General features: G+C 48.5%; 4 protein-coding genes across 7 annotated transcripts; 2 read left to right on the forward strand and 2 right to left on the reverse strand.

Annotated features, from left to right (window-relative positions):
- Nucleotides 1-20,821: 20,821 nt before the first annotated feature.
- On the forward strand, nt 20,822-78,979 carry LOC149366229 (very low-density lipoprotein receptor-like). 2 transcript variants are annotated; one of them, XM_089549613.1, is made up of 16 exons: nt 20,822-21,234; nt 37,605-37,718; nt 54,587-54,709; nt 61,431-61,556; nt 63,268-63,384; nt 64,421-65,167; nt 66,176-66,347; nt 67,090-67,308; nt 67,940-68,058; nt 68,917-69,056; nt 69,672-69,813; nt 70,816-70,962; nt 71,951-72,157; nt 72,841-73,046; nt 74,043-74,183; nt 75,163-78,979. In XM_089549613.1, exons 1-16 carry the CDS (start codon nt 21,078-21,080, stop codon nt 75,205-75,207), a joined length of 2,922 nt encoding a protein of 973 aa, XP_089405739.1. In that variant the 5' UTR covers nt 20,822-21,077; the 3' UTR covers nt 75,208-78,979. The 2 variants fall into 2 exon arrangements, with proteins under 2 accessions (XP_089405739.1, XP_089405748.1); XM_089549622.1 differs by lacking the exon at nt 71,951-72,157 and having other exon boundaries at nt 20,824-21,234.
- A 4,108-nt stretch (nt 78,980-83,087) lies between these two features.
- LOC149366230 (uncharacterized) lies at nt 83,088-87,033 on the reverse strand. The gene has a single exon (XM_089549680.1). The coding sequence runs from the start codon at nt 85,029-85,031 to the stop codon at nt 84,006-84,008; it is 1,026 nt and encodes a 341-aa protein (XP_089405806.1). The 5' UTR covers nt 85,032-87,033; the 3' UTR covers nt 83,088-84,005.
- A 410-nt stretch (nt 87,034-87,443) lies between these two features.
- Nucleotides 87,444-89,998, reverse strand: LOC149366231 (RNA-binding region-containing protein 3-like). The gene has a single exon (XM_089549667.1). It carries the CDS (start codon nt 89,423-89,425, stop codon nt 87,998-88,000), a length of 1,428 nt encoding a protein of 475 aa, XP_089405793.1. The 5' UTR covers nt 89,426-89,998; the 3' UTR covers nt 87,444-87,997.
- Nucleotides 88,988-102,330, forward strand: LOC149366232 (E3 ubiquitin-protein ligase Topors-like). 3 transcript variants are annotated; one of them, XM_089549656.1, is made up of 4 exons: nt 88,988-89,502; nt 93,086-93,375; nt 96,284-96,576; nt 97,803-102,330. In XM_089549656.1, the coding sequence occupies exons 2-4, from the start codon at nt 93,097-93,099 to the stop codon at nt 98,950-98,952; spliced, it is 1,722 nt and encodes a 573-aa protein (XP_089405782.1). In that variant the 5' UTR covers nt 88,988-89,502; nt 93,086-93,096; the 3' UTR covers nt 98,953-102,330. The 3 variants fall into 3 exon arrangements, with proteins under 3 accessions (XP_089405782.1, XP_089405773.1, XP_089405763.1); XM_089549647.1 differs by lacking the exon at nt 88,988-89,502 and adding an exon at nt 90,708-90,996; XM_089549637.1 differs by lacking the exon at nt 88,988-89,502 and adding an exon at nt 91,316-91,851.
- Nucleotides 102,331-107,083: the final 4,753 nt, after the last annotated feature.

A 107,083-nucleotide genomic window follows, 5' to 3' on the forward strand; every position in this document is an offset into this window, starting at 1 on the left:
CGCCGTTGCAATGGAGTTATTAGGAGAACTAAAATCGCAAATAAAAAGTGTCATATAAAGCAAGAATACAAGCTTCCAAATGCCCCTAATTGTTCAGTCTCACGCGCTTTGCTAACACTGGTAATTTTCTACGGCGGCGACGAGTCTAGGAAGGCGGTCCCAGTCTCGTGATATCTGTGCAACAAAGCGCGGTATTAAGCATCTTATACGGCCTTGGCCACACGCGTCAGCAGGCTCGCGCAGCTACGACGGGTGCGTTTCACAACTCTACACTACTATCTCTCGTAGGTAAGAAAAACATTGCGAGCGCTTTGCCCGACCTTGTCCGAGGCACGTGAGGCGCAATTAACCACACCTGACCGTACGAAACAGGCTTTCCCGCTCACGAGCGCATTGCTGGCGACGGGGCTGGGCGTCTACGACCCTGCAGGCATGGGCGCCGTCTACTCACATGACACGCCTGCTGGACGCCCTAGGAGTGGACGCCGATAGGAAAGCCTCAATTAAGGTGCCTCCGTGCCAACGCCTTCGGCTGTAGGGTGACGACAGCCATTGTTTGAATGAAAGACACCATTTTGTTCCACAAGGATTGCGGAGACGCCTGGTATGCACAGGGAGCAGCTAAGTCTCTATTTGAAACAATGATTCTATGCCTGAAATTTGTATTCCATGACGTCGTGACCCAGAGGGTCAAAGATGCGACCTTTTGGAGGAATGTTGCGGCGCCGTTAAATTGAGTCCATGGCACAAAATGGTGAAGTTGTCGTCACCCTGAGCCGTGAAGCTGAACACTGAAGCACCTAACCGCAGTCGGCCAGCGGCGCCGCCCAACGAAAGGGCTATGCCGTCGACGGGAGAGGACGCAGCGTGGTTTGCTTGCTACGACGCTAGTTGTAGACACTAGGTAAGAAAGAACTCTCTACTGCGGTTAGTACTTTGGGGACTAACTACTTTACTGAGACCATTAGTCCCTCAAATAGTAACCAGCACACCCCTGAAGACTAACCGGAAAGGAACATCAGCCACTGTTGATCTCACCGCGGACTAACCCTTCATCGCGAGGGCTAAGTGCGAGGTAGTCCTGGTCAGGACGGTCGCAGAGGCCTTTGTAGTCCAGCCCTTACCACTATCCCCTCTGGGGCAACATGCCGTCACACCTATTTCCAATAAAGTTTATCCCCCCCCCCCCCCCCCCCCTCTAAATCTGCAGGTCTTCGAGTGCATCGCTAAGTGCAATCTCTCCGAGGGTCTTATCCGCGTTACTGTGAGTGAAGCGTGAGAGTTATGTTTCAGTAGAAGGACTGTACTCTCGGTCTCAGGATAAGCTCTCCATCATCTGAACCGTCTACAGTTACAAGAGCACTCTATATGTAAGCTTCCGCGCAGCGCGGTCCTGGATGGCACCGCTGCCTGGCTAACACGTGATGTGTGGCGCAGGCGCATTTCATGGTCAGCATTTTCTGCGGACTGCAGGTGAAAGCGAGAGTTCTCGGTTGCGAGACGTTACGGCGGAGAAAGTTCTGGGCTACCCCGGAATTATGGGTAAACCCTCATGAAAAAGTTGCTAATATAGTTGTCGATATACGGCTGTTTATTTTTATGGGGTTTTAACGTCCCAAAGCGACTCCGGCTATGAGGCACCCCGTAGTGAAGGGCTCCGGAAATTTCGACCACCTGGGGTTCTTTAAGGTGCACTGACATCGCACAGTACACGGGCCTCTAGAATTTCGCCTCTATCGAAATGCGACCGCCGTGGCCGGGATCGAACCCACGTCTTCCAGGTCAGCGGCCGAATGTCATAACCACTGAGCCACCGCGGCGGCTTGGTTGTCGATATAAAAGAAGATGATTAGGAGGACCGTTTACTCCACTAGCGTCCACTGATGATCTGCCGAGTCTAAACGAAACCGATCTTTATAGGAGGAACGAGGATTGTGTAGGAAATCAGGTAATACCAGCGGCACATATATAAACAGAACGTTTTGATTTACTGCGCTGACCTACGGGGAGTTCGAACTGCGAGCAGTTTCATGCAATCCGATGCGTCAAAACATTTGTGGGATGAACAACGTTAGTGGACTTAATTCGCAAAGGGCGTGCGCTGGTTCCTTGTTAAGGGACAAGAGCGGTTGAGGGATGGCGGTGCGTTGTTTCTTCAATGGTCTTGTTTTGTCCAGCTATCTTCTGCTTACATGTTACGGCTTCTTCCACTAACGCTGAATTTGTGATGATGCTGATGATATGATTTATTGGCACAGGGTTGCTTGCCCAAAGTTGGCCAGGACTAATATGCTTTGTCTTCACGAGTTGGGGTCAAAACCCCCTTTTCCCAAGGATTCGCCCCAAAGAAAGCCCAGCACCAGGCCAGGCAGGGGAAAACTGGTACCCATTGAAACTTTGCATGGCAAATCAACCAACTAGCCCAACTTTCCTCGCGCCCATTGGAAAATCGGTCGGTACTCGACGGCACTGAGGATCGAAACCGGCACCTCCTGCATACGAGGCCGATATTTGGCGACTGCTGTGGCAGTTTGCACGTGTGTGTGCGTGTATATGTATGTATATATATGCACACCATTTGTTGCAGAACTATAGTAGGATACAACTTAAAAAAAAAATACCGACGATTACGTTACTTCCTAATGCGAAATTTGAGCGCAGCAAATAAGCTGTTTCACCTTTTCGATAGACTGAGGCAAAGAAATCGAGCAACACATGTATGCGCTATCACAGAATTTTTTTTTTAGCAGACGGAGGACTTCCATCGGTCGTCTCGCTCATGGCTCAGAAAGAACTGGCAGATAATTTCGCAGTGGCGAACGGCAGCGGAAATTTCGGCTCGGGCGGTGCACATATACAGATCCGCCGCCACCGATCTGGCTCTCTGATTGCCACCGCACAGGGCGAACGGCAGCGGCAATTTCGGCTCGGGCGGTGCACATATACAGATCCGCCACCACCGATCTGGCTCTCTGATTGCCACCGCACAGGGGTTGCATTGGAGGAGGAGCGAAGAAAGGAATTAAGTTCGAGCCGGCGCTTTGACAACCGGAGACTCGCAGGAAGAGGGGGGAGGGGGGCGGCGTGTACACCCAGCGGCAAACGATGGGGGCAGAAGCGCGCGCAGCAAGCGGACAACACGATAAAGGGAGGAGGGAAGAGATAGCAGCGACTGACATGCCGCTGACGCCGATAGTGAGTCAACCCCAGCTGCGGATGAAAGGGGGGCGGAGCTGGTTACGAGGCCGACGCCGACGACAACGCCGACGACGACGCGAAACCCAGGAACGGACGCCAAAGAGCTGCGCTCTAAAACAGCAGTTAATAATACTGGGCCGCAGTCCGCGGCGTCTTGTATTACTCCGCTGGCCCACCGCAACAGTAAACAGAAATCAGCTTTTTAATGTTTGACTATATGAAACAATCCACGTATCAAAATTCTGAAGCTCATAATTTTTTTCAGTGTGATAAGCTTCTTGTTCAGGCAACAAGAAGCGTTTAAGCAGCGGACTACTTTTTCGTCGCGGAGGATTTCTGTGCACGGAGGCTGAATGTGGCCGGAGCTTCACTGCAGGCTTAAGTTGTATAAACCGGTGCTCGACGGAGTAGCGCCGCTCCAGAGAGAGCACCCGCATTGAGGTCCCCGGCGGCCTTGCGGGGAATACCTTGGAGCCGAGCGATCCGCTGTCGCGTTCTAATAAGCAGACGCCAGTGCTGGAAGGGGAAAAAGACGCCTGTCAGCGAAGAGAGCTATCCGACGGCGCCACTGCCGCCGCGGAGTCGGCATTTCGTGCGAGCACGTGCGAGCCAAGGATGTCGCCCGGCCATTATTATGGGGCGCCATTAGGGTCGAAGACGGGGCAACGCCGGCGGCTGCATGTATGCTTGCGTCTCTGCGTGCGTGCAAGGAGGAAGCAAGACGGCCCCGGAAGGCCGCAGCAGGGAGAGTTGTTGTTGGAAGCCTGTTTCCAAAATGTCGGTCAGGTTGCATCACCCGAAGCGTTCCCCGCTCTCGCGGTGCAGTGCAGTGCAGGCCTTTCCCTTCCGGCTTGAAGGGCGGGACATCGCAGAGACAGCGAGGGGAGGTGGGAAGGGATGTATAATTAGGGTCCTTCGTGTTCGCTTCCTTTTTTTTTTTCTGGAACGGGTTGAGCGTGAAATTCGCTGAACGAATGGAGGTCGCAACTATAATGTCCTTCAGACTGTTGTTTATGATGTTTGGACAGATATCTATGACGCGATTAGAAAACGGAGAGGTACGGCGAAAATTATGCCTTAAACAGGACGCCGCGGTGGCTCATGGTTGTGGCGCTCGGCTGCTGACCCGAAAGACGCGGGCTCGATCCCGGCCGCGGCGGTTGAATTTCGTTGGAGGAGAAATTCTAGAGTCCCGTGTACTGTGCGATGTCAGTGCACGTTAAAGAACCCCAGGTGGTCGAAATTTCCGGAGCCCTCCACTACGGCGTCTCTCATAGCCTTAGTCGTTTTGGGACGTTAAACCCCATAAACCATAAACCAAACCATCGGATGTTGAGCAGACAACCACTGACCTAAAGCGGTGAGAGAGTGTAGTAACTAGTACGACAGAGAGCAAGAGAAGGTAACCAACTAGTAAACTGAGAAGAACTACCAGCGACAAAAGACCAGGCTGACGTGACAAAATTAGGAAATCCTTCGTCCTGCCCCGAACATGACCCTACTGCCGGTGGCGCGTATTGAAGTTTGCTTTACCAAACGCAATAGCATAAGCTTTCCGTTCCCTTTTAAGTGTTCATGGACGTGGATACGTCCCGCGTTCGTAGTTCTTATTCAGTGAGAGCCAGCAACGGCAGTTTTCTTCACGGAGCTTCCTGGTGCAATACGGCGCTGTCATCGACGCCTATCGAAAACGCCTGTGTTCACCTTCTCACCTTTTGGACGTAAGCTTATATGTACAGGTTTGCACAGAGACCTGGACCAAGACATGCGTAGATCTCCTCTCCGTGGGAGCTACGGGTGTCCAGTACATGGACGGATGAAGTGAAGATTTTCAGAGGGCAGCTCTACGTAGTAGTAGTAGTAGTAGTAGTAGTAGTAGTGAAAACATTTATTTTTTTTTCAGAAGGAAGAGTTAGGGAGTAGGGGGATGAGGATAGATAGACTGTTTGTTTCGAGCATAGAGTTGCCGTTTAAGGAGGGAAACAAAAGTGCTGGTGATGGTGGTACACAACGCACCGGGAATATTAGACTGCAACTGTGGCACCATACAAGAGGACAGGGGTTCTAAACCTCACGGTTTGGCCTTCCGATATATATCTTCCGGGAAGCGAAACCGAAAAAAATAACACTTGGAAGAAATAAGCGCCGCTGCCCATGTATAGGGTAGGAGACCACTTACACGAAAGATGTTTTCACACGCAGGTAATGAGGCCAAGTGGGTGCACAGACAGCTGTGAGAGCTCCACTTTGAAGATCCGCTCTTACGGTAGGGTTTGTCGCACATTCTAGGATAGGTTGCCTCTCCGTCCTGTTTGAACGTGTATGTTTGCGGTTCTGGCCAGTAATAAAGGCCTTGTTGACTTCGTGAGCACTCTCAGCTCTGTGGTCCTGTATGTTCTAACCACATCCGCGTGGTGATCTATGGTGGATTTGGGTGGAGGGAATTGAAGTTGTTCCGGTGCTGCTATTAACGGTACTTCCTCACTACAGAAAGGGACAGTGGGAAACTTGCGAGTTTATTTTTCTTCTACTTTCCCCTGAGCCATATTGTGGTATGCTCTGTAGGCGCTGAGACGCCCGAGCCAACCCCGTATAGCACGTAAGCAGACCGATCGATGAATCGAATGAATGGGCGGCCAGTGGGCGAATGTTTGGGAGAAACCCTCCCGGAGCGATACTGCAGCAGCGGGGTTTCCCCTCATCAAGCTCCGCGGTGGTGAGGAGCGCACGGAAAGACGCTGCGGGTCTATAGGCGTGCTGCCCCGTTGGCTGACCGCGATGACGTCACTCTCAGAGATGACGTTGCCGACGATACTTCGTTCGTGAAAAACAGTTACTGACACAGGGAGAACCCCAGTGCTCCAGAACTTGCGCTCATCTCAGGTGAAGATGTGACAGCAATTTTAGGGGCGGATTTATGGGTCCCGCTTGTAGAGAGTGTTTAATGAAGGGGGAAGTTGCTCTCATTTTTGCCATGTACTTATCATAATAATAATAACTTGTTTGTTTTCATCAGTGATGGGGGAGACTGCGGATAAAAGCCGCTTGACTACAAGTGAGTTGACTGAAGCCCGCAGCCTCCCTACAATGCAGGCAGCGATAGAACAACAACAAAAAAAAAACTCCCAGAAAGCACAATATTCAAAATTAATGCACGCACACTTGATAGTCACAAGAGGTAAACAACAAAAGGCAAGATAACACTTTTAGTTGTTATTGTAAGCAAGGATTGTTAATGAAATGTTGGCGTAGGGTTCGTACTTTTCACCTTTTTCGACGAAAATAAATATAGGGTTCAACATGGTTTTCCCATGTAAAATTTCTCGATATGGGCGGGTTCATCTGTAGGATAGGATAACTTTATTTGGCTCTAGCACAAGTGTTTTTTATGCGGTCAGATGAGTCCATCCGCAACGGTCGGTTGCCCCTATTCCAGGGCTCCGCTGGATGCTGCCGTCAGCTGAGCTCGCCGTATCAAACCGATCTGGTCATCGCGGCAGTCGCTGGAGAGCAGACGCTCCCATTGCTTCACACTTGGGTTTTGTATAACTGGGACGACGTCGACTTTTTGACATGGCCATGTTATGTGATACAGTGTAGGTTTTTCATGGCACTACGGACAATTTTGCGCGTAAAGTGTGGGGTGAATTTTACATAGTGTGTTTAGATTTGGATATGACCCGGTTTGAAGTTGTCTCCATGAGACAGCCTCTTCTTTGTTTAAAGATTTGGGCGGTGGTGGGTACCGCATCCTGCTGCCTTTGTAGTTGTTGAGTATGGCCGAGTATTCCTGATGTACTGGCAGGGATTCATCAAGGTCGTTGATGTTGGATGCTCGGTAGTTAGTATATCCTCGAGCTATCCTGTCCGCCTTTTGGTTTCCTGCCACCCCCGTGTGCCCCGGTACCCAGATGATCTTATGTTTGATCGGCTTGTGTGGTTTTTCATGTGTTTGTTGCGTCTTGCAGTCTACAGAGCGGAGTATGCAGAGCGCTCGGTGACCAACTCTCCCGCAAGGATAGTTGCGGCAGGCTGCTTGTGAGTCAGTAAGAATTGTCAGTGACCGCCCAGTCCTATAGCCCTCCGCTGCCGCTAGAGCGACGGCCGCTTCTTCAGCCTCAGCTATCGTGCAGTCTTGCAGTGAGGCGCTGGTAATCTCGTGTAATGCCGAGTTGACTACAGTTGCCACTGCGTTGTTGGTGCCTTGTCCCCTTGTCATGGCGTATGTGGCAGCGTCGACATACACTGTTGTATCCTGGGATGCGTGTGTTTTCTGTAAGCGGTCGGCCCTTGCCTCTCTTCGGTCTTTGTGGAGGTTAGGGTCCATGTTTCTTGGTATTGGTGTCACCCTGAGCGTGCTGCGGTACTCATCGGGGATCGTTTCAGTTCTCAATATTTCTCGAATTTGCTCGGTGTAGCCCAGTTCCTTTAAAAGAACTCTGCCTGTGGGGGTCTGCTGTAGTCTGCACATTTGGGCAACATGCTGCGCTTCCCATAATTCCTCGAACGTGTTGTGCAGTCCCAAGGCTAAGAGCTTTTCAGTTGAGGTATCATGGGGTAGTCGAAGCGCGGTTTTATACGTACGCTTTGCGTAAAATCGCGTCCGCCTGTTGTATTTAACTCTTGATATGATTGTGACTGTATGGTTCATCGAACATACCCAGCATTTCTGGACAAAAGCATTTCCGAGCGGGAAGCCGTTTATGACCGCAATTTTTTCATACAATGTAAGATTTCACTATAAGAATCAGTATATTCACAGATAACCCGACGGCAGTCTTGAATTTTTTTTCTATTCGCGTTTTTGCTATCGCCGAAAGCGTTCCGCATTGGCTTTCTATGGCAGTGTTAACTGTTGATGCGATCGATGGAAACACTTCAAAAGAAATATTTTGCTATATATTAGAATAATTGACCATTACCTTCAAGATTTCCATAACAGTGTCTTACAATTTTCCAATTTTCAAAATTTTTGCCCGAGAAAGCTGGACATGAATAAAAATAGGGTTCAGCATGGTTTTCATACGTAAAATTTCCTTATTGCAGGCGTTCTTCGTCGGAAAGAAGAATTGGATTCAGCATGGTTTACCTATGCAAAATTTCTCGGTTGTAAAGTGTGACCGACCCCTCCCATCCCCTTTATATCCGGCCCTGAGCAATTGCTGACGCCTGGGAAAGAGCAGAACTTGAGAAATCTTCCATCCGCGCGCAACATGCGGATGTTGCCTTTCCTTCTACTTTCTGCAGAATTGCCTCCTATATAAAATTATTGCTCAATCAATTTTCTTCTCTAACGATTGCAACTCTAAAAAAAAGTTGAGGTAACATTTCCCAACACTCTTGGTTTCAAAGGCTGCTGGCTTCTTTCCCACTTTAATGAAAAGCGGCACGGGCCGATTGCAAAACTCGTTTTGTTACAAAAAGAGGTGAAGAAGTCGAAGGCAACAGACTCCATTACACTTTCAGCATCTATTCGAGTTGCAAGACGAGCAATCTCAATTCTTGCCTTTCCTAATGAATGCGGTGTCACTTACAGCCGCCGCGGGGGCTCAGCGGTTATTATGGCACTCGGCTGCTGACCCGAAAGACGCGGGTTCGATCCCAGCCGCGGCGGTCGAATTTCGATGGGGACGAAATACTGGAGGCCCGTGTACTGTGCCATGTCAGTGCACGTTAAAGAAACCCCAGGTGGTCGAAGATATCCGGAGCCCTTCACTACGGCGCCCCTCATAGCCTGAGTTGCTTTGGGACGTTAAACCCCCGTAAACAAAACCAAACTTGCAGTCCGTGGCCAGTCGGCAACATTGCATACAATGTTTCCGTTTATGCTCCTACTACATGGGGTTCGCAAACGCCTTGTAAGCCTTGTTTCAGAAAACCGGCCCGCGTTGATTAATACCTTTGCTAGGCGGTGATGATGATCGATGAATTTGAACCGCGCCTCATCCGTATTAACATTGAGCTAGCTCCCCATGGCGCAGTCCACAGCTCCATGCCAGCCTGTTTATGTGGACGCCATGCTCCTATCGAAAAGCCAAAAAGTAATTGGCCCCACCGGATGAATGACCCTACTCTGCGCGGCCGGAGAGGTACGGTCGCCTTACCCGTCGAGGCGCACCCATGGAGGGTCGCCTATCTTAAATCCAAGCCCTGCGATGCACTCAGTAGCTGTGGTGTTCTGTGGTCACGGTTCCCGTAGGTACACTCTAAACAAAAATATACCTATTGTACTATATAAACACACCTATTATACTATATAGTTTATTATATAGTTTATTACCTATTACCTATATAGCCTATACCTACCTATATAGTTTATTACCTATTATAGTTTATTATACTATATAAACTAGAATACACCTATTGATCATGTGTTATATCGGTTTCCACTGTGTTGTGTACATTGATTTTATGTTATTTACGCTTTGTGAATGTTGTTTGTTTTATTCTGGAGAAAACTTATTTTGTACTACCTGTTTTCACCGTATTATATTCATTGCTCTTCATCCTCATTAACCCACTCCCCTCTGTAGTGCCTTTGGCCCTGAGGGTACAATAAATAAATAAATAAATAAATATATGGGAGTAAAAATGGATCCAGTTGTTTTGTAGAGCACTCCCTTTCATAAAAGGGATTTAGGGGACAGCTGACTTCCTTTTTACTCCTTTCCATACAAAGTTGAGCGCACTGTAGTTTAGCAATTCTGCGTTAAAAGGTTGTCTTTTGGTTTTCCGATAGGTATTATCGTTTTTCAGCGTGGTGTTTTATAAAATGTGGTTATCTAAGGGTTTTTCGAGTAACTATTTCTTCTTTCATTTATCTATAGGGAACATATAGACCCAGGTAGCAGCGAAACATTGCGATAATGTTACATTTTTGTTACGCTCAAATGTTTTTTCAATGTCCTTAATGTCTTTTTTTCCTAATGTTTTTGTAATGTTACATATAAATGTTCGAATAACCCTCCCCAAACATTCATGAAACATGTAAACAACATAAATGGAACTTTCTCCAAAATGGTGAAGCAGCCCCGCACAAGCATGCAGGCCTGCCAGTGGTGACGGCACTCAACTTACACCACTTTGAAAGAACCAACAAGAGCGACACCTTCTCCACTACACTACAGCACAGCAACTCGTATTCACTCACCTCCAAACGGATATCATACCGCCGAGCTTATATATTCGCTACTGCGGGATGTCCCATGAGTGACAGTGGGGAATGGGTAATAACTAGAGTTTTGTGACAAAATAATGGGGCTCTTCATGTAATCTATGGCGAGTGCTATCTAAGAGATATGGTTACTGTTGTGTCCCCTTGTGTCCCCTTATTGCTTTTGTGTGTGTGCGCCCCCTCCTAACGACCACTCGCATTCCCCTCCTAACGACAGTTCGCATCCTCCTCCTAACGACCACTCAATCCTCCTCCTAACGACCACTCAATCCTCCTCCTAACGACACTTGCCCCTCGTCGCACGCTGTCGCCGGATGCCCCCCCACGGTGCGCCCCCGCACCCTCCTCCTGTTCTGGGAAGCCACTCCCTGCCGTGGACGCTTCTCCACTCCCTCCTTTCTTCGGGCGGCCAGTTCGGCTCCTGCCTCGGTCGACGCTGGTCGCACCCTCATCGGCTTTAAATAAACGAAGTCTTAAAGTACCGTGTGCGTCTTTCGCTGCATTCAACACAGCGACCGGACACGACAGTGGCGACGAGAAAGTGGATTCGACCCGCGCTACGCAACGCTATTGACAAGCCATGGCTACGCGAGGGTTTCCCAATCAGATACCAGAATTCAACGGCTCATCGTGGTCATCGTGGGTTGGACGCCTTCAGTTCTACTTTGAAGCTAACAACATCACAGACCCAGCCTTGAAGAGGGCCAACCTGCTGACGCTGTGCGGGGAGCAGACCTACGATACTGTCTGCGCCCTTATTCAGCCAAGCACACCAGCGGCAGTGTCTTACGACGACATCGTAAAAGCGCTGCAAAAGCACTACGACCCAAGGCCATCCGAGGTCTACAGCCGGGCTCGCTTCCAACGACGAGATCAACTGGGAGGAGAAACTGTGAGCGCCTACGTAGCCGCGCTCAAGAAGCTCGCTGCCGACTGCAATTTTGGAACGCTGTCGACAACAGCTACCGGGCAGGAGGGAGACGCAGCTTCTTCTGCTAACACCACCATGCTTCCCTTGGACGTGATGTTACGCGACAGATTTGTGTGCGGACTGAGTGACGAGTCACTGCAGCAGCGCCTGTTCGCTGAGAAGGACCTCACATTCAGCAAAGCTTACGACATCGCCGTTCGAGCGGAGAGCGCCGGTCACCAGCAGAGAGGGATTCGCCGGAACACCGAGCCGGTACACCAGACAAGCAACCAGGTGCGCAAGCCTTCTGTTGTTGTAAAATCGGTCAAAAAGGCACAACGCTGCTGGCGGTGTGACGACCAACACAACCCCCAGGGATGTCGATTCCAGTCAGCCACGTGTAATTTTTGCCACAAGCGAGGGCATATCGAAAGAGCATGCATTACGAAACGGAGACTTGCCAAGATAAAGTCACCTTCCCAGCCTAATCACAGCGTCAACGCCTCAGAGAATACGCCGCTATCTGATCTCCATGGAACAACATCAGCAACACCATCTGTGTTGTACGACCTGAACACCATGAATCTCGGCACGCGACCGAAGATTTTTACAGAAGTAAGCGTACATCACCAGCTGATTAAGTTCGAGGTGGACTCCGGCGCAGCCTGTACTCTGATCAGTGAGGACACGTTCCGAACTTCATGGCCATCTGACGCACCCGCCCTGCAACAAGACGACACGCACCTGCGAACGTGGTCAGGACAGAATCTGCCACTATTGGGCTCTGCCAACGTGCAGGTTAACTACAACGGCCAGACCCATACGCTACCTCTGCTTGTTGTGAAGGGCACAGGATCAAGCCTTCTAGGGAGAAACTGGTTTTCTCCACTAGGCGTGATGATATGCGGCATACACCAGACGCCGAGCCAGAACATGGTTGAGCAACTGCAAGAGAAATACGAAAGAGTATTCTCGGAAGAGATTCCAGGAAACGAAGGGCCCCCGGTCACACTGGAGTTGTTGGACAACGCGCAACCCAAATTTCTGAAGGCCAGGCCGGTGCCGTTTGCTCTCCGAGATTCAGTTGAAAAAGAGTTGGACAAACTGGAGCAGCAAGGTGTCATCGAGCCGACGCAGCATTCAGAATGGGCCACACCACTTGTCGTAGTTCGCAAGAAGAACGGAACCATACGCCTCTGCGGAGACTACCGGAGCACCGTCAATCTTGCGACTAAAGCGTCCTCTTACCCGCTACCGACACCTGAAGAAGTATGCAGTGTACTGCGTGGCGCAAGAGTCTTCAGCACATTGGACCTCACCCAGGCGTATCAGCAGCTGAAGGTGAGCGAGTCAACTGCTGAATTATTGGCAATTAACACACTGAAAGGCTTGTACAAAGTCAAGCGACTGCCTTTTGGCGTAGCTGCAGCCCCGGCCATATTTCAAAAATTCATGGAGACAGTGCTTCAGGGCATCCCAGGAGTTTGTGTCTACCTTGACGATGTCATCATCAGTGGCACTTCCACTGAAGAGCATGCAGTGCGCCTAGAGCTCGTTCTCGAAAGGCTAGCAAACGCTAATTCGTGCATAAGCAAATCGAAGTGCTGTTTTGCGGTGCCAGAGGTGCAATTTCTGGGACACCGAATTGATGCGGAAGGCATTCACCCTACCGAGGACAAAGTGCGAGCGATCACAGAAGCACGAGCTCCAACAAACAAGCAGGAGCTACAGGCTTTTCTCGGACTCTTGACGTTCTACGACCGGTTCTTGGAACAAAGAGCTACCGTGGCCAACGACTTATACCAACTCCTTCGGAAAGATGTGACATGGACATGGTCGCCACGCCATCAGCAGTCATTCGATGCCCTGAAAGACCTGATTCGAAGAGGTACAGTCCTCCGCCACTACGACGAAAGGAAGCCTCTGCTTTTGGCTTGCGACGCATCACCGTACGGAGTCGGCGCGGTTCTATCGCAAACTGACGAGCAAGGAAGGGAAGCTCCCATCGCCTTCGCCTCACGTACGTTGTCGCAAGCAGAACGCAACTACGCGCAACTTGACAAAGAAGGGCTAGCCATCGTCTACGCGGCGACACATTTTCACCAGTACATTGCCGGCCGGAAGGTGACCTTTATAACCGATCACCGACCGCTATTGGGCATTCTGGGACCACAAAGGCCTATGCCACCAACTTTGTCTCCGCGAATGACACGTTGGTGCATCAAACTCTCAGCGTACGACTACGCTCTGGTCTACCGCAATGGGAGTAAACATCAAAACGCCGATGCGCTAAGCCGTCTGCCACTAGACGCAACTGTTGACGAACCATTTCCACCAGGAGACGTTCTGATGTTCGAAGCACTGCCAGAACCTCCGCTTACAGCAGGCACAGTTGCAGCATCTACGCAGAAGTGCGCAGCTCTCCGGCTAGTTTACACAGCTGTTCAACAAGGCAACGTGCATAAACTCAAAGGGGACAACTTCGACGCTTACCGCAGGCGAGCTACAGAGTTGAGCACCCATCGCGGCTGCATCATATTTGGGTCCCGAGTTGTGATGCCGAGAGAACTACGCGCACAAGCTATGTCTCTCATCCACGCCGGACATCGGGGCATCGTTGCAATGAAAAAGTGTGCCAGAAGCTACATGTGGTGGCCTGGCATTGACAACGACATCGAAACAGTGGTGCGAGAATGCAAGCCTTGCCAGAGCAGCCGGAGCGCCCCGCCGAAAGCTCCTGTCCCAGAATGGGAAAAGCCAGACACACCATGGCACACACTGCACATTGATTTTGCAGGACCAATTGAGGGCTGCACTTTCCTTGTGGTCGTAGATGCCTACACAAAGTGGCTTGAGATAAGGCAAATGGGACAGACGACTTCGGCAGCAGTCATTGACAACCTCCGATCACTATTTGCAACGTTCGGCCTGCCGCGCAAGGTAGTGTCGGACAACGGAACACCGTTTGTGTCTGCGGAGATCCTCAAGTTTTATCGCGACAACGGGATCTCATCAGTTACATCGGCCCCCTACCACCCAGCGACAAACGGACAAGCCGAGCGCTACGTAGCCGAGCTAAAACGCGCCCTTGAAAGAGATCAGACAGGCTCGCTGCAGCGCCGCCTTGCGCGCTTTCTCTTCAAGCAGCACACGACGGTTCAGAGCACAACAGGCGAGACCCCCTCGAAAATGATGTTCGAGCGTGAAATGCGAACCCAGCTCACAGCCATCCTCCCCGAGCCAAAGGCAGAGACGTTCCGGGAAGAAAAAGCAATTCCGCGCTGCGGCACGCTTAATGAGGGGCAGCGCGTCCTCGCCCGACAGTTTCTGAAAAAACCACGCTGGGAGGAGGCTACAATTGTCAGACGCATAGGCCTGCGCTCTTGGCTCGTCAACATACATGGCACAGTAGCACGCCGACATCTCAACCAGCTGCGTAGATTTACGACGCCGTCTGAGAGCTGTCCGCCAGCGGAGAGAACACGTGCACCATCTTCCCACATAGCCTGGCACCTCTTCCAGGAAGAAGAGACTTCGCCCAGGACAGACCTAGGAGACACAGCGAACAACAGCCAGCCTACAAGTGTTTCTCCCCCGAGCGCACAAAGCCAGCGCGCCTCCACGCGTGAGCGCCGACCCCCTGCACGATACCAGGCAACTTTCTAAGGGGGAAGGAAGTGTTGTGTCCCCTTGTGTCCCCTTATTGCTTTTGTGTGTGTGCGCCCCCTCCTAACGACCACTCGCATTCCCCTCCTAACGACAGTTCGCATCCTCCTCCTAACGACCACTCAATCCTCCTCCTAACGACCACTCAATCCTCCTCCTAACGACACTTGCCCCTCGTCGCACGCTGTCGCCGGATGCCCCCCCACGGTGCGCCCCCGCACCCTCCTCCTGTTCTGGGAAGCCACTCCCTGCCGTGGACGCTTCTCCACTCCCTCCTTTCTTCGGGCGGCCAGTTCGGCTCCTGCCTCGGTCGACGCTGGTCGCACCCTCATCGGCTTTAAATAAACGAAGTCTTAAAGTACCGTGTGCGTCTTTCGCTGCATTCAACACAGCGACCGGACACGACAGTTACAAAGTACCGTTAGTTGAAAAACATCTTTACTCTAAGAACAGTGAGAAAATGTCTAGAAATCCGTGCTAGAAATATATTTGCAATGTTGTTTTCTAGTTGCGACTCTAACATTATAATAACGCTTGTTTAGAATGTGAAAATAACGTTTCCTATGTAACTTATAACGTTATATGCTAATTTTTAATGTTAATGTAAAGTTACTATGCAACATGTAACATACTCCAACTTACATAACATTTTTATAACACTATTCTAATGTTCGGTGCTACCTGGGGAGATGGCAGATGAAAATATCGCGTGGAAACACTGCGCATCACCTAAAGGTGTTACTGCTGGCCAATCTGTATTGGTGGTAAGCTCCTTGAATTTCATTCCGTCGAAGAAGGATTTGGAGAAGAGCGAATACTGGGAGGATCTTTATGACAACAAAAGCGAAGGGGGACTGGAAAGTGATCAGCGATAAATGTGCGATTAACAATTGCATCGGATGGAGACAAGGACTCGGATGGAAACATGACCAATGAGTATGTCATTGTTGTCACTGACACATTTGGTTAGCTTAGTTAGGGATTCATACCCACAAGGCAGACCTCTCGTCTGAACGGTCGTCTAAACTGTTATTATTAATATCCCCGATGTCCATTTCTTCTTTCTGATTTCATGCAAAATAGCATTGACTCGTGAGAAGGTTAGAAGCAAATGTGAACTTTGGAAGTGTAGAAATTTCGGCTACCATCACGTATGCAGAACGGGCATTGCGTGTTGTCCAGATAGTCCCATTTTGTGTACTCATATTGGCATTGAAAAGAGGTTCTCTTGGGTGTTGTGCGTTATCAATTTTTCTTTCAATTTTTTCTCTTCGGGAAAGGCAATAGCTCTGGGAGCTTTTCGCCTCCGTCGAGATCCCTGCCGGGACAGCCGCATCTCGATGGAAGCTAAACTCAAAAGATGTCCTTGTGCTTTGCGATACCAGTACACAGCAAAAAAAAAAAAAAAAAAATCAAACAAAAATCGGGGGTGGAATTGTTGTCGGCCTCATAAGATGGCCTGTACCCACAATTGGGGATTGACCACAACCAGACGGTGAATTTAATTCTGAACCCTCCACTACGGCGCCTCTTTCTGTCTTTATTCTTTCACTCGAGCCTTCTTAATCCCTTCCCTCAAGGCGCGGTTGACGTGTCCACCAAGATGTGAGACAGTTACTACCCCTTTCTTTCGCCGTAATTTTGTTTTCCATGGGCTCAGTTCGACTTTCGCGCCCCAATGCGAGACAAGCAGGTGAGCGTCATTCTGAGACGCTATACTTCTCACGACTTCGTAAGGGAGCAGCGTGCCGTGCACTCATCGCAAACAAAGTTGTTATAGGTAATTAACTCGCCGGAGCCTTGTGTTCCCAGGCGAAACAAATAAACCAGAAATGAAAAAAACCTCCGCGACTACGCCAGCAATGGCACTTCGCCAATTTGTCGCCGCACATTCTCCAGCGCAATACCTCCGCAATACCCGCCTGGCCCTACCGTCTGCTGCTTTATCCCAGTTCCAGCTACATCCTCTCTTTTAACACCCTCATTATGTGAAGAACAGGGGGAGAGAGTTGTGTTTCCCCAGTTCACCGCGTCGGCGTTGCGTACCGGTCGGCCAACGTACTAGACGGCGGCGCCGAGAGCATGACGCAATGTTTACGTCAGAAAGGAGTCGCTCGCTTGCTCGCTTCGGGCCAGTCCGATGAGGGGGCAGGGCTGGGAGCGTTTCGGGCCTCGCTTGCGTGCTCGTGGGAGCTTGATTCGTGGGTACTTTGCTCTCCTGTCTTTGCTAGTTTATTTTACCTTTTTTATTTTCCCCCCGATTTGCGTCCGCTGCCGAGCGTGAAGCGTAGAAGACAACAGTAATCACATGGGCTGGGGTTTGGCTTTCGGAAAAAGGGTTCCTCCGGCTTTGGGAAGGTGAGAAGTGTGGACACTGTGGTGCTAGTTTTTTTTCCCCCCTTTATTGTCTCCTGTACGTCGGGCCGTTTGCTTTCTTTTTTATTTCGTTCATTCCTTCCTTTAACTTTCTTTTTTCTTCTTTCCTCCGTTCTTTGCTTCCGTTCTTTAACTTCTCATCCGTTCTTTCTTTTTCTAATTTTCCTTCCTTGCCAGGAATTTTCTATGGCCACGAATTTTTAGTAAAAACAGATTTTTTTTTTGTATTGTTGTGCTGTCTCCTGTCATAGCGAGAGAACTACAGAAAAATACTGCAATGTCACAGAAAACTACTGCAGTACTGCACAAAAATCTGTCGTAATGACAAAATGACGAAATGTTCTGTTATATTTTGACCAAGATTCTGTTTTTTTTTTTCAAGTGGGCCTTTCGTTGTGTTTTTTCCTTGGCTCTTATTTTCTTGCAGTGTCTTTTTAGTATTTGTTTTAAAAACCATCAAGCTGTCCAGATTTTCATTCAATCTTCGTCATACCCAACAATTCTGGACAAAAGCATTTTGAACAGGAAAAGTTTATGACCGACATTTTTTTTTCATGTACTGTAAGATTTCATTTAACAGTCAATATATCCGCAGGTCTTCCGTCGACAGGCTGGCATTTTGTTGCTATTAACATTTTTGCGATCCTCACAAGCGATCTCTGTTGGTTTTCCATGGCAGTCTTAAAACTGCTCCATGCGAGTGATGGAAATACTCTAAAACAAAGATTTTATTACACACGGCAAGAATGGACCATTACCTTCGATACTTCCATAACAGCACGTTACAATTTTCCAATATTCGAAATTTTTGTCCTGGAATGTTAAACACGTGTGTTACCGGAGCCTTCTTCGGTTATGACAGCAGGAACTAAGCCCTCGGGCGTCTAGTCACGGGTCGAGGATGATTTTCCTTCGCTATTCGATGATAAAGCACCGTCGACCGGGAAGCCAGCGACCACTGTCAAATAAGCTGGTTTTAATCGTGCACAGCACGCTTACAGCCTTCTTCGGTCTGTCCTGCACATTATTCACTAAAATGGCGCTAATTTAACGCCAGTTTTCCAGAAATACCACTATGCGTCTGCTTCATCACTTTAATGTGACATCAGCTTGGGGGTGTTTAAAACTATCAATTGAAACCTATTATGGAGGTAGTGAAATTGAATTATATTCAACCCTCAAATACGGACAGGTCGCGTCTAAGTAAGCGGAGTTTGATTCCTTCCAGCTGGTTCCGAGGCATTGAAAAATTCGGTGCTGTGCTTATATTTTTGAACACCTTACTAAGAACTGAATTAACACGCGACTGTAAGTTCTGAGGTTTATGTCCACGCGTTCCGTTACCTCGCGCATAGATGTCATTTCCGGTAATGCCCTTGCTTTCCGGCGAATTATTCCTTTACTGGAGAAACTCGTCTGATTCGTAAAATTTAGAGCTTATGACAGTCGAGTGCGCTATAGTACAAAGGGTTTAGTGTATGCGGTCGTCTGAAATAAAAAAAAATATACACGCCTTCCGGTCGGGACGCTTGTCACGCACGTGGGTATGTTTGAAACCCGAGAAAATTGCCATTTTTTTTTTTCGAAATTTCTCGCAACGAAAACTGTCGGCATAACACAGCCGTTCGGTGCCACCGGGCGAGTTAGATTATTTTTCATTCACTGACACTACCACTACTTGCATATGCGTTTCTATTTCTCGCTCGTTTTTCTTTATTAACATTTTTCTTCTTTTTGACTGCGTATGTTATGAGCTTTAACAGAGTACACTGTGGGGCCAGTTGGTCATACATAATCTGAACGAACAAACGTAGCGTTGAAACAGGACACAGAAGATGTAGCCCCGTCCTGTCCTCATCTTTCTGTGTCCTGTTTCAACGCTACGTTTGTTCGTTCAGATTATGTTATGAGCATCATGAAATTATATGGAATCTGTATGTATTTCTGCGTACCGGCACATAAACGCTTCGTGGACAGTCGTACGCTGAATTCATAACAGGCATGAATAAAGCAATAAACTGTTATTATCAAATAATAATGTTAGCGCAAACAAGAATAACCATAATAGTATAATAATAAAAGCCTCAGAGAGGCACTCGAATGTGAATAAAAGAATTTGCAGATGGTCAGTGCAGTGCTTATAGACCAGAGTGGTTTGCGGCGGTTTGTAGATATACGTGCCTACAACAGAAACAATGACAATAACAAAGCTAGGTGCCGACATGCTCTGCTATGCAAACTTCATGCACCCTTATGCAAACTTCATGTACCCTTTTTCGGTAAGCTCGCTTTGGAATTCAGTAGTTTCCAAGCAAAACGTACTGAATGCCATAGAAATGTAGTACAATGTCGACAATTGACTTCTATGCGCAGGTAACGCTAAGAAAAAGTGTCTGAAGCCTAACGATTCTATACATCGCTGCTCTTCCATGACGGAGATTCAGCCCTTACATCGTGAACAGCCACCTTGAAGTACGCACAGGAGAACTTGTTTTGCGTATAACGTACAATAGGCTACGGATAGCACGAACGCATTTGTTTACAATCGGCGCCAAGACATCCTCAATCGAAGTGACGCCAAGGCGCGCGCGCTCTCATAATGCTCGCGACGCGTCTAAATGGATTCCCGCGCACTTTTGCTTCGAGGAAGTGCAACGCCTCTTTCCAGCGTCCATATCAACAGCAAAAACATAGCGAATGGCGAAAAGGAGGAAGCAGTGAAGCAAGTATACAGCAGAAAAGGCGCCGGAGCATCGCGCTATCTTGCGACGGGCCATTCCGAATGACGCGCTTCTCCTGCCCGCTTTCCCCTCTGACGGCCCTCGGCTGAGTCGGTTCAAAACACAACCGATTCTCGAAATTCGCGCGCCCCACCGATGCATAGCAAAATGCTACCAACGCGCACACACAAACATACAGAGAACGCGCGCCCTTGCCACATTTTAGAACGGTCTCTCCAGCCAGACCGGTTCAAACGCCCGCCACCACCAGAGGCCGCCGCCTGAGCTCCAGCCGCACGCACGCGCGATGCCGAAAGAACGAAGCCAACAAACGAAGCGAGCTGGCGCGAGTCAAGCAAATAACACAAACATGTCTGCCCCCGCGGTGGCGTGATGCTGGCGCGAGAGCTCCCATTGGCCGAGAGTCGCTACGTCACGGGCCACACCGTGTGAACGTCACCGAGACGCGTCCCCCGTAAGACAAAACGTCACGCCTGGCGGCGCGCGCGGCGAAAGAGATAGACAGAAAAGTACGGGGAAAAAAGTACGAGAAGTACGAGTTTAGCTAGCGCAGCACTGGTCGGGAGAGAAGGGGTCTCCGCCGTCATCAAGCGGCAGCAGCAAAGGCGTGTGTGTGAGAGAGAGAGAGAGATAGACTGAGAAGCGGTCTTTGCGTGCGTGCGCGCGCGTGGAAGGGAAAGACAGAAAAAAAGAAAGGATACGCCAGGCAAGGGGGGTGGGCTCCGCCGCTTGGAGCAGCAGCGCCTCTCCCAACATCGTACGACTGCCGGCCTCGGCGATTCTCCTCATACGCGGATAGACCGAGGCACTAGGCGGGTGTGTGTGCTCGGCTTCGGCACTCGGTTCATTTTTTTTTCGTCCCTCCTACCCGTTCCCTACTTGTACTGCCGTCTACCCCGCCCGCCGCAGTTGAACCTCTGCGGCACCGTGACTGTGTGTTACTTTCGGGGCATCTCTTTTGGGTGAAGAAGAAACCGCTGTTTGTGTGCTCGCCAATATCGCCACGCTTTGGATGGCCAGTGAAGGTGCATCGAGGAGGAGCAGCATGGGTGCCTTGAGGTGGAGCATCTTCTCCGCGCCCCTGCGGTCATCGCCGTCACTGTTTGTCGTCTTCGCCATCGCTTTGATCGCCGTTGCTTGCTGCGGAGTTCGGACAGTCGATGCTTCCAGTGAGTAGTGTAACGTCGCAATGTGCGTCGTACTTTTCGCGGTAACTGCCGCTCTTACCGCTTCGCTGCCGGCGTTGAATACGAAAGTGAGGCGAGGCTCAGTGAGCCGGGCAAAAGAAAAAAAAAATATCGACGCGCGCGCGCTGTCCGTTTGCTGCAGGCGTGGCACCACGGAGCCTCCAGCGCTATCCCATACATTCTGAGCCGGCGTGGCGGTGGCGTGGCGGCCCGTTCGCCGGCCGGCATTACTTACAGCGCCGTAGGTTTGCTCTCGAACTTTCCGGTCTGGTAATGACGACGCGTGCCGTGCTTTGTTGGACTCGCACAAAGTACGAGAATAAACGCGTGTTTTGGGTATTTTTTCAAACCGGGACACATCGCTCCTGCTGAAAAGCCGACTCTATTCTGTGCCAGAACTGCGGAAGCCGGCCGGCGCGCCCTTAGGCCTTGCCCGTTGGAATGTGCCAGTTTTCTTTTTGAAATGAGCGCGCTGACGCGGCCGTCTCGGGACGGACTTTTTCACATTCCCTTTATGTTGGCATTTTTGGAGGATGTAAAAGTGACAGAGTCCCTCCGATTAAGATTTCCACGCGTGCCGCAACTTCGTGCGGTCCCCCCAAAACGGCGAGGAGAGCCCGCCAGTACCCAGCGAGGGGTCATTGAAACGGGCCGCCCATTTCTCTCTTTTTTTTTTTACCCCTAGTCTGTCTGCCCATCGCGGGTGCCGTGGTCTCCCTGTACTCCAGCGCATCTTTCTCCAGTCGCAAGCTTTCTCTCTCACCCTCTTCAACTCTTGTTTTGCTTGTTGCGTCGCGTTAGGCAGGTTTTAATCGTTCGCATTCAATATTTTTACTTGGCTGGCGCAGCAACTCGTTCGTGACTGTACTGTGCGTTCAGAGCGACGTGTTAGACCTGCGCGGTGTTTTTTTTTTTTTTGTATCGCCTGTCCGGCTTGCGTCAGCCGCTAGAAACTGTGTTTTCTAGCTAGTGCGCATGTTTGATGCGTACACGTGGACTTAGCACGCGTACTCTATACGAACGACCTTTTCTCTTGCTGCTAAACCACCCAGCGCACTGCATTTTATGGACGAATTCGATAGATATTCGTTTCATTCGCCAAATTGCTGTCGACGGTTCGTTCTACAATGGCGGCCGGACCGTCCTGTCGCGGACGGCAAAATGGCCCACGTGCAACAGCAGACGACTTTGTTACGTGAGGCGTCAAAAAAAAGCGAACACGCGTTATCGTCTGCTCCCATGTGGACGGCTGCCGTCTGCTGCACAAAGCGTTTGGCGCCTCATTGCATTTTGTTTCACAGTCAAAGGGCATGTGCCGCCTTGTTATATCATGAACTGAGCAGAGTTACCTTTTTTTTTCCTATATCGGAAAAACCTGCGCCGTTTTGCTGTATGATGGGCAGCGTATGACGTTTCCGTAAATAGGCTTGCCAGAAAAGCAGGCGGCAAGCAAGCGTACGTTTATTGCAACAGGCTGGTTGTTGATATGACGAAATCGAGACACTCGCGCGCTCCGCGTATGACCCGATAAGCATTCCTTGTAACGATATGCCCCAGGAAAAAAAAGCCTGCTGTCGCAATCGACGCCAAATATAACCCCCGATCGGCTTTCGCTTTATCGCCGTAGGGAGGAGGACGAACAAGGAAGTTTGATGTAACCACCCTGTAGACTAATGCAAGTAAAAAAAAAGCGACCATATGAAGCCAAGGGCGATGGCTCAATTTCGTTCACCAGCGCCGAAAGTACCAGAAAGGCTTCGAAATTTTCCGATTAATCGTTCTAAATGAAGTGCCTCTACACATCACATCAGCATTGATGTCAATTAACACATCTTGTCCGTACTTGCACTGACGTGTCTCCCCTGCAAATTTGTAGTATAAGGTAGTACAATTTACTGCACTGACGAACAACCCTTTGTTCCTCCCTTCTGGTCGATACAACCGACCAAATATTTATTGCGTACTGTTTCCTTTGAGTATTAGTTTTGATAGTAAGCATATTACTGAGACAAGAACCAGAGATGGTAGTACTGTGTAATTATAATTGGTTGTTTGCCTTGTGTAGTGCACGTCACTCGTTATTTGGTCGCAGGTGGTGTCGCTGGCAGGTATTCAACTATGGGACGTTCCCCGCCGTTTTTAAAATAGTAGTAGTAGTAGTCATAATAGTAGTGGTGGTGGTTGTTAATTAAATGTAATAAAGAGGCTGGCGACTACAAAAACTATCACACGTTTGCCTTACATATCATCTGCGGAGGAAAAAAATGGCGTGAAATGAATGGAAAAAGGGAGTAAGGACAGGTAGATACCACTAACAACCTATTACTTATTCCCACCATCCCACACGCAACTAAAAAGAAACAGCCGCACTGTTATAAGCGACCTATCATGGCCTTACCCACATGACTTCACTATATGATTAAACACATACAACCAGCTTCACACGCTAACGGGGTCAGAGTGTGCGAAAAAAATTCACCACAGTCAAGAAAGCCAATTGCCTGAAATGTCTGAAAATATGAGGACTTGTTTGTTGCGTCCGTTGGACACCGATACCAGGTGACTGGGCATAGAGCGAGCGCCACGGTAAATTCGTTTCAGAGCACAGACATACCGTAAGTTTTTACTGCCCACTCTGTACCACGTACACGAATGTAAGCCGCGCACGAATTAAAAATGCGCTAGCAAATAAAACCGAATGCTTGTCATTCAGCGACAGTACATTCGGTAACAGTCTCAAGACCAGATGGTTACCCGTGCGGCTGTATTCAGTTGTAGAGAAGTGGCCTAGGCATCTGCAGCATCCATGCGTTCTCTAAAGGCCGGTTGGATTATAGTTGGATGCCCCTGCGAGTAGCTTTGTCTATGCAAAGAGGAAAAAGGTCATCGCTGAATCTTTCTGGCTGTTCTAAGCTGCCACGTTTTCCGTGCGTACCTTTCCTGGAATCAAAGGTTGAGCGCGTCTTTCCCGATGGTCTCATGAATATGCCAGCTAGCGATGGCTTAATGCAATCCGCTGCTTCTAGAGTTCCCTCAACGCCTCGTCCGTGATACTTTGTAGCGCACACGTCGGCGATTGCGACAGTTTCTCGTTCTCGGTGATATGTAGATCTGGCTGCTCTAGAGTGTATAAAGGTTGCTAAGTACGCCATTGCTTTTTCGCGTCACGCTTGGAACAGTTGGAATGAAATGTTAAGCCGCTTGGAGCATTGATAGTTTTCCAGCAGTACCACGCAGACTTGATTACAATTCAGTACAAATGCCACACACTGACACTGTCAAATTCGTCTTTCTTTAATTAGATCGCACTTGGTCGGTGTTAGCGGTTTTTTTTTGTCGTCACAGATGGCGTGACCGAGGAGGAAGCTCGCATACTCTAGTGGCGTGATCAGAAGTCACGCCACGGTCTTTCCGCGAGCTGTCTGTTTTTTTTTAAGCGGTGCAGTGTCTAGATGTACAGTCGTGAGCATATGAGAGGGAACAGCATTTGAGCTCTGATTTATTGGTTTCTCCATAAGCGTTGACAAGCAAAATGGTTTGCCGTTTTCGAACTAGTTTTCCTGTTCGTGTGTATCATGAAGTCATTATGAAATACAGCTGAAATAATACTCTTCTGAATAATAAGTAATAATAATTAAAGAAATGAATGAATGAGTAGAATAACCAGAAAATTCGCAGTTTTCTGCTAAAAGTCTGCCTCTTGTATTGCTCGCGACTGTACTCCGGCGCACTCTGTTGCCATTAATGCCGGTTTATGTTGGATCTGTCAGGCCGCGGTGGTGCCCAGCCTCCTTCGACGTACATACTTCGTTTAAATGACGAACGCTTGTGTGTACACAGCACACCGTAAACCACAGCGCACAGATACGCCGCTCGACACACTAACCTAGAACCCTAGTGCTGTTGAAGCGACATCAGTGCGACAGGCGCAGCACAACTACAACGCGAATTAAAAACAGAGTAGCCTAAATATTTAGTGTCATCAGCTTAACTAGGTAAACTTTTACTAGGTAACTAGGACAAAGGCCTCTCCCATATCACACCAAACAACCATTTCCACCCCAGTATCCATCGCTGGTTTTCTGATTTCCCATCCGACGCCTTGCTTCCAGCTACGTTTCAGCTCGGCATTTAGTACGCCACAACTCTCCTGAAGGAAGGCGTGACGCGTTCCCGGAGCATTCCGAGGAATCCTCGTCGCCTTCATATCTTGCGTTTTTATCGCCTGCTTTCCCTCATTTGCAGTGCCGGTTCCGTTGTGTGGCTGTAGTGTGTGTACCGGAAAGGGCTTTATCGCCTCAGTCAGCTGCCGACGTAGCGACCGCGCCGTCATTTCGCGGAGGGAAAAGTTAACTGACCTGAGCGTAGTAGTGGCGTCTCGTGCGAGATAACGCCGGTTGTAGCGTAGTGACAGTCGGCGGCCTGTGTGTGCACTGCAGGGTCAAGAACGCCTGCATTCTAGACGGTGGCCGAGTGCCCATAAAATGTTCCTCGTTTCTTCTTCTCGACGTGGGTAGGCGTGGCAGGTGTGACTGGGTAGGACAGAAATATTCAGGAGGCTTGACGAAACACCATCACTGAAGTTAGAAGCAAGCGTGCGATCTTTTACGGAAGTTACTTCAGAAAGTGGGGAGGTTGTTGTGCAGGGGAGGTTGTTGTGCAGGGGAGGTTGTTGTGCAGGGGAGGTGGCTGTTGTGCAGGGGAGGTGCCTGTTGTGCAGGGGAGGTGGCTGTTGTGCAGGAGAGGTGGCTGTTGTGCAGGAGAGGTGGCTGTTGTGCAGGAGAGGTGGCTGTTGTGCAGGAGAGGTGGCTGTTGTGCAGGGGAGGTGGCTGTTGTGCAGGGGAGGTGGTTGTGCAAGGATGCCAGTGCAAGGACAGTAAAGAGTGCACAAGTGCGGAACGATGGCGAATGAAGAGAGCCCGCGATAGTTCCCCAGAGAAGACACTTTCAGGCACAGTGTGTAAAACCGCCGATCTGCTCTGTGCCTTTGGTTGGGGGTTACAGAAGAAATGGGCCCTATAAAGTAAGTGGGACAGTAAATGGAAAAAAAGTGTTTTAAACAAAAAAAATTCCCAGTCATGACATTACCCACATTAAGAGACTGTAGCCTCTGTGTGAAAACAAAGTTTGCTTCCAGATTATATATCTAATCACGATTCCACAGTCTACACTAAGATAACACTAAGATATCAGGACAAGTGCTTTGGGGACCCGCTGGCGCACTTTTTTATTTTTGTATTATTCACTCGCTAATATAGCCGCCGATGTTGAAATAGCTGACTACCCAGTTCCTGAGCGATCAGATGTATGTATAGCAGCGAGTGACGACCTGCGCTGAATTTTAAAACGGTAAGGTGGCAAGCGCAAAATCGTCGTCGCGCTGGCAGATTCGGTCAAGTTTAAAAGGAACTAAAATGAATGACAGTAACTTGTAATTACACTGTTCCCTGTTGCGAGGGGATATTTGTTAGCAATTGGCAATATCGGGGACAAGTAAGCGAGATTAGAAGGGCTGCAGCAGTGAAACGGGAAGAAAAAAGAGCACGTTGAAATACTAGCTAGGAAGTTACGAAAGAACGGGATTACGGCAAGTATTCGACGTCTGGTGACGCCGTGGCATAACTTGAAATCGAGCACACACGCCGGCATGTGTATGCAACTCTGCAGGTCTATGGACTCATCAATATGGTATAGGATTAATGCCCGACTGAAAACAGCATTTGTCGTTTGTTTCGTGACGATCGAATTCTGACAGCTCTGTGCGTCTCTCTAATACATTCTCGGTCAGTGGAGCTCTCGGGGATAGTTAGCTATAGTATAGCGCTGGATTGTGCTTGTGTCGCATGACTGTAGCCGCAGAAAGTGGTTCTTTTTTTTTTCTTTTATTCCTCGTGCAGCATAGTAGTGCAAGTGATGCCGTAAATTAATCGCTTGGTGTTCTATTACTAGCAGGTAAGGGTGTAATACAAAGATAAGAATTCTCGGCCCAATTTTTCCGCCTGTTTGTAGGTCTACGTTCAGCATTTGGTTTGCGACGGAGTGACCTGACACTTAAGGGTCACGCTGACTGGCTGGTTCTACGTGCTATATGAAAACACGCGCACGCATCATTTTAAACTCTGAACACAAAGGAGTAAAAGTGGACTAAACGGTCCTTTAGCGAAGACCCTTTTATAAAAGGGTGTGCCCTAGAGGACAGCGTACTATCTTTTTACTCTCATATAGGTGCATTTCTTTTAGAGTGTACGGAGACAAAAGAAGTGTCCCAGGTACCATTCAACCCTCTCCAAGCTGGATACTTCGCTACTGACCTCTTTTATACAGTGTATTTTTTCACTCTAGTTATACCTAAACGAAGCGCTCTTCTGGTCGGAGTTAATTTCTGTACACCGTTGTATTATGGCAAAGGTTTGAACAATTTATTGGGCCAATACTTGCCTTCTGATAATGGGGAAATACTTGAAACAGGATCATGCGTCGGGACAGCGCTATCAAAATTCGTGAGCTAGAATTGCGACCTCTATCTAACCTAAACCGCGAGAGAAAATAATAAATATTTCCTGTGGGACGAAGAAACGGACCTGGTTAGGAATAAAAATATCGAATGTTTCTGTCTGGAATAGTCTCGCACTGAAGACGTTAGCCACGTTGGTTGTACGCCGATGTTCAGAGTATCGCTTACTGAAAGAAAAAAAAAAATCGTGCGGACGAGTAACTTGAGGAAACGAAGCAAAATACCGGAAACCAGTCGTCAGAACAAGTTTTTCATGGAGGTATAAACACTGCGGACAGAAGTATAAACAAACGAGTTTAGACGAAAACAAAGCTTCTCGTCAGACGAGTGATCTCCAGAACGCGACCGCTTTACCCAAAATGGAAAGGGAGAAAAAAAGCGCTGCGCCAGCGGCACCGACTTCGCGTGGCGTCGATGGCGACGTCAGCCCAATCGATCCGTGGCTTCTATAGGGCCTGATACGTGGTGGCGCAATCCACTTCTGCTGACCCCCCCCCCCCCCTCTATCCCCTTTATTCTTTTTTCCGTTCCACTAGAATCGACCTCGACACGACAGGCCCTATCGCAGATAAGGTCGGCCAGATACTGGAGGCTGTGATTTCCTACTTTGTTGTTCATTCTTGTTGGAATGGAGGTCGACGTCGAATGAAGGAGCGGTCTGAGCATGACTGTTGACAGCCAAGAGCTTTGCTGCGCGCCCTCTCACGGCCCAAGGCGGTCTGTTTCTCCCTCACAGAAGTTGTTGACGAACCGTTCACCCTTCAAAGTCTCGAATCAGTGTCGTTTCATTTCTCGCTATAATCGCTACCTACTTCACCGTGACGTCATCAGACAATCCGGCCAATTAGAGTGGAACGCTCTATAGTCGCGCACCTTGATTCACTACGCGGTGTTACGGGAGGGCAGAGCAGAAGTCGAAAACTGCAGACGATCCTTGAAACAAGACTCGAAATGTATCAGTTGTCTAAGTCGGCACTTCACCCTTTTATTTTGATATGTTGTCAGGGAGCGCTGTTTTGAGGAGTGGTGGAGGACGGGGCGTTAAGATTTGAGTCTGAAATGGCAATAGCGCTACAGCGAGACGTACACAAGGACTGACACAGGACGTACAGTCTTTGTCAAAAGTTTAGAGCCCAGGGGGTTCACTTCCAAGCTTTATACTGGGACTCCAGGAGCATTCATGGAAGTCCTACCTATTGCAGGAGGCAGTACCGGGAATCTTCTCATGTCCAGGAAACTTGGAGCGCTAGAGATCCATTAAGAACGACACAGTGTGGCTCAAAAGAAAACTCCCTGGGCTCCAAACTTTTCACAAAGGTTGTACGTCTTGTGTACGTCTCGCTGTAGCGCTGTTGCCTATTCAGTCTCAAATAATGCACCATCTGGCCCAAATTGACGTTCTTCTGAGGCAGTAAGATGTTTATAATCTCGAAGTGCTTAATTTCTAGTTGTAGCTTTTTCTATAATCTGCCGGCTGTAAAAGTCTCAAGCCCGCGGTGCTCCGACATTCAAAAAGGATCGCGTTTGTAGCAGTCGCAGGTATATATAGTTGAAAAACCGGCTGTCGAAACACCTCCTACTCTGGACTGTTGCAAACCAATTCCGCTGCCGTGCTGTAAACACGAATACGCCTATATGGGAGCAAAAGGGAGTAAACTCATCTAGAGCACCCCCTTTTATAAAAGTCATTGTGCTAAAGAACTTTAACTACATTTTTACTCCTTTGTTTAGAGCGCGCTCTCACCACGATTGCGCCACCCTGAACAGAAGCTGATAAAAAGAGAGTAACACACTTTCTTTTATATAAGGGTGTGCTATGGACAGCTTACTCCCTTTGTATTCCCTTATATAAGGGTGTGCTATAGACAATTTACTCACTTTGTACTCCCATATAGGCGCATTTGTGTTCAGAGTGCCGTTTAACACTGCAATCCAGCGACCAATATGGCGACGTCCAGAGAGGACTTATTGGGAACCTCTGCAGACGGTTGGTGTACCTTCGGATCGGGGTTCAAGATCTTTAGTGTACCCTCCCACTCTTAGTCTGACGCTCCTCACCCGTCTGCTTCTGGAGAAGTCACCGTACATCCCGTCGTCATGCACGATCTGGCGACGGTGATTAGCGCCATGGAACGTCACGCTCTCCTGACGACGTTCACCTACACCACGGTGCGTACTACTACTACCGCGTACGCATATGCACCCCGTTAAAAGGCAGTTGGCTCTTATACACAGCCAGGTCGTGTACATGCCTTTGCTGCCAGAGATCGACGCGACGATCTCTCAACGGTGTAGATACGGGCCCCAGAGCACAAACAGTGGTGTGATCGACTCGGCAAGCTCGCCTGTACGATTCCGTGCGTCCTTATCGCTGTGGTTTCAGTGCCACCGTTCGATGAATATCATCGCGCGCAACATTTCGCTTTTTTTGGCGCCTGCTACCGTGTACGAGATAAGCCCTTTGAGGGGAAAGGAGGGCGCTGTTTTTTTTTTTCGTTTCTCCTAACTCTCTCGAGGCGGCGCGATACTTTGAACGTGAGGTTAGATTACCTTGGGAAGCACGTGATCTAGAGGTGCCGAAGCAATGCCACGTTTCACGTGATGACGTTTTCTTATGGTGAATTCCAATGGCAGATCGGGATCAAGTTTTTCTGCTCGGTTTGGATCAGTCGTATTCCAATGGTAAAATGGGAGCGCGAGTTGTATGTTCCAATGGCAGATCGGGATCAGGCGGAAATCCCGGATCGCTCCGTGGAGCAGCGATTCTTGATCTGCCGAAATCGGCGGATTTGACCGGAACCTCGCTTGACGTTTTCTTTTCCGCCGCGTCTGCTTCCGGTCGCGACCGGCAGCAGCCGCTTCGTTCCTGTCGTCGCTACGTGGTGAGCCGGGCGAGCCGGGACAGACGGGCACTTTCCAGTCAACAGTGGACGGCAGTGATCTTGCTTCGAGCCGTGCGGCACTAATTTTGCTTCATGGAAGTGACAGTTCCGACTCGGGCACTGAAAGCTCAGAGTCCAGCAGTGAAGATTCGTCTGAAACGGACAGCGAGTGTGAAGCTGCCGGCCTGTATATGCCTGCCGCCGGCGTCAGAAAAATGCGCTAATATTCTTTGTTCGCGTTCATAACAAGCCCTGGAGTAGAGGAATGTAACAAATGAATCATTTTTGAGGATCGTTGGCCAATACCGAGTTGCTGGTAGAAGTGATAACTGCGATACAAGCAAATTTCTTCCTGATGCCCAGTGCGGCTGGCCTGCTGTCTGCTAGCTCCGCTGTTGGAGGCGTCGCAGAAATCGATCATGTCTTTATTTTATTATGAGACGAGGAACACAGTAAAACGGTGACGCGAGTAGCACCTTTACTACAGCGCTGGCCAATTCCGAAGCGCCCTCAGCTGCGGCATCGATGAAAAACAGTTAGGCTTAGCGACGACTACGGCAGCCAGGGAGAAACGTTGGCCGGGGGGCAGCGCAGTTAGTCGCTCGGCGTGTCCGCGGGCGGCGTCGTTGCCGAAAGCTCGACTGTCTCGCTGATTGGTTCAGCGGCTTGCGTCTCGCAGTCGCAAGGCTGGAAAATCGAGCAGCGAGCAAATTGCCTGCGCGTCGTCCGCCACTTCTTTCGTGAACGGTAGGGACAGGCTCACCGGCTCTCCGAAGACCGCGGCCGCATACTCGCGTGTTCACGGAGAGTGGACCATCCTGTACATACGCTTTGGTTTTGGTTTTACATTACGGCCTTCGTACTACCTCCTTTTTGTTTCGCCGAGACGGCGTCTGTCAACGCGGAGATCGCGCCTCGCGCAACTCTTGTCGCACTCGAACACGAAGCTAGCAGGGCGTCCGCTCCGCCGGCGCGCCTAGTTTCCGCGGTCGCCGCTGCGGCGCTGGCGTCGCGCTCCCGAGGGATCACTAGCATTCCAATCGCAAACTGGGAGGTGGCAAATCTACGCGCTCCGACGCGCTCCGTACGCGATCCGACGGAGCGGTCTCGATCTGCCATTGGAATTCAGCATTAAAAGATAGTTGTTGGCTGTTCTGCTTCGCTCTGTTTTTCACTTCGGAGGTTTTGGGAGTGAATTCGCTGGTTCGAGCTCGGAATTGGCTTCGAGAGATGCGATTAAACCCGATAGCACGCCTTGAGTGGTCGATAGACAAGAGGAGGTTAAACGCGAAAGAAAGATTACGGTAGGCTTGAGCGTACGTTCTGAAGCTTCAGTTGCGTTTGCCCTGAATAGATTGGGTCAAGATCCTTGCCAGTAGTGCCAGATCCACGTGTACTTGTAACGTTGGTTAAGATAGGAAAAAGAGCCCCTTTCGTTCAGTACAGATTCATATCTGAAGGTTTCGTTACGTGGGAAGTGGTTTCTGGATTCGATGATTTGGCACTAGAATACCTCTCAATATCTGTAGCCGCAAAAACAAGCATAATACATGGCGCAACGCAAACTGGACCTAAACGAAGCAACTCCGGGCAAAGAAAAAAGAAGTTGGGTACTTATACTGGTACGGGCGAGCACCAAGTGGTAACTGGTATGAAACGAGCGCCGCCTATAGCTACGTTCACAAAATGCGTCTTCTGCGACACCCGCTCTGCTCGGAGCGTCGTCTGCTTTATGCTGGGAATGGGCTGTTTTTGTGTGTATATACCTGTCGGATCGAACGTTCGAAACAGCGCTTGCGCACTACAACCGCGCGTGCGCGTGCTTGGAGCGCCGGGGACGCGTTTTCGCTCCTTTTTTTGTTTCTCGGTCGGGCTGCAGCAGCAGGTAGGTGACCTTGATCTTGATTTGAGCGAACGGCGTAAGCAGCCCGCTTTTCGGGCTTCCCGAATTGCGCGCTCCAGCGACCAAGCAGGAGCAACGCTTCCAAACGCGCGGTATACGTCGCCGTCTGCTCGCCCGTCTGTGTGTTTGCGCGCTTATGTTTAAAACATGGCGCACGTTTGGCGCGTATATACACTCCGCGTATATTTCGAATGTATACCGTAGATTTCGCGCCGCACGGAGCACGCAGGTTTTTATTTTCATGAGGCGTCCATGTTCGATGCGCCTGAAATGTCGTCGTCTGCTGCTTCGATCGACTGCTTGAGGCGAGGCAAGCGGCCTCTGCTGATTGATTCGCGGGGCGCTGGTCAATTTTCGTCTGCTCGGCACTAGCTCGGGGGGGTGGGGGGAAGGGGGGGGGTACGGCCACTAGCTCGGGGGGGGAGGGGTAAGGTGGGGGGTGCTGTTGCGAATGGCGCGGCCGCGCATGGTGTGCGTCTTCTGCTATCCAGTTCCAGCGTGACCCGATTGGGGGCGCACTGCGCGCAAGCGACGTTGTAACTGCGGAGAAATAAGGGCCAAGGTGTGTTCTCCCTTTGCGAACACACCGCCTCGGCGGTGGTCTATTGGCGTTCTCGCGCCTTTGCTTGCTTTGTATTTGCAGCTTTCGCGATTGGCGGAGGGATCGAAAACTAGTGCTCCGCGGTGTCAGTATTTGGGGCGTTTGAAAAGCGGAAGCCTACGGGCGCCCTCCGACCAGAAAAAAACAGCGAAGAACAGTAATTCGAGCTTAACCGTATTTAAAGAATTCTTCGATTTTAACGCATAAATCGATTGCCCTCTAAGCGTAGATCTATTCTTGTTCGTTCAGCGCAAAAAATTGTAGATTTCTCTGAGCATCCTCCTCGTTTTCAGCGCTTCGATATCGTCTGCATTCGTCAGATATGAGCGCGCAGACGAACGTTGCTTGTTTAGCAGACGATGGAAGAAAACGGCACCTAAAAAGCCGGTACAACCGCGCTAATTCTTCGTAAAAACGCCTATTGAGTTTCGTATTACGCGTTCGAAAGGAAACACCGCGAGAAATTCTGAGCACCAGGAACATAAGAGCAAATAAAAAAAAAACGCAGAACTTTCTTCGTCCGAGGCGGAAGCCTGTATATGCTCCACAGTAGATCGAAGTTGGTGGTCGTGTACAGAGCGGGCAAACGCCCCTGCTAGACTTGCAGACGATCGCCTTGCAACATGTTTGATATACCTATAAGTATATACGGTCAGCCCCAGGGCAGCCGCGGCGGCGAGCGCTGTGGACCGGCAAAGCCGCTGGAATGCGTGACCGCACTGGAAAGACGGGGTGTGTGCGTTCCTGCACCGCTGTAGCTGCAGAGAGAAGGGATCGCGCGCAATTCTGAATCCGTCGCGCATCGTTTGCCGATGCCGCAGACCCCACTTGTATACATCTCCGCTCACGCTCTTTTGTTTACGTTTTTGAATGTTATATTTTGTGTCGCTTTTTTTTTTTTCTTATCTTGAAAGGCGCGCGCGACGCAGGAAGGGGGTGTGTACGGCGAAGGGAAGAGCGGCGTGTCGTGAAAGCGTCTGCTCTTTCGCTCGCTTGTGAAGTGCACTGCCCCGGCGCAGTATCTCGCCTGCGCTTACGCGCTACGCACAACGCCGCTCGGTCGTTTGCGCGCGCATAACAATATCGCTGCGGATGTTGTGAGCGCGCGTGTGTGTAAAACAGGCAGGATGTGCTTTGAGCAGGCGCTCTGGCGTAGTGGTTGCTTAACGACGCGCTAATTGAGCGCCGTACAGGCAGGGCGATGAGTGTATACTGATTGGATAAAAACTCGTGATGGAGGGATCTGCACTGCCTCGCATCGGTCTATTATGGAGTCTGATAGACCTCAAGCATTGGTTCAAGCGGGCAGGGTCGTTTGGCCCTTGCAAAGATGTCATTGACAGTCTGTACAGTGTCTTGCCCCAGCACCAAATATGGCGCTAGTGTTAGCGGTTCGTTTTTTGCTGAGGCCACAGTTAACATTGGGACGAAACGCACCGTTCGGCCGTGCGGTTGTTACGAATTTCGAAGGACCTTCTATTGCGAAGCTGGCCTGAAGAACAAATGCTGAGAAGGATGAATGAAGCGCTCTGTAAAACCAAGCTAAGTAGGTATAGACAGGAGTCGATGAAAAAAACGCGCTAGTCATCAGATAACCCAGATAGTAAAGAAGATTAGATGGCCAATTCTGCTGACCTACCTACTTGCCCTTCCTGCTTTTATCAGCGGGTGCATACTGTATGCTTGAGAAACTTAAAGGCCTTTGTTGAGTACTTCTCTTTGTACAAAGATAGTGTGGAAACGGAGTATAAACTACACAGTGAGCGATAAGGGCCGTGAAGAGCGTTTGCTAACGAGCATCTTAACGATGACAAGGTCTTCTTCGCTGTCGAGCACTGGGGACTTTTTTTCTTCAAGTACTGCTTTCGAGAGGGCCGCTCTTGTTCGAGGCTTGACGTATCGCTCGTGCGGGCCTCTTCAGTCTTGACAACGTCCTCGACGTTCTCTCCTTCGGAGATCGGAAATGGCGATAGTTGACACTCGTCTGATGCGATTTCAGCCACTGATATACACATACCTCCCCAGCCTCCTTCCGTCACCTATCTCCAATTAGCGACCTTGTGGCTGCGATGAGAAGCAGATATCAAGGTTTTATCTCATCTGTTCTCGGCACTAACCTTCAGTACACCCGAGTCGCCCTCCCCTCAGCCTCTCCCCCTTCTTACTATACAGTCGTGTTGTATATGCCAGCCGTAGGGGATTTCCGCGCAAACATCAATTCCTTTTTTTATTTATTTGTTATTCCTCTTGAAAGGCTATAGCGGGACCGAGCCCAGTGAGCGGGGCGCGTGGCGTGGCTATTCGGTGGCGTGATGCTGTGACGTCAGCCTTCTTTCGACGTGCCCGCCTTTCTGTCCGGCCTTTTTTTTTTATTTCTTCTTTTTTTTTTGCTTCCGGTGGTGTTCCATTCCTTTTCGTCGGGTGTTTCCATACGCGCGGGCAATCCAGTGGCACATCGAACGGCCGTTGGAGGGCTATATGAAAAAAAAAAAAAAAGCTTCGTTTCATACATAGCAGGCAGCGCTGCCAAAGCTAGCGAACCTGTTCGCGCAGGCTAAGTCCGCACGCAAAAAATAGTGCGCCATACAACCAAACCGAACACAAACATAGTTCGTAGCGACAAATCTTAATTCCCGTGACTGGCACCTCGTGGACTTGTTTTACCTCTTGCCACATTTTCGTCCTGCTACTCGTCCAGATTTCGAGAAGCAAAAGTACAGCTGGCGGTATGATACGCGGTTGATAGAGCGAACCACTTCTACTAAATCCGCGTCCAAAAAGTAGTTCACACTCTATGAAAATTATGACTTGAGAGCCCGAACACTGAGTGCCTCACAGCTTCGACCATGTCTTTCAATGCTACTACATCGTTTTATATTTCGAGAACAGCGAATGATACGTGGTGGAGTAATATAGCTTCGCGGGCGCACTACTTCAGCAACCTCCGCAGCGTTGCCTGCAATGTATGAAACGGAGTTAGCTATCGATGATTTCTTGTCAGCGGAGGAATTCGTGTCGGTGCTGACGTCTTCGTTTCTTAGAAAGATTGAGGAAACTGAGAAGACGTGTTCATGCAGTACAATGGGTTCTTTAGTAAGGCCGCTGACGCCAGTGACGGTTGTATGCGGCGCATTTAAAGTTGCGCGAACCGGAAACCTTGGGTGTGCGATGTCGATCTCGATAGCAACCGAGGTGCGGGTGTAGAATGCGTAGCGTTATACCGCGGCTTAAACGTGGGCGTAATAAAACTTGCCTTGCTTGGTACGCCGAGCCGTTAATGGAAAGCGGCTTTGAGAGGAGTGCGAGATAGGGAGCAGTGTGCAATGAAACGAAAAGTAGATACCTATAGTAGATAAGTGCATACCGGACACAGGAAATTCATGAGTGAAAGTGCATAAGGATGATGGGGGGGGGTTATGACGCATACATTGTAATACAACCTGTCACCTGAGGCAGTCTATGGCGAGTTTTGCAAGGAAGGTGGACTGTTGCTTTTGTGCGGATCTGGCATCTCGATATATATGTTACTCCTGGGAATTACGTGGGATAAACCACACAGGTCGTTTTAGACAGCATCAGTGTGCTTTGCATGAAGGGAAACAAATTGAAAAATGGTTGCGAAGGGAGGTAACCACGCGTAGCAAATCTTTTTTTTTTCTCTTGCTGGGCACTCTTACGTTTGTTTCACGTAATCCTGAAGCCGCATGTACGCAATGCGGTTCCTTTGAAGTACGTCGCCTATAATGGCTATATCGTATTGTATTTTCAATCGAGGTAGCATGTCGCGTCAAGTCTCTAGTGAAAGAGGGAAAGCTTTGTAATGTGCGCCAGCTTTAAAAGTGAACCGACGTATGCTACTCAGCATAAAAAAAAATAAAGGGTGAGATATGTGTCGATTTATTGAATAGTAGGCTGAAAGGGACTTTCTACCTCTGAATAGAAAGACTGGAAGAAGTTCTTCTCTTTAAAAGTCCTTTCCTTCTAGAGAACTCCTTCACATAGCTAGGGAGGCTTATTTCCCTACAAGCATGCTCATCTCGACAGGGAATGCTCATTGCACGCCTGATTTGTCTCCCTATAAAGGGGATGTTAGGGACAGCCAATAAGGTCATGAAAATTTAAAAGATGTATAAATAGGGAAGCAAGTTCGTAAACGGTGAAAAATTACAAGACGAGAAGAAAGAAGCCGCAGGGCGCACGGCGACATCAGATGTGTGGCTGTTTTTCTTCGTGTCCCATCTTTTTACCTTTTTTTGCTTTATGAGAGAAAGTGTTGCGCGAAAAAATGTCGTCCTGAAATCTGGTAACGGTACGCATTGTTCAGATGTTGGTCGGGATGTTCGCGTTCGTACACTGTTTGTGTGCATATAGCGTGAGCCACAGCGCGGAGTAGTTTGCGTGCTTGTTGCAGTTGCCTCACCGTTCTCTCTCTCTCTCTCTCTCCCTTTGCAGACCAGTGTTCTACGAGCCAGTTCAAGTGCGCCAAGCACGAGAAGTGCATCCCCAAGACGTGGCGATGCGACGACGAAGACGACTGCGGCGACGGCTCCGACGAGGAGAACTGCGGTCAGTGGCCCTCCCCCTCACCTCTTCTCATCCTATCCGGTTCTTTATTAATGCGATAGCACTAGAAGCCCCAGGGAGCCAAAATGCGTCACCGGTAGTAAAATTCGCCCATTGGATGGATGGAGGGCTCGTGACCAGAGCAGAGTGTTCTGATTGGCTGGAAGGGAGCAACGTCACCAAAGCAGTGTGTTCTGATTGGCTGGAAGGGAGCAACGTCATCAGAGCGGAGTATTCTCATTGGCTTGACGAAAGTGACGTCACCAGAGAGGAGTATTCTCATTGGCTGGAAGGGAGTAACGTCACCAGAACGGAGTATTCTGATTGGCTGGAAGGGAGTAACGTCACCAGAGTGGAGTATTCTCATTGGCTGGATCACCCGACCGGAGCTATTCCATTGACTGGATGGAAGTGACAACCAAACGGGAAATGACGTCACTTCTGGTGAAACCATCAAACGTTACTAATGCTATCGCATTGCCAATCCAAATAGAATGGGTCCCTGTGAAATTTTTTTGTCCATTTCCTCTTCCGGAAAGCTGGGGAAGATGAAGGGTTTTTGTGCGTCTTTGCCGCCTCAATTAGACCGTCTCTGAATCGGATGTCTTTCCGTTCTTTTTTATGCGCGCGGAAAATTTTCCCTTCGATAGTCCGGCCTTGCGTTGCTGCGTGGGGTTCCGGATAATTTGAACTTGGCCCCGGGTGTTTTTCTTCCATTCGGCTCGTATTCCGTTTGGGCATGAGAAAGACCGAGCACGATTAAACCATACCGCATTTGTTCGCATAATATACACAACCCCCTACGTTAGTGACTTGCAAATTGGGAATGTATTTGATTCTTCGCGGCGTAAATTTCACCTCACGCCTAAACACGGTTCCCTGTTCCATAATTGGTACCACAACCTTCTGGGAATGCACATCTGTCACACGAGTAAATACGACAAACTTTACACTAAGAAATGCAGTCCACTTTAAAGATGAAACCTTGGGCTATGGGAGGTGATCTCGATCTGCAGCAGCAAGCGCGTAGCCTTTTGGGGATTGTGGAATAACCCCGCCTTCTTTGTACGCAGCGCACTTTCGGACATAGCGTGGGTGGGTGGTCGAAATGGTTCACGGCAGCCACTGCCTAAGGAAGAAGGTGCGACGGCTGCGCTTTCGCCGTTCCTCGTTCTATCCTTCACTTGCACTCGGTGCTTATGTGGCTGACAGATCTGGGGCGCCCCGTCTGGCTGTCTTTTGTTTCGTTGCTTCTTACCAGCTACAGATTGTCTGGGTGTGGATTGCCGAGTCGCCTAATCAAACTTCGCCGCTTCCTGTGTAGATTAATAGGGGCTGCTCTGGTGTGGGCCCTTCAGATATATATATATATATATATATATTATATATATATATATATATATATATATATATATATATATATATATATGTGTGTGTGTGTGTGTGTGTGTGTGTGTGTGTGTGTGTGTGTGTGTGTGTGTGTGTGTGTGTATGAAACATAGGAGGCCCACGGAGAAAACCGGCCTAACAAGTCGAGGTAAACTATAGTTTCAGAGCACAAGGCAATGCGACAAGGTGAGCACCTAAAAGGCCGGTTAGAATGCGACGTCGGATCTGTTTTTCCTGGAGTAGCATATGTGATTTGGAGCAATTAAACGGGTAATTATTCGCTGGCGGCCACATTGGGGGGATTCCTCTAAATACGCTGGATATTCGGTGTAATTTCGCTCGCGTTCGGCGATCTCGCGCACTGAGGTGCCACGTTGACGCGCCGCCGAGAAACCAACCGCGAGATGGCGCCACTGTACACGAAACTTCGAGCTCCGACGCTCGCAGCTGCGTCAGAGGTTGTTTTACACTCCACGCTTTCACCAGCTTTGCTCATTCACACTGCAATTCGCGCCACATGCGCACCTTTTTACGACAGCAGTGACGACGTTCAGGTGGCGTCGTTTATCGACATCGCAAGCAGCAATGTGCCCTAAGAGCTGTGCAACCTGTTTACGACCCCCCTGTTCATTTTCTTTTATTTGAACCCGACCGACGCAGTATGCGCGAAACCGCAGCTGTGAGAACCGGTCGTTTGTTTGGGTGGAAGTAATGCTTGCGTACAGGTTGAGTTGAGCGGCAGGCGCGTGCAGTCAGTGCGTTGTAAAGGCTGTCTCTCTGACCTTACGTCCATCCTACATTTTTTAAGCAGAACATACCCGCTCGGAATACTGCGCAGCAGAAATGAGCCGTTCGCCCAAGTGCCTCCCTTCCTGATATGAATGAAAATTAATGGACTTCGTGTCTCGTTGCTGGATCTTTTCGCTGTTTTGCTAGGTCCGTGTCCTTTCACAGTCTACCATTGGTCGCCGCGGCCTGTGGCGTCAGAACAGGCGGCGCGCGTCAGCTTGTAGCTCTGACGTCCAAGTCGGCGAAGTCCTGTCGTTGGCAGCCGACAGCTCAAAAGGGTCCCGGAAAAAAAACTATCGTTATGAAATGTTCCACTGCGATAAAGATACCGTCGCGTGACGCATCAAATGCTACGGGTTTTATCGAACGAAAACGACCCGTATAGTCTGCTTTTGACCCTGCTCGACTCCGTATCTGATTTAGAGAAAGACTCCAAGAATGTTTCGATTCAGGGATGATCGCAGCTGGAGCGGTTAAAAGAACCCCGATCCAACGGAGCACGGTGGCAGCAGTAAGCGACTGTTTCGCATTCCCTTCACGCAACGAGGGAAGGGAGGGAGTCAGAAGGTCGGCCAGGGGTCACGCGCACTAGAGGCATCGCTCGAGGGGCCCTCCTTTGCGGCTGGCGTTACGCCCGCACCTCTGCTTCAGAGCTGGGTAGGGGAACCCGATCGCACGATCGCTTTTAAATCGCGCTTGGCAGCCGCAAGTCGAGGTGGGTGGCAGAGGTGACGTTCAACCGCGAGGGGCCGACAGCAGACGACATTTGTTCCATCTCGTTTCGGCTGTCGTCTGATTCGTTACTTTTTTTTCTTCTGCCCGTCGCAGACGACGGAGGAGAATGGAGGATTCTTCAGAACGTTAAAAACTAACAAGACAGCCAGCTCCCTTTTTAAGAGCCTATCGAAACTTTATACTTTTTAAAGTACAAAGTTGCGGCATTACATTTAATCTTTCCGTCTGGGTATTGCGACAAACCGAATGCGGAACTTATCATGACCCGCTGTTAGAGCTGGGAGTCCCCTCTTCGACGGGACAGCTGAAAAGTTAGCGAAATTGTTTCAGGTAGGTGTCGAGGCATTGCGGGGGCAATCTTTGACCTTTAATCTGAACTCCGACCTTACAGAAGCCCCCGTGAAGCTTTGGATCGCGTGATCCACGGGCACGCCCGTTAATGCGAATGTCGATACTCAAAAGCCGGCATACCCCTCGGTAAAAACTGATTCCTGACTAGATTCTTTCGGTTTTAAGAACATCGGGCCCCTCCTGCAGATAACCCGTGAGCAGGCGTTACCTGTATCAATAAATCATCATTAAAGATTCAAGGACACGTCGTCTAATGAGCGCAGATGGTCACCTCTATAGCTGGAATAATACCTAGACGGTAAAAAGAAAAATCGCATTGTGACATGAAAAAAATACAGGTATTCACGCGGCCGGACCTCGCTAGCCGCGTGGAGGCGCCCGGGAGTCCAGCGGCCGCTGCTGTTTGTTGATCCTGACGCTTCCGCGGGAGATTCTAATTCCGGAATGGCATCTCTCACGGGGAGCCTAGTTTGGAACTCGGCGTCTGCTCGCGCGCGCCTTCCATTTTCATTGCTCTTTCCCTCGCTCCCTGGGGCTGCATCCTTATCCTTGCAGTGGTCGCGCCCTCTTCTTCCTTCCTATCTTCGCTCTCTCAGCTTCATTTTTTTACATTCTGTATTTTTCTTTTCTTTGCGGTCGCTGTTGTACGTTTCGTCTGGCACACTGCCCGAGTGAACCAGTAAGTAGCAGGAGGCGCTCCGTGCAGCCGTGCAGACGACGCCGCCGCTCATCTGACTCGTTCGTCTGCTTTCTTGTTACCCGCTGAGTCAGGCGTTGCTTGTCGTCGTCTGCTCGTTTTTTTTTTTTTGCCGTTGCTGTTGCAACTGGACGCTGAGTCAAAACATCGACACGGCTACTTTGTGGCTGTTACTGCTACACTTTGTTTTATCCGGCAAGCGACGTGCGTGTTTACAGTATGGCGCTCGTGCATGGCGACGGTCACGCACTCTGGTGGTGGCGAGAGCTGTGCGCTATGGTAACAGTTCGCTTCAAGGGTTGTTCTTAGACATACAAGTTTTAGAGTGCGGCGGCTGTAACGGATGCGTCGGGAGCACGTGTTGTAAACCGAAGCTGATTCACCAGTTCCTCTTCGTGATCTGTTACGTCACTCTTGGAGGAAGCTGCGGACGTGACGTCAACTGAGCCTGATGGCGGCTTGATGCGTCGCTCGGGTCGAGAAAATCTGCTTCAATATCCGGCCTTGTCCGGCAGCAGTTTTCTTTATTAGTCTCTGCCGATGGTCGACGCTTAGACAGTATGCATAGACTTCCTTATTTACACCAAATAACTTTTCGGTTCCCTTTCTTTGAATCATTCAAGTAAGATGCGCACCTCTCATATAAGGTGTGTTTATAATCCACTCATGTATAGTTTTAATGTAATCCTTATTCTTAATCTAATCGAAGCTTATTCCAATAATGACGTGACGTGCCACGGCTGGAGGCGGCCTTTTACTACCCTGTCGCGGATTCAAGCCCGACAGGCGTTGTTCCTCTAGTATGCGGCGGCGTGACTCTTAATTCGAACTTCCGGTTGGTTCCATCTGGAGTTTTTTTCTCGTCAATGCCAAGTGCAATCCAAAATTCTTTCCTTAACGAACTTCTCATAAATTCGAACAAATTTTCGGTTTACTCTGATGATGAATTATCGAGAATTGACTTTGCGACTGCGCTATACCAACTGAGCAGAAACGTGAATCACGCCATAGTTGCTCGCTTCAGGTGAGTGTAAAAAAGGCTTAGGATCATTGTGTTCTATTCTTGAGCGGTGTTCTCGTCTGATCTCGATCTGACACTACATCCTTCAAAGCCACGTAATCCTTCGGCCATTTTCTCGTCGTCTGTTCGGTCGTCTGCACGGCCACACCTGTCAGTCGTCTGCGTCAAGCAAAACCCGCTGCGTTTCGTCATCAAGTCGTCTGCTAGGCGGAGCTGCCGGAGTTGTGTACCGCGGTTGGTCCATCCTCAAGATGCTCTCAGACGGGAAATAGGTGTTCACTTCCTGGAACACACACACCCCCAGCGCTGCCTCGTCTGCGAAGTGACGACGCCTTCCTCTTTCCGGCAGCTTCCGTGTGTGTTTTGCGCCACCAGACGAGAGAGGGCGGGGGCTTGGCTTGCGTCGCAATTGTCGTAGGCAATTCAGTCTTCCTTGCAGCGTCCTACGCACTTCCGTTGTCGCAAGAAAACGCGTTTTTAAAGATGTTGTCACTAGAGCGATGAATGACGACAGGCGGCAGCGCCCTCTGTGTAAACGGACCAAAAGTTTCGCGCTGCTGATGTTATGGATGGGTGGGCTCCGCTCCCCTGTGCGCAGCCACATAGCCAGCCAGATGGGACTCGACGTGCTTACAGGAATTAGCCCTTAGCAAACCGTTTCTACAACCACTGGTCCGTCGAAGTGCAATCAATTATCTCTCGGAGAGTTACACGGCCGGCTTAATCGCGGTTGTGCGTAACCATGGTTAGGCGGAGTTAACCTTGGTTGTCGCGAACCTCAGTTCGGCGGTGTTACATGGGAAAACCTGTCCTCGGTTTGTGCAGTGGCGCTGTTCACGTGGCTGCTGCTCGAGAAACATTTATAAGACTCATTTTGTGACAGCAATATAAAAAAATCGTAAGGAAACACAAGGCTAGGAAGTTCTTTTACTAATAAAGTTTGGTGTCTTCTGTGGAACATAATTTTCAGCTCAGCGTGCACTATGTGTGTCAAGCGTGACATGATGACGCATCACACACGCTACTGCAACAACATCATCAGGTGCTGGGCCTGCGAACGTGCTGTCCAACTATCAAAATAAATGAAAATATTTAGAAGACATTTGCCTGAATGTTGTGCGAGGGCGTATTATGTTCATTCAGTTGCGGCAAGAGCTAGTATCCGCCTCGAGTTGTTGCGTCTGAGAATATAGTACGCGCATTTCTAACTCTGCCCTGCTAAGCCAAATTTTTTATGGACTTAGGTTACTGTCCCAGACAACGCCAGACGTCCTGAGGACGTCCTCAAATGATCAGAATGTCATCATCTCGAACAGAGCATTCCGAGTACCTTTTGAGTGCATCGATGGCTGAATGTCCTCATGAGGATGTCCTCAGTTTGTACTTTGCTGGACGGCTCAAGGATGAAAATTCCTCAAATGTCCTACAATCGTCCTAACGCAGGATAGTACTGTTGAACCCAACTGAGATCAAGCCAGTTTTCACTCTAGCACTCGGCTCTCATGGAAGTGCAGGTTTATTAAACGATGTGTGTGCACATTAGTGATCTAATGAAGGTTGTGACCCCAAATATTGTATGCCTTTGTTTTTACACCTGTTCTTATGCATCGCCTGCTTCTGATGGGTTGGACTTAAGATTTTTGTGCCACTCATCTTTTCCACTCAGGCAGCAGAATTAAACTACAGCGAGGTACTCCCTGTGGCCCTTGGTAAACCTTTATTTTTGTTTATTCTGGTTACCGTCGCTTACAATAGCTTTGAATGCGGCACTCCCATAAAAGAAAGGTCGATACAAATCCTGTAGTACTGAAAACTTCCCCAAACATGATCCCCAAGACATCCTGACTATGCGCAACGGATGGACAAATGGATTCCAGTTGCACTGCTTGAGGACCAGTTAGCGACAACCTCAGGACGTCTGAACATCCTGACGCGGACATCCTGAGGTCATACTCAGGACGTCTTTGCGTTGTTTGGGGCAGGGTAGTGTGCCGTTGTTTTTTGGCGTTTCGAATAAATCTCTTATTCCGATCGTCACACTTCTCTACACAGGCGGAGCTTTTACGAGCGAGAGATAGAAAAGTTATAGCCTTTCTGACTAACTCATGTTATAGATCTTCTCCAAAGAAATAAATTACTTAAAATATTGCAGAAGACAACGGAAGCCCACCCAGGAGTGTCTGCCAGAACAAGAGCGTGCCAGAGAAAAAAAAAACAGTGGTAAACATTCGGTAAACGAGACTGGAGAAGCTAGGATTCTCCCGGAGCAGACGACGACCAAAAGGCGGCACTCTTTGAATCGTCTGCTTTAAAAAGCCCTTCGCGACCAACTGTGCAGACGACGCCATTACTCCAGCTGCCGTTCTCACGTGCTCGGCCATGTTGAGACGTGTTAGGCCAAAGCGCTTTGTGGAACTGTACCGCCAAGACACAGACCGTCTGACCGTGAATCCCCGTCGGCTTCAATTGCGAAGTGTAAGACTGCTCCCGCTGCTTGTGCAATCGGGTCCCGTGGGACTTTGAAGCGAAAAACAAAGGGATGAGATTGAAGGATAAAATAAGCGCGGAGTCGTGTGTCTCCCGCTTGCGGTTGGAGATCGAACTTCACAAGGAAGCTGGCGGCGGCGTATTTGCATGTGCGCCGTCCGCATTGAGTGATCGGCTTACGTACAAAACAATACCGCGGCGTTAACCGCGCCACTAACCGCTAGTCGCTGTTGTATGCTGTTGATCGCTTTGGTGATGCTTGTTTGTCTATTTTGCGCGTTTTTTCTTCAAGTCGCCTCGTCGTTGCATCTTTTTTTTTTTTGTACTGTGAAGCGCTCGATGAGTGAAACGTCGTCTGCTTGCAACGGGCAGAGGCGGTCGCGAATCTTCCTCTCAGGTACACGGAATTGCTCGAAGCGGGCGGATTTTTATGTTTGAACTTTACAGCAGATTTTTTTTTTGCCCCGGTATATCCGCGTCTGCTGTTTTATGCGTCCGGATCCGGTTGCGTCATGGAGCGAAGCGACCGTTGTTTGCTTTTCTGTTCGGAACAGTTCAAGCGTGCTTCGACTTTCTGCGACGTAGTCAGTGGACGCTGCTTGCGTGGTAGCGAACTTTAAACGGCGCCAGTGTCGAGGATTGTTAGTCTTTTGTTGCTGTTTATAACGTTCGGCACTCCCGACACGATCAGAAGACGTGCACAGTGTACGCCCAGTGGGCATTGAAAGTCCCATGGACGTTCAGTGGATGTTTAATACGTCTGCAGCATGTCCGAGGGAGGTTCAGTATCCATCGGGCGCCCTTTCTTCCTTAAAAAAAGATAAAAAAATACTCCGAAACGGCGCTGTCGCATTGAATATTGATGCTGAGGTTTGTCTAAGTGGAGCAGTGTTGTAACGTGTACGGTGCTGGGTATCTTTTTTAGTATTTTTTTTTCACTGTTATTCCGCGGGCACTTATCTGTCGACTCTACTACGGGAATTTACGGAGTTGGGGGGGGGGGGGGGGGGGGAGACGCGTAAGTCCCCGCTTTACCCATTTAAGAGTGCTCCCCGACGCATGCTAAGTAACTTGTTGAACCGGGGTTTCTTACGAATCATACGCACAAAAAGAAAAAAAAAAACTCGTCTCTCGTCTGCTTCCCAAGGAGGCGTCGTATGGCTGCTGCCGTGGAGGTTCAGCAGTGTCGTCTGCATTCTTTGGGGCTCAATGAGCTGGCCGATAGAGAAAGAGTGCAAGACATCCGCGTCGTCTGTGATTCGCGTCACGTTTTGTGTCGTCTGCTTCTCGTGAACCTCGGCCGCTTTCGTTTCGTTCTATACGTAGCTCCGTTTTAGTGCTTTACTTGGGATTTTCATTCCGTCATGCATTCCGCCGTCTCTGCGCAGTGGTCTGTGGAGTTCCGGTGTGATTACGCGTTTTTAATTCTCTAAAATCTGTTTTTCACTTGCTGTTTGTGGAATATTGCTTATAGGCTTCCCAGTTGGGCAAATTGTGCTTATTCTTTAAGACATATTTGCGTATCTTGAAGGTATCCCGCGAAATTAGAGCACGCGGTAGTAAACCGAGCTAGCAATGTGTGTGACGCGTGTTTCCCCAGTAATGCCGCATTGTAGCAAACGTTTTTGGCTGCAGTACGATTCGAACGTTAATTATTCTCTTTAGCACTGTTCCCGCATCCCTAGGTACCCCATTGAGTACTAGCTTCCTTCTCATCTGCGTGCTGTTTTTGCTCCAGTTACTTCAGGTACGGAATTGCTCTGCAAGTCCTTCGCAGATTTTATTTCGCGAATAGCAGCATTGATTGACTCAGCTTCTGGTCGGTTACGTCAGCCGCTTCTGGTCGGTCACAGCAGAGTCTATGTACGAATTTGTGTTAAGAAAAATAAACCAACAAAAAAGTTATATTTAAGCCCCGAATTCCACGACCAAAGGTTGATGGAATAGCGATTGTGAGAGGGTCATGTGAATGAGCGCCGTATATATATTCGAGTCCCGAACTTTCGAACCTGTGTGCGTCTTTTTGGCTGGTTTATTTTTCCTAATATAATGCACCAACTGCCCACCGTGGTAGGTGGCAGTTAAATTAATGACCGATCCCTAGAGGTTGCTCGGGAAGAGCAGTCTGGGTCTGTGGTTCGTTACATCCGAGGTGGCGACGTGGTCGCGTTTGGTGGGGGTCGCCAGTTATGGTTGCGCAGACCCTTCTAATTCGGACGCCGAAGCTCTCAGCTGCGCGCCCACTAATACGGCGTCCGCATTCTTCTGCGCCTACAATCTCGTCGATTGTAGTCGTAAAGAAAAATAGCCAATTATCACCCGTGTCATCGAGGAGAAGATAAGGGGGCGACCCGCCTTGTTTTTTTCAATGGTTCCGTCAATTCTGTCAGCCGGGCCACAAACGACAAGCGCTGATACGCTCCTTTGTTGCGCCGTCTATCATTTAGTCATCCCTATCAGCTAGTCCTTCGGTAATAAGTTTTGCTGAATTAGTTTTTTTTTTCCCCAGAACAAGCAAGGTCTGGCTTTATGTAGGTCCTGCTGCTTCGCCTGCGTGCTTGCCAAAAAATACCCGTACACACCGCTTAATCCGTGGTCATTTATATCTCGTTTTTTTCTTCCCCGGGGGATAAGCAGACTAACACTCACTGTTGATGGGCCTCGAGAAGACAGAGGACGCCATAGTTGTATAGATAAGCCTTGCAGCTATCGCTTAATCCTTCTGCGATTATCCCGCACGTAGCGTCTCTTAATGGGGTCAGGTACCAACTACCTGGTTTCAGCCTCGGAGGAACGATGGGTCCCCTTTTCCGACATCCGGAGACCGAGGTGCGCCGCTTGAGAGACGTCGCAGTTAATTGCGTTCCACAGAGGGCGAAAGTTAAAATAAAAATAGAGAAAAAAAACTGCGCAGCTGCAACGTGTCCGCTTGTCAGGAGGACACGTATACCTGACGCGGTGGCGAGACGATCACGCCACTGCTATCCGTCTGTCCTGACGCACGCAGGGAGATGTTTTTGACATTTGTCGGTCGCCGAGCTGATATATATATATATGATGTGCTGCTCGTTGACCCCTCGTTTGATGTATTGGATGAATGAGCGGCCGGTCTCTTGTGATTTACCCGATGTGCACTGAACCTCTCGTGGACATCCTGCAGACATCCTAAACATCCGCAAGACGTCCATGGAAGTTTAAATGCTTACTGGGTAGTAACCGAACGTTGGGTAGTACTCGGATATCTCGCTATATCGCAGCGCGAGCCGATTCAGCTTTATTTTTATATTCAATTCCATCTAGGCTTACAAAAGTACAGGTTGTGATGGTGCCGTATAGAGGGCTCCGATTAATTTTGACCATCTCGAATACTTAGTTTTTTTTTCCCCCGACCTCTTAATTTGCGTACGCTGTCTGCCCTGAAAGGAATATCCCAAGCGTGCGACTATGTGCAGCGGTCCTTATCGTCTGCTCGTCCGCCGGACGCGCGCAAAGTTTCGGTTTGAGGCCAAGGTTGTTTTGCGCGCGCATTAGGTCACCTTGGCACAGGACAGTGTTACTGGGTTCGGTTTGACCTCGGTAACGGAAAAACTGGGCCATAAATGAATGTGAACGAAAAACTCGATACGGACACATACTTGCCGAAGTGGTCATGAGGTCTACGCTATTGCAGCTCTTGTCTCGAGGCGGTTGCCTAAAAAAAAAATCTTGTACTCCATAGGTCTCCGAGCTCTCCTCCGATTTTGGTGCATGCCGTTTCGTTATTGTCTGCGAGGTGGTTCAAAATAGCTTCCGTTATTAGTTATTTACTTATTTATTTTGCTAGCAGGCGGCATTGGAGAAAACGAGTGGTACGTCGTCTGCTTTCGATGACCTCGCGCCATTTCCGTTTCGGCAGAGACATGAATCTGATTCTGGAATGTGTACTATAAAGTGGATTTTATGACGGCGACGGCGGCCGCGTCAGGCCTCTCTTTCCGCTGATTTCTCTGTTCTGCGTTTGTCGGTTTCGTTTTTATTTGTTGTCTGCCCATCCATTTGTTTCGTCTGCTCCGCCGAGCAAAAAAAAAAAAAAGCTCCTTCCTTCCGCCACCGCTGTACATGATGGCTTCGTTTTTCGAGCTTGGTGCTTTGAAGTCTTTGTATTTCTAGTTTGCTTACTTCCTTAATTTCTTTCTCCGCTCCATATTCCGTCATTTTTCTCTTAACTTCGCCTTCCTGAGCGGCTCGTCGAGCGTGTCTTCTGCTGTCGGCGTAGGAGCTCGGGGTGATGCCTGTCGTCTGCTCGCGTCGGTGGCAGTGCGCGAATGCTTTCTCGGGCGTGCAAATGGCGGCGGGTTGCGTGCGAGAGGGCGGTGGAACGGGGTGTGCAAACACGGGCGGGGATCGACGAACTGAATTTTTTTTAATATTGCTTTCTCAGCGGCTCGTTTGTTTTTGGAAAAAGGGGGAAGGGGGGGGGGGAGGTGCCGTCCAGAAGTTCGTCGCTCGCTCCTGCGTTATTATGCACGCGCGCGTTGCACTGTGAAGCCAAGCCAAGACACGCCAAAACTGGAATGGCGGGCTCGTTTTTCGTGACGGTGACCGCGAGGCGTTTTTGCTTCTTCTGGCACGCGAGCTGACGTGTTGACGTGGCGGTGAGTTTGCCAACGCAAGGCGGCAGATCGAATTCGCTGTGCCGGGAAACTAACAAAAAATTGGAGAAGGCCGAACGTTTTGTGTAGTCACCGGTAATGGGGTCAGGGAAAGCGCCGCAGCTGTGGCGTCGTCTGCACTGTCGTCTGCTCAGCCGTCTGCTGCTCGCGTCGTCTGCAAGTGCGCAGATGACGACTAGGGGGTGCAGAAAAGCTTCGCGCCAAGCGACAAACGCATATACTTGTTTTTCAAGCCGCCATTAAGCCACGTGGGTGGCACGTACAACTGAAGAGGCGGCAACAAAAACACACACGCAAAAAAAAAAAACGTCAAAGACCGACTCACCCCGAGTGCGATGCCATGCAAGTGGTGTTTAAGTTCGCTGTATGCTTCATCGTTCTGTAGTCACTTTGTGAATGATTCTCCTATCCTTATGGGCGGGAACGACGGGCTCTTATTCTGGGGGTCATCACGACTTCATGTCTTGCTGCGAGCCTCTTTGGCGTGCAGTCAGCGCTCGCGTATTTTTGTGCCCGTTAATGCGCGCTCAATTGCCGCTGGAGTAGGCATCAAAAAGCAGACGATTTGAGACCCTTTCTTTGTGCCCCTGCTGCGGGAGTAACCGACCATTCGCGCGTTATAATATATGACCCTCCTGTTCGAGCTATTGCCGCTTGGGCGTCGTCGGGACGTGTTTAGGCCTTTTCTGAGCTTTTCTCATATCTTTTTTCCTCTCCCCAATGTGCGTACACCGTTTTCTTTTACTGCTTTCCGAGCGTTATGCGCATCGAATTTGCATGCGAAGCGCGCTCAAGCAGCCGCCGATTTGCCGCCCCTCCAGACTTGTTTGGGAGATTCCGAAAAGGTCTCGGCACCCGGGCGATGCATCCAGGGGAGGTTGGAACGGCGCGCGTGACTTGCGGAGGCCCAAATTGCTGATCGCGTACTTCGCTTGGACGTGTTTCGTCTGCCGGTTCCCGCCCCTTTTTTTTTTCCTCCTGCAGTTTCGACGTCTGCAGAGTCGATGGGATTAAGTCGGCTCGTCTGAGAGCGGCTTCAGTTTAGCGAGATAAGTGGATGAAGCTAGCTTGGCGAGCTGTGTTTGGGGTCATGATTTCTCTAGAGCAGAGTTGCGCATCAGTTCTGTTCTTTTGCAAGGAACCGCGTTCTGTTCAGGAACTTTATCCAGCTTCATTTTTTTTCGTTAAGGTAGACATTGGAGCCGGCTTGGATACGGTAACATTCTTGGAACAAGGGAGTCTTCAAAGAACGGACGCGAGTCAGGCCTAAATTTTCGGGTCGTTTGTGACGATCTGCTGCGGCTCAGAGAATCTTTCACACATACCTCTGCTCAGAGCCTGTGGCGCTGTTGTGCCTCTTTGGACAGCTCTAGCCCTTGCTCTTACCCACGTAACACGAAGAACTAGGTGGGGTTTAATAAACCTCTCAGCAAGACCATGCCCAAGTCTTGTAGAAGTCTAGTTGTAGATGTTATCTAGCTGTGGAAAGCCCGAAGCCTTCCTGTAGCTGTGCTAACGTGAAGCTAAAAGTTGACTAAAAAACATCTTGCAAGAACATCTCAAGCCCTCCCCTAGAATTATTATTATTTTTGCTAAATCTACCCCTGATCACTGCAATAAGCTATGCATACTCCATTTGGTGCACTCCTGCAGCCAAGCAAGGTTTGATCCTGACCATATTAGCCATTCAGGCATAGTTTGTGAGCGCAGGCCCCTCCGACTAAATTTAACTTAAAAAAAAAAATATCGGTCCTTCATGAATTGCTTGGTTGATTAACGTGGAGAATGTACAAAAGATTGCCTGCGTTCGATCTGCTCGCGTAATATACATTTTACCCGGAGGTCGATGTTGCAGTTTTGAAGGTGCATAATACGAGTTATCCCTGCAGACGACAGAGTGCCCGTCGGAAATTCACAGCAGACGACGTGTGGCAGACGATCACACGCGAAGGCGCGCGCCTTGGCCCCGTCTGATCGTCTTCGGGGATGACTATGAGCCCCGGTTTTCGGGACGAAACGCGTACTTGCGCTGCTCGAACATTTAATTCGCTCTCCCCCGCCTTTCGGAACACTCAGGCATTGGGCGCGGACGTAGATTTAACCCGTTCCGTCCGCAGGCCGAGGGGGTTCCCGTATTTTCGTCTGCGACTCGGCGGCGCCTTTGTGAGAGAACTTTGTCATCCTTGTTCTACCTCTCTCTTCCACGGGAGCGTACTTTACGTTCATTTTCCGTGCTTGGAGGAGGTGAGAGAAAGGGGGCTCGTTCCAGCGCGTTCTTTCGACCTTTTGTTCCTCCTACGTTCGCGGAGAAACAAGCGTGCGCTGCGCGCGCGCCACCTAGCGCCATCGGCGGTCGGCTTCGACCTCCCTTGCCCTCCAGCCGTCGCCGCTGCGAGCGCTGACGTAGTGCCACACCTCGCGCTCCTATTGGCTGCTCGGGAAACGCCTGATTTTACGTCACGACCCGCTTTACTGCTCCTTTTCTTTTTCTCCTTTTGTAATTCGTGGGCCGCGCCGGCCGGCGTTTTTATGCGCTTGACTGCGTTGTTCTTTTTGTATGTTCGTTTCTTCCCTGCGCGCTCCGCAGCTTTGTTTTTGTTCCCTCTTCGGCCGACCGTTTTGTCCTACGTGGCGTAACCTTCAGAGGCTGCGCGTGCGTTCTGAATTGCTCTGCGTAAAACTGTGACTGATTGCCCCATGCGACCTCCCTCCCCCAACTGCTGCACACTTTCATTTTCTCACAGAGGCATTGAACGCCCCTCTGACCCCCTCCCCCCTTTGCTATGCGTGCGGAGAGTAGGCGCCTGTCGACCATACGATACTGCTCGTACGATGCTGTATATCGTACGATGTGGCCGCAGCAGCAGCTGTGTAGCCTCGTTTCGAAAATGGGTTTTTTTGTTTTTATTTCGAGTGGTCTGTACTGTTCGAGCGGTCTACGCACGTAGCAGCGCGCGCATGAGCGCCCACGTAGCAGACGACGCGCGGCGCACGGAAATGTGTGCACACGTTTCCGCATCCTGTTTTGTCGTCTGCTCGTAGACACGACGCTTGTGTATGAATGTAAATGGTAACTGAGCTTTTGTAATGCCGCCAGCACGATAAGGGATTACCATAACATACTCAAGCAATAGCGCTAATACAAAACCACATGATGTCTATGCATAGTAACGTCAGCAAATTTCTCTAGGTTTGCTTCAGTGTGCACGAGGTACAGCAGTGACTCTAACCAGCAGACCAAACATGGAGGATGGAAAGAACTCTGCAGAGGTGGTTAAGTTACATTTTTGAAGCCGCTCTCCTCTGCTACCTCCGCGTTACCATTGGCTGCGCCGTCGGCCAAAGACTCCCAGTAACCCTTGCGAAAGCGCATGACTTCCGGCACGCTTTTTGGCGTGCAGCTCGAATAGCGAGGGCCTCTTCTGAGCTTTCCTTCCTCCTTGAGACCAAACATGTCGGCAGCTTCTTGCAGCTTTGCACCAGCTGCTACTCATGTTGCGAATTTGAGCTTAGAAAGCAGTAGGCTTTGGCTGCAAAAGCCCTCAAATTAGCAAAATCATCTGCGTAGTTTAGGTGTGTACAGCTCTATGGCTGCATGCTATACACGACGACACGTGTACACAACCTTGAAACTATCAGCCGATACCTTTTGAACAAAGCAATGTACCTTGTATAGAGTTATTGAAGAAACGTTGAACATGTGTCGTCATTGGGGTTGACCTCAATCTAAAATGCACAGGTGCGTCTTCGAGCTCTCTGTGGGGCGCACAAAGGCGACAGGCGTGACATCTTTGGAACAGTGCGTAATCCTTTATGGCTGTCGGGCAGCCAGCTGCCATTGCATCCACGCACTTTTAGCTCTGTCTGTTCTGTGCAGTGTTCCAAAGGTGAAGTGCATGCAAATGCTTGGCTGCTTGCAAGTGTTGTGGAGCACATGGTATGTTGCACATAAAGCACATAGCACTTAGTAGTAAAGCTCACGGAAGGAAGTGGTTTTCCAAAAGCTAGCATGACAACTGATATAAAAGGTATATTCGAGGCAGCAGTTGTTGTGTCCTCACTGGGGAAAGCATTTTGTGCCCTTTATAACACTGTACAGAATAGAGGGGAAGAAAGCAAGTTGGCAGTAGAGTGAATAGTTCTGCTTTGTTCTCTTGAAGGCGCTATTGTGGTACTTCCGCCCTACTTTTGCTTTTCTTCATTCTTGGGCTGTTTGTGACTGCTTATTCACAGCTGGAATCACGTCACTGGTTTGTCTAAATGAAAACGGTGATCATAAAACTGCACATGTATTGTCACTTCAACAAAGTGAATGCACCCTTCGAAACATGTTGTGGCAAAGCTTTGACGTCTGCACATAGCAGGGTTCCTTGGAGCAAACGTCAAACTTCTCCGTGATCTGTCTTTGTCTAGTCTGTGTGACAAGCTTGTTTAGTCTAATTGTGTTTGTCACACTCTTTGAACCAATAATTCTATGAACTTCAAGAGTGTTTGAAATGAAAGTAGTGGAACTCGGCACACCTGTGACCTAGTTTTACTTCTAATTTCATTTGGTGTATGCCCTACTGCACTAGGCATAATCGTACAGCTTTCAGGCAGCCAGTTGAATGCACCAGGGATGTGCTGACTGAATTTATTGAACAATTGGAACATCTTCTCAGCTGTTTTTTTTTTGTGGGCTTTCTTGCAATGGAAAAGGAATCTCGTAATTCGCTGATATTGACAATTTTTTGTTTGTCTCTTATTGCAGAAAAGCGGACATGTTCAGAGATGGAGTTTGCGTGCAAAAGCGGCCACTGCATACCGAGCCGGTGGCAATGTGACAATGAACCTGACTGTGAGGACCATTCTGATGAGGACGTGGCCATTTGCAGTGAGTTCGCATTTTTTGCATCATCCGTGTTTGATGTTGCTGCTCTACTAACAGCTGAAGTGCTGAAATCTGTGAATGATCTTATTGTGCTGTGTTACCAATTAGTTCCCTTTGGCTGATAGGCATCATTAAGGTAGATCGAGGATACATATACGTACTATACTCTGTACTGGAGGCGACGCATAGATGCTGTGTTATTTTGAAGTGCTTTACAGCTGGGTACACCTGTGTTGTGTGCAACATTTAATGTGGACAGGAATTGCGAATTCTGTCCTTTGCAACACTTGCAACACTTGTAGCTTGTTCTTCCGATGCGCATTGCTAAAGAAGAGGCCTGGAATAGCGGTCGAGCTGTGTAGGCCACTACTGAGCACAGTTGTTGTGAACTGACGGGTGGCTCTAGGTGATGATGTTGACGCCAGTCATTTCAGCTCTGATCATTCTCAGCCTGCCATTGTGAAGACTTAGTGATGATGTGAATGCTGCTTCTCTATTCAAACAACTAACATGCTCATACGTTTGGTAGCGCCTGATTCCGATTAGTTGAGAGATACAATGGCAAATGCATGCATAGGCGAGCAATTCATCTGCAGTGGTGTCTGCGAATGCAATTTCTAAACCTGTGTGACCAAATCGCTTTCATATAAAAGGTCTCACTGGCATGCCAGGGTTAAGCTCTTGTGACAAGGTCCTGACGAGCGTCACTACAGTAGGAGATCGTCACGTGCCGCCAGTGTTCTTGTCTTGCGTACTCCCAGCCCGGCTGCAGAACACGTGAATGATGTATGGACCTTGTCACTACCTTGGCTTGCTCAGTACATTTGTCAAGGTAACTCAGCGGTGTCCGCTGTCGCAATGCGGCTCAGCTTCACTTGGCCTCGTTTTTTTCCTTTCCTTTGCCAAAGACGTGATGCGGTTTAGTTGGCAGCAAAGTCGGCAGTTCAAACTCCTATGACAGGCAGCTTACGCACTGAGCATCATCTGTTATGAAAGGGCAGTGTTGTGTGTTTGGTTGATTGAGTGAGCAGTGTGACAGCGATGCATGTGTTGGAAGACTTTTTGGGATGCTACTTGGTCTAGGTAGTTTCGTCTTGGATGCGCTGCAAGGATTTGTTCTTTGTCTCGCGACAGATCTTTTGAGTTCTTTCTGTAACAAGGAATATCCTGTGGAAACGCTTTGTCTGAAGACACACTCGTTTTTGGCAAACTTTCAAAACTTTTTCCTGAACTAATTCATATACAAAGAGCATGACAGCCAACAGGGAAATGACAATGGAAGAGTACGGGGCATTGCTTCTTGGTATTCACGTTCTGTTTGCTGTTAAAAAATAGCCTCTGGTCTTTCGTTTGTTGTCTTTTTTTTTTTGGCTGCCATGCTCTTTGTAATGCACCTGCTAGCTCAAAAACAGCCTTCTCCATTTGTATGCCTCCATTGTTGAACCTGTTTCATTAGTGCATTGTGCACAAATTTAGCTCATTATTCATGGGCTTTATTTTAGAATTAGCGAGGTAATTGTGCACTATAAAGCGAGATATATTGTAGTCATAGCAGCGTATGAAAACTTCTCTTTGAGAACACAGTCTTAATATTTCATAATTGACAACTCCAGTCTTTCTGTTGTTCTTGTTTGTTGCGCTGCTCTTCGTTAATCGATGAAAACTTCCCTTTCACCTCTGGGCCCAACAGTGTTGTAAGGTCGGTCTGAGCTGAGAGGGATGCGGGAGTGTTTCGAGTTTGTCTGCTGTTTCCAGGTGTGACGAGTATCTTTTTATTTAACGGGTCTTTACTAGGTAAAGTAACAGTAACATTAAAATAGTTACCATGCTCACAAACGCTCCTTTCAATGAAGAGATGTAGCATTCAGAAACAAGCAGATCTCGCCAGACCAGATGCAACTTTGGGACTCGTTGTTCATTTGTTATCTGACCGGCAGGCATTCTGCCATCAGAGATGCCGAGAAGCCAAGAAAGAAGGGAGTCTCTCCGGCAACCATTTCTGAGCGGCAGAGCGCGCGTTAATTGTCGGGGTGTGCCAAATACACTGTTCCATTTCCTCCGGCGTGCTCCCTTGATTGTCACCGAAGTGTCCCTTGCCTGTTCCATTTGCAACAGTGCTTCGTACTTGCACAAACACAACAGTGCTTCGTACCTGCACAAACACAACAGTGCTTCGTACCTGCACAAACACCCTAGCAATGCCTCTCAGGAGGACTCGGAAGCTTTCTCATCAACTGGCAGCCAGAGGCACGCCCCGGGGTGTCGCCTCACTGTCTGCGACGTTGTTTGATGAAATCCTTCCTCTCCTGTAATGCAGGATAAGTGTAGCTACAGTCTGGGGGAAAAGGTGTCTGAGAAGAGGGCGAGGTGTGGCTTTTCCAACTGTGAAAGCCGCTTACACGCGCCCGCGCACCTTGTCTCCGTAGCCAGACAGACCGTTCCTCTCCCACGGAAAGAGAAAGAGGGCAAGCGACGTTTGGTGTGTGCGCGTGCGTGTCGTTTTCCTGGGGCTGCACGTGTTTTTAACGTCCACACACCCCTTCCAGTCCTCCCCTGCATAGCTCTTGTCGTCTGCTCGGCTTCTTTCCTGGAAGCAATTAACTTCCAGCGGTAGTGGGCGACGAGGAAAAGCAAATAGCCCGGGAATCAGGAGAGGGGGTTTGCCAGATCGAGATGTGCATGCATAAGGCCGAGGGCGCTGTCATTTGGCATTCCTGTTTTTCTCACCCCCTCACCCCCATTCCCCCCGCAATTTCATGCGCCCTGTCATTAAGACGGGGTGCGGGAGTTGTCCCGACTAGCGTGAACCACCAAGACGCTTGATCTCGTGTCTGGCCGCCATTTATATTTTAACTTTTTCTTTCATTCTTTTTCTTTTGCTGCCTTCATTCTAATGTGCCCAGTCTTGTCTACTATCCGGGCTGTTATACAGTCTAGCATGGGGGTTTAGCTGCAGACACCCCCTTATAGTCAAGCCTGTTATTATGGTAAAGACACGTGAATGTGCTCATAGAGAAAAGCACGATGCTTGGTGTGCCTAAAAAGGGAGGGGGGGGCTGAACCTTGTAAGCACTTTTTCAGAATGCTTCATTCATTCTCGCTGTAGCTCGCACTCATATCTTGCGTTGATGTCTTTGAATGGCTGATGCATACTGTCTCGATTACAAGGCAGGCCTGCTGCCAATCTTCTATGCATAGCAGTTCCAAAATAGGATAGTGAGAGGTGTAAAAAGCAGTTTCGTGTGGGTCACCCACGAAGGATCTTTGCACTCTTGCTGAGGGTTTGCTATTTGCATAACCGGCAGTCAGCAGATGCAGCAGTCAGCCATCTGCCAGTCTAGCTTTGTAGTTTCATTTACTGTGATGCATCACTCTAGTTTTTGATGAAGGTATGTTGTGTTCCTCATCTTAAAATAACCGTAATTGCTTTGGCAAAACAAGCTCTTGTCTTTACTGGTTGCATGCATGCAGCGGGGTTTATTTTGGAAGCAGGGCTTCGCTTAGCAGAGCGCACTGAGGCTTTTGTGCTTGTGTACTTTTGCGATGGGTTGTTCAGAGCTTTGATGCAGTGAAGCGGTGTGGAGGTGCAACTTCAGAGCTTCTGAAGGAATGTGGTGCATGCAATTATCAAATGTAATTAAGTTCAGTCCATAACTGCCAGGCTTTTGTTCAAATACCTGTAAGCACAGTTCTAGGGTCCCAGAATATGTCAGTGTACCTGATAATTTATCTATGCATGAAGCAACAGATGGTTACGCTGTCTTTTCGGTCATATTTTACCTGCTGAAGTGGGAAACCTTGGTGTGCATGTGTTATTTGTCTAAAAGAGGGAGGTTTATGTTGAAAGGTCGCTCCCAGTCCCATTTTAAGTTAAAGAACTGCATATTTCACTAACTACTACTTATTTAAAGCAGCAGCTTGCACCTTCATTGCATGGGAGTGTTTAAATGCCCTTTTAGTTAAATTAGTTACCACCCATGCCGATTTAAAATCCATGCCACTTGACTGCCAAGCATGAGCTTGCAGTTAGATCTCGGTTGCAGTCACTGGATTCCAATGGAGGTGAATTACGAAGTGCTCGCTCACATATAGCTCACATATATTTTGTTGCCAGACATTTTATAGCAGCAAGTTTCCTTTTACTCCATGCCTGGAAACCTTTATTTCACTAATAATGTCACTGGCCTGTGCAAGTACAACCTTCAGTTATGTTCTGGGATTGAGTGTCAAAAAACCCTAGTTGGTCGAAATAATCTGAAGGTGTTCACAGCGGCATGATCTTACCTTACTATGTTTTTGAAAATGAATACTAGTCACTTAAATTAGTTAAATGAAGCACAACTTTTCAAATGCGCATGATCAGTTAGAGGTGTTTATGTGCTTATAAAAATGAAGCATACCTTTCAAAGGCATTCTAAGGAGTACATGTGCCATTTAGCTGCTCCCTCGATTTTGGACGAAATTTACTCAAAAGCAATCTTTGAGGTTTAGCCTTCCGACATGTGGCAAAGCACAGCTGTGCTTGCCGAGCAGGATCTTTTGAATGAACAGGCTGGAGTACATATTTCATTCATGACGGTGTTCTAATAGACTTTCGCTGTTACACTGAACTTGTTGCCATAGTCTTGCTTGCTTTTAAGCTATTCGCTGTTCTTGGTGCAGCGACGTAACTAGCATTATAATCACATGCCATTATAACGGGCTGTCGCTTGGCTACAACCAATGGCTTTGATTGCGGGCAGTTCACTGCATCTGTTCGTTGCATGATTTAGCTTGGCATTTGACATTATAGCACAGCGTCAGCCAAGAGTAATGGCAATAGGAAACATTACAAAAAACTATATATTAGGTCGTTCGATTTTGAAAAGAAAAAAGGAAAAAAAAGGAGGGAGTGAGTTGGTGTCATTGTTCTAACATATACGTGACAGTTGTGTGAGCGCTGTTACGTCAAACTTGGGACGCTTGCTCTCGTACTCATGCCTGACTTATAAACTAGAGTCCATTAACTTTTTGTGCTGTCAGGTGTTTTTTACCAGCACGTTTTCTTTATTTTTCTCTGTAGTTATGTTTGAAATTTTTTTCCTTCACTGATAATGTCAGTGGCCTGGAGTGCAATAAAAATTGATATAACCTTTTTTTCTGTGTTAAAGTGGCACAAACAGTATTGTAATGCACATTAGTATGAAACATTGAGTGTATATGTGAGAGGTGTTTGTAAATAACTGTGTGAAATATAAATATAAAATTTAGTTTTAACATTGCATGGTGGAGGTGGAGGTCATGTGTTTTTTGTGTTGACCTGTACAGCAAGCATCTGCAGGACCTTCTCAGCCATTTTATGCATATTCAGATTGCAATTGGAGTATCCCAATTGAAAAATTTTGCTGGCAACTTCTAACTTGCCGGAAAAATTCTCTGCAAGCGTAATGAACTTTCAGCACAAAAAAATTGTTGTGATCAGTCTTGTGACAACGTGCATGCTTTAGTAGAAGCAGAATAGGAACTTCTGCATGTCAAAAGATGTCTTCAAGAACCCCAGTTGGTATGAAATTTCGTCCCCCGCGATTAGCTTTTGAATTTGGAACGCAGTTTTAAATTGCGTACTAGGGGTGTAGGGATCAAAGTGAAATTCCGTGCGGTTATAAGGTTTAGCAAACACATTTCACGTAGTCACTCAGTAGGCATTAAAACTCCCATGGACGTCACGCGGACGTTCAGGACGTCCGTGGCACGTCCGCGGGACGTCTGGGTTGCTTCAGTGCTTATTGGGCAATGCTATGATGTACTTTTAATATTGTTGTGCACAGCTGGGCTGCATTGTCTCACAGTAACTGTCCTGCAGGAATGGTACGAATGCTGGCTGGCCACAATGCCCACTCCACAAAACACAAAAAGCCCACAGCACCATTGTTTTCTTGCTGCTGTGTTGCACGAGGTCACAGGTGTCGCGCATCGTACGACGGATGAGGAAGCCAGACAGCTGTGCATGCTGTGTGCCTTGCCGGGACGCAAGGGGCCTTGCAGCGCAGCTGTAATCCAATTTGATGCATTTGCCGAGGCTCGAAAGGGCTCAGAGCTGGCTTTACCCTGTCGAGTTGGTGGCGGATTATTGGAGCGTTGGCCCGCTTATTGCGCAAGCCACGAAACAAGGTTAGCATAGCTAATTGGTCGTGAGAGCTGCTGAAACCTAACAGAGCATTAACATAGTTTTGGCATTTCATTGCCATTTTCTTATTCCGAGTGCCTTTCTGTTCGTCCTGTTGAGAAACGCCTCGTGTCTTCTTAGTTTGGGACGCCTTTAATCGACCAGTAGCATTGCTAAATTTTTTAATTGCGGACTTGGAGCTGTTACAAATTTTTTGTTGGTTGTAATATCTTCCCTTTGGGAATTCGACCACAAAGCAACAAGATTTGTTGAGTTGTGACTACAGTGAAAGAGGCAGTTTAATTGAGTGGCAGGAACCAGCTACAGGGTACCACATAGCGTGCACCTGTAAATCTGCCTATATGCCTAGAAATAAGATTCTCATTCAGAATTCAATTCCACATTCTCTTGCTGCAGTCAGCCGATGCACCACTTTGCATTGCCGAACCTCGTAGCACGAGCGAGCTGTGTAAACCACTCTTAATTCGTCCCATTGCCACTCTCACCTTTCGCAGTCGCGCACATGCTATCCTTGAAAGCATTCTGAAATCTGCTGCCTCCTCTTTCTGGCTATTGCAGAGAACAAGACATGCTCTCCCGACCAGTTTGCCTGCAAGTCTCACGAGGGTGTCTGCATCCCCATAACGTGGCGGTGTGATGGCCAGGAGGACTGCATTGACGGCTCTGATGAAAAGGACCACTGCTGTGAGCTCAGTCTTTTGCTGACCTTAAAGCTTTACAGTTTATTTCCTAGCAGAGACTCATGCTGATTTCACAAATTGCATTATTTGTGGCATAGAGTTTCTTACTATTACCTAGAGGGAAAGCTGGTGGCGCTGCACTTCAGCCACCATGGACGCTCAAAGCATCATGGGGCGGTGAGCTACTTGTTGCGGAACAGTCGTAATTTTTCGGGAACATGGAGTGGCACCACTAAGATGTGTCATTCCGAAAACGCTGTTCGTGTGTGCGCAGATGACTTTCGTGCGAACGCAGTGGGCAAAACCCATAGTTGTGAAAACGCAACGACACACGACGCCAATAAAAGGTTTCACTTTTCCTAAATGCCATTAAAGAACCTCTTATAGTATTTAAGCAACAACATATTTTTTGAAAACATATTTACTTTTAAAAGTGCGCCTGTTAAGTACGAAATATTAGTTTTTATAGTGTTCATTACTAGGCCAATAGGAGAGCGAGTCGTCTCTTATTTTGGGCAAACTTTGCACTTAAATGCTTTTCTGCTCATTTGTTGCAATCATTAGACAAGATTTTCAATGTTAGGACGTTTGTAGTTATCAAACAGCTTTATTTTTTATTATTTTTTGGCCAAAAGTTGCAGTTCCGCAACAAGTAGCTCACCGCCCCATGATGCTTTGAGCGCCCATGGTGGCTGAAGTGGTCTCGAGGGGTCGCCATGCAAACTCCCATAGACGGGCTGCCAGCTTTCCCTCTAGGTAATAGTAAGAAACTCTATGATCTGTGGGGCCCTGCCGCGATGGCTCAGTGGTTACAGCGCTTGGCTGCTGACCCGAAAGACGCAGGTTCGATCCCGTCCGCAGCGGCCGGATTTCGATGGAGGCTAAATTCTAGAGGCCCGTGTACTGTGCGATGTCAGTGCACGTTAAAGAACCCCAGGTAGTTGAAATTTCCGGAGCCCCTCACTACGGCATCTTTTATAGCCTTGAGTCGCTTTGGGACGTTAAACCCCAATAAACCAAGCATTATTTGTGGAATTTGTGGCAAAGGAAATCTTCCCGGAGGAAGTTTTTGAAGAGGAATCTCCTTGCCAACAGTTGTGCACTGCCCACATGTCAGACGCTCTAATTAGCAAAAAAATGAACGTTAGAAATGATGACAATTTTTATTCTTTTCGTTTCTTGCTGTAGAAATTAACTTAAGTGACTGTTAGGGCCTCTCATCTTTACTTTCGTTTTACTATGTGGAACACCTCTTATGCCCAGGCTAATCACTGTGCCTTATTTGACACGCTTCATTCTGTGCAGTCAAGTTTTGCACTGCGTACATGTTTCAAGCAATAGGGCTCGGGTCCACTTGTAGAGGAAGGTTGTTGCATTGGTTCTGGATAGTTAGCTGGGAGCCGCCGCGGTGGCTCAGTGGCTATGGTGCTCGGCTGCTGGCCCGAAAGACGCGGGTTCGATCCCGGCCGCGGCGGCTAGAATTTCTTTGGAGGAGAAATTCTAGAGGCCCATGTACTGTGCGATGTCAGTGCACGTTAAAGAACCCCAGGTGGTCGAAATTTCCGGAGCCCTCCACTACGGCGTCTCATAGCCTTAGTCGCTTTGGGACGTTAAACCCCATAAACCAACCAAACCAAGCAGTTAGCTGGGAGCTCCGGGATTCTGCTCTTGGTGCATTGACACTGGTCCTTGACTTATTTTTTCCCTCTCTGCAGCTGCGGTGACGTGCACGCAAGAGGAATTCTCGTGCGACAATGGCAAGTGCATCACGCAGCGCTGGAAGTGTGACCAGGACGATGACTGTGGCGACGGCAGCGACGAGAAAGGATGTCGTGAGTGCCCTCACTTTCCTGTGCTGCTGTTTTTTTCCTCCCACAAATTGCGCCATATCCGATTGTGCGTTAACTTGTTCCTTGCTGCCAGTGAGACTGGGAAGAGATTCTTAACATTTTCACACACACTAATGCTTTAAATGGTCATGCAGTCTGATTGTAAACGGACTGAGGCACAAAAATTAATTTCAGTTTTATAAGGCAAAGAAGATGGTATTATAAAGTGAACTCAGTGTAGTAAGTGCAGTTCGTTCACTGTCGATCAAGGACCGGTTAGCTTTGCTAATTATACAATTATGCATCTGTTTCTCTAGTGGCATAAATAGAATGTGTCGGCCAATTTTGGAAGTACTAAGTTTGCACCTTGATGAGCTTTTTAATTCATTATAGCACCGTTTTAATTAATTATTCCATCCTCTGGGTTCTCTGGGAGGTTTCGTGTGTTTGTTAACAGTATAAATTGTGTGAGTGCATGTATGTAGAAGTTGATTAATTCTGCCCAGATGTTGCTTTCAAAGTTTTTGATTGGCCTGTTCTCAGTAACTTTAGTGAAAGGGCATCCCTGCTGCAGCTTTCTTAACTTCCTGCTCTAACCCATTTTTCACTTCACTTTAATACCTTAAAGACCCTCGTTAGAGGGAGCTACATAAGAGGCGGGGCACGCAGAAATGAAAAACAGTAAGTAACAGATAATTTGTAAGTTATACCTATATAAGATTTACACTAACCAAGTATACGTGTGATTCTTTCGAAGAACAAAGATTGGCATGTGATAGCAGCAAGATCTCGGGGAAGGCCATTGCAGTCGTTCGTAGTCCGGGGGAAGAATGAAGAAGAAAATGTAGTGGTGCGGGCGCGACATGGGGCGCGAGGTCGAGGCACTTGCTGCTGATGGCCGGTACGGAGGGAGATGCATGGTGTTGGTGCGCAGATGTAGGGTTTATTTAATTGAACTTGTCATATTCTCATGTATCCAGATGTATTAACAGCCAATAATTCTCTCTGTATTTCTTTCCACCGCCTCTTCACCTTCCAGCCAATGTCACTTGCTCGAGTGCCGAGTTCATGTGCTCCAACGGGCGCTGCATTCCGGACCGGTGGCGGTGCGACCGCGACGTCGACTGCCTCGACGGCTCTGATGAACGCAACTGCCCGACGGAGGACCGGCCCAGCACGTGCAAGGAGCGCGAGTTCCAGTGCGCCACTGGCATCGACTGCGTGCACGCCTCATGGCAGTGCGACGGAGACCCCGACTGCCCGGACGAGTCGGACGAGGCCAACTGCACCAACACCTGCCGACCCGACCAGTTCCAGTGCGCCAACATGCACTGCATCCCGGGTCAGCTCGAGTGCAACGGCCTCAACGAGTGCCACGACGGCTCGGACGAGAACCACTGCAACAACACGGTCAAGAAGTGTGACCCCGAGACGGAGTTCGACTGCGGAGGCAACCACTGCATCCAAAAGAGCCTGGTGTGCGACGGAAAGAACGACTGCGGGGCATACGAGGACGAGCCGCGTGACCGCTGCCACGAGAACGAGTGCGCCAAGGACAACGGTGGCTGCTCTGACATCTGTCGCGACGATCCGGTTGGGTACCGCTGCGAGTGCAGGCCGGGCTTCAGGCTCATGGAGGATGGCAAGACGTGCGACGATATCGATGAGTGTGCAACTCCAGGGTCGTGCTCGCAGACGTGCATTAACACCAAGGGCGGATTCAAGTGCGAATGCATTGAGGGCTACATGCTTGAGCCACGGGACCACCATCGGTGCAAGGCCAAAGGTCAGCATATCAATCAATCAATCAATCAATCAATCAATCAATCAATACTTTATTCAACATCATCAGGATGTTGGGTGCACCGGCAAAAAGCCAGTGATGAGGTTTGACGAGGCCGCCCTGGCGAAAATCTTTCCCAGCCCAAATGGTTTATGGAACAATTTCCAGTTGGTTCCAGTTGGAACCAGCTGGGTTCCTGTTGGTTCCAACTGGAACCAGCTGGAAATTTTTTCATAAACCAGTTGAGCTGGGACGCACCCTACAGAGGCAGTTTGGTAGTGGCACACATAAAGAAAAAAAAAACCAAGTTGATACAAAGAAGATCATGGATTAACATTCGAATATTGAGGGCATGAGGTAGTGCAGTTATCAATCAGTTGTTCGTCAACTCCGATTCATCATTTAATAAATGTGGGAGAGTGGGGATACTGTCCCTGTTGTTTGCGTTAGCCTCAATGCTGTGCCTTGTTGTCTCAACGTATTGTTGTCTCGAAATGTCTCATCATATTGTTGAGAGAAAAACTTTAATGTGTGGTCCAGTTCTAGTGTGCTGAAGAAGTTGACGGGGTTGGAGGCTGGAGTTTGGGTGTGATGGCACTAAGGAAGCACATGGGTGATGTAGGCCACAAAGAGGGGCCATGTCATGTTCTCAAGGCAAATGAAAACTGAAGAAAGAAGATTTCATAAACATATATCCTGGCCTTCTCTGTAGTCCTTGTAGAATCTTCAAGCTTGTGTGTATCTAAGCAGAATGAAATCAGTTTAAGGGATGCATGCATGCATGAACATGCATCTTTGAAATTGATTTTTTTTTTTCAACGTTGGGGCCACAAACTCGTGTGAAGAGTGCCTTTGCATGCAGGAAAGCTGTAATGTTTACTGCAATTTTATACCTGAAAGGAAGGTAACGCTACGAAATTATTCACTCTGTAAGTGATTAATGTAAGCTCCTTATCTGGAAGAGCAAAGGTGCTTATTTCTTGCTTTCGTTTTTTTCTTGCCCCCTTGCAGAGGGTGTCCCCTACCTGCTTTTTGCCAACCGCAATGACATCCGTAAGATAAACCTTGAGACCGGCGAGTATGTCGAGGTGGTCTCCAAGCTGAGGAGCACCATTGCCACAGACTACATTTACCGCACTGGAACGGTCATCTGGTCCGACACCGTTGATGAAGTCATCAGCAGGTAACTAGCCTTGGTTGCCTGGTTGTATAGGGAGTTCGATGACCATGAGTGATGACCAAGGCTGCCCAATAGCCAATCACGGCTGTTGTGGAGTGCAGTTCATACCTTTTGTATTGGTTTTATATCGACTGGTGAATTGGTGAAGCTAGTACAAGCTTCATGGCGACACACAGCGCAAAAGACGAGGAACCAGAGTAAGAAAGACGCAGCACAAGCGCTGACTCGCAACTAAAGGCTTTATTTGCTAAAAACCTTCTTATGTGAAGGAAACAGGCAGAAAGAAATGCCACAAAACACACAAAAAAAAACTAAAAACTAAAAACACCTTTGAAAATGTGTACGGCAATCAAGCGTTCTGAAGAAAATCCATCTCCTTATCAATTAAGGAAACTTTTGCACTGTGTCTCACCTTGAATCTTTACCAACTAGCCCAGTTGAACATCTTGCTAGTATAAGCTGACAATATGTGCTTTATCCCTCTGAATTCTAAAATTTTAACCAGGCTGTTGTGTAGTTAGCTTGGCTGGAGGCAAGTGCCAAGCTCGCAGTTTCGGTAAATGGTAGGCTCACAGGACAAGCATTTTCACCTTGAGTTGTGAGACATTACTCGTACTGTGGTGATCCTCCCTAGTTGTCCACTTGTGCAGCATTCACCAGCTGAGGCGACACAATATCTATAACCAGTCTCACCATCTGTACCTGTGCAAGTTAACACATTCATGACTTCTCACTTCCTCAACAGTGCACCCATTGACAAGGGCACCCCCGTCAAGGTGATCATTGACAAGGACCTCCATGTGGCCGACGGCCTGGCCGTGGATTGGATCTACAACCACATCTACTGGACAGACACTGCCCAGAACCTCATCTCCGTCGCAGACCTGGACGGACGTATGCGGCGGGCCCTCTTCACGAAGGATCTGGATGAGCCGCGTGCCATCGTTGTCAACCCTCTGGAAGGGTGAGCAACTTGGGCTATGTTCACACTAATGTGAAACTTCATTTCTGTATGAAGTGCTCAGCAGCAGCATGCAAGGTTCACTAAGTAATGCATACTGTTTTGCTTTCTGCCGCATGCAGCTAGTCGCAGTTTTTTTTTTCTATGCAGCAATAGCATGGCATAGCTGCATTATGCTATGTGTAATTGTTGAGGAAACCAAAGACCCCAACCCAGTGGATATTAAAACTCATAGGGATGTCTTGTGGACATTCACGACATCCACAGGAAGTCCAGGACATCCGCAGGACGTCCAAGGGAGTTCCAGTGTCCATTGGGAAGTTTTTTTTTTAGAGTGGCACTGAGAAATAGTCATCGCATGTTAATGAGGAGGATGAAACCGCATGTCTAGATCTCAAACTTCTACACCCAGATCTAAATTAAGGGAAAATAATGATTGCAAAAGAACTCTGATAATGCCGTAGGACAAGCGCTTTGAACTTAGAAGACGGTAAGGAGGTTGGTGCTACACTCCTACTGGAAGACGTGGAATAAGTTGCATATTTGGAAGGACTTTTAAGAAGTCTGAGAGCAGAGGTCATCTGTTGCGCTGAGCTTCGAGGCAGTGTCTCAAGGCTTCTTTGTCTGCCAACAGCTGGATGTACTGGACCGACTGGGGCAAGCAGCCCAAGATTGAGCGTGCCGGCATGGATGGCTCGCACCGGTCTGCCATTGTCACCACAGACATCCTTTGGCCCAACGGACTCACCATCGGTGAGTGCCTTGAAGTGTTTCATGCTTTTTTCTTTTACACGTTTCATGACTCTATACTGTAGACTCTAATCAAATAGCTGCACTGTTTGAACAGTGCAACCTAGTGTGCCAAGAACATGGTGTACTGGGCGAATGATCACACTTTTTCATAATTTTAAGGCGAAAGCCTTTAATGCCTCATCGTTGTAAGCAGAAGTTGTCGACAGAAATGTCACGCTTGTCTTCGTTCACTCCCATCTTCCTCCCTTCCTGTTATGGCGAGGTTTAGGTGTCCACCGAGATAGGAGGGACAGATACATTTCCTTTCCTCAAAAACCGACGAGCCAGGCGTAGAACCTTTCCTCAAAAAGCGTTGCATTCAAAGTGCAACATCGCGCCAAACGGGTGGTGGCGTTCTGTGGACCACCTGGCAGCGCTACAACACGCTGTCGCGTTCCACTCCTAAAGGCGAAGCTTAAGCGTCATTAATTGGCAGTTAATTAATGCACCAACAGAATGTGAAGTGAACAATCGCGTAGCAGAATGCAGCACTCAGGCTTTCGCCTTTCACCACTTTAGCTGCTAAAGTTCCTTGTAATTTTTTAGTAATCTGACACAAATGCTTCGTGCCATCCTACTGGCCGAACAGCAAATTTTTAAAACACTGAGCTTGCTAACATATAATTATACGGCTTTTATGTGCGGTGCCTTCAATTCTACATTGGTTTATTTTGTTGATCAGCAGGTAGCCACGTTGTTACACGTGTATATGCTTGTTTGCACACAACAAAAACCTTCTTAAAACAATTGGTTTTTGTGGATAGTGTTCAGCTTTGTTGGAAACCCACATCTCATGTCATGCGCGCTCTCCTGATGCAGACTTTATCACCAAGCGGTTGTTCTGGGTTGATGCCAAACTTCACCTGATCAGCAGTGCCGACTATGATGGCAGCAACCGCCGAGTTGTTCTCTCCTCACCGCTGATGGTCAAGCACCCGTTCTCCATCGATGTCTTTGAGGTAAGCCTTTTGCTTTTTACTTAAACCATGTGCAATGGAATGCATGTACATTCTGCTTCGGTTGTGCTCACATGTCTGTGCAGTACTTCACATATTGGCTGACACCTCTTCAGTTTGTCAGACTTGTATGGTGATGATCGTGTTTAAAGTAAACAGATATTCTTTATGTCCAAACTGTTTTCTAAAGCAAAAGTGGCTGTTGAAACACTCACTTAGCTGGGCACCAATTTGATTCACTGCTTTAATGCTACTTTAGTAGCTTTAATGTTCTGGCCTGATCTGTTATCACAGTGTGATAACTGACCATGTATTTGCTGTAAGTCTGAGCAGTAGGAAGCAGTTCAATATTCGCATTGCTGTCATAGCGGAGGATCTTGCTGATTGTTGCCTACATTCAGTATTGTTTAACTAGTTGTCCTTTGATGGCACTCAGTTTTGCTACACAGAAGTTGTTACCAAAAAGTGGCAATGTGTGCAGTCTTTAGCACCCAAAAAGCTTGTATTTACTCTACGACTGTATGTACCAGAGAAAGTATGCTACCTTGAGCGGCGCATGTGTAAGTGGTAACTGCGCACATCCAAATTTCTTGCTGATGTGTGTGTGTGTTTCCACAGGACTGGCTCTACTGGACCGACTGGGAGTCTGAAGTGATCAACAAGGTTAACAAGTTCAACGGCCATAACCTCACCCACATTGCCAACGGTGTCTTCTCGCCCATGGATGTTCACGTCTACCACAGCTACAAGCAACCACAAGGTACAATACACTACCAGCTTTTCCATTCATTGTAATGTGAACCATGTTGAGAGTGCAGGTCCTGATGATTGCGCTGCAAGTATCAATTTATTTCAAATTACTGCAGGCCAGAATTTTCGGCCCCGTGAAAGTACCCATTTAGAACTGCTGCTGTCACAGTAGTGCCAGCAAGCAGAGGGTTTTTAAGGCGAAAGCCTTTAATGCCTCATGCTGTCAGTAGCAGCCATGTCAGCAGCCGTGTCGGCAGATGTGTCCGCGTTTCGGTTACGTGCCTTATATGAGCATATGCCAATCGTTACTTAATCAGTACTTAATCGATGGCATTCGAGTGATGTCTGAATAATAATTGCATGATAATTGATTAAATAATAGTTAAGCAATTAGCCTAATTAACCTTTCTAGTCACGCCATATAAATAAAACCGAGTAGGAAATTGGTCGAGTTGGGGAGACGGATACATTTTCTTTCCTTAAAAACCAATTTACCGACGAGCAAGATGTAGAGCCGAACGGGCGATGGAGTTCTGTGGACTCCCTGGCAGCGTTGCAAGACGCATTCTTAGAGGCGAAGCTTGACATCTTAACCACACGCGAGTGACACAAGCAGCAACAATGCGCTTAAGGCTTTCGCCTCACCGTACTTTAGGTCAACAATGTGCCCCCCTGAATTTTTATTGAGGTTTCCTGCTCAGGTAGTTAAACATTTCAGCAACTTTGAGGATGCAATCCTTCAGTAAAAGTGGACTTCTGCATGGAAATTTAAAAAAACAAACATGCGTGCCACATTTTGTTCATTTTTGTGCTGCTCATGCTTCTTGCCTGCTGTGTATCCTGGCGAAAATTTTTCCCAGCCCAAATGGTTTATGGAACAATTTCCAGATGGTTCCAGTTGGAACCAACTGGAAATTGTTCTATAAACCAGTTGAGCTGGGAAAGATTGTGATCGTGTATGTTCTGCCGAGGTTCTTTGGTGCTTATTTGCTGTCTCATCTCGGTTCCGCAGGTGTCAACTACTGTGAGCAGGCCAACGGCATGTGCTCCCACTTCTGTCTGCCGGCGCCCGTCCTGAGCACCCACTCGGCTCGTTACTCCTGCAGTTGCCCCATCGGCATGGAGCTGGAGGAAGACGGGCGCAACTGCCGCATCATGGGTGAGTCCGCGCTTGTGGACGGCACATTGCCACGTTTTCTGTTTTTCTAGAGACATTTCTGTGGGGTTGGTTTGTTCGTGGGCCAGTGTAAAGCTGCATTTCTTTTTCTCTTTTGACCATGGTGAGTAAATCTGTGGGTATGCAGCTCTTCAGGGAAGAGTACTTCTCTCTAACTCAGAATACACCCGCCGCGGTGGCTCAGCAGTTACGGCGCTCGGCTGCTGACCCGAAAGACGCGGGTTTGATCCCGGCCGCGGCGGCTGAATTTCTGGAAGGCGAAATTCTAGAGGCCCGTGTGTGTGCTATGCGATGTCAGTGCACGTTAAAGAACCCCAGGTGGTCGAAATTTCCGGAGCCCTCCACTACGGCGTCTCTCATAGCCTCAGTTGCTTTGGGACGTTAAACCCCAATAAACCAAACCAAACCTAACTCAGAATACAAGAGTGCAGTTTTTTCCTGACATCTAAAATTTATGCAGTTTCTATAAAAGGAAAACTACTGTGTGCCTTACAGGCCTCCTCTGCTTTTTTTTTCTTTTGGTGCTGTTGTCTCATCTCGCTGTGCAACTTTTCTGAGGTGTTGTGCGACCATACAGAATCTTTTTGCACGTCTTTGGTCCTTTTCTAATAGTCTGTTTCTTCTTTTCACCTCTCTCGACCTGCCTCCCTTTCTTTCCTTGTGTGAAACCTGACCTTCATCTTTTGATTGTCTTCCGCTTTGTCTCCTACTTTTTTCTTTAAACCCTCACAACCTTGACACCTGTGACCTTGCTGCATTCTTTTTTCATGCCTTTCCCAATTCTCGCATGTTTTGTGTCCTTTAATCCTTTGCGGTGCCCCAACTTTGCATTTTCCTGATATATACAATTCGTTTTGCTTCCTTGCTTTGGCATTCCTGGCACTTCATTTCTACTCTTTCCTTACCCTTTGCTTCTCATCCCACGTCTTTCCCTTCAAACCTGTCTACCCCCCGACTTCCGCCCCAAAAGCGACGAGCTCGGAAGAAGTGCCCAAGGGCTGCGTCCTCTCGAACGAGACCACCCCGAGTGGTGACGCTGTTGTCGGCACGACTGACCAAGCCTCCGCTGCATCTTCTAACTCCTCCTCCTCTTCATCTGCTCTCGCAAATCCTTCTTCATCCTCTCTGCCTGCCTCTGGGTCCAGCCTACTCTGCAATGTTTCCTCTGACGACACAGGTGGGAAATCTCTCTCTGCTGTGTAGCATGGCACATTGTATCCCATGCAAGGGCTACACAGTAGTGCGAGGCCTATGCAGCAGAGCAAAGGCATGTGTAGCGGTGCAAAGGCCAATGCCTTTGTAGTCACGAAAACACCTGTGTAGCAACACACAGGGCTGTGTAGCGTTGCATCACCTGTGTAGCAGTAACTGTGTAATTTTGGAGTCTATGTAGCAGCGCATGGCTGTGCATCATTACCTCGCATGCATTTGAGAGGTTTTTGGTAGCATCGTAATTGCCTGTGGAGGGCAGGGCTAGAATAGCATGCGTCTAAAATCTGCGTGATCAACAGTTGGTTTCTGCATGCAAAGTGAGGTACTCAGCAGTCCTGTGTAACTTCCCCCCTCCTAATACGTGCATGTCTTCATGGGCTGGCCCCAGAAATGGCTGCAAATTGTTTGTTGGCACAAATTCTTGTATCGCGGCCATTTAGTGAATGGCACTCTAGCTAAGGAATGGCACTCTATCACAGCTAACTAAGCAGTTTTTGCAGCATTTAACTGTTCGTGCCAGCCTGGCAGCATTCTCTGATCTGCCTCAAAAGGGCTGTAGACAGCTTCCTTGCTGAAGTTCTTGTTGTGTACTGATGCACACTATCATGACTCATGTTTTCCTCGTTCTTGCTCTCTTTTGCTGAGCAGCTCCCACGGTGGCACCAACGACGAGCCATGATGCGACGGTGCCGGCCGTCACAGACGAGACAGTCGCATACAACACGAGCCACGTGGACGGCCACGGCGCGGAAGCATCGATGGATCGCCGCAACCTCTTCTCCAAGCTGGGGTCGGGACACATTGCCGGCATCGTCATGGGCGTCCTTGGCAGCCTGGCTGTCATCATCACCCTGGTCAGTGCCTTTTCTAAGGAACGGTCGAAACAAGGAAAGCTTTTTAGCAAAGCAGGCACTTGGGCACGTCAGAACAGATAGTTCCGGTGTGGAAGGGAACACATGGTCCACACTTCCTTCCTTTACTCTGAATAGTTCTTCCCCGTCGACAAATAAGGCTCATTCAAAATCAGCTGCATTATACTTAACCGACTGTCCAATTTAATGTAGGAGCTGTATGTACATTACAAAGCTCTAGCCCGAAAAGTAGACTGGGATACACTGTGGAGTCTCCTTCTGGCGGTCTTTTTCTTCTTTGTACTAAAGTTTCTGGGGGTAAAGCTGTGCACATTGCTTTTGCAAAGTTGCTGTGCATATATACTCGTGCTGCACCCATGTCCTCCTATCGTTGTGGAGTGCGGCTGTATGACTTGTCACTCTGGATTGGGTGCGCAGCTTAGAATGATTTTAAGTTGTGCGTGGCAGGACTAGTCTGAGCTGTAGGAATAAAATTATGTTTACTTTCACTTCGAGACTAGTTACGGAAGTGCTGGTATCTTCCTCTCGGAGAACTGCGACATTAAAAAAAAACAAAAGTAACCAATTTTTGCGAGTTTCAGTGGGCCTTCCATGGCGTGCTGCAGCCATTGATGGCAGCGCTCCAATAGAAAGTGCGAACTAACCTTCTTTGGCATCATTTGGCCAAATTTGGCCACAAAACCAATCTTTTGTGGCATTGGCCCCAGTTTGTTTTCCTACTAGCTACAAGAAAAATGTGCTCTACTTTGGCTTCTTACTGTAACTATTTTGGCAGCCAGATTTTGTCATGCTTTGTTCAGGGCATCCATATTCACTCAGGGGCTTCTCATGAACAGAGCCATTTTTGTTGCAGCTGTCTTCATGTGTCAGTGCTGGTAGTGGTGTGCTGGCTAGGCTAGGTTACGTAATTAACAGACTTTAAAATAGATAAATGATAAGGATGGCAGTGGTAATGATGGTGAATCTTGTTGTGTGCAGGTGGCGTACCTTGTGTACCGACAGTACCTGAGGAGGAACATCACGAGCATGAACTTTGACAACCCGGTGTACAGGAAGACAACAGAAGACCAGTTTAGCTTAGAAAAGAACCAGTACCAGCCGGCCAGGGCCTACCCCCCGGTGAGTCTGCTGGCAGTGTTGGTTGCATGCTTCCCAAAGTGCGCTGTAGTAGCCATTCAAATCCGTAGTGCTTACTTTGGCACAGGCACCAGACATTGCTGTAGCGCTTTTGCTGGCTCTGCAGTTGTTGGCGAGCCAATTGTTGGTGAGCCAGTTGTTGGAGAGCCAGTTGTTGGCGAGCCAGTTGTTGGCGAGCCAGATGTTGGCGAGCCAGATGTTGGCGAGCCAGATGTTGGCGAGCCAGATGTTGGCGAGCCAGATGTTGGCGAGCCAGTTGTTGGCGAGCCAGATGTTGGCGAGCCAGATTTTGGCGAGCCATATCCTGGCGAGCCAGATTTTGGCGAGCCATATCCTGCTGTAGATTCTTGGTTAGCCAATTGTTGGCAAGTGGTAAACAGGGCAAGTTCATAGAGTCGTAGTTTTGTTCTGGAAACAGCATAAAAGAGAGAACAGAAATGAGAAAGTAGACTGCATCGGTGCTCTTGCCACCTGATTCCTTGCTTGTGTTCTATCTTTTGCGCTGCTTCTAGTATGTGCTGTTGGTGAGTTCAGCTTCCTTTTTCCAAGCTCATTCATGGCAAGCCTGTCATGGGTGGGGATGCCCTGCTTTTGTTATTCCCCTCTCTTATTAGCTGAACACGAATACGAGTTAGCCAATTTTCATTGGAAAGTCTCGGCTCGTGTCACATTTTGTTCTACCTTTTGACGGCTGCACCTGTGCAGATTGCACCAAAAGAATAGGTTTACAAAACAATCATGCAATGCTTGCGGGACAGTACCATTGTTAACTGGAGCCTTCTTTGGGAAGGCTTTGCCTGGACTTGATGCTCCGCTATGCTTTAGTGTGCTCTTTGCAACCTCTGTCAGGGCCTAGCTATGCATGCCTGAAAACGAAATGTCTTTTTCATTAATTCTGCATGGTTTTACTCGCGTAGTGTTGCAACCAGCTTATGCCTCGTTCTGTTCTTTTCTTCCACAGAGCATGGAACCACTGACGTCACCAGGCACCAACGAGTTTGTATAGTGGCCCGTCTGTTAGAAGTGTGAAAGGCCCCGTCAGTGCGGCCAGGACATTGTTTTGCAATTAGAGACTTTGGTTTTCTTCGGCCACAAGTGGTGTGTGTGAGCCCAGAAGAGGAAGGACAGCCTCGTTGGCAGCTGAGCCCCCTGAGGTGTGGGGCATTGATGACGACGGTGCCTCGAGGCAAGGCCATGCGAACGGCAACGGACAGCGGCAGGACTGTGTGGCTTTTGCCAAGCGCTAGGTCTGGTGACGTCGCCGTTTGCCAGTAGTGTGTCACGTAGTCGGCCAGTCAGTCTGCAGTCATCTCGGCGACGGTCCGGAGCGACCGTCGAAGACCAAATCACGTGCGACCGGTTGGACACCGGACCCCTCCTTCTCGTCGATCTCTGGAGCTTGCCTTCATTGTGGGTGCCACTGTGAAGCCGCGTAACATGCTCGGGTGCAAGTCGATGACCGGAAACGGGACACTGAACAAGCCTTTGTGAACAATTCTTCATGTTTTATGAAGCACAGGCAATAGTCTCTCAAGAAGTCGATGCAGTGGACAACTTCACTGGCTTGAGAGGCCAACCCTGCATGAGAATAGTGGATGACCATCTGTTCTGCTGCCAGACTGTTCTGCAAGCAGGCAGCAAGCATTACCTCTTGTGGCCAAAGACTGTTGGTGTGAAAAATGGCTACAACTTATCATGATTAAAGGAGAGCCATCAAAGTGACAGGGGGCAGTTCGTCCCAGCAGCGGGCGTCTGTCCGCAGAAGCCAGTAGAAGACAACCTGTTGGCACCGAGCAGACGACTTGTTGGCACCGAGCAGACGACTTGTTGGCACCGAGCAGACGACTGACCGACTGCAGCAACCTTCTGGCAGACGACGTTAGACTGTGGCAGGAAAGGATTGCAACGACGGCTGTTCCGAGAGTGATAGAGGCAGTGAACGTTGAGCTTGACTGTGCCGAAGGAATTTCCAAGTGGGGAAGGAGGCCCCCCCCAATGGCGGCGGGATCGCTGTTTCCTGTTCGTGCCCAAGCTAAACCGGGACTCGTTTTGGTGTCTTTCCCTGTACACCGGCTCCCTCTGTGCTGTGGGTGGGCTTTTGCACCACCGCTTGTGTGTGCGTTTGCGCGAGGGCATCTCCTATCTCGCGAGGCATTGTACATTGTGTAGCAGTGTGTGTGTGCGCGCGCATCGCTGTGTAGCCAGGGAGATTGAGCAAAAAAAAGAGAGAAAATATTGCTAAACAAAACGAACCAAGTCCGTTCAGGACCAAATGGTTGGCATCCATTAACACATGAGCGATCGGTCGGTCGAGTGGTTGATCATCGAACGAGCGAGCGGCTGTTATTTATTTGTTGTCACCATCGATCTTATAGCACGGAGAGGTTGTGGCAAAGGGAGAGAAAGTCTTGGTAGGTTGTTCTTTGCGTGTTTGGGTGGTATCTGTTTTTCTTTTAGTCCTTCTTTTGAAGTTGAAGGGATTATTTATTTCATTACAGCACTTTTGCATTGACTGAGAGCCATTTTCGTTTCATATTGTCGGATACGAGTTTGGGCTTGAAGATGACGATGAAATGTTAGAATCTCCCTGGCGATTATTTTTGTGGTTGGGTGTCGGAGGCAACGAATCGAACAAGCTTTTCAGAAAACGTGTACTTTTGCAGCTGGTGTAATTAAAAGCTACCAGTTAAAAAAAATGTCTTAGCCACTGTAGGAAAAGGCGGCCCTCGCCAGTTTGCAACAGGACTGCCAAACAGCGAAGCATATCCGGACGGTTCTTGCAACTGCGAGTGTGAGCGCATATTTTTCGAGTCTCCCTCTCCTTGTATATTAGCACCCCAGTTCGACAAAACCGCTTTTTTTGGCGCGAATAATTAAAAAAAAATGTGAGGACTTAAGTTATTGTTTTCATTCTCTTTGAATGCATAGGCGACATTTTGTATTGCGCATTTTATTTATAGGATGATCGAACCTTTCTCCCGTAATGATCCATGGTCGCACCGATCGTGTTCAGATCTTTTTTTTTTTTTTTTGTTGTTGTGGCAGCATTTACACTAGCCATGTATTTAAAAAAAATATTTCCCCATGGTGTTGTTTTAGCGAACGCTGCAAATGTTCCAGCAAATGCATCTCTTAAGTTTGTGAAGAGCCGAGCCCTGAATGCTTGTTGAAAAGTGCGAAGGTACGAGACTAGTTTCCTGTGAAGCAAGTCGAAAATTTCGCAGTGTAGTGTTTTTTTCACTGTTTTCTTTTCTTTTCTGGCTACACTTGGCATCTCGATTCATGGATCTTCTGTAACTGTGTATGCGAGTGTTTTTAGGAGACAACTTCTGACTACTGTTTTGACAAGGCAGGTTTAGTTAAAGACCTCCAAGACGATGTGTTAAACAACAGCTGAACAGCTGAGCTTATGTTCTTCGTAGTGCTCGTTGGATGCTTGCAGATATAACATTGACGGCTCACATTTCGCATTAATTCGCTCATTCATTTGAAGTGGCTCTGACATGCACTCAGATGGTTTCTTTTGAATGTGTGTGTCCCTCCATTGAGGATGAGCGGACATAGCCACGCGAGTCCAAACATTGCATTACATTTGTTATCCTTAACATTGCACTTTTTAAGGAACGTTAGACAATTGCACGTGCAGTCTTTGCCAAAAGTGTGTAGGCAAGTTACGCTTGGTTTACACTCGGTTAACTACCTAGTGGTTAGCCTGCTTTTGACAATGTCCTACACCTCCTTGCTATCTCTTGTGTGATGTTACAGCCTCAAAGATAACCGACCAGCCTTGTCATCGGCAGTAGTTCTTATGGTGGGCAATGTCTAAGTAGGGGTCGACTGTTGACAGTAACGGCTTACTTTGTAGTACAGCCTTTTTCTTGAAAGAGCAAAGTCAAAACACTTTTTGTCTGTGACGTTCTGTATCAAAGTTCCAGCTTGCCTCATTTTCCGACCTTTCCGGGAATGCCGCCTCTGTACACATCTATCGTGTTTTTATCACGATTGGTCGAGACCGGTAAGGTTGCGCTTTAGATGCTGATCTTGCTCTTGTTGCCGAAGTTTCGCCTGTCCTACCCTCCCCCCTGCGCACCTTCTCGCATCTGTTGTTTAGATTGTTCAGACCCCCTTCCCTCCCCGTCTGTTATACTAGGATTGTTGACTTACGATGATTAATATTATTATTAAAATTATTTATGAATGCACGCACGATGTGCTGCTTGTGCGTCGCGAAGCTCCCAAGCTTTGCTTTCCTAACGCACCGTGCATGCAATCGGCAAAAACAATGTTGTGGTTTCATCGCCCGATGTTGTTGCATTTCCTTCCTTTTTCTTTCCGTCATCCTTATTTTTTACTTACGAGTTTTCTGGACTCGAACGCGGAAGTTCCTGTTGAAAGCGCCATGCTGTCGTTGTCTGATCTTGTAAGTGTCCCGCGTGTACCCTCTCCAGCCTGTATTTCTTTTTCCCGATCAACCTCGGAATCTAGTGTTTTGTGATATATATATATAAATATATACATACAAACATAAATGCAGCAGTTGTTGTTGCTACTATGCTCTGTGTGTGGTCTGTTATACATATGTTGTTTCTTTTCTTGCCCTTCCCTATTATTGTTTTTTTCCCCACATCTGTATACATAGCACCGAATGTCCTGGTCATTTCTGTTCTCGAATTAGTCTCTCTCAAATCGCGTGCGATTCGTTTTCCTTTCTTTTGTACATAGATGTCTATCCAAGTGTAAGGTACGACGAAAATAAAATGTGATTTCACTAAATAAGATGGACGTGTTGACTGTCTCTGCGTCCTCTGAACAGCTCTAGAGGACTTGTTCACTGCTTCGAAATGCTTTGGAGGAAGAACCCTGTGCCTGAGTGCGTTTATGATGGGGAAACATCTATGAATTGCACCTGCTTTGATTTGATCAATACTGCCCTGCCATATGCTATGTAGCCTGGTTGGCTGACTAGTCAAGGTAACTGGTCTGTGGTCTTGTCTGTGGTCTTGTCTGTGGTCTTGTCTGTGGTCTTGTCTGTGGTCTTGTCTGTGGTCCAGTCTGTGGTCCAGTCTGCGGTCCAGTCTGTGGTCTTGTCTGTGGTCTTGTCTGTGGTCCACTCTATGGTCCACTCTGTGGTCCACTCTGTGGTCCAGTCTGTGGTCCAGTCTGTGGTCCACTCTGTGGTCCAGTCTGTGGTTCACTCTGTGGTTCACTCTGTGGTCCAGTCTGTGGTCCAGTCTGTGGTCCAGTCTGTGGTACAGTCTGTGGTACAGTCTGTGGTCCACTCTGTGGTCCACTCTGTGGTACAGTCTGTGGTACAGTCTGTGGTACAGTCTGTGGTCCACTCTGTGGTCCACTCTGTGGTCCACTCTGTGGTCCAGTCTGTGGTCCACTCTGTGGTCCACTCTGTGGTCCACTCTGTGGTCTAGGCCTGTGGTCTAGGCCTGTGGTCTGGCCTGTGGTCTGGCCTGTGGTCTGGCCTGTGGTCTGGCCTGTGGTCTGGCCTGTGGTCCGGTCTCTGGTCCTCTGGTGGCATAGCATTGCTCTGCCTGAGCATGACCACCCGTGGCACCTAGCTGGATTGCTCAGCGCAGAAAAGGTGGACTGCTTTTTCATGCAAAAGCATTTCTAGGCTATGTTGGCGGCGTCGTGCCGCCAAAACATGTTTGCAAAACTTGTCCGCAACAGTTGTGACATCTTTGAAAGAGATAGCATCAAACGAATGGTTGTGATTGATGGAGGATGGTGTGAGGATGTTTTGCAAAAAACACTGTCGATAGGATGATTATTTAATTAATTAGAATAGAATAATGTCGAAAAAAATGTTGAAATAGTGGGGATGTCGATATAGTGAGTGGACAAGAAAACAGCCGTGGACAGCAAAGAAGTGAAAGTAAAGTCTGAAATTAATTGAAATGTATATTATGAGTGATAATTAACTAAACAAAAAGTTTCATTGACATAGATTAATTTGTTACCTGATTACCAGCAAAAACCATTGAACGGTTGAATAGGCTCGATGGGTATATAGTAAGCGGCCGGGAAAGCAACCACTGCGCCAAATTTGGAAAACCTAAATTGTTGACTGAGATAAAAGAAGGTATAATCAGGTTAAATAAATCTATATTTAATTGAAGCATAAGATAATCATGCTAATTCAGTGGTTATGTAATTCCCCATCACACAATACTCCAACGCTTGGAGCCTGTGAGGCAACCTGAATAAATAAATAAATTAAACAAAAAGAGAATGATAGAGAGGTTTTGCAAGCTGAGGAGGCGTCAATGCTCTCTCATTCTCCCAGTGCAGGTCATCACAGTGATCGCTAATTTTTTTTATGACAGCTTTACTCCAGTGTGCCAGGCAGACCCAATGTCCGCAGGGCGTTGTTCACACAGAACACAGTCAAAATATAAATTGATTTCGAGGACGGGAAAGGTGAAAGCAACTGTCACGCACTTTATTGACATTTCAGCCACTCCATAAGGCAAGGGATGATGAGAAAGAGAAAAGTGCCGGAGTGCAGAGCTCCGGGTCAATGTCGACCACCTGGGGATCTTTTAACGTGCACAGACATTGCACAATGCAGAGAGTGTGGCTCTTGTGTTCTGCCTTCTTCAAAACAAGCCAGCCTCTGCCCAGATTTGATTGCACATCTCAGGTTTAGCAGCTGAATGCTGTAACTGCTCGGCCACCGCAGCGGGAAGAATGCGATCTCACGCACCAACCAGCTCCATCTGTCAGCTCCAACCAGCACATCCCAGTAGCAAAGCTGTGCATTGCCACTCGTGTACAAAACCGGTGTAGCGAATAAAGCTAAGACAGAGGCAAACAACCTCTTCCTTAGATGTCACTTGTCGGGTGGCAACAGGTCTGGGTTTGGTCCTTCAATCTGGGCTATTCTTTTACTGCAGCCTTGATGGTCTAGACAACGTTGAATAGCCCTTTTTCCTGGCTTATTTCATGGCTACATTCTCCCGACAGCAGTAAATTTCCCCTTAGGTCTTTGATGGCACTTCTTGCAAGCGGACAGAAAGTAGAGCTCAACATGGCACGAAAGCTGTAGAATATTGGAGGCATGTATGCAGGATATCGCCATAACGTACTGTTGGACTTATGAGATTAAGGCAGCATATGGAGCTTTTTCCTGTGCACATTTTTTAAAATCAATCTCGCAGCTTCAATGCAAGTTGACTAATGGAATAAACTTTCATTTGTGTTAAAGCTACGTAATCACATAGACATACTTTCCTAACCTTTCAGCGAATTTCTGGCCATCTCGTTACTAGAAAGATGAGTGTGGAATAGTTTAATAATCGAAAGCAGATTGGAATGCAAGGTGCTTGCCATTCGAGTCTCCTATCTTAATTCAAGAGTGTGCATTCGTTTTCTTGCCTTTCAGTATTACATTTATATCTACACCTAGCAGCATCATCTCCCTTCCATAATATGCCAGTAATAGGCTGCTAGTTTGTTCGGTAAGGCATTGGTAGCAGAATTCATAGCTGGATAGTTGGCTCAACTAGCAGTGACATTTTTAGAACGCAGCCCGTTCCTGCGTTCCACATCCACCTGCCAGCAGTGGCAGGTGGAATGAGAAGAGCTGCACTCAACCCACTATCATAATCATCTGTCCATTTTTCGTCCTTCATTTTACAACTGGTGAAAGTCTATTCTCGGGCAAAATACGATGAGGACTCTGAGAATTGGCCTCGAAAGAGAGCACACTATACAATCCCAAGGAAAGGGAATCTTTTTAATTAATTTTACTGTTCACAAGGGCGAAAGGACTAGAACAGTACAAACACAACAGCGTCATGCCACTACCAACTTTCAATGAATGCACAGAGAACCACAGTATTTATAGTTAAAATTCAGGCCACATATAAATGCTGCAGCAAGGCTTATCAAACACAATGTATGATGATGTGTGCGCCATTTTCTCTCTCGCAAGAGCCACTTGAACCCGCCGCGGTGGCTCAGTGGTTAGGGTGCTCGGCTACTGAGCTGGAGTACCCAGGTTCGAACCCGACCGGAGCGGCAGCATTTCGATGGAGGCGAAACGCAAAGGGCACTGTCACTGTGCCTTATGTGCCACCGTCACTGTGCCTGTCACTGTGCCTTATGTCTTATGTGCACTGTCAGTGCACATAAGAAAGATCCCCAGGTGGTTGAAATTATTCAAGAACCCTCCGAGCCCTCCACTACGACACCTTTTCTTCCTTTCGTTCAGTCCCTCCTTTATTACTTCCCTTATGGCGCGGTTCAGGTCCACCAAGATATATGAGACAGATACTGCGCCATTTCCTTTCCAAAAAACCAATTTAAGAGCCACTTCATTCACCTGGAGGCTTAATGAAGGTATGCTCATATTTGGTACGTAAGACTTCATGTCTGGAAAACGGCATTCAGTACACAAGGCTTGATTTCATCCCAGTCAAAACCAAGAGGAAGAAGTGGGCTTGGGCAGGGCATGTAATGTGAAGGCAAGATAACCGCTGGTCCTGAAGGGTAACGGAGTGGATTCCAAGAGAACGCAAGCGTAGCAGGGGACGGTAGAAAGTTAGGTGGGTGGATGAGGTTTAGAAGTTTGCGGAGATACGGTGGCCGCAGCTGGCAAAGGACAGGGTTAATTGGAGAGACATGGAAGAGGCCTTTGGCCTGCAGTGGGCGTAGTCAGACTGATGATGACAATTTCATGCTTCATTTCAGACTTTGATTGAGCAAGGTATAGATGCGTTTTCAATAAAAACAAGCAGTCAAATGGTGCAGAGTGGGCCACAACATTACATGAGCACACATTCACATTCAACTTCTGCATAATATTTTCTGTCCCAGATGTCAAACTAAAGGAATATAATGGCCCAATAATAAGTTACCCCAATTTTGGCGGCGGATATATATTGTCATGTCTATGTGTGATCATCCACAACAAGTAAAAAAGGACCCTTTACTTTTTATTTTACAGTGAGTGCTACAGGGCAGTTTGCAAGGTTTGCAACACTATGAGATTATGAAAAAACTGTGCCAACAACCCTGCTCAACAGTGTATGATAGTGGCCTGTCAAGCAAAACAAGTCCAAACAGTATTACACAGTAGTTGAAATTCTCGAAAAATATTTGAGAGCTTTAATTTCAACAAAGCACTGGGCATGGTTACATTTTTCAAACCCATCAAGACCACTTAAATACATGTGAATGCAGATGCCAATTATTCTCTGCTACGTACAAGTCATCTTCACAGTTTCGTACCGGCATGTTCCTTACATGCAAGCTGGCAAAAGCCAGGAATACAACCATCTGTTGTAAGCAATCGTAAAAGACCGCTCCCTGTCACAGCATTTTGGGCTTTGCCGGCAGCCGCTCTCGTTTCCTCTAATGCACAGATGCTTGTAAGCATTAGTAAAACATCCCCCTCTGTCACAGCATTTTGTAGGATGGCTTTGTGCTAACTGTTTAAGCTGCTGTCACTGTCCGCTCTTCAGTGAGTAATGAAGTAAATAAACCCCACTATGAAGAGCTCGAAAACATAAAAGTCATTTTCAAAAGTGCGAAATCAATTCAAAGCGGGGGAAGTAAGCACACTTAGTAAACAGGAAAGCACGGAAAAAATCTATATGTACACAGGCAGTGGCTCATTCGTTTCCTCTGATGCCGAAAACATTTTGCCAGAGTCCCTACATCACGTCGATGTCTCTGCGATTCACGCATTTGCTCCGGAGCACGAAATATTTTGCTCCAGCGTTCCTACATCATGTTGAGCTCAGTCACTATCGTTTGCTCTGAAGTAATACTTTTCTTCGAGAGTCCCTACATCATGTCGACGTCTTTCTCAGCAAGGATGGAGGCCAGTTCGCGCTCCTTGTCGGCCAAACTGGCCTCCAGGGCCAACACGCGTTTCCTGAGCTTCACGATCACGCTCTTGTAGAACAGGAGACGCTGCGTCTGAACCTGACAGCAACGACGCTTGGGCCGAATCGCGAATCCCGCCTCCGCGACCTCGCCACCGTAGTCCGCCGCTCGGCCCCTCGCAGAACCCGAGCCCGGACGCGGCTGGTTAGTGAACACAATGACGTTCAGGTTCTTGGGTGGCGACTTCGCGCCGACATCACCGCCCTGGCTTCCTGAAGACTGCTGAGAGTCGCCCGGTGCCTGCTCTTCGAGGTGCATCAATTCAGCTTCTTGGTTTTCAAAAGATGCGGTGTCCTTCGAAGCACCGCCGTCTTCGTCGGGGTCGTAGTCATCGTCGTCCTCCTGCCGTGGAAACGTAAGGGTGACGGTCTGCTCGGCGCCATCCTCGTCAAGCTTCGAGTCAGACTCCGCCGTTGCCTTGGGCATGTAGACTACCATGTCCGTGAAGACCTTCTGCTTGCGCTGACGACCCGTACGTCGAACGCCGCCGCCGCTTGCATCGTCCTCGACGTCGTCAGCGTCGTCTTCGCCGAGTTCGGCATCCTCCGCGACAACGGACCGAAGAACCGTCACGCGCTGTGGAGTCGACATCACTTGCGCCTGCTGCTGCTGCTGCAGCTGCTGCAGAAGAGCCTTGGGCTTACGACCACGTTTGCGAGGTGCGTTCTTGCACGGTTTGACGGTGAAGACAGACGGCACGGCCGACGGGAGCAGGAAGTTCTTGCGCGCCGTCATCTTGTAGTCTTCGTGCGTGAAGTGGTCGCCGCACACGAGAGTCCACTCGGTGAAGACCTTGACGCCGTTCTTGGTAAGCACGTCCATCCACTGGGTGCGCGACGGTTCGCTCGACGGGATCTGGTGGAACGTGAGGCCGGGGATGCGCTCGCGAGAGTTTCGGCAGCCGGGTATGCAGCATTTTCCCATGTTTTATTCTCTGGGGGGGGGGGGGGGGGGGCCGCTACTGACTTGACGAGCGCGGCAATCGCTTGATGACGACGGGGAGGCTTTTGAAATCGCGCACGCGACGACCCGGGCGTGCGAAAGGTGGCAAAAACACTTTCCTTTTGTCGTCGTCGATCACATCGTGTTGGACGATTGCTGTCGAAGTTTCTAGAGTTGCAGCGGGAATGTCTGAATATCACTATCCGCCGCGCATTGTAGCAGTTGTACCGCGTAAAACAATGCAAAACCCTTACCGGCTTGAGTTGGATCGGCTGCAGTTTGCCAAATGCAAGTCGTAGCCAAAGGCTGCGACGATGACGACTGGTCGGGCCCACTAAGCGCGAGCTTTTCAAAGTACGGACGTACGGATCGTACCATGGGTCGTACGGATACACTGTACGGAACATACGGAGGTTCAAGGTGCATAGTATGCGGTTAGGCGCACAGCCGCAGAAATTTTTTAGGGGCTTTCGTCAGACTACTCAATATGATTTTATTCAATTTAGCGCAGTACAATTTACACGTTTTCTATTGTACTGTAATGCGAGACGTCACCTGACATTCGAAAACTTTTTGCGAAAGCACTTCTAGCCGCACTCCCCGGGTTTCAGTGGTGTCGGTCCGTGTAAAGCCACTGAGCAGCAAGTGTAACTGGGTAACACCTCAGTCGCGCTGCGTGTAGGCTGTGCCGTCGATCTACAAAGTGAGGCAGTATATGCGCCTTTGCGTTTCTCGAAACCACAAGGTTTCCGCTGATTTTGAGAAAAAAAGAAAGGCGCATAACCGGTTCCCTGGGTCAATGGACACCTCAATCGCGCTTTGAGGTAAGTAGTGGTGGTGTCTTCCTGCAAAACAAACCGTGCTTTTGCACAATATTTCGTGCATTAATTGCCCATGAAGTAGCACCTTTTTTTTTTCTACTAGCAGGACGTGCACAGCTTTCACAGGCCACCGGCAGCAATCATCCAGCTGGTTTCAGAAGAGTATCAGAGTGACTAAATATGTGACTCAATGTGTGCGAACATAACTCATCAGCAAGGTAACAACTCTGTTATGGTGCAAAAGAGATCCCTTAGATCTGTACCATCTCGGATAGCTCAGTGTCTTTGGCATTTGGCTGCTGACCCCAAAGTCACGGGTTTGATCCCAGCCGTGACAGCTGTATTTTGATGGAGGCAGAATATAAAAACGCCCTTGTGCTGTGCCATGTCAGCACACGTTAAAGAAACCGAGGAGGTTTAAATGAATCTAAAATCCTCCACTATTGCATCCCTAGCCAGAGTCGCTTCAGGGCATTAAAGCCCCACAATCCAACCTAGATCTGTATATTACTAGCTGCTAGCCCACCATCAGCTGGGGATGGGTTCCGGCCTTCTCTCCCTTCTCCACCAATGCACTCCAGGTCTGGAGGCCCAACCTGGCCTCATACCTGGAACCGTGGTGGTGGGTATCGCGTGCGGCTGCCACACCTCCCAACGGGATATATATCTGTATATTACTAGGAGGCTTACATACATTCTTCATGAATGGCTATAGTGGTATTCACTACTTAGGGAGAAAGTTGGGGACCCCAGAACAGGGGGCGGTGGTCCCCCCCCAACATTTCTTCAAAGTCTTCAATTCTATGATGTTATCAATGCGAAAGAATATATGTCCCATTAGCAAAAAAGCTGGTGTCTGCCGTCTATGGCATGGAATTCAGAGGATGTCAGAGCACTGGTGTACGATGTCACAACAGATGTAAGTGCACATGTAGTTTGGTTTGGTTTATTGGGGTTTAACGTCCCAAAGCGCCTGAGGCTATGAGAGACACTGTAGTGAAGGGCTCCGGAAATTTCGACCACCTGGGGTTCTTTAACGTGCACTGACGTCGCACAGCACACAGGCCTCTAGAATCTCGCCTTCAAGAAATTCAGCCGCTGCGGCCGGGATCGAACCCGTGTCTTTCGGGCCAGCAGCCGAGCGCCGTAACCACTTAGCCACTGCGGCGGGGCGCACATGTAGTGTTGTTAACAAAGGTATCATACTATGATCCATGACTCATAGTTCATTCTGCACCGCATCATGACAGCACTTTGCAAGTAACGCAGCGTAAGTGTATAGTACAAACATTATGCATAGTTATGACTAATAATCATTCTGCAACAGCATGACTCAGGACTTTAATGCTTTCGCATTCTCACACGTAAGCAGTCTTAAGAGTCTTAGCCGAACTTTAACGTAAAGCACAGTGGGGCTGAGCTAGTCTGCTTTGTAGCCAGTTGTAAAGCATTTTTGTTTCACTAACTAAACAAGTCGTGTCCCAACAGAAGTCATCACTTGTCTGACCCATGCTCAAGAGCATGACTAGCAGAACTGAAACAGACTGTGCGCAAACTTTTTCAATGCAGCCAATCACTCATTTGTACATCTTTATACATTTCAAGTTTTACATGCATTAACAAGCACACCTTTGAACAGTGCGAAATAGGAAAAAATATAAACAAGAAATATAAAATTAATCAAAATTAATGACAGAGAAAGGGAGACTGAAGATGGGAGGCACTGCCACAATACAGCAAACTGCACACGTGCTGTCCAAGACAAAATGAACATGTTCTCTTACACATGCTCAAGCACACTTCACACGCCTGTGAAAAGTAAGAACAGTTCAAGACAACGGCTGGACGCTGCCATGGGCTGCTGCTACCAGACCCCAAATGTCACTGAGTGAATTTATTAGCAGCCTTTATAGGCAAACAAATTATGCAACATTGTTGTTTACGTAATGCATGACCATACACTCCACAGGTTCTACTTAATGTACAACTATCTTACAATGTGCTGGATGTTTATGTACAGGTGAAAACCTTTATGTGCACATGAGCAATAAGCTTCAGGATGCAACAAGTGCTGGCTTTGTAAACAAGGTGAAATAATCTGTGTGCAGCTGAGTGCATTCAACTCATTCATGGCTTCTTGGCCTTAGCTGATCTAGCAAACTGAACAACAAGCGGCTTTCCCTTCAAGAGGTAGCCATTTGTGTCTCTACGAGCTCTGTCAGCTTGAGACTCATCCGCAAGTGTCAGGAAGGCCTGTCCTTTCATGCGACCCTCTTTCATGAGTCGTATGTCAAAGGCATTGCGCTGCCGCTCAGAGTTGGCATCAACGTAGGCACCATAGATGCGGAAAAGGTCTTCCACAGTGGCTGCCTTTGCCACATTCTTGATGTAGAGCCTCGAAGCCACATCTCCCGCTTCATAGTTTTTGAACACAGACGCTTTGCTCATCTCCTCGCTGGAGATGCGCCCCGACCTGACTTCTTCCCTTGTAAAGAACTGTGTCCCAGTCCAGTCGTAGTTGTCATCACTGGATTTATCCTCTGCAGTTTCCACTGGCTTGGGCACGGCAGGCAGGATACCGAAGCCGCCTTCCTCAACGACCTCTGTCGTCTGCTCCGGCTTGGCTTCGTTATCAGCCTCGCGATGAATGTTGATGGCGATAGCCTTAGGAACTGCCTTGTCCTCAGCGGGTGGCTCAAAAACGTCCGATGCCTTGGGCCCGTGCTCTTGATGTGGCTGTGGAGGCAGCAGCTTCTGCAACTTGGGCCTCCTGAGCTGCGTCTTCGGTTTGCGCTTCTGCGGGACCACGGTCTGGGCCAGATGCCTTCGAGAGGCGACGTCCTCCTCGTCACTCTCCATCTCCGATTCCTCTAAGCTGGACTCATGATCACTGGCCGCGACCTCTGCCGCCGTCAACGGGGCTTCGCCGCTCACGACTCCGGGATTCGCGGCGTACGCGCTCTGCACGTCTGGGGGATGCGGCATCGGAGGTCCGAACGGCGCCGGCAGGTTCATTTTGTTCATGAGGTGCAGAACCTGCGTGTAGAACTTGGGCACCGACAGCAGCATGGCGGCGATGTTTGCCACGGTGGACGGGGTCGCGGGAGGGTAGGCGTACGTCAACATCGGGTTGAGTATGTAGTCGAGACCCAGGTCCGACGAGAGCGCGTGAAGCTTGACCGCGAATGCCTCCATCTTGGACTTGTAGTCATCCTTGGACGTCGCCGTTGTCTGGTCGACGGCGTTCATGCCATCAGCGCTGGACTCCGGGAACTGGTCGCTCTTGCTCGGGAAGTGGCGGTCCGCCTGTTTGCCTAGCGCGTACTCGACGACCAGACGAGTGCCGAGAAGCTCTGCCTGGTGCAAGCGGCCGAGAGCGCAGTCGGCGGCGTCTTGCGTAGGGAACGTCGCAAACGCGGCGTTCTTCAGCTTGCCGCTCGCTGGCATGCATCGCACCGTATCGGCGCCGAAATACTTGAGCAGGTCGATCTTCTCGGCTTCGGTCAGCGAGCTCGGCATATGCCGCACGAGCAGCGTCTCGCACTTGTTGCGCATGATGCGAAAGTTTGTGGCACGCTGGTGAGTCACGGCACGCACTCTTTCGAGAAACCTGGCACTTCAAAAAAATCAGGGTAAGCACATGCCTCTTCGGATCGCGGGACAGCAGCACCAAAGCACCGAATTAACTAACGCCGCTAATGTTTCACGGTGTGCTCTGTGCATTTCACACTGTAGTGGCGTTTCATTTGCGCTATCAGCGCGCTGGCGGCGTTGGATGGCAATTTGGCTTGTTTTCGCCCGTCTTGACTCCCACTGTACCAACTGTCTCCTAAACGTGTTACGCCTCAAAGCCTATAATCGCTATAATCAATAAATTGTTATTACTATTTTTGCTACTTTTAACTGCTTGAAGATTCAGAAGCAAATTCATGACCATGCATAGCGTCTCACATTTTTTCACGTTGCCTGCTGTTCTTTATGGTTCCCTAGAAATATTTAGTGAGCATTTTGGCGCAATAAATCTAGGGAATTCATGGCGTAAGCGAGACCGCCTTATGAAAACCAAAAGCAAAACAATGCCCCTAGAAAAATTATATACAGGGTGTTGTGCATTTATTTATCCGTGTTGTTAAAAAATATCCTGCGCAAACCACTGGGCTATTTCGGCTCAAGCACAGACCGCAGGGTAGCTTATGATAGTCTGCGTTTTTTGATAAGAATTTAAACATCGGAAATTGCCTGAATTGTCCACAATCGGCGAAAAACTGCAGTCGCCTGCGCGGAGAATTAGTAGCTTTGACAGACTGCGCCATCCGGGGTACTACGACGACACCTACCCGGCTCCGAGCAGTGGTATCGTTTGTCTTGCAGTTTGCCAGATGGCGCAGCCTCTCAAATCGGCTATCTCGCTCGCCTTGATGAAAATTCTGTGCATGTTGACGACTCCAGGTATTCACAGATTCCGGGCAGTTCAAGCAAGTTCCGATGTTAAATTACCTATCGAAAAACGCAGACTATCATAAGCTGCCCTATGGTCTGTGCTTGAGCAGAAATAAACCAGTGGTCTGCGTAGGGTAACCCAAACAGATAAATGCGGCGGCTGAATTTCTATGGAGGCGAAATTCTAGAGGCCCGTGTACTGTGCGATGTCACCCCAGGTAGTCGAAATTTCCGGAGCCCTTCACTACGGCGTCTCTCATAGCCTGAGTCGCTTTGGGACGTTAAACACCATAAACCAAACCACGCACGCACGCGCGCACACACACGCGCGCGCCGCACGCACGCACACATACACACACACACACACACAGCGTTCAGTCGCAGGATCAATTTGTGAAACTTATTCAAACTCATGCGAGAGTGTTGCGTAGCCAACTGTTCTTTCGTCGCATAGGGACAAATGAAGACTGCGAAAACGTCTGGGGTTTTCTAGTTCTCGTATGGGGATTTTAGGGATTTTTTTTGAAAGAGCAGGTTGGCAACATAGAGCAGTCGCGATCGTCGCGACATGCGAAGCAGTCGCAGTGGTCGCATTCGCGGTACTGTACTGGCTGTGTGGTCTTGCGTGATGTGTCGTCCAACTGCCAAATTCGTCCTTGCTTTCAAAATCGTGTTCCACCCGTGAGGTGAGTCGCATCACACATTATTACTTCTCCATCGCGCTGCAGGCTTTTCGTACTCGACCGACATGACGAAGGAACAAGCTGCACGTATCAGACGAACGCGTTTGACAGCGTTTAGTTGAAAACTATGCGTAGTGCACGAAGGCCTAACTTCGTATGCGCCCTGTAATGCTCTGGTCGCCGCTGTCTAAGATGTGTGTGCTTGAATTATATAGTTGCCCGATCCGAGGAAACCGCGCGGACACGTAATCTCGGCGATGCATCGAAAACGCGAGCCGAAGCCGTGTGCTCCTCCGAACTCGAGGCGAGGCCATGTCGCGGTTGCCGTGGGAAAGAGGTGTGAGGTCATGCTGCCGCGATCTCGTGTAGGTCGCGGAATCTGACTACCCGACTCCGTAGCCTGGCACCGAATCAGATCGTCAAACTTAAACTGGCGGCTGCTGACGACGAAGTGCATGGTTTCCTTTTCCGCGTAAACGTTGGTCGATCCCCCTTCGCTTTGGAAGTGACCTGCCCCAGACCGTTGACGTAACACACTGAGACGACCATTTTTGAAATTTAGAGGGACCTCTTTATGGCACCTATGTGGCGTGTGTCTTTCGTTAAATTCGTTTCCATTCCATCTGCGTGACCTTGCGAGCTTCAACAATCGGTCGGGTCGTGCCTTCTCAAATTCCTGCGTTTCCGCCTGCCTCGATTCGCGCGGGGGCGCCCCACGTCGTCGGGTGCCTTTTGTGACTTTTGACCGTTTATTCGTTGGTCGCTTTTCCATTGCTGAACGGAGCAAAAGGTTAGGCGAATGCGCATTTGAAGAGACCTGCCTGGCCAGCTTCATGTCGCACCAGTGTCGGATGGCAGGTAGGGGACGATGTCGGGGAAACATAACGACATCGAAAATGTCTAGCCGTGCTTGTAACTGCGAACGAAGCCTTCCTCGCGTTCGCGGTTTATCCGGCGTTGTTATCTGCGTTCCTCCGAGTCTTCGTTAGTCCAAGCGTTTCAGAAATCCCAAAATGAAGCCGAGCAGTTCAAGAGAGACCGGGCTTCCCTCTAAGGCTCTAAGGCGCCAAAGTCCCGTGTTTTCTGAGCTCGCTTTTGTGTTCACAGCGCCGGGTTTCAAAACCGGAGACCGTGTTCTATCGACTTAAAACACGATAACTGTGAGTCAGCAGGCGGGTGACACGTACTAAGTTCAGTTCTCTGTCGCCTTTCGTAAGACGGCCTTGAATCCATGCTGCGAGAAGCCAGGGGTTAAGCAGATGAGCCCGCTATCGATGTGCCCTGAAGCAGTAATACAAGATTTACACAAAGCTACTCGTCGGTATACATTTTCAGCGGCGCCAGTGGAATAACGTGGCCGTTCTCAGTTTTCACATTATTCAGTTTTATCTCTTTTTTTTTCTTTTTGCATTCTCAAAGCGTAAAAAAAGACCCCGCCCGGCGCCGTCGAGATTTCGTTATCAGTGTTCTGGCGAGTGTGTTTTTTTATTTTGAGATCGGATCGCCCGCTTGCGTTTCGTTGTGTGTTGAAACACTTCTTGAGTGTTCAAGGGCGAGGAAAGAAATGTTGCGAGCCTCTGTGCGCCTGAGGGGCTTTATGCGCGCATTTGCATGAGTAAATTAAGTACTAGGCGATTGATCTAACATGCCGTGTTGTGTATTTGGACACTGAACTGGGTGTGAAATGGCGAAATGTATTCTTAAAACTCTAACTTGGTCAGTGAGGGTGTTTCTTTTAGCGTAGTCTTCTAAATTGTCTTCTAAAGCTGCACAGAGGATAATGAGCCACAGTGAAAATTTCCAACCGAATGACATTTTTATTATTATTATTATTAATATTATTATTATTATTATTATGGAAAGGATAGTGCAAAAGGAACACGAGGGACGGAAAGGGAATGACGCAGACAAGCCCTTTCCATCCCTCGTGTTCCTTTTGCGCTATTTTTTCATCATGAACGTTGTCCAACCTGCCCAGCTCTCGGTTTTTATTGCTGAAAGCACTGTTTACTAGTGTGAGCCTTCTTTTGGGTTTATTACTTTGTTCTTATGTCTTTTTTTTTTTTTAATTTTATCCTGGATGCATCTGCAGGGCACGCCAGCATGGCAACCAGTGAGGTCGAAGTGGTGACCCCTTCAGCCTGCAGTGGCAGCAGTGCTGGCGATGGCACGGCCTCGACGGCGGGAGTCAAGATGGAGCCCGGCAAAGGGGAGAGCGCGGAACCGTCTGCCGACTGTCGCCCATCATCGGCCAAGACGCCTGAGCGGCCCGTCTCCCCGGAGCAGAGCTGTGCCATTTGCCTGGGGCCCCCCGAGAACAAGTCCTTCACCGACAGCTGCTTCCACACCTTCTGTTTCTCCTGTCTCCTGGAATGGTCCAAGGTGCGTCATGCGTCTGCTTGTCTCAACAGTGTTCTCCTTGCTGTTGCAAGAGGTACAGCCTTTGTCAAAAGTTTGGAGCCCAGGGGGTTTTCTTTCGAGCCACACTGCGTCGTTCTTAACGGGTCTCTAGCGCTCCAAATTTCCTGGACATGAGAAGATTTCTGGTACTGCCTCCTGCAATAGGTAGGACTTCCAGGAATGCTCCTGGAGTCCCAGTATAAAGCTTGGAAGTGAACCTCCTGGGCTCTAAACTTTTGACAAAGACTGTACTTAGTTTTAGTGCTCTTAATAATGCGATGGCATTACCCAGAATTTCCCGATGGCATTACCTGATGGCATTACCCGATGGCATTACTCGATGGCATTACCCGATGGCATTACTCGATGGCATTACCCAGGCATTGCCCTCGTTATCCAGAAAATCCGGCGTCGGCGTTTTCGACGTTCTGAGTGAAAAATTATGAGCCAGTGTGAGCTTGTTTTCTGGCTGAAGCTATGGCAGCCGTGCCAGACTTTTTTGCCCTTGTAAGACGTGCACTGATTTGTATACTTCTATTGCAAACCGCCAGCTTTCCTATGGGAGTGATGCATGTTTTCGACCAATTTCTCGGAAGGAGCATAGTCCAAAAGGTTTGATCCCACAGTTTCCCAATTTTTTGTTTGATCCCAATTTTCTTTTTGTTCAGTGGGCTTCTATTGAGCTTTTGAACTGTTGGAAGCAGTTCGTCGTTCAGAAATGGCTCACTTTGGGTTGTCTAGGTCACCAACAAATATTGGGGGCAAGCTGTGCTTTAGACTGCTTGCGGCAGCTTCCACACCTTGACATGAGGCCATTGAGAGACTGCTTGGACGTAACTTGACGCTTCAACGATCCACTTTTAATAATTCCTTTAATTTTGAAAATCAATGCTGGAAAATATCTGAAGTGAGCAGTGTCTTGTATGCCGAAGTCGCCTACAAAGTACTAGGCGCATGCGCTTATTAGGTTTTGTGTTCCGTGCATTGATGGATTGCTGTAAGGGCCACTGTTGCCACAGGCCCATTTTCTTAATGTCTCTTTTTAATGAGCTTTCTCTGGTTTATATTTTGCTGGGCACTGTTTACACAGGAATGTACTCGGGGAGTCTAAAGCTGATATCTGAGCTTACTAGTGTCTTTGTCATCCTGGGCACTTGTAATCTCATCATCTTCTTACGGCTTGGCATCCCTCTGTTGTTGTATTTGCAAAGAAAGCTGTGCAGGCGACTTTGGCTCGAGGTAACGATGCTGTCATCTGTCCCTGGAAGTCCAGTACAGCTGTTGTCGCTTTGTCGTAGTAGGATTCCTCGATTCCTCGAGATTTCTGCTTTGTCTTTAAACAAAACTAGCGTGTGTGTGTGCCAAATACGGGAGTGTGTACACCTTGCTTACACCACATCACTCAAAGGTGTGGTAGCTGCTGTACAAATGGGTCCCATTTGTGCTTTGGGCAATCTGGGCTTTATTAGGCCCATTTTTTCTTTTTTTTTATGCATGGACGCACGTTAGGAGGGCGAGAGAATTGAAAGGAAAATGATAGCGCCCTGTCCGCACCGCCTGTTGGCACAATGGGCTTATCTGTGTAACAGAGCGGAGTTCTGCCTGGGCCTGCTTGCAGGAAGCAAATTATACAGTCTAGTTCCCAGCATTGACTTATTCACAGTTTAGATGCTCTGTTGGTTTTGTGGAATGGAAAGGTGCATAGCTGCTTCACTTTGTAGGTGGACACCGCCATCACCACCACCTAGCAGCGCGGTTCAAGCCTTGGCTGTTTGTTGTCTATTGCTTGTGCTTATTTTTGTCTCGCGTGAAGCTTTTTCGTAGCGCCAAGCTTGTATTAAAGGGACACTGAGGAGAAATTGAAGTTGGCTTGTATCGACATAATACCAGCTCCTGATTACAAAAACGCCACTCATACTGACAACAAAGCTCTTGTAATGTAGAAAAGAGCAAGAACCAAAATACAGGTATCGCCGCCACAGGCCAAACTCGCAAGTACAAGCGTGGTGACGTCATAGGACAAAGCAGTGTTGCTAGAACCAATGGTTCTAGCAACTCTAGGACCCGAGAAGCCACAAATCCCTGAGGCGCAGCCAATGCATGCGCAAATGTCCTTGACGTCGCCAGATGGCGCCACATGCCCGGCAGCTACGTGCGCTCCTGAAGCATCGGGACCAATCAGCGCCTGTTTTCCGGCGGTAGGCGGGCTCCCGGTATTCCGCTAGCGGTAACAAGGTACACGGTATGCTAAAGGTGTCTATTTGCGAGAACTTCGTTGATGACTTCGAGAACGAGATCCATCGTAACGCTGGCAAAACGCCAGTGCAAACGTAATCGAAGCGACTGTAGCGACGGCCGCAATAGCCGATAGATGCCTTCAACGTGCGGCCGGCGGTAGCTTTCTTTTCGGCTGCTGCTGGGCCGCACTGCTGGCAGCCAGAAATCACGGAGTCTGCGTTACGTCATGTGCACGTCATGTTTCACGTCACTTAGTCGTGTGTCGTCATAAGAGAATCCCAAGTTTGAATCTGAGCAGCGGGAAACACTTTTTCAACTTCGAATCCAAATTTCTTAGAAATAAATGCATCTTTCGCTGCTGGCCAAGTGGCAACAAAGCCATGACATGCCGAACTATCGGATTTTACTATAAAAAAAGTATTAATAGTGCTCTCCTCAGTGTCCCTTTAAGTTCAGTCTACCTTTATCATGTGGCCACATTGTGGATGTCCACGTCTTTCGTGCTCCATTGGTTGAAAACAAGCTGCACATGCACCTATCCACCAGTGCCGCTTCGTGTGTGGAGTGCCCCTGTGCATTTCTTTTCAACCAGTTGTCTGTATGGCAGACAAATTCCATACATTCACCAATTCCATTCTGTTCACTTCTGCAGGTGAAGGCGGAATGCCCGCTGTGCAAGCAGCGCTTCAAGAGCATCGTGCACAACGTGCGCTCTTTCGAGGACTACGACCGCTACTTCGTCAGCAGCAATGCTCAGTCGTCCACCAGCGCCAGCGCTGCGGCTAGCTCGCGGGTGGCAGCCACTGCCCTGGGCAGTGCTCTGCTGCTGGCCCACCATCTGGTGTACCCGTCCATGCTCATCACGTGGCACTCCACACCCCGACGGCGCTCCGTGTTGAGCATCTCGGCGAGGTCCCGCTCTTCCTCGAGGAGCTCGCGGTCGAGGTCAGTTTTGCGCCGTTCAGATTGTTTGTGTGTCACTTGTGTGCAGCTTTTGTGCTGCCTGGCGACTGCGTTGGGTTGCAAAGTGCGCGCTTTAGATTTTAAGAGAGCCTAAATTGGAAAACACGCTACCTCATGCTCCTTCACCATGTTGCTGGAGTTGACTGCCCCTGTAGGCTGCTGTGCCAGAGCCCTGGCATCGTGTTTAAGGGGGGACACTGGTCTTTGAGGCCAAAAGACCAAGAAATCAATTTTCGAAAAGTGACATTTGTGGAATCTACAGCTGATATTTTACAACTGTGCAAATTTTTTCCTCCAAGAAACCAACATTTTGACCATAATATTAAATTCAGATCATCGTGTGGGCTGAATTTATGCAGCAGCAGACAATTTAATGGCATGAAATTTTTGGACATCTGGCTGTCTTAGTAAGTCGATATCTCAACATCTAGGACAGACAGAGATGTCATATTGTTTGCTAAGGGAAGGTGAAGGCACAGTGTGTGCAATAATCGAAGCACATTTGTTCAGTCGCACTTCGAAAATTTATAATTTTGCAAAGTTTATTGGTGCATTACATTCACACCTTAAACATTGATATTCCAAGTGCTGTAAAATCACCAGTGAGGGTAAAATGGAAAAACTGCTTTGGTTATTGCACTCTTTACATACCATACTATGTAGCCATGGATTAAAAATGACTTTTTATTGAGCAGTTTTTTTGCACTAAGGTACTAATGAATGACTGATTAAAATTAATTATCTTGGGAACCAACTAATTTATGAGAAAGGTAATTTCATTGTTGAAATCAGTATAAAAAAACTCAGCAAGGTGGTAGTTTCATTACGATTGGACTAAAAATAAGAAAAACAGGTCTAAGACCAGTGTCCCCCCTTAACTCTTTAGCCACTAATCCAATCCGAGTTCCGGGAAACTGTACTCTCTCAGCCGCCGCGGTGGCTCAGCGGTTATGGTGCTCGGCTGCTGACCCAAAAGACGCGGGTTCGATCCCAGCTGCGGCGGCTAGAATTTCTTTGGGGGAGAAATTCTAGAGGCCCGTGTACTGTGCGATGTCAGTGCACGTTAAAGAACCCCAGGTGGTCGAAATTTCCAGAGCCCTCCACTACGGCGTCTCTCATAGCCTTAGTCGCTTTGGGACGTTAAACCCGATAAAACAAACAAACAAACCAAACTGTACTCTGAACTGACCCCCACCCTTTCTGACCAGGTCGGGCCGTGCTGGCATGATGCGAGCCGCCGCTGCCACCGCCGTCGCCACTGGCCCACTGCCCACCTCGAGCACTGAGCGGCGCAGCCTCTACGAGCTGGACCTGTGGGTGTGCCCGCCCAACAACCGGCGCTCAGCGCGCCGCTTCACGCCGGCCTTCTTCCGGGAGAACCCGGCTTGCACCCACCGGCTCATCCCGTGGCTGAACCGCGAGCTGCTCGCCTTGCTGGGCAGCAGTGGCGAGGCCCAACTGGCCTTCACCACCGAGCTGGTGCTGGCGCTCGTCACCCGCTACGAGGTGTGCAGCCTCGAGTTCGCCGAGCACGTGCGGCCCTTCTTTGGCGAGCGGACGGCGCACTTCCTGCACGAGCTGGCTGCGTTCGTCTCCTCGCCGCTCGACATGGTGGCTTACGACCGGGTGGCCGTGTACGATACGCGGGCGAATGTGGTCGCGCGAGGCTCGCCAGCGGCCCAGTTCTTGCAGCCGCTGGCATTCGAGGACGACGACAATGGCGAGCTGGCAGCGACGGGGCGGGCGCCCGTGACGTTGGGCTCGCTGATGCGAGACCCGAGTCAGCCGGGCCCTAGCGGCCTCCACCACAACACTATGGTTGACCTGGCAGCAACTGAGTCGGATGACTCCGACTGCGTGATCGTCACGCCGATCATGCCAATGCAGCCGAGGACACCAGTCGTCATTGAGCTGTCTTCGGACGACGACGAGCAGGGGCGCGCCACTTCAGCAGCAGCGGCTGCTCCATCACCAACAGCAGTGCCAACGATAGCTCCGACGACATCTCCTTTGCCGCCAGTGCCCAGACGGAAGCCGATGGTACGGAAACGCATGCCCGTGTTCTGGTCCGACTCGGACTCGTCGAGTGACAGCGACCACGAGGAGGCCAACAAGGTGAAGGCACGGGCACAGCGGCTGCGCATTGGCCCGACGGGAGTGGAGATGCACCGCAAGCGACTGAGGATGTTGGCGCGAAGTCCCGCGGCGGCGTTGAGAACAAATGGTGCCTCCGCGCGGTTGTCGACCGCTGCCCTGGACCAGCCTTCCTCTTCGTCGGGCCTCCGCCAGAGCGGGGTGCAACGGAAACGGACGAGAAGGCCGGCGCAGCGTATGTCCTTCTCCTCCGACGAAGACTGAATGAGTGTGTCAGTTCATGTGGGGCTGCCAGTGCCAGTGGCGCGGGGAGGACCCTTGGCACCCTAGGAAGGTTGGGTGAATGTGGTTCTCTTTCTTTTCCAGTTCATACTTTGAAAATTTCTCTTCTTTCACACAACGTGTCCTGGCTGGACTGTGCTGGCTCCTGCACTGCTTATTCTAGGGAGAGTGCATGCAGACAAAACGTGTACAGTCGAGGTCAAAAGTCTGTGGACCAAGCATTCTTCAAGCGAAGCCGATAGCTCTGTTATCAGCCGGTGGCTGTAGATCACACTTGCAGAGATCAAAGAACAAAATTTCTACTTTCACCTCCGCGAGTGTGATCCGCCGGCTAATTGCAGAGCTATCGGCTTCGTTCGAGGAACACGTGGTCCACAGACTTTTGTCCCCGACTGTACATACCATGGCACTGGCTTTTACAGGCATTGGACTGAAAGCCCGACAGCATTTGAATATACCTCATTAGATTGAAGAAGCATCCGACTAATCCCTGACCTTTCTCCTATGCACACCTGTGAGAGCAGTTGGTACATTCCCACAGTAGCTTGCCGAACAGGATGTGATGAACTTATTTCGAATGGAATGTTTGACAAAGTCACATTGTCTAGGCACGTAGGTTCGTAGCGTATGCCAGCCAATGGGAAAGCGAAGTTTTCCCCCATTTCTCTCACATTGCCGGTTATGCTAAGATGGCATTCAGAGAAATGTACTCTCTCTTTTTTTTTTAAGTTTGAAGTTATGCTAGGAATGCATTCAGAGTTCACTTAAAACGTGTATAAACAAATGCAATTTCCGGTATTTTTGTGCGTTCATCTGAAGCGATGTTCACCTTGGCACTGACGCGAGTGCTGTGTTTGTTGTAAAGGGACATGTTTTAAAATTACAGTTGACCAATGCACTGGACTTGTTTTGATTCCTTGTTGTTTATTTCCCTTTTCTTTCGGTTATATGATGCTTTGAGGAGAAGATCACAAAGTGCATTGCTTTAAGAGGCCCTGTAACACAAATTCAAGCATGTGATTTTTATTCGTTGCATTCATAGCTTGGGACATGACGATGCCTTAACGGCTAAGGGGATCGCCAAAATCGCAAAGTTTAATATTTGAATCTGCTAAAATGCTCATTTCGGGTTGCGTAGCGGCGATTTTTCAGTAGCGGATCTGGGGTGGAAGCTAGGTTCGGTGCTGCCTTTCAGATTGATCAGGTATCCAGATAGAATCTAATTCTGTTATTCTCAAGAAATGGATAAAAAAATGTGTGTCTGGGTGTGTGAAGCTTTTCGCATGGGGAAAATAAAGTCAAAAGAAGCAGTACAAGTGAATGAAAACTGATCACAATAATCCTAGGGGCGATGCTTTCCGGTTTGCTTAGATGGTTCTTGGAGGCGAGCATTGCTACTCCAACTGCTGATAACGAAAAGGCAGCAGGAAAGAAAAAAGCACATGAGATCGGGTGGCGAACAGGGCAGTGGTAGCTTTGTAATCCTACCAACGCCAAAGAGATTACGAGGAAACATCGTCTGCGTTAGTTACTTCTGCCCTGTGTCCATCTGCGACATGCACGGCTCCTCTCGGTAGTGCCCAATCTCTGCACTGGGTGGGTGGAACGAAATTTCATGCGGCGGTTTAGTTTTAACTTTCTGAGTAGAATAGCTTTTGTGTTTGCATGGTCCGGTTTCAATGATTCTTTCTAAACACTTGTGTCTAGACTGCGTCAGGAGTCCTTTGAACCAGAATAATTGGCAGTCTATTTAGGGCAGGTAGTGACCGCTGATCCGGATCATGAGAGGGAAATAACTAGAAGAGTAAGAATGGGGTGGAGCGCATATGGCAGGTTCTCTCAGATCATGGATGGGAATTTTCCATTATCACTCAAGAGGAAAGTGTACAGCAGCTGTATCCTACCGGTACTCACCCATGGGGCAGAAACGTGGAGGCTAACAAAGAGGGTTCAGCTTAAGTTAAGGACAACACAGCGAGCTTTGGAAAGAAAAATGTAGGTGTAACGTTGAGAGATCGGAAGCGGGCGGGGTAAGTGAGGGAAGAAAGGCGGGTTAATGACATCCTAGTCGAAATGAAGAGGAAGAAGTGGGCTTGGGCAGGGCTTGTAATGCAAAGGCAAGATAACCACTGGTCTTTAAGGGTAACGGAGTGGATTCCGAGAGAAGGCAAGCGTAGCAGGTGGCGGTAGAAAATTAGGTGGGTGGATGAGATTAAGAAATTTGTGGGAATACGGTGGCGGGAACTGGCGAAGGACAGGGTTAATTGGAGAGACATGGGAGAGGCCTTTGCCCTGCTGTGGGCGTAGTCAGGCTGATGATGATGATGAATTGGCAGTGAAGAAAAAAATGTCGCAGGGGCTCTCTTATCCTGCACTTCTTTTCCTGCTTGCATACGTGGGTAGGAGTGCATTTTCTACGGCGTCCCTCATAGCCTGAGTCGCTTTGGGACGTTAGACCTCATAAACCAACCAGGAGTGCATTTGCAGTTCACATAATTGGCGCATCGCGGTCTCTGTTTGCAGAATTGTTGAAGGCACAAAGGATGTTTTCTCCAAGTCATTGAAAAGGTGGCTGCTATGCTTTGCAAACCTTTGTTGGAGTGTTACTTCATAGAACTGCAGGGCAATTCAAGCATTGCTTTATTTTCGTTGCCAGGCGACAGCTTTGCGGACTGTGCTGTCCTAACAGTGTTTAAGCCCCACCCCGTGAAAGCAAAGGCAGGCTGTTAACAACGTTGTGTGCCCAAGAGCATTTGATCGCAGAAGCAGTATTAACAGTGAATTTTTTTCTAGCTGTTTGTTCTTTGTTTCACGTACATCCGATGGCTGGTTTGAGGAAACCCGGTCCAAAGAAGCTGCAAATGTTTGCAAATGCACCGTTTTGAGGAGCAGTGCTTTGCGTTGAGAGGCGTTTCGAAATCATTGTTGACTAGCAGACTCGATACATATAGCACTTGGGGGAGCCTGCCCCTGCTGTAAATATCGTAAAGATTGCTAGCAAAGGAATTTTCGGGGATAGAGGAGCAATTTTTGGCAGTGCCACCGTCTTGTTACGCGTCACACAGTTGCTCTGTTTTTTTCTATGCTTTGTGTTTTTTGTATTGACCTCGTGTGAACAGCTTTGGAGTTCTAAGAATGCATTGGGTGGTTCTCTGCATTGGAGACTGCTAAGTGGAGATGTAGTTAATGCTGCTATGCGACACCTTTTTTTTTTCTTTTTTCGATGCCTTGCTCGCATACACAGGCATTTGTATGATAACTTGGGGATTACAGGCGTAGCCCAAAGGGAGGCTGGCCTTCCGAGTGCTGTTGGCTGTTGAGCCATTGCATGTAATAAATGACTTCCACTGCAGACTTTGAGCACCATGTATAGATCTGCTTTTCTGGGACTGTGCTTGACCATCAGTTGTGGTGGATGGCATTCATGTATAGTGCGAAACCCACTGCAGCATCTGACAGCAGTAACGACTGTATTTCCATATGTCTCTGCATTTCTGTTGACATATTCGTTCAGTGCTACACAACAGGTACATTTCGTCCTGCACACTTAGCCTCAAATTTTTGAACGTTATGAATTTATGATTGCGATCTCGTCATTGCAAGAAATCATTATTTAAAATACCAAGCATAACAGTTTCAGAAGAGTAAAAACTAGAAACTGAAATGGTTGCTTTGTCAGTAATGTTTGCGAAACAGCTGTGTGTCGCCACTGGTAAACTTTTGTACATGCTCTTATTCAGTTGTTGAAACAGTGGCTACAAGCGATAACTATTCATGAAATGGCCGAAGAGACTAAATACAAGCATACTAGACTGCCATGTAGACTTCCTTGCCACCTGGAATCCGTCTATCATTACCTTCAACTGAATGCGGCATTTACAAACTGTTTTCAACACTGCTTAAGCCAGCAACCAGTCTATGCATGACAAATGCAGACTAGTTGAAACTGTGCATCATGTTCTCTTAGGATGTAGAGCTTACAGAGATGAGCGAGCATTTTTCAGCATCAAATGGAGTCTTATGCTAGTACTGATAATAGTGAACCGGGTTTTAGGCCCCTCTGCCTGACCTGTGTAGCAGCACTGTGCCTTGGAAGCTTTTGCTTATTTTGAGGACGATGGACAAACTGAAACCTCTTTGCAAGCCCCTTGATGCGTATTTGCTGTGAACTAACGTTATCATTGCCCACCTGCAAGTTATTGGATTTGTTCACTAACACTAATAGTTGTAGTGCAAAAGCGTTACTAGTCCCATTACGAGAAAAGCTGGCAGCCTGTGTGTACTCGCAGATGGTACAGAAAATTCCAGCGATGGCAAGCAAAAAGGGCGGCTTCATCAAGCAGCCTACGATGCACACAGCTAGCTGAGCACTGCCACTCCAGACAGTCATATACATGTCGTTCGTCTATATAGACTCACCACTGGCTGACCTCCATGTGGCGCCAGTTTTCCCAACATTTGTACCAAAACTGTGACTCAACCGTTTGTCGTACAGCATTACGGGGGTGGAGCGCATATGGCAGGTTCTCTGAGATCATGAATGGCAGTTTACCAACATCCCTCAAGAGAGGCTAACAAAGAGGGTTCAGCTTAAGGACAACACAGCGAGCTATGGAAAGGAAAGTGATGGGTGTAACGTTAAGAGACCGGAAGTGGGCGGAGTGGGTGAGGGAACAAGCGCGGGTTAGTGACATCCTAGTTGAAATCAAGAGGAAGAAATGGGCTTGGGCAGGGCATGTAATGCGAAGGCAAGGTAACCGTTGGTCCTTAAGGGTAACGAAGTGGATTCCAAGAAAAGGGAAGCGTAGCAGGGTGCGGCATTAACTTAGGTTGGGCGGATGAGGTTAAGAAGTTTGCGGGTATACGGTGGCCACAACTGGCGAAGGACAGGGCTAATTGGAGAGACATGGGAGAGGCCTTTGCCTTGCAGTGGGCGTAGTCAGGCTGATGATTATGATGATAGCGTACATGCACAAGTCAAGTTGGAGGCTAGCTTGTGACAGGGATTTGAACTGATGACATATGCACCTTCAACTACATGCCTTCCTAGACTTGCATATCAAAATTGTGATGCAGTTTGTCCAAGAGCATTTCGGGTGGTATAGTACGCGGCTGTGTGTATGTACGTGGGTATGTGTCGGTACACTCAGGGCAGTAATGCTTTTGCATTCCCGCATGTAGGCAGTCTTAGTGTGTCTGCCGAATTTTTTTTTTCACATTCTCCTTCGTTGCTCGTGCAGTTCAAAGGCCGCATATTTTGTTTCTAATTTTCTGCACCCTTTCTCTCTTTTTCACCCTGTACTGATCCCCAACATGCTACAGCGTGTCACCGCTGCTTCTGCACCGGCTGAATTCTTTGCCTTGCATTAACGAGCACCTTGCTGTCTTCGCACAGTAAGCTGGGGGCAGGTATCAAAGTGCTGTTAGTGTTTTTAAGTTAGTTAATTGGTTATCAATGGCAGAGACCTTTATAGTGTTATGGACGTGGTTGGCCTGATGTTTAATGCCTGCAATAATGCGGAGCAATACGTTATTTAGTGGCACAGGGCAAGATTGAGACGAGCACACAGTACATGTTTTAAAGGGACACTGAGGAGAAATTGAAGTTGGCTTGTATCGACAGAATACCAGCTCCTGATTACAAAAACGCCACTCATACTGACAACAAAGCTCTTGTAACGTAGAAAAGAGCAAGAACCAAAATACAGGTATCGCCGCCACAGGCCAAACTCGCAAGTACAAGCGTGATGAGGTCATAGGACAAAACAGTGTTGCTAGAATCAATGGTTCTAGCAGCACTAGGACACGAGAAGCTACGAATCACTGAGGCGGAGCCAATGCATGCGCAAATCCTTGACGTCGCCAGATGGCGCCACGTACCCGGCAGCTACACGCATGCCTGCAGCATTGGGACCAGTCAGCGCCTGCTCACCGGCGTTAGGCAGGCTGCCGGTACTCCGCTAACGGTAACAAGGTACACTGTAAGCTAAAGGTGTCTATTTGCGAGAACTTCGTTGACGACTTCGAGAACGGGATCCATCGTAACGCTGGCAAAACGCCGGTGCAAACGTAAACAAAGCGATGGTAGCGACAGCCGCAATAGCCGATAGATGCTTTCAAAGTGCGGCCGGCGGTACCTTTCTTTTCGGCTGCTGCTAGGCCGCTCTGCTGGCTGCCAGAAATCACGGAGTCTGCGTTACGTCATGTGCACGTCATGTTTCACGTCACTTAGTCCTGTGTCGTCATAGGAGAATCCCAAGTTTGAATCAGAGCGGCGGGAAAAACTTTTAAACTTCGAATCCAAATTTCTTAGAAATAAATGAATCTTTCGCTTCCGGCCAAGTGGCAACAAAGCCATGAAATGCCAAACTATCGGATTTTGCTATAAAAAAAATATTAATAGAGCTCTCCTCACTGTCCCTTTAAGAGTTTTCTCTGAGTTGGCGGATTTCGAAACACTGCAGGAGTTGTTCTTTGGAAGCGCTCTGAAGTTGATTCTGCAGGTCTATACAATTGGTCGCATTGGTGAGGAGCGTGTCATCGACAGTGGGGCTGATAGAGAGGTATGCGTGGCTTTTAGAATGGCGAGTCTTTAGTTTGAAATTATTTTTGAGTACTCGCTCCTCTTCTCGGGGCAGTAAATGACTAAGAATCAGCTTACAAGGCTTCTAATGCAGGTAATGCACGTGGCTACCAGAGGCTTATCCTGTGGCATTTGCTTTATACAGTGCTTACTTTGCCATGGTAAGTGAAAAAATTGAAATCATTTCAAATGCAGCGTTATGTGCATATCCTGCTTCAAAAACTGGTCAAGTTTCCAAATGCAACTTTCATTTCCGGACATGTCCACATATTCTTAGATATCAAGTAAACAAATTTTAAAAGAACGGGCTTGACAGGTTGGAAAGATTCTGTAGAATTTTTGGATACTTTCGCATTGCAAAGGTTTGGTTTGGTTGATGGGGGTCTAACTTCCCAAAGAGACTCTGGCTATCTGGCTATGAGGGACACCGTTGTGAAGGGCTCGGGAAATTTCGACCTCCTGGGATTCTTTCACGTGCACTGACATCGCACAGTACACGGGCCTCTAGAATTTCACCTGCATCGAAATTTGACCGCCGCGGCCGGAATTGACGTGTCTCTTGGGTCGGCAGTCAAGCGCCATTACCATTGAGCCACCACGACGGCACTGTTGCACTGCAAAGAGATGACCTGTTATACCCGTGCCACACGGAGAGATTTAATGCCATTAAGTGCTTACTGCCTTAAGTTTTAATGGCATTCGTGCGGTGCCACACGCATAAATTTAATGGCATTAGCCTTACTGCCATTCGCGATCTACTGAGTTCGCCACAACTCATTCGCCTGTGCAATGTGTACTCTCGTTCCCATTCCACACGCAGAAAAGCATGTAGCTTTGTTAGTAACAACTTCCTAACCAGTAGGAAATAGTTCTTTATTAACTTTCAGTCAGATGAGGCATTTTCGATGCAAAGAGCGCCATTTTAACCAGCCTCATTGACGGGTACTCTCGACTTATGTGCTGACATGCGAGTTTATGGCTACTTTTTCGACTTGTAAAGCAGGAACAGCCGTATTTTCTGGAAATCGTTTCTACATTACACTTGAACAACATTCCGGATATATTGTGCTCATTAGGAATGTTTATATTCAGATGAAACTTTTGGCCAAGCGTTATCGTCATCGTCACTTTCGATAATGGCATTAAATGTGGACGTGTAGCACCAACTCCAAAAATAATGGCATTAACAAACTTAAGGCCTTAAGCATTTACTGCCATTTCTTGTGCGCGTGTGGCACGGGTATTAATTCCATTACCTCAAAATTCTGAGTGATGTACATAAGTGAGTGGTGGGGCTTGTTGATTCCAACCATTGGTGGGGAAAATTAGCTACCCTAAGACAGCATACATTGCAACCACGAAAAGAAGGCTGCTACTGCTTGCACGACACGAGATGCTTTCTTTTCACTTCAGTTTATGTGCGTCAGTCAGCCTTTCAGTAATCCATTTCCCAGTGCATTCTGTTTCCAAATATTCGCTTTGGAGTGGGTTTAATAATTCGTTCCACTTGTGCCATCGCGGGGATGGTTC

Source organism: Amblyomma mixtum, chromosome 1, assembly GCF_055824585.1.
Source record: "Amblyomma mixtum isolate Tamu chromosome 1, ASM5582458v1, whole genome shotgun sequence".
In the NCBI taxonomy this organism is placed as follows: Eukaryota; Metazoa; Arthropoda; class Arachnida; order Ixodida; family Ixodidae; genus Amblyomma; species Amblyomma mixtum.

What these genes read in the sequence shown, in the direction of transcription:
- LOC149366229 (XM_089549613.1), top strand. Translation starts at nt 21,078, where the DNA reads ATGGCCAGTGAAGGTGCATCGAGGAGGAGCAGCATGGGTGCCTTGAGG. An exon ending in CCATCGGTGCAAGGCCAAAG is followed by an intron (nt 65,168 to 66,175) that starts GTCAGCATATCA and finishes GCCCCCTTGCAG; the next exon opens with AGGGTGTCCCCTACCTGCTT. An exon ending in GTTGATGAAGTCATCAGCAG is followed by an intron (nt 66,348 to 67,089) that starts GTAACTAGCCTT and finishes CTTCCTCAACAG; the next exon opens with TGCACCCATTGACAAGGGCA.
- LOC149366230 (XM_089549680.1), bottom strand. Translation starts at nt 85,031, where the DNA reads ATGGGAAAATGCTGCATACCCGGCTGCCGAAACTCTCGCGAGCGCATC.
- LOC149366231 (XM_089549667.1), bottom strand. Translation starts at nt 89,425, where the DNA reads ATGCGCAACAAGTGCGAGACGCTGCTCGTGCGGCATATGCCGAGCTCG.
- LOC149366232 (XM_089549637.1), top strand. Translation starts at nt 91,827, where the DNA reads ATGTCGCACCAGTGTCGGATGGCAG. An exon ending in GTCTCCTGGAATGGTCCAAG is followed by an intron (nt 93,376 to 96,283) that starts GTGCGTCATGCG and finishes TCACTTCTGCAG; the next exon opens with GTGAAGGCGGAATGCCCGCT. An exon ending in TCGAGGAGCTCGCGGTCGAG is followed by an intron (nt 96,577 to 97,802) that starts GTCAGTTTTGCG and finishes CTTTCTGACCAG; the next exon opens with GTCGGGCCGTGCTGGCATGA.